Source organism: Anomalospiza imberbis, chromosome 5 (genome assembly GCF_031753505.1).
Source record: "Anomalospiza imberbis isolate Cuckoo-Finch-1a 21T00152 chromosome 5, ASM3175350v1, whole genome shotgun sequence".
NCBI classification, from domain to species: Eukaryota; Metazoa; Chordata; class Aves; order Passeriformes; family Viduidae; genus Anomalospiza; species Anomalospiza imberbis.
In genome coordinates this window covers 65955589-66077484 of record NC_089685.1, presented here as the reverse complement: position 1 = coordinate 66077484, position 121896 = coordinate 65955589, and the positions used below count along the sequence as shown (strand labels likewise).

At 35.5% G+C, this 121896-nt stretch overlaps 2 protein-coding genes across 4 annotated transcripts in view; both read left to right on the top strand.

The window, feature by feature from the left end:
* The first annotated feature begins 581 nt into the window (after positions 1-581).
* Positions 582-101282, top strand: CFAP54 (cilia and flagella associated protein 54). Of its 3 annotated transcripts, XM_068191677.1 has the most exons (69): positions 582-781; positions 6369-6474; positions 9940-10086; positions 12121-12296; positions 14356-14410; positions 15722-15865; positions 16286-16399; positions 16497-16595; positions 17132-17330; positions 18028-18102; positions 18975-19087; positions 19201-19369; positions 20029-20114; positions 22031-22165; positions 23141-23288; positions 25046-25101; positions 26024-26152; positions 27133-27280; positions 28083-28160; positions 28244-28365; positions 31479-31652; positions 33923-34015; positions 36407-36592; positions 37570-37712; positions 39724-39871; positions 40855-41010; positions 42609-42731; positions 44733-44873; positions 45319-45415; positions 48090-48179; positions 48820-48946; positions 49664-49757; positions 50713-50852; positions 52430-52648; positions 53049-53185; positions 54681-54832; positions 55499-55726; positions 55928-56151; positions 56251-56386; positions 57953-58067; positions 58630-58782; positions 59306-59503; positions 60387-60474; positions 60912-61118; positions 62567-62633; positions 64456-64638; positions 67111-67197; positions 68188-68310; positions 69204-69257; positions 70570-70786; positions 71125-71219; positions 72784-72953; positions 78103-78205; positions 79605-79743; positions 80674-80831; positions 81027-81212; positions 82434-82560; positions 82882-83034; positions 84057-84165; positions 86688-86793; positions 87530-87619; positions 88138-88279; positions 90391-90588; positions 91813-92006; positions 94663-94845; positions 96068-96165; positions 96954-97140; positions 98506-98583; positions 101109-101282. In XM_068191677.1, the coding sequence occupies exons 1-69, from the start codon at positions 585-587 to the stop codon at positions 101226-101228; spliced, it is 9432 nt and encodes a 3143-aa protein (XP_068047778.1). In that variant the 5' UTR covers positions 582-584; the 3' UTR covers positions 101229-101282. The 3 variants fall into 3 exon arrangements, with proteins under 3 accessions (XP_068047778.1, XP_068047777.1, XP_068047779.1); XM_068191676.1 differs by lacking the exon at positions 59306-59503 and having other exon boundaries at positions 585-781; XM_068191678.1 differs by lacking the exons at positions 582-781; positions 6369-6474; positions 9940-10086; ... (6 more) ...; positions 18028-18102; positions 20029-20114.
* A 7137-nt stretch (positions 101283-108419) lies between these two features.
* NEDD1 (NEDD1 gamma-tubulin ring complex targeting factor) overlaps positions 108420-121896 on the top strand; it is a 21046-nt gene continuing 7569 nt past the window's right edge. Inside the window, exons 1-7 of the mRNA XM_068191675.1 lie at positions 108420-108563; positions 110444-110538; positions 111907-112023; positions 113193-113333; positions 118236-118465; positions 119344-119545; positions 120453-120639. Coding sequence (XP_068047776.1) covers positions 108428-108563; positions 110444-110538; positions 111907-112023; positions 113193-113333; positions 118236-118465; positions 119344-119545; positions 120453-120639 — 1108 coding nt within the window. The 5' untranslated portion in view covers positions 108420-108427. The remainder of the gene's footprint in view (positions 108564-110443; positions 110539-111906; positions 112024-113192; positions 113334-118235; positions 118466-119343; positions 119546-120452; positions 120640-121896) is intronic.

Sequence of the window (121896 nt, the reverse complement as noted above, 5' to 3'; positions counted from 1 at the left end):
ACTTTTCAAGTGTTTCTTTACCCATCTCTATTGAGCCTTTTCCTTGAATCACTGTCGAGAAACTGCCTCCAAAGGCCCTGGTTGCCAGGGCACTCTGCTCACTTACCATATTTCTCTCACTTTCATGTTTTCACTTCAGCTGTCCCTTACGCTCATCCTGATGACGAACATGGCAACAGAGTCAGTTTCCTTCACATCCCTCCCAAACCTCTTTACCACAGTGTCTGTAAAGAACTTCAAAACACATACGTTGCTATAGGCACCTCCTATAACATAAATACGGGCTGGTAGTTTCCTAGCTTGCCACCTTGTTTGTTTGTTTGTTTGTTTGAACAGACACACATAACCATTCAGAGGATAAGCACACTTTTATCTTTTATGCGTAGCCGCGCAGCAGGCACAGCGACACAACGAGCAGGTGCTAAGCGCCATCCCCGGTGAAACAGGCTGCGGAAACGCCGCCCCCTGCGGTACCTCCGCCTCGTCCAGGGCGGCCCCGCGGGGCCGCTGCCCGCGGCCGTTGCCCGGAGACAGGGACGCGTCCGCCCCCGGGCCGGGCCGGGCCGGGCCGGGCCGGGCCGAGCATGGCGCAGCCTGCAGGGCCGCCGCCGCCCGCCGCCGGCCCGCAGGCCCCGCACGCCGCTTTCTTCGGGCCCGTGGCGCGGGGCAACCCGGTGGTGGACAGCTTCGAGGCCGAGCTGCGGCGCTTCCTGAGCTCCCTGCGGCGGCTGCGAGGCGCGGGGGAGGCCGACACGCCGCAGCACGACCTGCGCCGCCACGGGTAGGGCTGCGCCGCCGCCCCTGATTCCCACGTCGCCGCCCGCTCCGGGAGCCGCTCGCCGTTCCCTCTGCCCCTGTCTCAGCTCCCTTTTTCGGCCGCACGCCTCCTCGTCGCTCTGCTCCTTCAGCCGCCCCGCGGGCTGCCCTTCCCGGCCCGCCGGGCAGCGCCAGGTCGCCACGCCCGCCGCTGCTCGGCTCCCTCGTCGCCACGGGTCACGCTGGGAATCCCGCGCCCGCTGCACTGGGAGATAGCCAGGGGTTTACTTGCGGAACAAACTTCTCCAGCAGTGTGCCAAAGCACTGGCAATCCGTTTCCTTTAAAGTTAAACCCCTCAGAAATCTGAACACCGCTTTTTTTTTTTTTTTTTTTTTTTTTTTTTTTTTTTTTTTTTCTTCTTCAGTGCTTTAGGGAAAAACCACGAGGGACTGTGGAAGTTGGCAGCACCACTGTTGGTTCTGTCAGAGCTGCCTGAGCTTCCTGGTGGGAAAATCCCTTGACAGTGCTGCAGGGACTGGCAGCCCGCGAGGGTGAGCTCTTGTGGGCACGTCCATGCCTTCGACAGTAGGGCAACACAAGGAGAACAGCACACAGCTCTTTTCGTGCATATGTCTCTGTCTGCGTTGGTATATTTTTATACACATAGATGCAGGCAGAGCATATGGCAAGTATAATAGTGCATATTTGTTTGCTCGCATAGATGCATATCTGTGGGTATGCATAAGTCGAGATTTTGTAATGCAGTTAAGATAGAGCAACTGGAATCGGTGTATGATTCATGGTGCATGCATATGTCTTTTACAGACTGTGCATTTCTCATGTAGCTCTCCCTGCTGCATTTAGGTGCATTGTGATACAAGAGCTCAACTACTTATTTTAAGGTAAATACTTGATTTTCTATTGCTGTTATCTGAATACTACTCTGTTCTAAGTTTACAGGTCTTTAACATAAACCCCACAAGTTTCCCAGGGTATCAAAAATTCCTTCAAAAACAGCATAGGAGTTAGGTTACAGGGTGGTTACCTTATCACTTATGTGCAGTTTCTACCCTTGCATATTTCACTCAGTAGTTTCCTAGAAATAGTCAACAAATTACCCTACTCTGAAGCAGGTGTATACATTTTCAGAAGGTATTTCTGAAAATACTCAGATTCTGCAGCCTGGCCTTTGCCTGAGCTGGAGATCCTTCCTATTCTAAGCTATCTGGCTTCCTAATTTGTTTATGGGGCATGTTCATCATTGGGTCTAGGCCTAGGTGGATCATGCAGGTATCAGTCTCCAGGTTTTTGCCTCTAGTGTTCTGAATCTCAGTATGTTGACTTTTTATATTGTTTCAGCAGCTGATTTCAGTGGTTTGCTATTTTGAAGCCTTTATGTAGTTTCAGACCTTTTTATTTCAGGTTTAGCTGATAGGTATGGTTATATTGAAAGCTATTCTCTCCAGGTCCACTTAGAAGAAGTAACACTACTTGGCTGCTTCAGGCACTACCAAAATTGCCAACAGTGGTTCTTCTATGTGTTCTTCGTATCTTCTGGTCGGCAGGCAGCCATGCTGAAGCTGAGCTGTTTGCAATATGGTGCTAAGTTACCCGTTTTTGTGAACAGTGTCTCCAAGCCTTTTTTTGCTTTACCTCTCAAACCTAAGTTCTGTCTTATTCAAACTGGTATTTTGTGGATGTGACCCGTGACTGTGCGTACCTTGGCTGGCATGAGAGTATTTTCACATCTGAAGAAATCTGCAGTGTTCATCATGGAGATGAGAACTGACTCCATACAGGCCTTGATCTCAGAAGTCTCTGGTAGTAGTGATCCCTACCAAAATTCCAGGGCATTAGGAATACTGAGTAACATGAAGCTCTCAGTAGCTGTGCATCGTCAGGCGTTCTTGATTTGCATAGGAACAGTACCGAGGTAGAAGACTGGAATTCTGATTGTTAGCATATGTTCAGGCAGTCAGCAAAGTCAATATGTGATTATGAAATTTCAGGGGTTTTTCTCCCTACTGCTTCATTGTTTGATAACTCAAAATCAGAACATGTGCTGCTTGCAGAACCAGCTGTAGTCTGGCTGGTCCTGAGAATTTCTGAAGGTAATGACTATTTCAGATGCTTTCCTGTGGCATTCACATTCTCTGAACAGAGAGAGATGTGATTCTCTCTCCCAGGATTTTTCCTGGGAAGCTGTGAGACACAGTGAGAAAGCTCAGAGAAAGAAGAAAACAATTCTTATATCTATTCGCTGTTTCTGTTGTTTGGCACATGTGGAATGTGTTATGGAGATTTTTTTACCAAAGAGTGATTTGTTAATTGGACACCGGTGAAGGTTGTTTGGATTGACTGGCCAGTTGGGTCAAAGCTGTGTCGTGACTGTCGGGAGATAGTCATAGGTTTTTGTTTAGTATTTTTTTTAGTGTGATATAGTTCTAGTATAGTATAGTATTAATGTAATATAATTTAGCATAATAAAAGCAATTTATTTAGCCTTCTGCAACATGGAGTCAGAGCGTGTTATTACGCCTTCAAGGGTCACTGCTTTGATACTTTTCTATATGCTCTAAAGACTCCTTGCTATTCCATTTTCCAAACTATCTTTTGTGGCATGGATTGAGATCAAAGTGTTCTTGTTCTTCAAGCAACAAGAAAACCAGCTTCCACGTGGTAAGTGTGTTCAATTTAGAAAAATAAAATTATCTGCCTCATTCCTCTAACTCTTTCAAACTTCTGTTTATAGGTCAACAGAAAGGCCATAATTTAGGCATTTAAATGTTCTAATGTAGGAAACAAAAATTACTGAACACTTCCCTTCTGTCACAAATCTTTTCAGTCGGAAATAGCAATCAAAAGTAATTTTTCCTCAGCTAAACAAGAGGTTGTTTTGCTCCATTTCTCTTGGCAGCAGGGCCATCAAAGCTTTACCTTGAATTATTGATTTTATCTCATGTTGTGTGGCTTAGCCACCCTTATTTAATAAGATGGCTTTTGATCAGTATCAGAGAATTCTTTATACTTTTAGTAAAGATTTTAGTCATGTGGGCCTTATCCTGTGCACACTATTATGGGTTGACCTTAGGGATTTTTCTTCTATTATGGATGGAAGTAAAGAAATTTCACCTCTGAGCTTCAACAGTCCACTAGTTTTTTTTGAGAATTCACTTACTTAACTTGTTATTCTGGTGTCCTACAGACTGTTTAAATGAAAGGCTAAGGAGCTGTTTGGGGAGTGTCTCTCCTTTTTCGTCTGTGTCAAAGAAATATTCCTGTGTCATGAACTCACCTGTATTTAGTCATGGCACTGTAGCAGAATCAGTTTACCTTAACCTTCTGACTGAAGCTGAAAGTCTGGTCAGGTTTGTCAGTACTTTGCTAAAATAGTTTTTTAGAGATTTATTACTTGTTTATTATATCTGAGAATCTCATGTGTTAACATGAACATTCATAACAAAAAATGAAGATGGCCATTACTGGGGACTTCAAGCTGATCAGTCTGAAATAAATATATTAGTCTTAGCTTTAGAGAGCTTCATCCAGGGTCATTCTTGATATCTCTTTTCCTTCTCTTTTTTCTCTTTCCCATTTCCTTCTAATATCCATCAAATCTCTTGGTCTCTGAAATTTTCCTAAATTCTTCCTTTAATAGTCCAAGGGAACTTTGCTCAGCTGCCTGACAGATTCCTTTGCTTTGGAGCCTCTTTGCAGATACTCACTGGTGTGGAATATTTTCTCACTGTAAGAACTCAGTACGTTCCCAGGCGGTTAATTTTTAAGGATGGACCAGGAGGGACTCATTCCCTCATTTATAAAGTACTCTTAATTTCACTGGGCTATGGTTTCCTTAAAAATTTTCTCCTTAAAAATGCCTTAGAACATTTATTCTGATTGTTGCTTTTGGCCTAGTTTGTGCTGTTACTGCATTTTTCCTTTAGGATACAACTCTAGGATGTCCTACTTATTTCCTTGCTGCTTACTTTCAAGAACTGAGAATTGTGCTGAGATGATACTTTTAGAAAAAAAAAAAAAAGGATTATGATTTTTGCATTTCTTTATTGTAAAGGTAATTTTGACAGATTTCTCATAAAGCCACCTGTTTCACCTTGAAATGTGACGATGGCTCACAGCTTTCTGTGTGGAAAAAAATGTTATTTATTGTGCTTTTTGTTCTTTTAATTGGGAGTGTTATTATAAGCTGAAATGAAGAGTTATATGAGACACTGTTAGAATGCATTCCAAGTACTTGAATGTCAGAGAACAGTTTAAGAAAGTGTCTTGTGTTCTATTCTACCATCCCAGTTTTAAGAGAAGTTGAAAAGTTCCAGCCACCTCACACCAATAAGCATATGGTTTATGCATGACAATTCAGCTAGAAGGATATTTTTCAGATGTTAATTTCTTTAAATGTTAATTTATAGTTCTTCAGTTGCTTTCTTTCCTCATAAATTGCTACCTATAAATAATTTGGCTGTAGCAGTATTACAAGGCACTCTGCTGACGTTTCTGTGTAAGTCATTTGTTAAGAGAAAAAATGTGAGAGATGCCTGGCGCTGTGAACACTGTCAATACTGGTAATGATTTGCTAACGTGATTCTTTTATGAAAAAGTCCCAGTGCTTATTAGCAGTCTGTCTGAACAGTTATTGCTTTCCAGCTAGAATGTAGCTTTCTTAAAGAAGCGTAGGGTGGGTAAGTTGTACACGTGAGAGCACGAGGCCATCAAACCATGGTTGGTAGGGACTGAAGTACTGGCACAATGTAGTCAGTGTCTCTGTAGCAGAGGGAAACTTCTTAGAATCAGTTACCATTTCTGGGAGGCTTGCTGGTTCAGCAAAATAGGCAATTTATTACACAAAGACATCCTTGATGACAAGTGTGGCTAGAATAATAGAGGCAACAGAAGAGCATCACAATTATTGCCATAAAATCCTCTCTGTTTTAGCAAGTGTGTAATTTGGTTCTTTCTGAAGCCTACCCCTTACATTTTAAAATTCCTGAACATTTCTTTCATGACTCATGGTGTACCTCTGTATACTGTGAGCTCTGGAAACCATAGCTCTATATATTGTATAGCTTTGTGGTTTATTCCATGGCTACCGCAACCATTGCAAGGTTGCAGCTACCTGACCATACATTGTTATTTTGGTTTTTTATTTCCTGCTCATAACATTTGTCGTTTCCAGTCCAATAATTGCTGTGAACTGTAATTCATTGAGTCTAAGAGATCAAATTGTTTCTTCCAACAGAACTTCTCAAATACTAGCTGAAATGTGGGACAGATTTTCTGCTTGTGACTGTGCTTGAACAACACAAGGGGATTCTTACTAGGACATTTTAATAAGAATTTACATGGGAGAAAATTCATCCTGTTTAAAATGCATGATAAAAACTGGTGACAGAAATGAAACCCAGACATGTCCTTGTCTGCCTGTTAAATCTGGTTGTAATGATCACTTGCTTTGAAATATATAGAAGTTCAAATAGATTTGGAAGAAAGGAGTTTTCAAAAGTTGAAGCTTTCCTGATTTGTTTACTTGTTATGACAGGTTTACTGCCAGTTTAATCTGAAACCTTTTCTCCTGTGTATATATATTTTTTTTTAGAGCAAATACTTTGTTTAACATTTGGATCAAATACAAACCACGACTACCGGAGTGGTATTACAATGAAAGACTTGTGAAAGTTGGTGATATCCTTGCTCAGATCAAAGTAAGTAATTTGAAATCAGAAAAGGATCAATCATAGCCTTTGTTTCATTATGTTTCTATGCTACTTTAATTTTTAATCATATTTTACTGAAAGCTATTCAGAAAGTAGCAAAAACTTTACAAAATAATTCCAGTGACAGTTGGTTGTTTGTATTTCTTGCTTTTTTATTGTAAAATTGCCCTGATTTTTTAAATATATTTTCTATGCACCCATTGCCTTTTCAAACACCCCAAAATCTTTCTTTTTTTGTTTGATGTTTCAGCATGATAGCGTACAATATCTGACTGTGCCTTTAATGCTGTTAAAGTAGAAGTTGACAATGATAGAGCAGTTCCACTAACTCAAGTCAATCCTCAGTTTCCAAACATGAATAAAAAGAATTGTCAGGAGAGGAACAGAGAACAGGAACCAGAGTGCAATTACACATTGTACAACTATATGTATCAGTGATGCTTCTGTGTCTTGAATTACGTGTGTATTTCTGGTCTCCTCAAAAGGGGTAGATCACAACTAAAAGGGACTCAGGAGCTTGACTGTTGAAGACAGAGTATTTGAGAGATGTTTCACTGTATGATAATTCTAGTTTTTGTGCTTTTACTTGGTCATATGTTAGTGACTACTCGAGATGGGATGCCAGGCTAGTAACTGTTGATCTGACTCAATGTGGCAAATATATTTTTATATACTATTTGACCTTTGTGTTTCCTGTGGAAAAAATCCAAGGGTGAGCCATTTACAGGCTTAGTGATATTTGTATCAGAAGGTCATGTCATAAAATCTGGGGCTTTCAAGGGTAGTTACTAACCAACACTCAGAAGCGGCTCAAAGATGTATAGTTAGTCAGTTCTGTACCTGCTACTTATTTTTTTAACATAACAGGAATAAAAGTAAATAAAAAGAAGAGGGCATAGCTGGAAATGTATCAAGGTGGTTTGAGGGGCAGTGTTTTTGAGACACATATCCAGTGAAACTGTTCTTTCACTCTTTCGTCCTTTGCTTATGGAACGCAGCAAGGAGAGATGCTCTTTGTGCTGTTAGTGGAGAGTGTTTATTTGTGGCTGCCTGGTGGGCTTTTCCACAGGCCATGGCAAAGGCAGGAGTATCATGCAGATGTTATGAAGTCTTCTATATCCTTCATTGCATGTGCCCTGAAGAATTCCACAAAAAGGGCCTGCTCCTGAATAAGGAACAGGCAGCTTAAGCTGAGTTTCAGCAGCGCTCAGCACTCACTGGGAGGCAGAAGAAGGAGTATAGAAGAGTCCATAACTGTGGAGTCATTACAATTGAAGGTGCAGAGTCATAGTCTAGGTTTAGATGTACAGAAATTCTTAAGGAAGCTTGAACAGCAGCAATTGTTAATAGCATTGGCTAGACAATTCTGTTCATGTTTTCTTCATTTTTGTATATTCCTGAGGTTTTCATAGCTTCTGGGCCCTAGGAATTGCTTGAAACATTACATGAAGCTTTTAGTGCTTGGGAACTGCTGCTCTCACAGACTACTCAGTAAGATTATTTCAAATTATCAAATGCAGCTCTCTGTACTCTGCATTGCCTTCCTGAAGCAGCACTCCAATATAGTTTAGTCCTTATGTTCAAGGTGCTTAATGACCTGAACCCTAGATTGCCTGAAAATAATCCATGTTTCTGCATAAAGACTTCTGCTTGCAACTTCAATCTTCTAGTGTAATGTGTTTTTCTACAGTAAAGTTATCAGTGTTGTTGAAGAAGTTGTTTTGCTGGCCAGCCTAATACTTTCAACTTTTTATGGAACTCACACTTTTAAGTGCATTTCTTTAACTTAATTTTAGAATGGAGACCTAGTTTTCATTCAATTTTTTCCCTGAAAAGAAATAAATAGAAGCAACAGGTGATGGATTTTGCAAATTTCAAATGCATTACAGTAAGGATTGATGTGGTGTAAAACCAAGGTCTGTGATAGGTGGGGTAAAGCCTATTCCATAAGTACCCCTCTTGGCTCCTAGTTGAAAATTGGTGTTGAATATTTTAAATTTTGACCTGCACATTATATAATACTTAATGACATGTAGTCCATAAAAAATTATTATTGCATATGAATAGTCAGTGGGTAGGCACTGCTTAGCTTTCTGTCCTCCTGCTGTATTTTTTTAATGCCTTTAGATTCCATCTGCTATGTGTTTTTTAGGACACACCTAAATACATTAAGTCACATATCTGGAAATTATTTAGTCTATTAGTCATCATATGATCAGTACTGACTCGTTTTTTCCCTTCCTCCCACTCTGCCTGTATCTGCCTGTTATCTTTGGTCATACACATGTATTTTAAACTGTTTAGGAGAGAATTTACCTTTTTGTTGTGTGTCAATAACTATCTTAATGGTATTCCGATCCATGGCTTTGGATTCTAAGTGTTATCACAGTCTGAATGTATGTATTAGATTACACAAGTGACTGACTGCCCGTAGCTGTTCATGGAAAGTCAAAGTTTCTATGTAAGGCTGCTGATTTCACACAGCAAGTAGGACAGTAGGGCCATGTGAGTTAGACTCCTCAGATAATTAAAAATTACAGGTGTTACTGTGGTGGAAGGAATTTATATTGAAAAAAAGAAGAGAATGCAGGGAAATAAGAATTTTGTGTGATTAAATATTAAAGGATCATTTTTACCAGCAGTTAGTTATTTTTTCCTCAATAATTTATTTAGTGTGAGTGCTACACTTAGTGAAATTGCTAGAGAAACCTAAATGTAATCTTGCTGAAGGAAGTGGTAGTGATGATTCATTGAATGTCACTTCCAGATCTGAGTCAGTGCTGAACCATAGAGTCAGCATGATTTCAGAGTGGTTCAACATGCTGCTGGAGAGCTCTATGTGGAATGAGATTCAAAGCTCTACATCCTCTTTGCTAACAGTTCTTAAAGACCCATTTTCTGGTCTATTAATGCTGATTTCTTGGCCACATATAAATTCCAGTTTTCATTTGTTTCAATCTTTTTTAATTCATCTTACTCTATCTTTTATTAAAAAAAAAGTTTTGACAACATGGGAACAAGGAAGAGAGAAGTGATTATATTTATATATTGTTTATAAAGTTCTACATGATGAAGTACTTTTTTTCTGAAGTGTAGTATCATTGTCATTACTGTTGTAAAACTGTAGAGTATTCTAGGAACTCTTTAAATTTATTACATTAGCCCAGGACTCTGCTTTATAATTGTTCTCTGATATGTCATATTTATGATTAGAATAAACAAAACTCACCAAAACTCGTGAAGCACAAGCCATTCTTTTAAGTATTTAAACCTTTCATATGTTAGGTGTTCACACTACCTGCTGGATATTTGTATGAAACTGTAGTGTTTTACTTCCTGTTGCTCTTTCACGTTGATACTTTTTTCATAAAGATAATAAAAAACCCACATGTTTTAGAGAAATAGAAATGCAGTATACAAGCTATAAAAAGAACATATGATTTTTTTTTTCAGGAATATAAGTTGGCACTTCTACAGTGTTATGAAAGATACCTTCAGCAGTTCGTTTCTGTAAACCTTGATGATGTCATGGGTGATGTGCAGCACTTTAAATCTGCCTTTTTTCCAAATGGTGTCAGAGACAAAAATGCAGCCCTTACGGTAGGTTGTGGGTTTTAAAAATTTTTCTGGTCAAAGACATTCACAGATTCAAAGTAAGTAGCCCATTTTATCTTCCACAAATGTACTTCATATTAATTATACATTAATATTAACTAATCTGTAATAGTTTGTTGATATAAATTGCATTGAGATTTAATGATCATATGTATGATATAAACATCTGGAGTTGGTGTAGATTTTTAAGAGGATATAAGTGCCTAATGCTTTTGTGGCAGAAGCCAACCACCATCAACTTAGTGTTAAAATAGCAGTTTTCTCTGAATGTGGTGTTCTGTAACCGCTTACAGCAGTTTTTGCTCTGAAATAGTTGCTGTCATTCACTGTCAGAATCAGGATGTAGGCAACATTTGATAAATGTCCTACAATTTTGGAAATTTCTGTATTGTATGATCTAAGAACCAGACAGAATGCAAGACAATTAAAACATTCTCCTGTATTTTGTACCATAAGTGTGCAAAATACTACTTGTAATAAAAGGTCATGAAGTTAGAAAAGCAGTGTTGTGTTTTTTATAGCTTATTTACTCACTGTGAACAAAAAGGGCAGAATGCTGAATACTTTTCTAAGTGCTTTAAGCCCTAGGAAGCTGAGTGACCTTAAGAATGTGTTTGAATTCTTTTGTGTTAATTGCTTTATCAAGGCAGGGACTTGCCGTATACCTTTTGTTATTCATGGAAGAAAGTGTTTCAGTTGATATAGGGGGAATGCTAAAAACATGTACTATTTTACTTAAGCAGTTCTTTGCTGAGAAGCTCTACTTTTGTACACGGTGGATATTTTGAATTAACTAATGCAAGTTATTCTGTGTTCAAAAACAACGAACAGAAATGGTAGGCAGCTCCTGTGTATTGAGCTAATCAAATTCATATCCTTGAGTAAGAGAGTGTAAATAGGCGTTTAATGAAGAGAGGAAAGCAGACAGTTTGCTTAAAATCTAGAAGCAGATATCATGATAGAAGAGATACTTTTTATTTTTCTTTTTAAAATGTAGCTCAGCTTCCTAGAAAGAATATGATCAAAGACGATGTTGATACATTTTTAAAAATGTTTTGTAAATATATTTGAAGTTCCAGAGATGCTCTCCTCTGTTTTCTGTATGTCTGCCTAGACTTTGAACCAGTCCTACTGGTAAATGTTATGGCAACTCTGTATTGAAATGCAGAGTTCTGTAACTTAGCCTTTACAGACTGAGATATCCTTAAATTTTCAGATACGAAATTTAGTTGGCAATTATCCCTACAATTGGAAATGGAAAATGATAATGTGTTAAATGATTACATCTTAAGGCTTTAAATGTAATTTTTCTTGAAATGTTCCCGCAGTTAACTTTTCTTTTTAAATATAACACTAAGAAATGGCATTTCAGGGCTAGAAACTTCCAGCTTCAGTGAATCAACTGCAACAAAATAATATAATTTCAAATGTTATTCTGACTGGTCATGTCCCACTTAGCCCATTTTTTCCTGCTGTTTATTCAGCTGATGCTGTAGTCCAGGCAGAAGTGAGGTCACATTGTTTTAGGTATTACAAGGAAGAGAAGGAAAAATCCATCTGTGGAAGAGAAAAGTAACAGATGAGAATTGGAAATAAGATAGTGGTGTTATAGATGGAGAAGTGTAGAAAAGTTAAAATTTGCTGTAGTTTATGGAGGGGATCTACAGAGAAGCCAAGTGTCAAAGGCAGATTCTTTGAAGAGCGGTTTAATACCTCATTCTCCCTACACCCCTTTCAGCACTCCTAGTGCACTAGGTGCATTTTCATCTGTGGCACAGTGGAAACTGACTCAGCTTCATGGTACAGCAACCCTGAAGCTTTAGGGTTGCTGGGTTTTTCTCTGTATTCTAATGCTGGGTTTTTCTCCATATTCTAATGCTCAGTTCAATGTCATGCTGATTTTTTTTTTTGCTGTTATGCCTAATCTTTTCTTACTCATCATTTTGTTGTACTTTGCTGATGTGAACTGGCATATGTTTATATTTCAATTAATTATATATATATTTCTATCTGTTTTAGTTCCATGCTTTGCAAGCAAGAAATGTTTGCATTTATCAGATGGTTTGCAGCAGAGACAGAAATCTTCAGAATCAGGAGTCCCTGCAGACTTGTCTCAATGCCTTGACCTCATTACGACTCACTATGCAAATGGCTCTACCTCAGGAGAATTTGTGTTGGCTTATCTACAATGGTACCTCAGGCTTTCCATTTACATTTTTTTGCTAAGCAAAGCTGTGAAGGGAAACTTTTTATACTCTTTAAGGTCAACCTAAGGGGCATGAATAAACCTCTAGTTAGTCTTCAATCACAGTAGGTTTTTTTTTGTTTTATTTTTTTGCTTTTCTAATAGAAGGGATTTTAAACTTAAGATTGCCACAGTATAAACTTTCAGGTGGACTCTTGTAAAAGCATCCACTTTTTCATCATAACTGTGCTTCAGAGTACAAATAAAATCAAAAGTAAGGACATTTTTGGAGTTAATCCTAATTAACAAAAAACACTCAAGATTTTTCTATCAATAAAATATTTCTTTTGTTGGGTTAATTTTGTCTTGTTTGTTTTGGTTACTGGTTTTTTTGTTGGTTTTGGTTTGGAGGTTTTTCTGCATGTTTGTTGTTGGGCTTTGTTTTTTTTTATTATTAAAAGGGAATTGCAGATCTAAGAGTAGAAAATTATTGTCTGCCATTACATCTTTGTATTTTTGAAAGTACTTTGAAGGGAAGAGTTGATAATAAAACCATTCTAAAAAATACCATGTGGCACTTAAGGATTTTAATCTATGTATAAGATTTCAGGATGCTGCTTGTAAATGCTTGTATTAGGGAAAAATTGAGAAAATAATGGAACTTCTGCAAACTAGATGCGCAGAGAATAATTTATCAAGATTTTCATTTCAGGAACAAAGTCTGTTTTTGCTTTGAAAGGCAATGTTATTTAGTAAAAGATAAAAAGATTAGTCTGAATTTCACAGAATCACAGCATATTCTGAATTGGAAGGGCTGCATGAGGATCATCAAGTCTAACTCTTGAGTGAATGGCTCATACAGGGATTGAACCCACAGCCTTGGCATTGTTAACACCACGCTCTGACCAACTGAGCTACTATCGTCAATTGTTGCAATATAAATTTAGGAGACAGTGTGTTCTTAATATCATTTTGAAAAATGTACTTTCTCTGAGCTATGATTGGTCAAAGTTCTTATCCTTTTGTTTTACTGGGACTGCTGTTGCCCTCAGTCCCTACTTTTGAGGTGTATTTTTTGATTGTGTGTTTCTATGGGAGAAGAATTAAAATTAAAATATACTCACCTGCCATTCTTACATCACACTGCCTGTGTGTACAGGTCTCTGTACCAATCCTAGCCAGTAGTCTGCTCTAATTAGGAGGCAGTAACTCAGATTTTCCCTAGTTCCTGAGCATTCTTCTGCAATTTCAGACAATAGATTTTGTGCCTCATTATACATTTGACTGATAAAAGAAATTTTCCTAATACTTGCTCCATTTGAGCTTATTGGGATAATAACACCCTTCTAGCTGTGACAGTTGACATTGTGATGCCTCCTGCTGCCACAGGTGTCCCTTTCTGAACATTCATACAGACAGAAGAATAGGCTTTTTTTTTGTCTTCCAGAACTGCAGTGTCTTTTATACTTCTAAGACTGATTTTTGTAAATTTTATGATGTTGCCAGAGTCAAGTACATTTTTGACAGGTTTTTATTTCGAAGTAATTTTGATGCTCTTGGAAACTTTAGTCGCTTTCAATTTTTTTCATGTCACTTATCATACTTAATATCACGCAATATTGGTGGTGTCTGCCAGGACAGTGCTATGATGGACTAAAAGAATGATGTAAGGTAAGGTCTGAAAGGAGAGGTAGTATTTTGTTTTACAGAGCCTGGCATTTGGAGATGAAAGTAAGATTTGTCTCTCTAGCAGTTACTGAGTACAAAAATGGATTCAGTAAATTTTTAAGATATTATTCTCATGAAATCTTATGATTATACTGCTTCACTGTGTAGGTATTTTTGAAACTAATATTGCAGAAGAATTGTATGGTTTAATCTTCTCTAATTTAGAAGTACAGAAAAATCATTAGTTTTTCATTTGTTTAATGAAAAGTCATTACATTTTTCTTCTCTGAAAGTAACAACCCAGATAATAAGAAAAAGATTGAGTTGCTTAGCATAACAAATTTCACGTGGGATTGTAGAATTTACCTTGTTTGTTCATTTTAATATATTTTTGTAGGTACTGTCCATATTTACACCATATGCAGACATTTGATGGTGATGGGTCAGTCTGCTAAGGTATGGCAAAATAAATAGAAAGGGTCATAAAATTTGCAGAAGTTTAGAAAATGCACCTGTGTTTTGCATAGCAATGTACCCTGACTTCAATTTCACTGTCATTGTCAATAGTAGTACTTTGTCACAAGAAAATAAAATGTCTGTGTTTCAAAGTGGTTGATTTCTAAGCCCTTATGGCTTCCTGAGTCTGCTCCTTCCTCAGCTGTGGAATGGAGCCCAGCATAATATCTTGCTGGACACTGAGATGCCATACATTAGGCTGTTTCAGAGGTGCTTTGTTTTGGACAGCTATATGTGTTCAAGAATTGGTCTTTTGCGTCTTAAAATGTGGAAATGTGCTGACACCTGGTGGCTAGGATTTTAGTTGTGAATACTTGATAAAAATAACCTGGCCTTTCTACCACGCCTTTTTTTTTTTCTGAATGTAGCTTTTGTTTGTCTCAGCTTTGCTCTTTTCTCCTAAATCTTGAACAGAATTTGAATCAGTCTTAATATAATATATTTTCTTATGTGTTGCTTTATTCATCTTTCACTGAGCAGGAAAGATTTTTTATCTTTGAACATCTTCTATTAGAAACAGAAGTGATTTAGCACCACCTTTAGCATCCTCTGATTTCCACTAGACGGAAAACAGAGGAATTGATTGTGGGTATTTCTGATTCTTGAAATTCAGACTAAAAGAAAATTTATATATTGGCTTAATTTAGGACAAAGGTTGTGCACATTTTATGTACCTCAGGGAACAGCTGACCCAAAGAAAATAGTAAGAGGAAGATGCTGTTCATTCAATTGAGAAGGACTTATTATTAAAATTAGACTGCTGCAATGAGTATGTTGCCTTGCAAGTTAGGAGGCAAGAATTCCATGGCTATAAATTAATCTAAGCACAGGTTTTCACTGCAAAAGACAAACTCTATTGCATCCCAGATAATCTTGCTGATCCTGTTGAAAAGTGATCACTAGAGTTGCCAGAAAAGGGAGGGCTAACTCTCAAGATAAGAGGAGAGAGAAGGGCGGGATCTTTGTCTGGTGGCAAGACTCTAGTAAAATGGAGTGGTTAAGGTAGCTTGGTGGCTAAAAAAGTGCTTGACCACAGTTTAAGATGAAAAAAACCCAATAATATGCAGGGGAATGCTTTTTAGTAAATAAAATATGTTAAAAATTAATTCAATTTCTAGTGATTTTTTTCCCCCTTCTTTCAGTTTGTCCTACCAGGTGAGGATAAGACTTTGTATCTGTCCTTTAGTAATAGGAAGCATATTTATGTAGGTTCAAATGCATTCATTTTGAAATTAGATTTCTTCAATACAGGTCCTGGAATACTTACTGTGGGCCAGTATATGTATGGAATCATCCATTCCACTCTCATCTGTGCATTATTTGACGTGGAGAGCCACCCTATATACGGCAGTTTCTCAGTGTTATTTTGATTGTCAAGCTGGCATTCATGGAGAGGTATCCTGATTTACCTTATGTAGCATTTCAGATGCAATCAAATGGGAAATATTTATTTAAATATTCCTACTTATTATCACATCATATGTATTTGGAGTTCTGTTCGTATTCCAAAGTTTTATTGCAAAGTGGAGATGTGTTTCCACATGTAAATGCATAATCAACTCAAATGCAATAGCGCTTAGTATATACTCACAATCACAAACTTCTAGCATTAAACACTGGCCAGGTCCCATGCATATGTACAAAAGGTATTTTGCAAAAGTTTTGTTTTCCTTTTCAATTATTCAGGGCCTGACTTTCATTGCAGCTCTTTGCAATTGTATAAATTCAGGAATGATATTATTCTAAAATTAGATATCAACATACAGGATATGAACACAGAGTATATATAAAAATTTTTAAAAATTCTTTGGACAGATATTTGCTCGCCGTGGTTTGATTAAAATTGACGAACTGAAGCAATTAGAAGATATCAGTTCTTCTCTGGAACATACAGAGACAGAAAAGATTTTTAGAGAGGCCACTCTGAAGGTATCATCCTGCGAGTCATTGTGAAAAGGTAGAGTAGTTATGATCTCTATGAAGAAAACATGTAGCATACATGATGACTTATTTTTCTCTGTGGCAGATGTCAGTAATGATTTTCAAGAGAGCAGTATATGCATCCAGAAGAAAGTCGAATAGCTTTCGACGTGAGTCAAAAGTTAATCCGAGAAAAGCAGTAAATGTAAGTCTGACATTTCATATAATCCTTCTCTTCCTTTACTCTTGTCATGTGATGAAACCATGATATAATTCTTCTAAATACACATGGTGCTATACATGAGCAGAAAGTTTTAGATTTACGATTTCTTAAGTAACAGAATTTATTAATAAAACTCAGTACAAGGTGGGAAGTAGGAAAATTGTAGTAATTATTACTTTAGAAAATTATCAGGAGAGATCTGCATGGATCTAAACGACATGACCTTAATACTCTCCTTTATAATTTCTATTGTGCTATTTTTGAAGTAAAATACCATGCAGCAGTATGTCTGGTTGCTGAGAAATGATTAGTCGACCCAAGTGCCATACCCGCTTAGCGTGAGGCTTTGCTATGCCTTTGAAGCATGACATTAATAACAGCAATATATTTTACAGTATGTTATTTTCTCTTTTGAACATGTACTTGCTTTCTGATGGAGAAATGTTTTGGAAAAAAATTTTGCTTTGTTGCAAGTCGGTTCAGATGTCATAAGGCTTAAATTACGTTTTCTTACTTAGCTGTCACGGCGTCGCACCACTACCGAGCGGCTGCTGGAGGCAATGTTTGATGGTGCTGCGGCTCAGTTCCTTGCCATCCTAGAAGCACTGTCTGATCGTAGCAGGAATCTATTGCCCCCTCATCCTCCTGTTCCTGATGAAATGCAAATTCGTGACGTCACTTCTGAGCTTTTTTCTGCAGGCCTAGAAATCCTCTCAGGTAACAGTTTTTTTGCTTAAAGAGGCAAAAACCGTTGGTGAGGAGCCTGGACCTCCATTTTATATTGTTTTTTTTTTCTATTAAAAAAAAGAGAAATGTGCCTGAGGGTATATATTTGAGTTATAAAAATAGCATGTGTAAAGGCAGGTAATCTTTCTTATCTTCGCATAATAGAAAATAAAAATCTTTGTTGATCTCCATGGTCTATTATAATCAGTAAAAATCTGCAGCAGTTTATACCTATATTTTCTAAGTAAACTGGAGTTCACTTTCTTTGTAGCGGCCTTTACAGGCTTTACTGTGCCATATATTTATGGCTAAACCAGTGTTGTTAACACAGTGTTTTCACTACTGCTGAGCAGTTCTTGCACAGCCTGAGAGCAGCTGGATGAGGGTCGGGAAGCCAGGCAGGGTCGAAATACCATTGTGTTTGATGTATTCTATTTTTTAAAAAATTCCATTCAAAGTTAGGTGTAAAAACTTGAGAAAAACACTGGACTTGATGGTTCCTTCCAACTTCTTTTTTGCTGGGCTCTGGGATGAATATAGTCCTGAGAGAGGTATTTTGTCAGTAAAAGGTTATATAGAGACTAAGTACACTTCAGAATGATATTTTTCTTGGTATGATTACTGGCTAATTAGAACGTAACAAGCCTAATAGATTATAAATTGACTTAATAAGTTGTCTATGTTGAAGGTGGAAAGAGCAATGGCACCAATCACTTTGGTATAATTAATCCATCATCTACTCTTCTGCAGTTGATGCTAGCAGGTAAGCTGGATTGGAATTTCAAAGGATTTTTTTTAGCCAGTGGTATAAATACTCAGTGGTAAGAATTAATTTTCATGTAAGTAACATTTCTATACATAAAGAGTCTGCAAAATTATGTCCTTTTGGAGTGGTTCTGTGCAGGGTCAGGAGCTGGATTTTGGTGATCAAGCTTGTGGGTCCCTTCCAACTCATGACAGTGACTGTGGCGTATTGTTAGGACTGCAGAACACTGCTGAATATATTAGTTAAAACACTTGCTGAGAGTTCTAAGGACCAGGAAGTCTGTTTTCTGCCAAACTGTGGTCTAGATAAACTTGAAAAGTGAGAAAATAGGCTCCCTATGTGTATATGAGTATTTTCTGACACAATAATGAGAAACTGTCTGGAAAGAAATTGTATGCGTTTCTGTGCAATTTTTAAACCAAATTTTGGATAATAAGGGTTTTTACAGGGTGATAGACTCTTCCTGCAACAGCAAGGACTAGATCCTTGGTGTTCTCTACACAGGTATGTTAATATTAATCATTGTAGAGCCTCTTTTGAATGTAACAGGACACTGTGATATAGTTAAGTGGCCATGGTGGTATTTGTTAAAAGTTTGGATTTTATGATCTTGGAGATCTTTTCAAACCTTTATGATTCTGTGGTTGCACATCCATCATTAAAGCAGCCTGCAAAGATAGGAAAAGATAAAGCTATTGTTTCTTGTAAAGTTATTAAAGCATCCTTCGAGATTATGCTGACTATTGAAAAATGTGTGTACATTTATATTTATCAGTACCCAAATTATGAAAAGAAATGAAATAAAACTTTCAATAAACTTCTGAATATATATACACAAAACAGAAAAAATATTTTTGTCATCACTGCAGGAGAAGAAGGGGTGTCTGGAGATGCTGCTGTGAAATTTGTAAAATTAGCTTTCAGCTATGAAGAGTGGAACGTGTTTTACTCTGCTCTTGAATTTGTTGATAATTTTCTTCAGGTAATCTGAATGTGATTGAGATGTTCTTTATTTATTCTTTTCTTATGAGGGTAAAAAATATTCAAAATATGTATTTTAGAGACCAATTTCTATGGTTTTTTCCTCCCAATTAGGCTCAAGATGACCCAACATGGAAGAAAGCTGAAATAGAACTCAAACTTCTTACACTGATGCAACCTATAATATTCCCAGGAAAATTTGAACGTATTTTTTTTATTAGTGATGGTGGTAATAGCAAAGGCAGCACACATCAAGGTTGTGAAAAGACACAGACAATTAGAAGTGAGTGTTGTTCAGTTATAGTTGTGTTTGAATTTCAAATATTTTTTCAGCAAGAGGTTTTGTTAATTATTTAAAAACCATGTAATATGGTTTATGCAGTACTCTATGACAAAAAGTAGTAATTGAGAAAATGCCACCTATTTTTTCCAGTTTTCATTTGTCAAAATATGACTTCATACGATTTCCCTTAAGTGGGAAAGGCATGACGTATGTTAAACATGTGTCAGGTTATAACCAAAGATGCAAAATGATTGAATGGTTTCAGACAAGTTTTCAGGGAAACAGTGAAACAGGTCTTTGAGGGGGTTTTTGTATGTTCTTATACCTACTTTGTGCAAAATTTCATTACGTAGAAACAAGAAAAACTTTTTTGAGCAACGGCAGTTTAATTCTATGACAACAAAAACCTGAATATGTCTTGAAAACTTTCTGTTTCCGAGAAATGGAAATGCTCACTTTTCACAGAAGTGAATAAACTTGGAATTATCTCTCCCCCTCTGAATTTACTGTTTCTTAGACTATGTTATCTGCTGGATTATATTTGTAAATCAGTTGACTCAGATATTTTCAAACTTAGGTTTTAAATTAGATATAATGTCTTGACTTTCCTTTTCCGCCCCTTTTTTTTTTTTTAATAAATGCTTTTTTTATGAATGTAGAGGAATCCTTAAAGCCTGGAGATCTTTTTTGTGAACTTATGATTTTGGCAACAACAGTGTTTTCCTACATCTCCACATCTGAGCAGGTAATAACAGATTTTGAGACATTTCTACTCAGTGTATCACTTAATCTGTGATGAATGCCTGTAAGTGAAGATCAAAGGAATCAGTTGCATGACTAAAAAACTTCAAGAATATAAAAAGTGAAAAAACATAGTTATGAATGTTATCAGTTTATGCTTTAAAAAATGGTTTATTTAAAATAATGCTCTGTAATCAGTTACTTTAAAATGCTTGTTGGATATTAAATCTATTTGAAAGTCCATAGGGCTGATTTCAAGTTTCAGCTCACAAAGCAGGGATCGAATTTCTTTACATCTTACATTTAGGTGGGCAAATATGCTCCGCTGTGGCAAACACTTCTGCAATAGTTATAGAAATGGGGGCAGCTACCCTAAGGAATGATAATGCCTTTTTAACAGCACCATGTCTGCAATTTAAGGTAAATTCTCACTGCAAAAAACTGATACAAGTTGCAGCAACAACAAAACCAATGAGAGTGGGACTCTGTGCTGAGGTCTCCACTGTAGAAATAATCCCATTATGTATCTGATGATTTATTCCCTGAGTAACCACTTTTACTTGCTCAATTTGAGATTTCCCCTTAATGTGCTACTGAGAGGGGAAGAAATAGTGCAATGTCACCACTACTAGCACTTATGTTAAAATAGTTTGTCATCCAAAAGACTAATTAAAATTTTTCCTTAGGAAAAACCCGTTTTGATAACATGGCATATATATTAACTGCAAAATTTGTTTTAGATATAATTTGAATATTGCCACAATTGGAATGTAACTGGAGCACACACATTTTTAGCTTTGGTGTAGTATATTTAGCCAAAGTATCTTGCCTATGAGGTACCCCACAGATACCCTTAGATAGCATGATTTGTCAGTTTTTAATGTGACCTCTGTATGGAGGCAGTTACCTGGATTTAAACTCTGCTGGTTCTGCTACATTTCCCTGCAAATCTTCTTGATCTTTTGTCCAGAGAAGAAAGACAAATTTACCCCTGATTAACAGAGCATTCACTGATGGTGAAGTTACATGATATATAGCTGAGGCAATCTAGCAGCTTGCTGCCACCAAACCAGTGGCAAAAATAATTTTGATTTATATTTTTTCCATTTTTTTCTCCCCTCAGTTTCATTATCAACATCTCATAAATCTTATGCTCAAACATATGGCAGTAGAAGCAGTGTGGATATATCAGGTTTCACTGCATCTGAGATACTAGTTCAATGCTGCTATAACTGATGATAAAGATGTGTACTGATCCTTACTGTTCAGAATGTGTTTAACTCATAGATAGACCCTATTACCTTTTAAAATATGTTAATTAGGAGGTCAACTGACTAGTGTTTTGAATTTGTTTTTTATTCTCTTTGCAAGATGCCAATAGGGTTTAACATTTCTTTCACTTGTTAGATATTTCAGTCCAGAATTTTTTCTAGTTGTTTGTTTTTCACTGCTTCATCATCTCAAATGCACCAACTCTTGCATCTACTCTTTCAAGCAAAATGAAACTATTAATTTAGATTTTCTTCCGCAAATATTTAAATATTTTAATAAAAATAAAGTTTCTCCAGAATCTATTGATTTCAGCATTATAGTTAATTTGCTCTCTCATATAATTTTCATCTCACTGATTTCCTTGTCTATGTTACTTTTAAGAGCTTGTCAATAAAAAAAAAAAAAAGAAATAAACTCCCCAAACCTCTAAACCCACTTATATTGTTGAGAGAAGAAAAGCTTGGGTGGTCTACCAGAAATTATTTTTAAAAAGTATTTCTAAAGCTGTCAAAATGTTGTCATTCCTTATAAGAAAGTGACATATTTTATTTACTTGTGTTGAAAAATGTTGAGACTGTTTATGTACTAGGTTATTTGTGTGTTTATATGCCTACCCATTTCCACAATTATATGTTTTTTTCTTTCTAGAATGTCCATCCTGACAAAGAAATACTTGTTGATGTAGTAATGTGTTTGTGGCAGAAGTGTAAAACGGAACTTCAGCAAATCCAAATGAGTGGAAGTCACTGCTTAGAATATATCCACAAACACCAAGCTTACCAAGTACTCCTTCATTGTAATGTATTTCTCTTAATGTGAATGCAGTCTGTTATAGTAAAGGCAGTGAAATACTGGTATCCAGTCTAAGTACCTTTTCTTATGGTAAAATGCAGATAAATCTTCTTAAAAAAAATGAATCATATGTACACTTTGAACACACTGTGCTCACATATGCCAGTACCAAAATATTCTCATAGCCTTTTTGCAGTAAAGTAGCCCACTGTCTGCCAGTGGGCCATGGTGGTAAGAAGCTACATTTGTGAAAACATTTGGACAGGATAATGTATTTCAAGAAAGTTCCCTAGATCAGTTGAACGAAGTGGCAAAAAACTTAGAACTTAAGACAAGGGAGATGGGAGGCAATAGTAGAATAGTATTCAGCCCATGAGATAAGAGTCACAGCCTTACCTCGAATTTGTTCTGTGGGTGAGAAGCTCTTGGTGAAATGGGCTCTCTGGGCCAGTGGTGCAAGCAGTTTCTGGAGGAGTTAATTTTGTGACCCTTTATAGTAAAATTGTTTGGAGGTTCCACAGAAGGTAGTGTGCAGTTATTTTCCTCTGTATGTACAGCAGCAACTCTTTTATTCTGAGTTTAAGTGGGAAGATCTGGAAATAAGTGAGAGGCATGTAATCAAGTCTGCTGGAAGGCTTACTGCATTAGAGCAAGGTATAAATGTTATGGCTGTAGAACATTCATAAAACTTTCCAAAAGGAATGGCAGGAATAATAATGTTCTAAAATAAAAAAAAAAGTCTGCTGTCTGAAGGAACAGGGGCTATGGAGCAGTATAAATTCAGCATCTTAGACTAGCGACATTTAAAAAAAGAAGCCAGATCCAGGAAAGGAGTTGTGTGCATGCTTGTGAATATTTTTAGACAGTTTTGAGTGCAAAACCCTGTCTACATCTGTAATGCATAAAGGTCATCCAAAAATTTGTCTCTGTCTTGATTCTTTTTCTCGTCCATTTTCTCATTTTTAGTGGGTTCATATACTCTGGATAATGAATGAAATAATTCAGAAGAGCAACATAGCAGACACTAATGTAATGTTTGCAGAGATAACCTTATGTATGGCTGCAATACTGGAAAATGTAGCTGATTCTACAAGTGAATCTAAGGAAAAAGAAGGTAAAGCTTTCAAGAAAAAAATGAGTTTTCTTTCAAGAATAACTTTAAAGATTGGAACTTTTCTGAGCTGAAAACTAACATGCATATTCAAAAAAATATTGTAAAGAGATTGTTGAAAGTAGAAGAACAGTGTTTTTCACACAAAATTTCACCCATTATTTGAGCTAATGAAACCTGGTTTTCTAAGGAGTTATGATTTCTGTCCTTACATTTCCAGTTCTATTGAAGTAACCCTGTTTTGAATTGCATCTCCTATTACTCAGTCTCCACACAGGCCTTCTACATGTCTCTTAGCCCCTTCAGAGTAGCCTCAGATCACTGCTATTTTCTCTGAATATGGGCTAGGCAAAAGGCTGTACGTGCTGTAGCTCATTTGGAGCCTTCAAATGCTGGTTGATTAGTTGCAGGCCAAAGAAAAGAGGAAAATATTGAGATTATACTGAAGCTTTTCCATTTATTGGATCATCAGTTTGGTTTCTTCTTTACATATTCTTGATTTTTGTGTAGTAATTCAATTGTTTTTGAAGTTGAACTTGGCTGACATTATTGGGATATGCTATCACAATTGCATTAAACAAATTTCCTTCCAAAACCTGACTAAGGCTCTAAAATATGAATATTTAGACACACTTTAAAAGCTCTCTATTGTGTATTTTGGAATATGAATAATAAATCTCATAAATGTCTTACAGGAACTAGAGAGTAAATGTTAAGGATCTTATTAGACCATATCTAGAAACAGAAAGTAATGATAATAGTTTTGCACTTTTGGAAATAAAAAAATCTTGGGAAATGACTATTTGTTATTAAGGTAGAGTAGGTATTGTTTTTGGTGGTGTTATGAAAATCATAAGGTTCTCAGGAAGACTAAATGAGAACCTCATTGTAGCACCCCTTCGTTTTCATTCAGTTTAAATATGTCTTTTTGGAGGAAAAAAAAAGCTGAATAGTTAGGAGTCATTGGTCAAAACAGGCTGACAGTCAAGCACATGCTTGTGCTGAAAAGAACGGATTTACTGAATGAATACTGAGTGAACACAAATTTTCTTTTTTATGAGGAAGTGACAGTGAACAAGCAAAAACAAGCATGCAAAAGTGGCACAAGGAGTGACTAGAAGGTTGTTCCTCTGAAAGCACAAAAAAAATTATTTCAGCAAAGAAATGAGATTAGAGGGTTTTACCAAGAACTAAAAAAATGTTTTCTCTTGTTTTGAAGAGGGAAACATAGGTTTGGGTGTATTCTTCATAAATGAAAGTAATTTAAACAATCAGAGCAAACTTTTAAAAGCTGATAATACTGTTTCAAGAAATATTAAAATGAAATGGTATTTATCATAATAATATGACCTCTTATTCTTAAAAATTCTATAAGTGAAATTAACTGTGAATTATATAATAATAGCTTTCAATTGATTTCAAAATGGAGAATTGATATGAATGCTACAAAAATATGACAAACTACAGAATGAGTCCTAGTTTCATTAGCTTGGATATGATGTGGCTATGAAATATACGGTACCTTTAAAATACAACATTATTGGCTAATAGTATCCTGTATTAGTATAACTGTACATACATTGCTGTGTGTCTAAGCCCTGGAAAACTCTTCAAAAAACAATATCATTACCTTTCATAGTCAAACACTGAAGAACAGAATTATTGCCAGACTCTGAAATTAGTAGTAGAGCTGATTGAATGGTACTGAAATTTACTGGATTTATTGGATTTTCACTTCTGCTTTTCTTCCTATAAAAAAGGAGGAAGTTCTTCTCTTTTGCAAGATGAAGCCTGTGATATGCCTGAAATACTGACGGTAACATCCAATTTATCTTCATTGATACATGGATTTTGAATAGAATAAGAATACTTCTGCTTGAAGCCTTTCATATTATTTCACACAATCCTATTAGTGCAGAGGAAAAAAAAGCAAAGACATTTTTTCAAATTAAATGAAATTTGAAAATTTTCCCTGTGTCTTTTTTATCAATCCTTTTTCTGGAATGGAATGTATTTGAAAGTTTTATTACAACATGAGCACAGCGATTTCCACTGTATACTTTTTTCTATGCCAATTTGTAATACCAGCCTTAAATGGTTTAATGGTCCATTTTATTAAGATGGTAGAAATTTTAGTCCTTGCTTAATTTGGGAAAATATTTTGGGTTGTGTTTTTTGCTTCCTTCTTTTTGTAAGGATCATGTGGAATAGATGAAACATCCTGAATGTCTTTGCTTTGCTCAGCATATTGCAGAATTTTCCAATCAGATGACTTACTAAAGCACATTAAGGACAAATGATATGTGTTAGCCTGAGGATTCAGGAGTGTTGTCAGTCATATGTCTTAATGCTTACACATATTGACAGGGTTTAGTTCAGGGACAGTCTATTTAAAGGTGGTGTTTCCTGAAAAAACTGTGTTTTCTTAGTAGTGTTGAATGGAATATTGGAAAACTGCAAATACTGTGTTTTCAATTTAATTCTTTAAGTTCAATTTCACTCCACTATAATTTAACTCTGAGTAATTTTTTTTTTTGAGCTGAAGAAAAATCAACACTACTTGAAATTTAAAACATTGATATTAGTATATTAAAGTATGGGGAGCAGTACCTATGCAAAGATAGTCTGACAGTTTTAAACTTTAACAGCTAAAAAGAAAAGCACATTACTTTTGGCCATCTATATTATAGTTTTAAATGTTATCTAAGGAAATACATTTATTTGGGTTTTCATTTCAGAAAACGCCTACAGAACAATTACAAATTGCTTATGAAATTCTTGAAACAGCACTTAATGACATGAACACATCTCGGTTAATGACTCTTTTACCAGATGGAAAGTCGATATTTGACAGCTGCTGTACGAAGGTAAAGTTTACAAAAAGCTACACTGGATCTAAATCTATCAGTAATACATTGTATTTTGATAATACAAACCTCATATTTTCTTCAAACTTAGAAATCTTAGCACTATCAAATGTACCTCATCTTACTGGCCCATGTAAGAAGAGACTAGAACAAAAAAAAAATCTCTGTGTATTAGTGTTGTGGTTTACCCCAGCTGGCACCTGAGCCCCTCACAGCTGCTCACCCAGACCCTCACAGTGTCCTGGGGGAAAGGTAAAAACCAGAAAACTCGTGGGTTGAGATAAGGACAGTTTAATGGGGAAAGCAAAAGCTGTGCAAACAGGCAAAGCAAAATAAGGAGTTAATTCACCACTTCCCACAGGCAGGCAGGAGTTGAGCCAGCTCCAGGAGTCCCCATCACATGTAGCTGGGGTGACTGGGAAGACAAATGCTGTCACTCGAATATCTGCCCCTTTCTCCCTCTCCGAGGTTTATGTACTGACTGTGATGTTGTAGGGGCTGGAACATCCCTTTGGTCAGTGGGATCACTGCCCTGGTTTTGCCTCCCTCCTCTCTGGTGGGGTGGTGTGAGAAGCAGTGCTGTCACAGCCTTGATGCTGTGTGAGCACTGCTCATTAGTAGTGAAGACATCCCTGACATTATCAACACTATTTCCAGCACTAAACCAAACCACTGCTCCATATCAGTTACTATGAACTAACTCTGCCTAAGCCAAAGCCAGCACAAGTTGAAAGGGCATTTTTCTCTTTTGATAATAAACTAAGAACTCCTTTAGGCTTTCTTTAACATTTTATTTTGAAATAATTATAATATTTTGTTTTATTGTATAAAATGAGAGCAGAAATATTTTTCCTATTTATTGTTTGCAAATGTTTATTATTAAAATCAATTTTTGATCTTGATGTGAGTTCAGATTTTCTAAATATTTTCATTTTATATCAATATGATATTTGTTCTATTATATTCTTCCTGTTAATTAGGTGGACTCAAGTGATCAGAATTTGAATTCTGTTTTGGGATGTGGTGATGATAAAACAGGAACAGATAATGGTTTTGTAACAGATTTACACTTGGAACTCATTCAGGCCCAACATCGAGTAGCTGTGAAACTTCTTAAAATTACACAAGGTAGGTTTCAATAAAGTTAAATAATCTTCAAAACTTGATTAGAACCTTATTTGCTAGTATATTCTGTAGTATTCAGAAATAAAGGAGTATCTGCTTTCTGGAGAGGAGCTGATGTTGGGCAGCTTGTTTGCCACATATAGACAGAAATAATGTACTGAATTTGCAGAATTTATATTTACATTATACTAGTCTGTAATTTCTACTCAAGCAGTGGGAGTTAAACCTTGCTGCAACTAATGGATTTCATTCCTAGACGGTTGTTGTATTTTAGTTATAATACTAACTTTTACAATGCCAGTAAAAAAAAAAAATGTTCTGCAGGTTTTTTTTTCTGTCATGCTAATTTTCTCTCCAGAGAATGACTTGGATATTTATTCAATGCTCAATGCTCTTTGTAATTTGAACTTCTACTCCTGTGAAATTGTCTCTGTATGTCAACAGATACTCCACTCTTGCCAAATGGCTTCTGAAAAAAACTCAGCTTGTTCTCTCATTCTTAGAGTTGTTTTGGTTTTTTTTTAAATTAAAACCTAGTATGAGTTTGACACTGCAGAGTTACACTGTGCCCTGCTCCCTATGATCAAAGAAAACCTCTCTTTTTCTGTGGTGTTAATATAACTACTAAAGATGTTAGGCAGGAGGGTGGAATATTTTTAGTGGCATGATCTGTACAAGAAATTCTACTTGAACCGAAAAAAAGAATGTGAGATGGAGCAGAGCTTTACTATAAGACTACATATTAACCTCTCACTCAATTTTTTGCAATAGCACTATTAAATAACAGTATTTCCTTCCCACACAGGTGCTCAAGTTGTTGACAGAAGTCCTAAGTCTAGTAAGTCTCATGAGAAGAATATTGAAGATTTCCAATATTTATCAGGTAAGACTTACTACTTAAGATTTTAAAAGTATAATAAATTATTGTCACGGTTTTATAAATGTCTTAAAATATCTGTTTTCTAGAGGAACTTATACTGAAAAAAATTAAAAGGAATAAGCTATCCAGAGCAATCTTTTTGATGCAAAAGGCTGCACAGAAGTTCCCTGAAGACTTAACTAATACTTCCCAAAGACAGCTACTGGAGGTAATAAGAAAAACTTTTGAAGGAATTTCTTTACCATTAGCACAGTTTTTCATGTTCTGTGTAATTAAGACATGTAATACTACTACTTATAAAAACAAGAAAAATGGAAGGAACTTGAGGGTCATCGCGTGTTTTTAACTTCTATTGTCAATTTTTTTTCCTGAGAAGTTTCAAAGAATAAAGTGACCTTAAAACAAGGAAAGAGCACATCCCCATATTTTGTGCATACATGCAAATTTCAGGAAACCCGAGAATAGATAAGATCTTTTCTTCTATACTGTATCTCCTGAAATTTGCAGTTATGAACATAGACCTTGCCAAAATGTCAATCAGGTTTCCTTACTGTAACCTTTGACATTGTTCTTCTTTTGAGATCTCCAGGTCTTCTTAGAATACTTTAGCTGGTGATGATGACATGGACTTTATTTTATTCTTTCTAAAAAAACCAGTTTAGATATTGGGATTTTGCAATTATTGGAGCTAAAAGCAGAGTCTTCCTGGGTTCATTTCAGTCTCTTGAAATCAATGAGAGTATTTCCATTGATATTTGTGCCAGCATCTGTCCATGAAAATTGCCTGCTCATCAACAGAGCTTGAAATTTCTTTATAGCCTGTACAACAGATAACAGAATCTGCAATTTTTACCATATAATATATGAAAGAGTATTTTAAACAAGGTTACTAGAAGTTGTTTTTCTTTTAAGTGCCACAAATTTGGAAGCATGATAAGTATTACATATATTTATTACACCAGAAGAATGCAAAAACTGAATCAGAAAATGCATACATTAAAAATACCTCTCATATATTTGTAAAATATATGTTACTTATGAAAATCATATCAGATGTTGTGATATAGTATGCAAATTATAACTGTAGTCACCAGTGAAGACTTACAAGTATTTCCCAAGAAATACCTGGTTATCCCAAACAAACATTTACCAAGATCTTACACTGACCTTCACTACATTTTGCTTCTATGCACTTTTCACCAAGAAAAATGTAGATAAAAAATATAATATATCTGCAGGTAGTTACCAGAAAATAGCAGAATTCATTTTGTCTGGACAAACTTAGCATGATCTCTTTTGATATTTGTTTTGTGATGAAATATTTAATTATATGTTCAATTGATTTTCTTGCTTGAGGTGGATGGTGCTCACTTAATAAGCAGCAAATCCATACTTTTATTTTCATGCTTTTGCTTTTTTTCAGTTGTAGAGTTTTACATAGAATTGCATCTTCTGGTCTTCTCTCCTGTAATCAGCACAATATGCTACAAATCTGTTTTTATTATGTAGCAAAATAGGAAGCAGTTCATTTTATTTTGAGAAGCATACAAATAACAATTTCTCATTGCAGTAAAGAACTAAGTAGATGTGGAAGCTTCTGAGTCATAGGTGTTTACTCAATTGCATCAAACTGCTTAATGAACTGCTGTGCATTTTTATTATTTCTTTCACACTTGTTTAATTCTTTCTTCATGTCCTGTATGTCTAGTTGGAGATCCAAGTTTTTACAGAACTGGATACTCTGGTAGTTCTCATTGGCCAGTTGTAATATTGAATTTATGTGATTAAGTTAATATCATGGTGCAAGTCTGTGACAGAGGCAGGGATAAAATGTATTCTATCTCAGGTCAAGAATTTGGGGTTTTTATGGTGACATTTGGCTTCCTCAACCACATGATTATTCTTGCTCATCTTGCAACACTGCCACATTTATTATCTTCCAAGTTCTACAATTACTGAAGTACAGGTCATGCAGTACCACTCTCAGTCACAACACCATCTTTCTTCAACCTGGGAGCATTTTCACCCTTGCACTAATCAGAAACATATCCTCAGACAAGAAGGAGTACATGATACTTTTAATTAAAAATTGTGTCATAGGACTGCTTACCATGGAGAAGTATAGTTTTTAAGGAAGCAATGAAGCTTCAAACTGCTGATTGCAAAAGTTGAATGGTTGTGTGATGGAAAGAGTCACCCTGTATCTTGTTCTTTATCTTATATCCTTCCTGTAATGTGTCCCACTAGGGTGGATGCAACCCTGATCTAAAGGGTGAAGGAATGAGGTGGAGTGGTAGGGCTGTGAAAATGATTAGCTATGCAAAAGGCTCTATTATATATTAACTCCTCGTTTAACTCATTTCACCATAAACCTGAAATATTTTCATAATTTTTGGACATGAGATTCCAAGATTACTCAGTCTGTGATCTGACCCACTATGGTGTAGTCTTCTAAATGTAGGAGGACAGAAACAAGGAACTGTTAAGGTGCAAGGTTATAGGATTGTCACTGAATTACCAATAACTTGGAATTTTTTTTTCATTTTATCTTTCGGACTCAGCTCAGCTTAAATCCTTGGTCCAGTGTAGGGTACTAAAAGCCTTCAAATAAAATTTCTAGTTGTAGGAATATGTAATTTTTTGTCTCTACACAAAATGTAATCCTTGTTCATCTCTGTGAGTTGGTCTTTTTGGCTTTGATATGTACTGAACAGCTGTCACAAGTAAAGATGCAGAAGTACTAAGTTCTTAATATTAGATTGCCAAGTTAACTGGCAGTGAAATCAAGGTGAAGAAACCTAGCAATTTGCTATTCAGTCAAGTAAGAGAAAATTGTAGCCTTGATCTCCAACCAAATGGCCACATAATAACTGTGTTCAGGGTGTCCCCAGGTCTTTGACAGCTGACTCTAGAGGAGCTGCTTCTACAGCTCCTCTAGAAATTCCACAGATTAGGTTTCCAGCTCTCTCCTAAACAGGAGTTGATATCTTTTTTGTTTCTTGTTGGAGTTAACTGCTGGCTGGCGCTAATTGCTTATCAACATTATATGTGATCACTTTCTTTTTTCCTATAGGTTCTTCCAAAATGGGATATGCTTCTTTCATAGGTAACCCTGCATTCTCTGATTATGAAATTATTTTGCATATATAAGCTTACACAAAGTACCTTCATCCTCATTTAGGATGTAGGATAATATGAAAAGCAACTGAAAGTTCTACATAGCAGTGAAATTTTCTATGACAACTTGAAAACAATGTATAAAATTTAAATGTGATTGTTATATTTTAATAGTTTTTTCTTTTGTTTTCATTTCAATTATAGGAAGCACTAACTTTAATTAAGCAAGTTGAAGCTGAACAAAGTGCATTATATCGCAGTCTCAAAGAAGCTATGAGCAGCAAGAAAAAAAGCAGGACTCCTCCTCCTCCTCTGTTACTTTCTAGATCACATTGTTCCATGACATTTAAACCAGCCCCATTTGATTCAGATATTCAGGTAATGTTTTTCATGATGACTGCATAAGAAATAGCCAAACCATACACAAGAGAAAAAGTTGTTTCAACAGTGCTATACCAACACATTTTTCTTTGTTCCTGAGCGGATTATGTTATCCAGACTTAATTAAGTATCCCTTTTTTTTTTTCCTCTGTGAGTCAGTTTTCCTCTGTGACTCACTGTTCTGATGTTCACATTTGCATGAGACTTCTTAATCTCGTGCATCATGTCACCTGGTGCTTCTGTTGTCTAATACTTACTTATTCCAAATATCAAAAGCAAATTTTCTTGCTTAGGGGTTGACATACTCCTAGTTACCCTCTGAAAAGAGACAAGACGCAAAAAAGTACAACACTGAAGTCTCTATTAATGAAGTGTTGAAGTGACATAGTTCAGGTGGAAATAATCCCCTTTCTGTTGAACACGTAGAGCACAGGACTATGTGGATCATAGGGGGTATTAGGAGAGGTCTCTTGTCCAACCTTCTGCTTGAAGTAGGGTTGGCTGTGAGACTGAAACACTTTGCTCAGAGCTTTATGCAGTCAGTTCTGAAAACGTCCAAGAACGGAGACAGCTTCTCTGGAAAGTGTGTTCCAAAAGGGCAACATGTTCATAGAAAACTTATTTTCTTATGTACAGTTGGAGTCTACCTTGCTTCAATTTAGATTTATTGTTTTTCCTTCTCCTACCATTCACTACTGTGAAAAGTAAATGGCGTCTACTTCTCTCCCTTCCTCTGCTAATCAAGTAATTTTACCACAGAGGCCAGTCATGGTGGTAAGCCCTGATTTGCCCTTAGTAAATCCCTTCTGACTGTTCTAAATCACCTTATTCTCCATCCCTTGTCCAGAAAGGATTCAAACATGCTGAAGTTTGAAAAATTCATTAGCTGCAGTTTTCTTGAGAAAGAAATTTTCATAGTGATTTTGCAAGCTTTTTCAAAATAATAATTTGTATACACCCAGTAGAAACTTAGATCTTATTAATTGTGGTAAGAATATTTCTGTGAACAGTTGTTTCGTAACCTGCAGCTTTCTTGCAGTTTTATTACTAAATTTCAAATAATTTTATTGGGGAAAAGTTCATCATTTTTGTCCATACTGAATCTAAAATAAAATTAAAAAAAACCTCAAAGTTTAAAATTTGGTAGTTCATTTGTTTTAGTATGTGTTCCAACTTCTCTTTCTTTGATATAGGAGAGTGAATGCAGCATCTTGGGCCGCTAGATGGCGAAGTGTGAATATTATTTTTATAATCTGAGGCCAGGTAGTCTAGGAGACATTTTTTTTCTGAAGTTAACACATAGCTGTTGAGCAAACAGGAAAGGTATTTTTTTAATGTAGAAGTTATTAACTGAATACTTCAGATTTAGTTAGTTTCTTAGGATAAATATGTGCCTCGGATTTAATTAGACATATATAGTTCTTGTACTAGGAGTCAAAATACCTGAGAGATTTTCAGATCTTAAGGCTCATTTGCTGAAAATAGTCTCCTCCATTTCAATAACACCTTGTGAAAAACAGTCAACAGGGAAACATCAACAAATGTCATAATTTAGACTTCTGTACGGCCTTTGATATGGTCCCACATGACATGGCTGATCTCCAGATTGAAGAGACATGGATTTGATGGGTGAAATGCCATTCAGTGGATAAGGAATTGGCTGGATGGACACAGCCAGAATTGTAGTCCATGGCTCTATGTCCAGGTAGTGGATGGTGATGAGTGGGGTCCCTTAGAGCTCACTCTTGGGACTGATGCTCTTCAGTATCTTCACTGATGACAGACACTAAGATCAAGTTCCGCCTCAGCAGGTCTGATGACTCAACAGAAGGAAGGGATGTCATACCTGCATTTCTTTTGCCTGATTTTAAGGATCTGTCCTCAAGTAGTGTGCTAAATAGGAATGCCAACTTTAGAAGAACACCATTGCAGGGGTAATAACGGATCAAGGATGAATAATGGATCTAGGTGACTTTAAATCTATGACCTGTAAAGTCTGTGCTTTGGGATAGCATTGAGGAATAGGTAACTCAAGGTGGGGTTAGGATAATGGAGAATCATCTGTTTTTATTCCCACTAGTAGTATATCTAGTTTTCCAGCTAAATAAATTAATTGATGTTTTTAGTGCAGTTAGACTATACTTTTTTCAAAGTAAGTCGAGTTTTTTTTGCAGAGACTGTTTTCAGAAAATTTGTACATTCTACATTAGGCAAAAATTGGAAACAATAGTGTGCATCAAGTAATTTTATTCTCATTTTCTTCAAAGGTTTCATGGTACTGTATTTTGGGCTCTGTAGCAGGAGGACGTAATACAAAAGTAAGGTTAAATAGCAATAAACTTCAAAATTCAGGAGAACAGGTAAGACAGAGGTAAAACTTGTTTAGTTACTTCTCTCTTCCTGTTAAAAAATCCAACTCTAAATCTTTCTCTCTGACACATTTTTTAAAATCATGTAACTGGCTAAGCCTTTTACAAACTCTTCTATCTTTATGCCAAAAAGCTTCCAGGAATCTTTTTTGAATAAGAAAATTAATTACTCAAAAGCTTCAAGATTTAAACAAATCTGTACCTTGTTATAAGTATGTTTTTTTGAGTAATATATAAGAAATGCCAAAGCAGAAGAAAAGTATATGAAGTATTTCTAGAGTGTGCTCCAGACACTACTCTTTCCAGGAATTCAAAAAAAGAGAAATTCTAAACAGATAAAAATTCATTATTCTTCTTAATTGTGTAACTTCTATCAGCTATTTCTTCTAAACAAGACATTGCCTTACTTAATGCTGCCAGCATGATAATATAACTTTTAAAATAACCTTCACATTCAGACACAGTTTATTTCTAGGTTCATGCTCTTTCCCTTTCATTCTGTGAACATGTGGTATGGTGAATTATCCCACACATCTTTAATTACTTATGATTGATCATGTTGACTGTGTGGGTACTTCTACTTTATTTGTTCATTACAATTTGACCTTTAATTTTTTGGATTTTTTTGTATGTTTCTTTGTTTATTTGTTGTGTGGTTTGGTTTTACATTTTTAGGGAGTTTTTTTTTTTTCCTTTGAAACACATCCTGGTGTTTCTGCACAGACTGAGAAAATTCTGGTTTTCATTCACTCATGCCTGCTATTGCATTGTCCTCCTGTATGACAACAACGAACCATCCAAATACTGTGCATTTTGTAATTTAAGAAAGGAGCAAGAAAGCTTCAACATGTCCTCTTCAGCTTCTATAGTCTAACCCTTCATTGATCACCTCAGTGATCATTTTTGTATTTGGAAATCCTTATTAAGAGTTCTGTTCTTTGCAGGGCAGGTCTCTTGTGCTTTGTGACAGAAAAATGATGTCACCCTCTTTTGCCTGATGTTTCAGGCTTTCCTGGCTTTGTAAGCAAGCTCTATACTAACACTGATAGACTTGTGTTTGGTGACAGAGAGGGAATCTGCACCCTTTGTTCCCCTGGCTCCTCTCCTTAAAGGAAAGTGTATGAATAGAGAAGGTGTGTGTAGGTACTGGCAGTAGAGGCTTTGATGTTATTCCTGGTATTCTGATCATCAAATCCACAAAACCGAGCTTCCTGTGATGTTTAGTGAGTTAGTTTCAATATTTCATTCTGTATCAGGTGAATTAAGTGTTTGACAGGTGACTTTCACCCCACTGCCAGCTGTTTTTTTCTGTGAATTTGCTGCAGTTCATTCAAGCCACTGCCCATCTTAGCTCTGACAGGCACTGGAGACACACAGACCTGAGGTTAACCATACACCTCTGCAATGGAACTTCTGTTTGCTTTAGGATATGCTTTTGCAAAGTGCTGATCTGCAGACAAAGTCTCTATCTGCTGACTTCAATAAAAAATGTTCAGAGTTCTTGGAGATAGAATTATCTATCAACTAATCATAAAGGGATGTTGCAGACTGTTGTAAACTTATTTCTGGTCTGCTAGTTCAGGATTCAGCCCCAGCATCCTGAAGGGATTTCAGTTGTTCAAAGGTCTCCTTATGAAGGACAGACTTTTTGAATACGAGCATTGTGTTGATGCTGCATTATGATGATCTCGATTCTCATATTATCCTTCCATCACTGTCACTTGTAACTTGTTTCAAGACCCTTGAAGTCTTTAAATCTTCCTTGTGTAAGTCAGCTTGGTCACAGAAAGGAAGGTGGGAAATCCTCTTAGGAGTGAGCCATGATGTTAAAGTGCAGGTATACAATTACTTGAAGGAAAAATGAAGATCTTGAAAGTATATTGTTTGCTTCGCAGCCTCCAAAGTGCTGTTAATGGTGCTGGAAAGAACCAGAGATATCTCTGCCTATATCTCATACAAGTAGGTGCCATGTATGAAGGAGAGCAGTATGGTCTTTGTCTGGAAGCACAGCTCAGGGACAGAGTGTTTCAGCTCAGTAACTGCAAGCATGGGCAATCACTGTGTGAATGTTCAAATGGACACAAGTATCTTAGAAAAACATCAGGTCCTGGTACTTCACTGTTCTTTTAGGTTATGTGCTCTGTGTACACATCAGCATTCCAGAGAAAATGGATCCTTTTTTTTCACCTACCATTTCATTGTTTTCTCATCATTTTCAAGAATTTAATGCAAGAATCTAGTACATTACATGCTATTAATCTGGATTGTACTTTGACTGTATCCAAGACCATTAAATAGTTTGTTTAATAATAAAAGTTTAGAATTTGAGATTTGTTTTGATATGTACAGCGAGTCTAACTAGAAAAATATTTTTATTGGTAGATACCGGCAGATGGGAAAAATCTCTTAGAAGTACAAGGGTTAGATGCCAATGAGAAATACATATTTGCCGTCGCAGCATATTCTTCAGATGGAAAACTAATTGGGGATGCCATTGGGCAAATGACTAAGCCAATCCTTGCCTATCCACCCCTTTCTGCTACTACTGTTCGAGCATATCTAACTCAGGTAGGGTTAGGATATGGTAATGGACACCTACTTTCATTTGGTTGTAATTACTTGTTCTTGTTTTCAGTGGTTGTTCTAAAACTGCATCTGGTAACAGCTTGAGACGTTCTTGCCGAAAGCTTGATAAGCACAAATCACAATTTTAACATAAAAATAGTATATCTAAGTAAGTTAATTCTTAATTCAAAATTATTAGAAATGTCAGGTTAAGTGGAAAGGACTCAGATAGTTTTCTTACCCATCTCTGTTTTACAGTCTGCATTTAACTTCTTTCTTTTTTTTTATAATTTGGTTTTTTTTTTCATTTTTGTGGTTGAGACTAAGTACTAGAAATCATCTTGTTAGACATGATGGAATAAAAAATGTTATTGAACTTAGCAGATATCAAAGCCAACCATTTTCATATTGAAATAAGTTTTGTAGTATCTTGTGAAAGACCACAAAGGTTGTCATATCATTATAATTTTCTGTGTTCTTACAAAAGAGTATTTAAATCAGATTGTGACACAGAGAAAAGTGAAATTGTCTAGTCATATTGATAGATCATGGGGAACAGTTAGAAGCTTTCCTAAAATATTCCAGTGTAAGACGTATCCACATGAATTTATACCTACTTAAGTTTACATCCTGCTATTCAGAGCAGAAGGGCATTCTGCAGTATTAGGAAAAGAAAAGTGAACCTAAGTAAATTTATATGCCTTCAAGAACTGCAGCACAATGCCTGTAAAGTTTTCCACACAGGGCTGTTAGAGCATTGGTCAGCAGTCAAGGACCCCCTTTGCTTTCTCTGATGCTAAATCTGAACCACACTAATATTAGTAGAATCTGATTTTTGCTGCATGTATTTTGTTCAACTGTGTCAGGATATTCTTAGAGAAACTGTAAATTTACATGTTGTGGGTAGTTTTGAAACCTTATTTATCCTGTAATTTTGTCTGGCTTACTTATTCCATGTCAACTCACTCTTTGTTTTGTAGGTAGCCTATCAGACGGGTAACTTTAGATTAGCCAGAGCAGCGTTCTCACCAATGTGGGATTACTTTGTTTCAGTTTCTTCTCCACTGCCTCCCAATGCAGCTGTAATTTCTGCAAGTAGTAATTTGACTATATCTGAAAAAAGGTAATTGGTGAAACAAAATTAAAATCATAATTAATTATCTATCATTATTTTTTTATTGTAGATGTGCACATTTTATCTAGAAGAGTTCCAACTTGTGGAATTTTGTTCAGGCTTGTGATATAAAAAATGTTCTGAAATAAAGGTTTATAATTAGCAGAGGATTTTTGCTATTTATGGCACTGATAACATTTACACACCTAATTCTTTGTAATGGCTGTTTTCTTAAGATAATTTTGAAACATTTCCAAAGTGGGTACTAGTTTTGTGTGATGCATTTTCGTATGCAAAAGGTATCATATGCACTGGGTTCTTGACTTTCCAATTAAGAGAGCAATAGATATCAGAAATTGTGAACAGTTTGTCAAGGACACCAACCAAAAAAGGTAAATGCTTGCTAATTTTGTTTAGGGGTGGTAATATAATGTGCCAATAATCATTGCATATGCTAAAGGGCTTTAGAGGTATTTAATTATTTTACGAAAAAATTTCAGATGCTCAACCATAATTATTGAAGGTTTTCATCACCCAGCTAGAAACTTTGTTGTTACATTTACTAAAATTCAATAGATCCAGGCTCAGAAATACATCAAAACTCAATTTATTCACAGATAAAAGACATTTCAATGAAATAATAGACATGAAATATTATAAGAAAAATAGTTTTATATGTAAATCAGCTATTTATGATTTGATAATGAATTAGCATCCAATATAACTGAATAAAAATAATAAACTTCAGTGTCTGCCCTTCAAGTGCCACCACATGTCTGATACCAGGCATACAAATGCACCTAGGGTCTTGATGTTCCATGCCATAGCCATAGCAGCAGTTAGGATTTACAGCCTGTGGACTGCATTGGTGCTGGCAGAGAATCTCTATGAATACTATTTCCTGACTATGTGGGTTTTTTTTTAATCTATCCCTGGCCTAGGCGACAAACCAGGAATAGTCATTGTGCTGTTTTCTGCATTTGTTTTGTCATTACTGTTTTTTCATAAGCAATTTTTTTAACACATCCGTCTCTAGAGATAACATTATAATGAGTCTGTTTTCAGATAAATCAGATGAAGACAGAAAATTTTAAGCAGCTGTGCGATGCAGTTTTGGGGATTTTGCTTTTCTGATGGTTATGGCCAAGCCTCTTTTTTTTTTTTTTTCCCCAATTAACATGGAAGATTTTCACAGCTGCGGTATCAGGTAGTTTCAATTTTACTGAGCAGTAGGTAAGAAATTGGACTCACTAAAGGGACAGCAGAGGGAGCCTGAAGGAAAGAAAACCTGTGTTTCCAGCCAGAAGCCCTGGTGGTGGTATCTTGGTAATGTCAAATGAGTGAGTGTGTCTATTTGATCTTCCTTCTCGAGTTTCAGTCTCTTTCAGGAAATACAATCCAGAAGAAGGAATTTATTTCTTGTACTTAAAAATCGTAGGATTTTTCCTGTAACAAAAATAGTAAAAAAATACCGCAAGTACAGATGTCCCTCTGTGCCCAGGAAAGAGGAAAAAAATCTAACCAAAATATGTCTTGACAGAAAAGCAGGCAAAAGAGACTTGTAATACAAGACATAAATGTTGAAAAGGAGTCTGTTAGTAATGCTTAGTAATGGGCTTCACAACTGCATGTATCATTGTCAGAATAGAGAAGAACAATGTGTAAAAGGAGACAGTGAAAACAAATGAGCTGTTGCATCTGAAGTTTTCAAAGACAGTTCAAAATTATTTTCACTGGATTAAATGATGCAAATAAGGAAAAGTTGTCTTAGATTAGTAGAAAGTGGATAACAATTTCAAAAGAAGTCATAGTTTTATTTATTTAGCTTTTAATTTAGAAATTTTAAGCAAATTTTTCAGTTTTGTATGTAACTCTTATTTCCAGAAGAAATTATAGTAATCCTTTTTGTCCATAATTTTAAAACTAAAGACTTCATTTTATTATAATGCAGTGTCAGGCATGCAAGATCTGCATCATAATTAACATGTTTTTACCATTCTTTTGCTTTTGTATTTTGTAGGTTACGTTTTGAAACTGTATCTCAGACTTCTCCTATTACCTTGCACCTCTTTTTGAGGAGTATATTTGCTGTTTCTGATACTAATGTCGTGGAAGGAGCACTCTTCTGTGATTCTATCTGTTCCAACGAGATATTTTATAAGGAGCAAGTATGTGTGGTTTAAAATAATATACTGGATTTATCAGCTTTATTTCATCAGCTTTATTTCATCATTGCAAGATAGATGTGGCAATCAACTAATCCTATTTTCAGAATACTCCATTTTCTGTGGGTTACATGGCCTTTCTTTCTGAACTATTTCAGAAGCTGTTGGTTATTTACATCCTGCTGGAATGATGGTTTCTGAATCAGTTATTGCCTAATCCAAAGCCCACAGATACCTACTTAAAAGGATTTTTCTTGACTTCAGTGGTGGTAGACTGTAATATAAGAAAGAAGTATAATAATTGTTATTTTTGTCCCATTAAGGTCTACCTTGACTTTTTAATTTTAAACATTTATGCTATGTAATACATGTATTTTAAATAAGATGTGACTTCTAACAGGGTTTCATGGTTTTAATATAGTAATATTTTATTTCAGAGTTTTTTATAGTATAATGGCATGTTAATGACAAAAAACATCCTTTCTTTTTTATTTGGATAGTCAAAATTTGCCACCTGTTTTACTGCATTCCTATTCTATTCCTTTCTTTGCTGAAGTACTTGTAAAAAAATGTGAGCAGTTGATTACTCTGTGACTTTACAAGATCAACTCTCACTTGCAAGGACTGCAACATATAACTTGAAGGGAAAGGAAGGATTTATCCTTCCCTTGCCACCTCTGAGGGGCTAGGATGTGAAATTTGCACTCCACATAGGTTGAGGTTATTAATCAGCCTCAATTTGTAAATTATATGAGTAAACTCAGAAGGCACAATTAGATCAAGAGCAATAATTTCCTTTCGTATAAGGAATAATGTGGTTTTTAGTATACCTCTAACAGGTGTAAATTTAAATTAATTTTTAAACTTTTATCTTACTTGTGGCTTATCCTGCTTTTTAAACTGCAGTAACATCTGTCTTCTTCCACTCTCTAATTATTTAAACAACGGAATGAATATTTAAATCAAAATGTGTTTTTCTTTTACAGGTAGCTAGATTAGCAGAATGTGAAAGAATGACTGTGGCAATTGAACTTAGCAACTGGTTGAACGATCCAAGCTACACCCTGCAGTCTATTGTACAGTGTTATGGTCTCCTCGCCCCACTTATTTATCACAAGATTTTTTTAGTGCCAGTAGTTCAGGTGAGAGCATTTTAAGACAAAGCAGCTGTCAGGTCCTGCAGTTACAGTGATTAAAATTAAACTTATAATCGGCAGTACAGATGGAGAGCTAAATGTCTAGGCTTTGAATTCTTAATAGCTGATGAAAAAAAAGTGTTTTAGAGTTTTATATGTCCCCAATGCATATAATTTTGGTGTAAGCTGCACACATTCTGCTCTCAATATGGTGAAGTAACTGCAGAGTATCAGTTGTTTCTTTAGGGTGATTGTTGATATTGTAAACTGTAGCAGATCTACAGTTTAGTCCAACAATGTAATTTCTACTTGAATGTTATTTGCAGATGGCATTTTTTTTTTTAATTCAGAATGTTTGCTTCATATACAGTTTTGTTTTTTTCTTAAAGAAAAGAAAGCTATTCAGTGTTTTGACAATGCAGTCTTTAGTTTTTAGGCATGTGCTCCTTTCCAGAAACGAGTACCTTCTCTTCAAAAACAGACTACATTTTATGAAACAGCAGATGTGGTTTTTAGATTCAGCAAGCATATAGTAGAAACATGCACATCTTTTTCCTGTACTTCGGTAGCCTTTTTAGGTAGCAGCAAAATGAGTATATTTGCTCTGTGAGAAAGAATGAGATGACTGCACTGTAGGTGAGGCACAGACCAGCAGCATCTGAATATGGCAGACAGAGCAGGATGCTGGTAAGAGGATCCAGGACAGTCCAGAGAACGTGAGGTTATTGGACTGACCCAGGGTCCATCCAGGAGGAAAAGTCAGGAGGTGCAGGAATTGAAGCCAGGGGCTGGAGACAAGGCTACAGCACAGGTCCAAGGTCCATCCAGGAGAAAGAACTGAAGACCAGCACAGCAGTACCACAGCTCAAACAGGGACTGAAGACTTGTGCCTGAGCTTGATTGCCACTCTTGGGCTCCTGGGCAGAGGATATGAGGGGAGGTCTCAAGTGAGGATGCTCAGGGAAGGACTGCTGGGACACTTAGGGCCCTGAGAATTTTTCAGGAGTAATTAGGGAAAAAAAGTCATCTATTTGAATACAGGGATAGCTTCTTGCTTAAGATGCTGTTGGCTGTGGTGTCCTGCTAAAGGTACAGCTAGCCAGTGGAAATGGCTCCTCTTTCAGATTTCTTAATTAAAGTGAAAAATAATTTAGCCACATGTTCTTTTCATTTCTGATGGACAAAATTGGGGAAAGAAGTATTTTATTTTTACAGCATACTGGAAATACTTTTTTTCATTTGTAATTTTTACCATCTCAATATATTTTTAAACAGTCCTCCAGTAGGATTATCTCACTGAATTAGACATTCTTGGATTCCATGTTAGTTAAATCAGTAAAAATATCCATCATGTATCTATATGTTAATATCTGGGATTTTATGTGAACATGTCGTTTATTCCAAAAGACTGTGGTTGAAATCTTGACACTGTTCAATGAAATAGAAATTTTATTATTGGCATTTGTACAGCTAGTGTTTTATCCTATTCATTAGATTTCAAAGTATTTTTAAAGTTTACCATGAAATACAATGGGCTGTACAGAGGTAGAAGCTTGTAAGTATGCTCCAGACTCCAAATTTTTTTTTGACCCTTGTATTTACAGATCCTCATTAAATGCTTGGCTGTACTCCAAGAAATTCCAAGTGCTACTTTGCAAAGGAGACAGGAAGGATGTTATGAGAGTATTCAGCATATGGTAGCTTGTGTTTCATATCATACAGCAAAGGTATGGTCTGTATTTTTGTGGTTACCACTTAATTTGAGATATAGCTCTTGTCATTTTGAGGAAAAAAAAGAGATTTAGTAAGCTGGCCTTCAGAATGTTATCTTAGAGAACCAGCAATCTTAAATAGTAAAGGCATACAAATATTTATATGTATCTTTGAATCAGTGCATTTTTATAACAATGACATTATGACTATTTACTATTTATTCAGGAAATAGTCTATTATTCTGTGTCATCAGATCTACATTTTATATGATTTGTGTAATTTTACATTTAAGGTAGTACTATTTTCAGTAAGACATACATGTAATAAATAAGTTTAAAAGTTTATTTATTGCACATAAGCCATATTTGTAGTTTTAATCAGATTAACATATCTGTTTTAGTTGCTAATTAGATACAAGAGACTTTATACTGTTTAATCTTGCATGTTGTCAAAAATAAAAACACCTTGACTTTCAACCATAATATATATCTGTAGATGACATTTATGATTCAGATACTCAATCTATTTAGTGAGATAAGGAAAAACACGGTACTGGATTTTTTCCGTCATGTATAGGGACATACTGCAGTTAATTACTCGCTACTGTAAATGTGTGATACTGAAAAAAACAGCTTTCCTCTAGCTTTGGGTGCACTTCAACTAAGAGCTCATACTGAAGCTGAGCTGTGGCTAAGGATTTGAGGGATTCCCCCATGCTGGGTCTTTGTAGGAGCTGAATCTCCATGCAAACCTCACAAGACCAGATCAGTATCAAATAACCCTAAAAATGCTCTGCAAGGCCAGCATGGCTGTGAGGCCAGGAGCCAAGAGCAATGCCATGGCTGGCAGAGCAGCACCTGGTATTGAGGTTCAGCCAGGCATCCAGATGATCGGGCAAATTTGTGGTGATGAGGCAGGTCAGATTTGAAGCTGGGAAGTCAGTCCACAGGTCAGGATAAGGCCTGGTGAGGTGGCTAGAGTCAGACAGAGCCCAGCAAGCTGGTCTGTCATGATGGGAACAGTCTGAGGTCTAGCTCAGAAGTTGGTCCATGGGCCAGGTGCATGGTCTAGTGGCTCCATTGCCACACCCAGGCATGACTTGCACCAAGCTGAAGACCAGCATTCCTGCCATATAGCAGCCAGCAGGAGCTATAGGCTTAGACTTGAGCTGAGAGGGAGCTCCTAGCCCCATAGGCATAGGCCCCAGGTGAATGCTATCAGGGCCGATAAAGCCTATTAGAAGCCTTGAAAGCTTAATTAAGTGTTGTTGGATTCCTCAACTAATTGACTACCACTTATATTGCTGATTTTTTTTTTTCCTTAGAGATAGCATTTCAACAGGATAGCATGCAGAATAGCAAAGAGAATGAGTGAATTGAAAATGCTTCCTATTAAAGCGTGGTATATGTTTTTCTTTTGACTTACAGTCAGGTCATGTACTGTGTTTATCCTAAGGTAATCTATACACTTAGGATCACAAAGGCAAAGATCCTAATGTGAAGTTAGCTTGCTCATAGTAGAAGCACTTGGGCCTTTAGATCTCTATCTAAAGAACATAAAGCCATTGAAAAACATTCGCTATGCCGTTAATTTATAAATTTTGTAATTTAAAAATAAATTTCTTCAGTCCTTTCACTAATACAGTTGGGATTTTAAAATGTGTACTTGATACCAGAGAGGCAAATGAGGATCATTTAGTTACCCTTTATGTTCTTTGATAGCAGTACCTGCCTGAGAACAGGGAGAGTGTCAATCACAGCAAAAGATACTTCTGGGTAGATCTTTCTATTCTCTGAGAGATAGGCTAAGCAGAAGTAGAACACATAGATAATATATCTGCAATTCCAATTATTTTACATTCTGTAGTCCTGTTTTTTTTATTTAAAGAAAGTTGCATATTGAGTAATTAATTTCTATTTGTAATATTCATGCATTTTGACAATTATAAGTAGACAGTAATGAAATATTACATATTATGTAAATAAAACATTGTATAACAGATGATTCTTTTATAGGTACTACATTCTTGGAAAGAGTATGAACTTTCAGCAATTATCATTAACTATGGGAAAAAATTGTTGATCTCACCAGGAGTTTCACCTGGCCAGTCAGGAGATGTGAAAACTGGAGAAATATGCACTGGCAAAGAGGTAAAAGTAGTTGTTCTGGTTTTTACTTCTTCTTTTCTCTAAATTCTGTATTCTGTTATTGTGAAGACTAGATTTTTTTTGTTGTTGTTGTTGTTGTTGTTGTCGAATCATAGAATGGTTTGGGTTGGAAGGGAACTTAAAATCATCTATCTCCAACCCCCAGCCTTGGGCAGGGACACCTTCCACCTAGACTGGGTTTCTCAGTGCCCCATTCAGCCCAGTCTTGAACACCTCCAGAGAGAGGGAGTCCCCATGCTTGACAAAATATACTGTGCTAAAAAAATAATGAACATAATTTTAATTTCATCAGGAAAGAAAGATAATACAATATTGATGAATTTATAAGATATAGATTTAGAAGACTTGTGATCTAAGCTAAATTCCACTATTGACAAGCTGGTTTTAGTTAAGTTAAAGCTAAGCTTTCATAACAAAGTATTCAATATTTCAGAGACGTTCCTCAAGGGCATCCCATTTAGCTGCAATGGCAAAAGCAGCAGAAAATCTAAATACTCTTGAATCAAGTCTCCTCAAACTGACAGAACCAGGTGGGTGTACTGTTGAAACACATCTTATCTTTGTCTATGGAGTTTTCTATGGTTTGTTTGTAAAAAAATACATTTACTGAAGAAGTACTTTTATTTCTTGTATCTTCCATGATGGCTCAACCAAAGCAATAATGATCTTGGTAATGATCACCTGGTACAGGTGTGTGTATATTTTTGTAATTTCCACTGGAACACTCATTTCTTCTTTCAAATGAATATTCCTTTGTGAATAGTTCTGCAAATATTTATGTTCTCCCAATCTTTTAAATTGGATTCCATGTTATTTAGGCTTGCTTTATCTTCTTAAATCAGAAAATGGAGTGGCAAAGATCACTGTCCGTTTATAGCTTGTCTTAATACCCTGCCAATGCTAGTAGTAATGACCATGGCAGGAAATTTTAGTGGAGAAAACTCTCTCTGAAGAAAGTTAACAGAAATTGTCCTTTTTGTGAGGGAATTGCATGCTTACTAGTATTTATCTATCTTTTAACTCAGGAATGAATATATGTATTTTAAAATATCTTAGAGTCTGGATCGAGCACAAGAATTTTCTGGCTAATAATCCTGCCAAAGTGAGATGAATTAACAAGAAATTATAAAGAAAATTTGGTTAGAACTTAATCTCAGAAACACCACTAATTTTTTCCCATTATATTTACATGGCATCTTGTACTCCTTGGAGCAAGGATGGAATTGTAGAGTAGTATAGGTTGGAAGGTATTTATTCCAACCCCCTTCTCAAAACAGGCACAATTAGCTCAGGTTATTCTGAGGCTTGTCCAGTCAAGTTTTGAATCTTTCTGAAGAAAGAGATTTCATAACCTTTATGGCCAGCCTGTTCTGATAGTTAACCACTCTTACGGTTAGAGAGGTTTTCTTTATATGTGTTTGGTATTTTCTGATTTCCAGCTTGTTTCAATTGCCTGTTGTGCTATCAGTGAGGGCAGTCTGTCTCACAGTTGCTGAATAGAGAGGAATAGTCGTGTCCCCTGACCTGCTGGCCATGCTGTTTCTAGTATAGCCCAGGATGTAACTGGCCTTTGCTGCAAGACCACACCCTCATGTTCTAGTTATCATCCATCACCTCTGTATATGCATTTGTTCAGAAGAGAAAGCATTCTTGTGGAAAATAGGATAAGGGGTGATGGAAAAATTCCATTAATCTGTGCAATAATCCTTCATTTTTGCTCACATTGATGCCTACTCCTACAGAACAAGTCACAAGTCATAAGGAAAGAATTCTGTAAGTTAATTGAAAATCATGTTGATTACTTAATAGGAAGTTAAATTAATGGATTGATCAGTTAGAAGAAACCCACATTTTCAGTAGCTGGCAAATAATTGATAACTAAAGTCTTCTCTGTTGTTGAAAAAGCCTATTTGTCAATAGTTTCAGGATACAAATTGAGAAGAAGCCTTTTGGTGTGGCCATGTAAAGCTTACAGCTGTCCTTACGAATATGTATTAATGGTTTAGGGCAATATGTACACCTGTAGGGCATGCTGTTAAAAATGTTTTAGAAAAAGCCTTGTCATAGGAAATCCTTATAATTGGATCGACACTTAGCATTCCATTGATGATAGTCTACAAGAAAAATGGAGAAGAGCTGAATCTGCTTCTTTCATAAGAAGAGAAAACCAAAATATTTCACACGCAGTACAATTTAAATTCTGAAATTTCCAATCTTTTCCCATTAAAAAATTTTTGGGTCATATTTTTCTTTGTGAAAATGCTTATTTGGAGCAACAAGTTTTGAACTTGTCATATTGGAGAGAGTACAAAAAAAGGGTGTCCTAAAAAGAAAATTTTAAAAAGTCTGCTTTTCCTGCTGGCTGTCCTACTTAATTGGATATTATTTACATTCAACAGACCTAAACTGACTGCTCTCACTGGAGGTTGTAGCTATTGATCCACAATTACAACTGATTCCAGAGTGCGTTTTTAATCGTGGTTTTTTTTCAGGGATTTGCTACATTGTTGTTTTTTAACCACAGGAGTTGTCTAAGCACAAAATTTGTAGGTTGTTTTTCTTTATTAAGGAAAAATAACAAGTAGTATATGTACACATTGTTTTGGTGCTCATCAGCTGGTAATGCTTTTGTGTTTAACTGCCAGAAGCTTGAATCCAAGTTATTGTCCAATATATTCTGTATACTTTTCATATCTGTGTATTCTATATAAAGTACATTATTTATAGAATATAAATTAATTTCTGTACATATATTTTTGTAACTATTTAGCTTAAGAAAAAAGAATCGTCTACCTACTTACGTTATCCATACGTAGAGTATGAATGTAAGCATTAGTCAATAGCAGTATCATGGGATCAGTTCTTGCTGTATAGCCTTAAATACATTTTTGACATGTCCTTTCTGCACATTCTTCTCCGCATGTGATTTTCATGGCTCTTTGTTAGAACTCTGATGGACTCCAGACATCAGCTGTATTAGTCTAGTAGCTGTAAGTTCATCAGTCACATCTGCAAGCTCTTATTTAAGTTGTACACCTGCTTACATTAGAAGAGCAAGCGTTTGAATTTCTCTCTGGATGACAGTGAGAGATTTAAAAGCAACCTCTGTACTAGAGAAGGATTTTTTTTGTCAATTATAGGTGGAGTTTCTATTATATATTCTCACTGCTTTTCGTAATGGATTTCATTTGGTTGTTGATGCAGGTCCTGGAACACAGCTTACAGGAAAGGAATCTCCTTTGTTCCTCTACCCTGTAATTTCATGTTGGACATCAGAGCGTGCTTATCGAGAAGGTAGGGATAGTTGGTGTTTATAGTAATTGTAAGGGCTCCTTTACTTCAGAAAGTTGCCACTAAAGCAATCTCATTCTTTCTTGGAATAAGCTCTTGGGAATGTTACCTTCATTTGGTTCTCAAATATACAAAATCAAGTGAAAAATAGCCCATAAAAATTCTCAGTATAAACACATTGAGAAGTGAATGCAACCAATTATTTAGGGTGTTGATGCTAAGTATATAAAATATTAATATTTTAAATTTAATAATGTTTGTTTTCTAATGACCTTAGAAACAATTAAATTTAAAAAATGTGCCAAGTTTTCAAATATTCTCTTTGTATGGAATGTTCTTTTAAAATTGAGATATCCCATTTCCACATTAAATTATTTCACTGGAAAATGAATTCACAGAAATCTCTGTCTCTATAGTGTTTGTAATTCTAGGAGTGTATTAAATAGAGTGAACTTGTGATTTTGGATGCCCAATCACAAAAAAGCATTTAGCAACTCTCATTGTGTATCCCTGATTTTGGTGTCACTATGAGTATACAGCATGACATAAATAAGTGCTTTGAGGCATACAAAGCTGTAATTCTAGCTGAATTCAGAATTCTGTTACAGCATAAACACCTGTGTTATTTGTTACTTTATTGCAGTGCTTAAATTCAGAGGGCAAACACGTTTCCTTGAGTTCTTTGTTCAACTTTTGCACAAAGTCCTGAATGAAGAGAAGTTTCAGTGTGTTCTGGAGTGGGCAGAGAGTGTGGAAGATAACTTGAAAAGGTAGATCTCCGTTACAGTAGTAGTGAAAAACTACTACTTATGCTAATGAGAGTCACAGTTACAAAAGAAACTAAGTTTTACCCATCAGGAGTAAATTCCATGACTCCTAGGCTGCAGAAGTTCCATGAACACAGAGGATTACACAGCTGTTATTATAGGGTGGTGGCATAGCTTGGGAAGGTATGATGGGTTAAATCAAAACAAACTGATCAGTGCCTACTGTAGTGTCAAAAAATTCTATGGGGAAAAGATAAATGGAGCCAAATCGTGGACACTTACCTGAGAAGATCCCATTTTTAAAAAAGCACATTAGTATTTCTAAAATATGGAAGGCAAATAATCAGTGAAAATGAGATATATATTTTAGGGAGCAGAAATTGTGGCTACAAGAGACCAAAACAATAGGCTGTGAAGAAATTTTTTGCAAAATTCTGTAGTATAATTTGGGTAATGAAGAAAACTATTTTATATTCCTAGGCATTAGGAAGGTGATATATTTGTTACTCACAAATTCAGATTCCTATAATAAACCTTGAAAATTAACACTTCCTATTTTCTGAAGAGGATAAAGAAAACAAAGTCTTTTGAATTTAAAACTGCAAATGAAATATGAATTGCGTGATGTGCTCTATATATTCCCAAAGATATCCTTTTATTATGAAAGAAGTTAAACATGATGATTATTATGATGATGATTTTAAAAATATTTTTTATCAGGAGGAATGAGAACCTCCTCGGTGCTGATGGAATTTCAACACAAGCAAGATCTCTCACTCTGGGAGAAAGCACATGTGCTGCAGGAGTGCAGAAAGTGAGTTTTATTTTTTAAGGAGTTGAGTGTTTTTACTGGGTAGCAATACCATAAGAACAAAATTAATTTTCAAAAATTGTCTCATAAAAATCTCATCTAGAGACGTCCACAGTTCCTAAAATTTGGGATGCAAACTCTAGTCCTCAGCTGACCTCTGCACTCCTAAAACCAGGAAGAAAAGCTGGCACGGGATTCATCTGAAAAACCAATTGTGAGAATTTGATATGAGTCAGAATAAGGCATTCCAAAATCAGAAGAAACTTGCCTTTCCTTATTCCCTTTAAAATAACATGGTGGTAATAGGAAATGTCTTGGGTACCATCACATTCAGGAAAGGAGATCAGCTGAGGTCTTTTTGTACAATACATCCTTAGACTTTTTTTGTGAGTAGTTGTTCATGGTTAACTCCTCGTGCAATTTTCTAATTGCACAGTAAAGGCTTTTTGTTCAGAATTAATTAAAAAAAAATTTTACTTTTACTGGAAGATATGAATAATATTAATGGATTTGTACTATTTTGGAGGAAGAGTTTTCTCCCTCATATTCCTCTAGTAATGCTGAAATACTGCTAGCATCTGAGATAGATTAGGAAAAGGGTGTTTCTATCTCAGTTTTTGCATTACAAAGTTTTACTGTTTATAATATTAGGAAAAGAACTATCATTATTTCTGTGATGAAAACACTGGTATATGAAAGAAAATGTTTAGAGACCTGTCTGGCTGCTTTGTGCCAGGCATTTGACATGTACTTTCTAGAAAAATGGTGAAGTTTCCTGGAATCTTTTAAGTATTTCTTTTGCAGTCTTATTTTGGCAACCATTTCCAGGATTTCTTTTTTAATGTTCTGTTCCTACATAAGCCAAATTCCTCTGTACCACAAGTAAGTGATAATGTAGGTATAAATAATTATTTGAAGTATATTTAAGATTTTGATGCAAGATTTTTTTTTTTTTAAGGGAAAGAATACCTCACCTTCAAAGAAACCAGAGGCATCACCTTCAAAGAAACCAACAAAAAAAGATGTGCCTAAGAAAGGACCTCTCAGAGAGTATTTAATGAAAAATCCAGATGCAATGAATTCTCCAGAAACACAAAAGTAAATGAACACAGTTGTCAGACTCATATACAGAAAAAAAGTATTTTGACTGAAATTTAGTTAACAATTAAGTGTGTATTTTAATTTTTATATTGTACCAAAAAGACTAATTTCTGCACAGTCCTCTCATTTTTCTGATGTAGTTTAGTATAAAATTAGTTTCCAGTCAAGGAAACAAAATCTGTTGCATTTCTCTTTAATAGCTGTTAACAATTTCAAGTCTTTTTATTAATAATCAAAGATTGTATTTCAGCTGTGTTAGCTTGAACATATTGATTCATCAAGGTGGAAAAACTCATAATCTGTGTATTATAATGCTTTTCAAACTGTGTTGGGGAGTTTATCTGTTACAAAGCTAATAAAAATATTTATTATTAAATAAACAATAATACCAGTAATAATAGTTTCAGAATTATTTTTGTGGTCCTTGTGCTAATCTTTTTGGACCATCTGTTCTGTAGTTTCCAGAAAACTGTTTTTGATTAAAAAAAAAAAAATTATTCACCTCTTGTTTTGGCAGATATTTATTTATAATTGGTTAACTTGCCAATGACATTACCTTCTAACCTAAAAGAATGTGTAGTATTCATAAATTGGTCCTTTGGTCACTTAAGATTTCAGTAATTAGCAAATAGGAAACTATAAATACTTGTATATAAGCAATCATGTAATTGATTCTGGAAGTGTTTTAAATAACCTAAAAATGTTTCCATGTAATCTTCTAAATATTCACCTAAACCATCCAAAAATGTTATTATTCCTCCTTGACAGAAAAAACCCTACCTTACTTAAAATTATTTTCATGGCTTTCAGCAGAAGAGAGGATGTTAAACCTATCTTGGGTTTTTATCAGCTACTCTTTTGTGTCTTGCATAATAGTAATGCTGTATTATATAATCAAAATTGTATGTGGTGTACTATTCTGCCCACATTTTAAGGGTGAAAAACAAGCAGAAAAATAATTTAGATTAATAAAGGGATCAGTTTACACTTAATAAAAAAAAAAGAGCTATTTGGTTTGAATATAGCATTGTATGTTTGTGAAGTAATACAGATTTTTTTAATCTCTCAGGGAAACATTAAAAAACTTTGACTGGAAATTAAAGGCAGGCGTCCAGATTTGAAATACTGTGTTCCCTTCATACTGGAGGTGCTTAACTACCAAAGCAAAGCAATAAAAAAAAAAAAAATCCAGATTTATAGTATGATAGAAGACTCTCCTGAATTGACTTTGAAGCACATTGTATTTGTTATAATAATCTGTACAATTCAGTGACAAGTAACTTCAAAATTATCTAAACTTTTTAAAGTACTAAGACAAATATCTTATAGAAGATGGTGAAATATAAAATAGGATTTATTGTGTGTTAAGTGCTCTTAAAGAAGGAAAGCACAGTTCCTTTTCTTGATTAAAGCAAAAGTCTTTAATTTAGAAATATGTCATATGCTTATGTGCTTATGCGTATAAATATGGGGATATGCAACAGAATATCTGTGTGTCTTTACCAGGACTTTTTTTTCTAGAGCTTCAAGAAAATAGAGTTTCATTTTTTGCTACTTCATATGTTTTGGTTTAGGAAAGGCAAGGATAAGTTGAAGAAATTAGCTCATCAAACCTTAACGATGCTGCTGAGTAAATACGTAACCCGAAGTCAGTTTTGCCAAATATGTCTTGAAGAGATGCCCTGGAAGTGTCAGATGAATATCTACCTGGCAGTTGCACACTACCACCTATTTAAAAGGAACCTGGAAGAGCAATACAGTATTGGAATCAGTGGTTCACAGCATCTGGACAGGTACATCTTACTGCACTATCAGTGACTGCGATTAATAGAGATGATTGTGTTATTGCTGTTACTGCAGACAGATCGGAATGACAGTATTCCTGTGAACAGTTAGCTTTCAAATACAAATTACTTGTTGCTATGTAAAAAAAATTTGCTTTCCATCCTCTGGACATCAGGCACAGTTTTGGTTGCTAACTCCATTGGTGAGATGAAAGCTTTGAAATATGCTATATTAAGTTATTTTTTGTTTCCTTATAACATTTGGCTATCATTCATTATTTCTTATTCCTAAAGCTCCTGGAAAGGAATCAGTTCTGAGAAACAGAATTTTGTGCATGTATATCAAAATTCTTTTTGATACTGTATGTGGGCTTTTTTTGTGTTTTCTTCTCTTCCTCCTATTCTGCAGTTGCAATATTTTGGATCCTGAGATATTCTCATTAAACAATTCTGGCACTGTACTGGCAAGAGAAGCTGCAGAGGATAACATAGGAAAACCAACTCTTTCTCATGTTGAAAAGTCAGAAGTGACTGAAACCCAAACCTGTAAGCATTTTTATTGGTGCACAACTGAAATCAGTTTCAACATAACTTTTTGTTTCTCTTGATTTCTGTCTGTCTTGACCTCCATCATTAGTAGTCCACATCACCTTTGGAAAAACAGTAAGTCATGCCAAATTAATAGAACACGTTTCTAGGTTTCAGTTGTCCTCTATATTTTTTTGGCATACCTAGTATAACAGAAGTCATCATATGTGATGTGGCATATCTAATAATTCTGGGCAATCTATTAATAAATATGTTACATTTTATCCTATAATTTATTAATACGTTCATAAGTTTAAAAAAAATAATGTTACTAGCTTTAGATTTGCAGATACCACACTACCTACACATATTAAATTGATAATATTCTGAATTATTCTGAATGCATTGACAATTTCTTTCAGTTTCTGAGATTTTTAATTGTTTGGTAGTTTCCTTTACATTTCCTAGCAGGTCAAAATTTTCCTGGGTCATTCTGTAAGTAGTTTTTAATGTTATAGACTGAAGCTTATTATTATCTTTCAAATTTTAAGTAGAATTTAATTTTCCTTCTCTACTGCTTTCTGCCCAGTGTTTTCCTGTGTCACAGGCTACCTCAGGAACAATTTATTTTCTACCACTTCTATTTAATTTCTCTGTCTTTCACATTTGACATTTATTATTATTCTAGCTATTTTTAGTTTATGAGGTTTCAACAGGAGCCAAAAGGCTCCTATCTGTGGGTAATAGTGAAATGCAGGCCTTTGCTTTCCTCAGATGCCAGTGGTAGTGTACAAGTCAGCACAAAGGCTGCAAAAGCACCAGAAAATCCACAAGTAATCACTGGCCTGGTCTTTTCAGTGGCTCTTCTGAGACATTCCTGCCACAGTAGTAAAGATCAAAATTCTCCTGTCTTTCCTTGTAGGATTTCCTTAGGTAAAATAAGCTGTCCTCTTTGCCTTCTCCAAGAAGGTGTGACAAAAACCACTTGAATTCACTGGTTCTCTTTGCAGCAGCCTACTTTTACATAAACACCTTTGCCTTGATGCTTACCAGTCACTGAGACCCACTGAAACTGGCTGAAACCTCATAAAAGTCCTCTTTACTATCTCCTAGCATTTGCAACAGTTATGATTAAAAAAATTACATAAAATGTGCAGTTTGCCATAGAGTTCAAATACTATATAGCATTCTTGCAGTCTTGCCAAGAGATATCTTGTCATGGTGATTTCTTACTAGAACTTAAATGAGGATTTTGTTTTGACTTTGAGGCTGAAAGCTATTTGGTACCTATTATTATTTTGCTCAAACTTGTTTTTATCCCTGCTTCTCCCAATTCCTAAGTAAAATCATCTTGTATTTTAAATATCATAACCTTACAAACATGATAACCTTAACATTGGCATTTCTTAACATTTAAGTATTTAGCTGCCGCACGAAAATCCTAGCTGACTGATTTTTTTCTTTTTTTTGAGAACTTCAACTCAATTTTAACAAGTGAACTTTTTGTTTTCAGTTACAGGTAAATCTCCTAAAACCAGAAATAAACAGAGTCGAACTACTCGAAGTCAAACAGCAAAGACCCCCAAAGAACAGGACAAGTTTCCATCAAATACCCTTTTACTGAATCATTTTACAAACATCTTCTTGCATTTGAAAAGAGCAGTGGTAAGATGTGGTTGGTTTCTTATTAAACTATATATTACTAAGCATTAGTAATTAATGCATTAAGCATGTCTTTCAATACTTACTACCTTTTGCATGAAAAGACCTCGGAAAATTTTAAAAAATATCACTGTTTAAAAGTAATGTTTTCTTATCCCCTGAAAAATATCCAAGTACAATGTATGAAATGTCAGACATATCACCTATCATAATATATATTTCTATTAAACCTACAATAATTTATGTAATTGTTCTATTTTTCGTTCCACCTTTGTAACTTTCCTTCTCATGTTTGTTAAGTTTTTCTGAAAATACTTTCAGATTTAACTTTCTCTTTACAGGTCTTAGTGAATCTCACACTAGAAACAGGAGAACCTGTGGTTGAAGGGAAATGTGGACTAACTACTCTTCCCATAAAACCTTTTAAACCCAAGTAAAAACACACAAATAGGTGGTGTGAATTAATTTTTATTTCTTTTTCTCACACCAAAATCTAGAATGAAATTCAATTATAAATTAGTCCTTCTATGAAAAGGTAAAAATTAAGGTTCTGTAATGCCTAGACTGTAATTCTGAAAGATTACTTATGCCTAAGTTTTGCAGTAAAAGAATGAAACCTTTAATTTCTACCTTTCCAAGGTATAATTTTACTTTGAATGGTTTACACAGGTTCTTGCTCACCGTGGTGGCCACTGGACATTGCTTCAAAATGCTTGTCGAGAGCTTTGGAACTATACTCAAGAATTTCAGTTGATTGCTAACCAGTCACATTTCCATATGGACGCGTTTCCCATCACCTGGGATTTTCTTTGCAACACCATCTGGTTGCCATTTTATTTTGCATCAGACATGATCATTGATATGATAATTGACCTACAAGCAAGCAGTTCTCTTAAGGTAAAAATTATAAGACAACTCTTGATTATCACATTTTCACTAGAGTCAGAATTTTCTCTTTCTTGCATTATATTCTGGTATCTTCAAGTTATTCACGGTAATAAGTTTTTTAGACAATTACAGTACTTTCTGTCTCTGTAATTGATTTGTCCTAAAAACACATTTGAAAATAACAGGTATAATAATGTTTCTTCACTGTAGATTGTGGATCCTGAAGGAGACTTTTGCATTCCCAGCTGTTTAGGAGGTATTGTGGATGAGAATGGTGGTTCTAGTCTTCATCCCCAGCCTCCCCTGGATGATGTGAACGTGGTTGACCTGAGATGGATATGCAGTCTGATTCTTAAAACAATAGAATTGTTATATCAAATGAAGAAGTGGGAAGCACTGGTGCACATAGCTGTACAATTTAATATATTTACACAGTAAGTTATACCAGCTCTAATAAAAAATAAGAAGTTGACATTATATTGTTTAATATACCATTATATTGCTTAATTACTACACTTTTGGTTTTTTTCCAGTGAAAGGTTCACAGAACAAGTGAGTCCACTGCTGATGTACGCTCAGAGGCAGCTGCTGGAGAGGATAGAGCAGTTCAGTGGCTCAGACAGCCATGAATCTCATTTCACAAAATATCTGTCTGGTGATGCACAAAAGGTGAAACACAAATTTTTTTTGGGGCACTGACTCTAAATGTGAGCTAAATGTGGAAAAGCACTTTCACTGATTAGCTTAATATGTTTTCTTATGTGTTCCCAAATAGTCAATTATAACAAATTAATGAGCCTAATTGATTGAAGTGCATAAAAAGGCTTGTATGACATGATTCTAAGAGCAGCAGGTGACCCAGAGGACATTTCTTCCAGGCACAACATACCCATTCCATATTATAAGCCCAAATCTAATTTCATGTTATTTCTTGCTGCCCCTCCTTTAACCTTAAAATATTTATCTGGATATTGCTTTGTTTCTGCTTTGGAACACTGCTCCAAATTTAATAAAATTGAATTAAACCGAACACAGACAATGCCGATTAAAAAAACATGATTACCACCAAAAAACCTCTAAGCAGCTCAGCAAGTTCCTCTCATTAAAAACCATGGCTCTATATATTTACTTAACAGTGCCACTTGGAAGCTTTTCATTGAATTAGCTATTAGTTTTCAAATTTTTTTTTTAATGTAAGCCTTATTTCTAAGAAGTTTTGCTGAAGTCAGTCTCACTGTGGATATTTTTAGGATGTTTCTATCACTAATGTAAAGAGAGGACTTGAAGGAGAGGAGGGGGAAGTAGGATTTGGAGTACCAAAGAGGTTTGTTCTGAACATGAACATGGGGTTCAGGAGCCACTGCCTTGCCTAGAGACAGCACAGTGGTGCCCAGGGTGCACAGGGACTCTGAAGGCACCCGTGGCTTGCAAGGGCAGCCGAGGAGCTCTGTGTTCTCTGTTTCCTGCTGACTCTCTCTGGCCCAGCCATTCAAACACGGTCCTTTGTCTATAAAAGGGCACCATAGCAAACCCCTTCATAGTGCTGATAACTAAGCTATGGAAAAGTACTCATAATTTTGAAAGACAGCTTACAGATTAAAGACTAGTGTTAGCTAATAGCAATAAGGATTTCAGGTAAGACATTTGGAAATTATGGTTGCATTTCATAAATCAGTGCCATTCAGAGAGTCTAGAACTAGTTTTGTTGGTCCTTCTGCTTCTGAAGTGGTGTAACTACATTAGCAAAATAAAAAGTCTGTTGTGGATTAGTCCTTTATAGAAGTCTGGAAGTTTGCTTCTCTGCCAGAGTTAGGCTGCCATTGTCACTTGCTTAGAGCTACTTTGTATCTCCCTATGGAGCATTCTATTGTGTTTCCCAGGCAGCATGTCCTTTAGGCATGCTTAGGTGACAGGCTCTGTGCAAGCATGCATTCATCTGGAGAATAAAAGGTGGAATATTTGCAGAACATCAAGGAGTTGCTAGGAATTATGGCAAATATCAAATAAGAGACAAGTTTAGTGCAGTAACTTCGAAACACTTATATCCAGTATTTAGGTGTGAATATTTCACCTCTTGATGACAAGAATACTAGTTATGGGCCACTGGTGTCTTTCTTAATTAGTCCTCTTTTTATTTTGTCATACAACTGAGTATATAGATATTTAACTGTAAGAACCAAATGTTTATTTTTCTTAATATTATTCAGTTCTCATGAAACAAATCCTGCTTTTTAGATGAGCTGCAGAAACTACATAGGGTACAAATTACAGCTGCCTATTGCTCGTTCTGTCAGTAAAGGAGTTTTTCCTGGATGCTTTTTCAATCCTCCAACGAATAATGATTCTACAGGTCAGAGCACAATTCAGTATTGTGTGTTCTCTTTTCTCCCAGAGTTTGTCTTTGTTTTATGCTGAATTTTTTTAAAATTCTGCTTCCTTTCCTTATCATAGTCTTCCACTTGTCCTACAATTTGTCTTTTGTTATAAACGGAGCTTCAAATTTTTGTCTTCAAATTCTTGTTCTTGATATTTTGGATGGATTATAATGTTGTCAAGAGCCTTCAAAATATATTTAGACTATGTCTGAAAGCAGAGGAAAGCAGGTGCCAAATAGCCTATTGCCTTTGAGGCAGTTTGGTGGTCTTGATCTTATTTTCTCTTGTTATTTTTGGATATCCAGCAATATACCCAAAAGTTAGTGTGAATCAGCACTGTTATTGACAGAATTAATGTTTCTAGTGGTTAATAATTTGCTTGTTAATTCATAAAGCAACAGGAAAAAAAGAGGAATATTTTAATATTCTTTAGTTTAAAAGTTGTGAAAATGTTCAAACATGTTTTACAGGGTGATTTACTAAAAATATTTATTTATAAATTACAATTTTTTCTCCATAATTTTTAACTCCGTTTAGATCACAATCAAGCAAAAGCCCTAGTTTGTGTGCCTCTTGATGTGAATGATACACTGAAATGTTTTAAAGAAACTTTAGAAAAATCTAAATATCAAAGCAGAGCACTGAGACACAGCAGGAAACTACTTTCATTGTTTCTTGCACATACACAAGGTGAGTGATTCACTGAAGTGTTTTGCCTTTAATAAAGTGTATACAGTTAAAATAGCAAAGAGTGAAAGGAACAGATTTTTCTAAATTCAAGTTTTAGTAACTGAGAATTAGAAAAAATACAGAATATTAAGTTAAATTTGAAGTTCTGTAAGCACAAGCTCTAAGCCTGATTTCCTATGATTTGTCTAATAGTTGGATGATTTTTTTTTTTTTTTTAATGTAGCTATGTCACCTGTCTGTCTGCAGCCATACCTCTGTCATAGGACCATAGGACTGACTGGTAGATCTTCCCAAGTTTCTTTTCTCTAACAGAGCCCATACCTTTTGGTTACAGTGACCAATGAATTATGTCCAACATGTTTAATTAGGAGACACACAGAATTAGAACATAGGAAACCAAATGGAAATAGGGTACACAGCAATTTTATATTTGTTTGATTAACATTGTTTGGAAATATTTGGTGTGCTAGAAATAGTATAATACTTTTCCAAACTGATCATATAAATCACTTTTCTAATCTAGAAAATGCTGGAAGAGCAATCAGCAGTCATATATCTTCAAGCAGAAAGCTGAAATTTAGCATGGTAGATGAAGTGATATTTCTACCGACACCGTGTGACCTTTCTCAAGAAAAATATAATTTCTCCAGTATGGTTGAGAGTAGACCAATACCAAAGTCACAGCTTTCAGTAGTTGTCTCTTCCTATGAACAAACAATAGGTAATTTTTTCATAAATTTCTGCTTACAGATAAAAAGTAACAACATTCTACCTGTGTTTATATATGTTTATTCCATTGTTATTTTTCATCTGTCAGACAGCTGTAGCTATCTGAAGGCTGGTTTCCAGGAATGTACAACCTTCTTCCTCTTGATTGAGAAAATCTGCATTAGATCCTAAACAAGCCTCTAGTTGGTTCATAATTGCTATGGTTATCTCATTTTATGAAAAAGCATTGTTACAGAAGTGTTATGCTGATTAATCCCCAGTTCAGAATTTGATACAATGTTTAGCAGATTGATTTTAATTCCATGACAGTTCTTTTTCCTAGCAAACAGACTTGAGATTCTGTGCATTTGGATATGTGACCTAGTAACTTGGCTTCCATCTTACATTCTGGTATGGCTTTACTCGCGCAGTCACAGCTCCTCACTACTACCTGTTTTTGCTGTATGGCTAAACAGGCCAAGTGTAGTAGGTCTAACAGATGCTCTAAGTGGTTTTTCTTGCAGCACGGGTTCCAAAAATGAGTCTGTGAGAGTGCTACTGTGCTGTATGCAGGCAGAGTTGCTTAGCAGGGCCAATGACCTGCTTTCCAGTTTATCTTCTGAACAGGAAGAAATTTGAGAGGTCTGAAAAAACAAAATAACAAAAGATTATGTAAAACGGTCCATATATCTTATTTTTGCTTTCAAAGTTAGTTGAAATAAGAAATGGTACATTTGAAGGTAAAATCTACAAGACCAATAAATGTAAAAAAGAATATTTGTGCATTGAAATACATGTGAATTCGTGTCTACTCATGCCAGATTTTTTCAAGGTTCAGTAACCGTTTTAATGATATGACAATGTGTTTTTTTTAATTGATTAAAAATAAATTACAGGAATCCTTGAAATGAGTAACCAGAGAGACCTCAAGGTACAGGCTCTACATGAACTTGGAAATCTTCACTTTTATGCTGGAAATAAAAGGTACATAGTTACTGGATTTAAAAAGAGCACAATTTCATTTTTAAATTGTCAGTCCTGTGCCTCTCAAATGTCTTGTAAGTTCTTGTGCTGTCCACTAGTCCATATAATTTCCTTCATCTGACTTACTGTTAGCTATATTTTGAGAGGGCTTTTTCCTATACATTGTTTCTTTTTCTTAGCTACCTAATTGCCATTAAGCAAATTTATGATACGATTTTGTGTTTTTAAGAGGTAATGTCTATGGCTTGATGATTTGAGTCCCAATAAGTCTCTTGACCAGGAATGGTCTCTCTTTTTTTTGTGTTGTAGAAACTGTATTTCAGTTTTTTGACCCAATCAGAATTAGTTAAATCTCAGGCAATAAAGGAAAAATGAAGCAAGTCTTATCTTCCACCTTGGAAAATGTCAGCAATATGATGGTATTTTTTATGTTACAGAGCTGCTTTTAAATACTGGTGTCAATCCCTTGATGAAACACTTGACATTGCTGATGCTCTTAACACCTGGCAAGAATTAAGTTTTCCAAAAGATGCTACAGACTGCTTTGCAGTTGGAATATCAACTGATATGAGTCAGAAATTTCTCTCTCAGGCTGGAGCTTGGGGTTGTTTACATGCAGCAGTCCTAGTGGCTAAGATAGCTCAGTAAGTATCTTACCCATATATGTATTTCTGTCGTATTTTAAACAAATTGCCCATCCAAGATATGAGGCAACTTCAAATTAATTAAAAAACAATAATGAGTTATTATAAAAAGGACTCATCAAAAGCAGAGTAATTTTTCCTTTCAGGGAGAAATTTGCTTCTTTGGAGAATATTGTTTTTCCCTTTTCTAGAGTGCTCATCTTTGATCATAAATGCAGCTGTATGTTATATGGAGAGATCATTAAAAGAAAACAAAATGATAAAAAGTCATAAGTGTGAGGATTTTACAGTCATATTGATTTTCAATCAAAATACCACATTTCCCAAGTTACTGCACATATTAAATATTAATATATCTTGAGGTCAGATTTACTGCCTGTAAATCGAACTGTTCCTCGATGTATTGTACAAAATATAAATCTAGAAGTACCCAAGACAGCATTAAATGACCTTAGAAACATTATAACCATGAAAGGGCTGAGTTTCATCCTTTAGTAAATTGCCTTACCTGTGAAGCAGTTTGTATTAATAGCATTGTAAAATGTCTATAAGTCAAGGTAGCTTTGCAAGTACTAGCATGGGTATTTCAGATTGAAGTGGTATTGCCATACTTAGAATTAGCACCCAAAAGGAAAAGGAGTGAGCTTAACTTGATTATGAATGACAGCTCTTCTAATTCCGAGCTGTGGTTCAGTCTCAGGTCCAATTAGGTGAGACCAAGTCCCTAGGTGCTTTTACAGGTGTTTGTGGCACCTATTTGCTGCACTGGATACTGTCCATTTGCTGCTAATTCATCCATTCCAAATCCGGGCAGGATTTGGAGGGAGCTGTCCTCCTGGCTTCTCCCTCAGGCAGTTCTTTTGTGTTTAGACATGACTTGGACTGTTAAACATCTTTCTCTTTATTGCTCTTTGTACAGCAACTTAGTCATAGGCTGTGAGGTGCAGATTAAGGGATTCCAATATTGAAGTAAAGACAAAATAGGACTGTTAATCATAGGACTACCCTGCTACCAGGATGGTGTAACACTCTGGTGAGGTACTGTGTGGGAATCATTGCATTTGGCTAGACACCTGCCATGTTAAACTCCATGTGTTAGTTATCTTAGGCTTCCTTTATGGAAAGAAATACACTTTAAAGTGCGAGTTGCCTAATCTGCTTTATCTTTTTAGTTTTGTATGAGATGGAGTTTGCACTTAGATTGCTTGTGTTTCTCCTGTAAGTTTGAAGATAATCTAGACAACTCCTTTTGTCTAGGTATGTCTTCGGTCAAAAACTTCTTTGCATGGTGTGGCTGGGCACCTATTTAAAAACAAGCAGTTGTTTTCCAGTAGGAAAAACATCTAGGTTGTGTTAGTATTATTATCACATTAGACTAAAAACCCAAGGATTTCAGTAATTTATATTGATGGGTACATTCGTATTTCTTATTATTTGTTGTGCTTTAGGTATATAACAACATCAAAGATGAGATTAAGAACAAAATACTGCTATTTTTCTGCTATACTTTTTAAGGTAAGGATGCAATTTCAGTTCATATTCATGAAGTTAAAAAATTGCTTCTAAAATGACCCTCTGTTAAAATAATTCTCTTCTTGTTTTGGTTGTAAAGGAAAAATGGAGATCAGAGGTAGTTGACAATTTATGCATATTAGATACAATGTTTTTAATCTTTGTTTTTTGACATTATTTCTGTATTATAGCCTAAAAATTATCACTTCAATAGGAGGCTAGAGTGTCTCAGAGAAAAAATACTGGAAAAGGAAGATGACTAAAACATTTGATAGTCAAATATATTTTTATTCTCTTGAAGTATTCTGCTCAGGAAGAGCTGTATGGCATCAACAACAGCAGAGTGCTTTCTTTTAGATCTGTAGAGTCTTCACAGATTGTCTTAAATTTTCAACCAAAAAAAAAGCACAGCCTCTTTATAAAAAAAGAAATTTTTGAATATGTTGTAGCACTGAAAAATATTTTGTAATACTAAAATCTGAACTCTATAATAAGTTTGCTCTAAAACCAGAGGATATTAAAAATTATCCAGTTTCACATAGAAAGAAAATAAGATCATTAAAATTAGGTTTGCAGACTATCAGAAAAAAGACCTGTAGAGAAAAATCATAACATTTCAGTTTACTTTTAAATGGAAGTTAAGATGCCAGTATCAAAAGTAGTATAGAAAAATATCTGCAAGTATCCTGCCAGTTATACTCTACTGGGATCAATGATTACTTATCCCAGTGCAGCTTCAGGGAGTTATCTGGCTTCCTCCAAAACCAAGCAATGACACTGTCTGGTATCTTGTGTCGTGATTGTGACTGTGAAACCTGTCCTAGGCCGCATTGGAAAACTCCTTAAGTTCACCAAAGGGAGAACAAGTTGAAGAAACAAAAGTAAAGGAGAACTTTTACTTGCTTCTAGCACTGTAATTGCTGAACAGTCACAAAGCTGAACAATGGTCATTCCTCTTGTCGACAGAAATGGCAGCAAGCATTGGTTCCAGTTGTATAACAGTAGAAATAATTATGACTTGACTGAAGTGGGTCTGATATTAATTGGGATAGAAGCAGCTAGCAGGGTGATTTTCTTGAAAAATATAATCAATTACTGTCACTGTACTGCAAGAAGTTCAAGCCATAATTTGTTCCTTGAATTGGAAAGCTTTTATAACCTTGTTTAAATTCCACCTCTGGTATAGGCTTTAGGCTTGTTAATATCTCAGATCTGAGTGTAAATGCGAATTTCTCTAGCATATCATTGCTAATTATACCAAAATAAACACAATTGGGAAGGAATGTCCAACATCAGATACAATGTTAGCATTCTTCCCTTTTTAAGAGAGAACATTTAAATTATTTCCTTGAATTTCATATTAGTTTTAGTTATATGATTTAAGCTGTGCTAGCTGACCTAGTTAAAGGTGAAGCTAGAGTGAAATGAGCTTTGAACTGGCTTTAAAGTCAGCAACTCTCCCAAAAATTATTAAATTTCATGTTAGCTTTAAGTTAAATGATTTAAGCTGCACTAGCTAATAAGCTGCAGTATCTGACCTAGTTAAAGATGGAACTAGCTTTTAACTGGCCGTAAAGTCAGCAACTCTCCCAGAAACAATGGGAGACATACTGTCCTCAGACTATTTACAGCTTGTTTATTTCTCCATCAACTTCACACATAAAACATTTTCTCTAAAAATGTATTGGATATTGTGGCTGGAAACAGCAGAATAATTAGACATTGATGGAGTTGTGTTTGTGAAGTCATTTATGAGTTGGAGTTTATGGTGTCTCACTAATACTTGTACACCTTTTCACAAATAATTCATTGTTATTACTTTCAGACCCTGTTTAGAGCTTCTCTTCCACATCCAACGTCTGACTGTGACTTTGTACAATATGAAACAAATATTCTTATTCCTGGTATTGACCTGTTCTCTGATCGCTACAGAGCTGATATCTCTACTGTAGTTGCAAGTCTGAATTTCATTATGCTTGAACTACATTGTGCAAAACAAAATTTAATAGTAAGTATTATTTTTATGATCTGGAAATTATTTTTAAGACACCTGGTCTTACTTTCTTGTGTGGGTGTACTTATGAGATTCCTCAGAACTTCTAGCAAAATACCCCTATGGCTAGGTTCTGTGGCATTTAAAATAAGGTATAGCTTGCTGCATACAAGTTTTAGAAAACACAGGATTTGTTTTTATTCTGGAAGATGACAACACATGGTTCATTTAGCTTAGGCATTTTAGAGGAAATTTTCTATTACATGCTACTTAAAATACACTCTACAGAAAAATACTTTAAATGCAGTATGTCCAGAATGCTTTCAATACTTCAGCTTCCAGTAGATAAAAATCCCTTCTGCCTTTCTCCTTTTCATGTTCTCTTATTCCTCTGTATGAAGTGTTTCTATAACTTCACTCCTATGCTGGTCATATTCCTATTTCCTCCATTTAACGGCTGACCATTTCCACTTTAATCCAGCTTCCTTCAAAGGTGCAGTGCTGTACATTAGAATAAATACATTGAATTGATTACTGGTACTGAAAAAGGTGCAATACTCTCTCTTTTCTAATTTAGTTCTGTATGCTTCAATAGAATTTCCTGTCAGGTGATTATTTTATACCTCTGTAAATCAAGCATGACAGAAAACTCTCCATCTGAAAAAGTAGATAGATTTTTCCTCTTTTGATGAGTTGAATCGACTCATGACAAGGTCCTGCAAGTGGCAGAGCCAGTGCCAGGGAAGGGAAAAGATTGCAGGGCTGGCAGCAAGGACTAACAAAGGTTAGGAGGTAGAGATGGAAGAGGAGTTAGACAGGAGAAGGCAGAAAGATGTTACACCTTTCTTGTCAGTAAGCCATTTGTTGGATTGATTTCTTTTAGAACTTCAGGCTAACTCCCATTGTTGCTTTTTCCCACCCTGCACTGCTGGAGTTCATTTTGTTATTTAGCTTTGTGTAACTGTCCTTGCTATGGGAGATCCAGTAAAATCCAGGAGCAGACAATTACCTGGAGACAGAGGCACTTCATTTGACTGCTTGCTTCACATGGCCATGCACATCTTTGATTCTTTCTGCGCTTTTGCCAGCAGAATATAGATCCAGTTCATGGATCATGGTCAAAGCAATTGCACTTTTAGCTGAATGAGAGCTTTATTTCCCCTGAATGCTTATTGTGTGGGAATGTTTTGGATGGTGGGTGCTAAGTTGATTTGACACTTAAATCAAAATACATCAAGATTCAAGTTTTATTAAAAATAAAACTTCAAAGACTAATTTTGTTGAACTACTTCAAATATCAGTAGGAAACTCTATGGGTACAATTAAAACTTTTGCCTCAAGCGTTTGTAATCCAAATTCAGAAGTATTAAGCTACATTATGAAAACTTAAAGTGAATTTGACAAAAATCCAACAATGCTGTTAGCATTTTCTAAGCTTGGGGACATTTTAAAGTGAAGAAAAATGTGAAAGCTGAACAGTAATTAAATTTTGGAAGTTCTTTCATTTTCAATAAACACATAAATCTGTTAGGAAAGAATCTGCTTTTTCTGAAATATTGTATAACAATAGATCACAGAACCATAGAATGTTTAGGTTTGGAAGGGACATTTAAAGATCATCCCTGCTAAGGGCAAGGATTTCTCCCGCTAGACCAGGTTGCTCAACACCTCATCCAGCCTGGCCTTGAACACTTGTGTGGTTGGGCATCCACAAGTTCACAGGTAACCTGCTCCAGTGTCTCACCACCCTCGCAGTAAAGAACTTCCTCCTATTATCTACACCTAAATTTCCCTTCTTTCACTTTGTACCCATTACTCCTTGTCCTATCACTAACAGTTCCTGATGAAGAGTCCCTCTCCAGCTTCCCTGTAGACCCCCTTCAGATACTGGAGGGATATACAATGTCTCTATACTTTAACTGAGCTCAGTTTTAAAATGTGTTTTTGTTAGTTGTCCCTACAAAAACAATTAAATTTAAAATGAATGTAAATAAATCTGTCAGTAAGTCTCATCACCATCCACTTTATTTTACAAGTGGTAAAATTTCACTTAGTTGCAGGACTTCATTGTGCTTATTTTAAAAAGTGTACAGAATTCTATTCTTCTGTTAGTTGTATTGAGAAAAATATGGCATCTAAATGCAGGCAGTTTTAGAAATCCCTTTTATCAACCTGTTTCTGGTAGGTTTACTCAGCAATGATGTGGTAAAATACCCCACCTTGAACACAGAGAATAATTTGGACAAACTTCATATCCTACATTGTGAATCACATATAAGGTAGTATCAGGGGTTAGCTTTAGCGAGCTGAAGAACTTTTTAATGCATTAATCTTTAAGAAAGTATAAGAGAAGTAGTGATGGTGTGTGATGGTCAAAGCAGTAATCTTATATTATCTATACACTTTTAAAATGTAATTGCAATGTGTATTTCCATAATTGTACCCTATATGATGTTTATAGCTGCATGACCTTCTATTTTGCTACAGATTTTACCTCTTTTCACATTATACCAATATATTGTATCTGAGATTTGTAAGGAGCCAGCTAAATGCATTGAAGGAAGAATCCTCAAGGTAATCAAATAAACTTTCTTTTTCTCAAAACACATTGTATTTCAAATAAGCTTTTCAATTCTTTTTTTAATGTAAGCAATTTAATATTCATGTATTTCTACTATGAGAAGTAATGCTTTGAAGTTCAGCTGTTGCTTAGCCTTTCTTAGCACGGCAGATGGTAGGGGTACTATCTAAATGCAATTATTATTTATAGTCTCAATTTTAGTAGCATGCAGAGCTATTTAAAAAGTTTTACTGTTAATTTCCTACATATGCTGTTGAGTACTTCCATAAATTCTTTCTACTCTCTGTTTAATGAAGAAGAGCTTTCCTTTCTTTGGTCCAGACTTCTCACTTGGTATTTTTTGTCTTGTTCCACTTTTCTTTTAAATGTTTTCTTAAGTGCAAAACATGAATGACTATTTTCCCCCCAAATGTTCACTTCTGGATTTTTTCCTACTGTCATGGTAGAACAAGGTTCCATGAAATCTAGGAACAGATTTTTGTCTTTTCACTAATGTTCACCTTTTGTTGTTGTTTAAATAATTTGAGAGTTTTGGGGTTTTTTTAAGGCATCTACCTATCAAGAGTTATTACAAGTATTACGAGTCAATGTGATATTGGTTTTAGATAATTTCAGGAAATGTTGATATGGGTTAGGTAGAGTAGCTGAGCACTGCAAGACTAAGATGAGTAAAATCTATGAATTAGAGTTTGATAAGGGGCTGATCTTGGACAGCCAGTCAAACCTCTTACCAGATGAAGCAAGTTCTTTCCCTTTGTCAGAAGTAACTTTCAAAAGAATTTTTTTTTTTTAAAGGGAAAGACCCATTTTTGAAATTATTTACTATAATATGTAAAATATTTCTTTCCATTGAAGATCATTCTCCATCAATGTACTATTCTGGTAGCCAAATCTATTTGAAAATTACCTTTAAATACATTTTATTTTGAGCAAAAAGAATAATGAATAACATTCAAATCCAAGGCTATGTTATTTTTTCATAGATTAAAGTACTTACAGATATAGGATTTTTTACGGAGGCCTTTCATGAGTTGTCTTTGCTTATTTCGGGAGAGCGAATTCCATGGAAAATACCAGCAGGATACAGATATACTGAACAAATGCAGGTAAACACCAGAAAAGTATGAGATTGAGCTGTAACAATCCATTTTTTTCATTAAACTGAACATACTCCACATCTGCAAGTTGTTACATGTTCCGAAGAAATTCCTAAATTTCTTTCAATAGATGAATCAAATAGTAGACTTTGAATGACATTAAAATTTCTCACTAAACAGCAGGAACAGAAACCAATTTTGAAACATGTTTTATATACTGAGTACTGTAAATACTACTGTAGAAAAAACAATATGTGATTTCATATGCAGGCATGAAGAATATGGATAAAGCTGACATGGGGTCTTGGGCCCTGGGGAGGGTGGGGGAGCCTCAGGAGATGCTGGGCCATAAGAGCTATTGCTGCCCACAGAGCCTTGAATTCACAGCACCCCAGGTCAGTTTGATTTTCCCTCTATCTGGTCACTAATGTGCTACAAGGGTTGGAAGCTGTTAACAATTGACCTGGACTCTTGTCTTACTGTGAGCATACCTGTGCAGGCAGATCAGGTTGTTGGGTAAGCCTCCCCCATAACCATCCTTTCCCTGTTTCCCAAGCACGTACCAAAAGAAGCTAATGATTTAATCCTGGATGAATGTAATCAAGGTCTACCTTATCTGAGTGGTGCTTTTGGGTAGGTGACATGACAAAAGACTTCTGGACAGAGCACCAGGTGAAATTCAGCATGAGCAGTAGGAAAAATATTGCAATAAAAGAGTTGTCAAGCATTGGACAAACTTCATGTTTGTTTCCTTTACTCTGTGTTACAGACAGTGAAGCAGAGGAAATTGAGTTTAATGAGCTGATTTGAAGGGAAATTTCTCTCCTTCCACCTCTGTTAATTCATTGGTTTTATACTCATATTGTAACACGTTGCTTTCTTCGGTTTTTTCCATTTTACAGGCCTTACAGAAATTTGATTCCTCAGCATCTCTCATGACTGCTACAAATTTGCAGGTAAAAAAAACCTGAAAGAGGTAAATGTTTTATGCTATACATAAATATTTATTTCTCTGTCTTAAGAGAAAATATCCTTGTTATTATTTAAAAAGTCCAGTAAAGAGAAGACATATTCTTCTCAATGGATTAATATTTCCTAAATCTTAAATTTTATGACTGACCTCTCAAGGGAAGAGCAACTACCGTTGTCACCATTTTTCAGATGGGAGATCTAGCGTGTACAAATCTGTGGCTTTTCTGTGCAAAACACACTAATGGGAGTATTCAGACTTTGTTGTGATATGGAAGGTCTGGTGTTTATCCTGCTAAAATATTGAGCGTGTCAGGCTTTTAATGTTTTAATTTCTATCAGTCAGAATTGTCTTGATAGATTTGTCCTAATTCAGATGGGGGTTGAAGTCTGTTTCTGGGGGGAAAAAAAATTAATTGTGACTCTATAAACCAGTGTCTAAACAGTCCTTTTCTCATTTTAATTAAAATCACCTACTTACCACTAACTTCTTTTGTGTTTTTAAGTTTTAATAATTTCCTTTTATTAACCTTCTCATAGATCCATTGAGCTGGTAGGGGTAAATGGTTGCAGAATTTGAGAAAGTTGTACCGTTAAAACAAATTGGTAAATTACAACCCCTACCTTTTCCCCTCCACTTTTCTCTCATGTTTACAGTAAGCTTCTGTGTATCCTACAACAGTTGGTATTACAGAATGGAAATGAGAAGTGTATCTTGACAGCTTTTGATCTCACTGGTTTCTGATTTATTTTGAAGTTGTGCGTTAGCTTGAGCTTTTGATTTGTACACTTCACAGTATATGTGATGCTGTTACTGGTCTCATGATCTTGCAAATCTGTGTAGACTTTCAACTTCTAAATTTATTAATCTAAAGTGAGACTATTAAACTCGTGATAAAACAAGGATGCTATATTGAATGGCAACGAGTCTATGAAATATGCTAAAATTATGTGATACAGAATTTTTTCCTTTCTTTACAGCAGACTTTTCTTTGAGTTGAAATTTTTGAACTACAGATTCACCTACAATGCAGAAAACTAGAACTTGCAGAGATAATAGCTATAACTTCATAGATGCACCTTCTGCTGTCAAACCAGACTCTGGGGCTGTAGCAAGTGCTACTAAGGGGTGAAGTTTGGAAAAAAACCCTACTCGCTCATAATAAATGAGAATATTACTAATATTATTCACGTTAATTGTTGATTTGTGTCATTATTAATAGAAACAGAATATGTCCTGAACAAGAAAAATGTAAAATGTGTAATTTCAAATAATCCCAATTATTAACCTTCTTGTAGGTACTGGAAGAAACATTTAATTGGAATCTGTCTTTAACAGTGATGCCACTATGCAGCCAAGAAATTATGAATAAATTAACCTTAGCCAAAATGCATCTCATAATTTCTCTTGCTGCCACAATAAATAATATACCTGAAAAAGTTGAAAAAATGGTATATTCTGTTGACAACAACCGCTTGCCAGAGCCAAGCAAAACAACAGCATCAAATCTAAAAGGTAATTATAAGGACGGTGCAAAAGTTTATTTATATTGTTTCAAGCATTTTTTTAACTTTTTAACTGCATCTGACTTAATATGTCACATTATGAACAATATTAACTTTAAGTGTTGCTGAAAAATTCAGTCATTATTGAAATAAGCAGTAAGACTTGTTAAGGTTCTTTTATTAGTCTTCTATTATTCTCCTACTACTATTATTATTATTAATTAGTTACATTATTACTTATTTTGATGTTGAAAGTCCCAGTTGTAAGTAGAGAGAAAAGGACTATGTTCTTCCAATTACTGAGAATGCATCTGTTAGCTGAAATTTTATCCGCAATGTATTTGACAGTTGATGCTGATCGGGATTCAAGACAACAAGAACAAAGAGACAGAATGGTGCATCTCGTTGACTGTAAAGACGAATTAAATATGGCCATGCTGAAGGTAATTTTGATTTTTAGGAGAAAAGGATTAAGAAAATACAGATTGATCAAAAAAAATTGCTAATGCCTTCAATGTAACAGAAATTATGATGAGAGGATGGTATGAAAAAGGAGACTAAAAATTTCTGTTTCCAATTTGACTGTAGTCTTACTAGCTGTGCCCGACGTGTTCACGATTTGGTGCAATCATTTTTCATTTTTGGTGCATCATATTTCAAATGGTGGGAAATATTTCCACAATCGGATCTCAGTATGACTATTTCAGCATGAAAGGTAAAGACAATGGGATTTCAAGATAAAATCTTGAAATCTCCTTTCAGAAGGTTCAGTCTGTAGAACATGTCAGAGACTCTTTGATGGGGCAATATGCTATACAAATAAAAAACCATTCTCTACCATTCTCATATGTGAAATATATCAAATTTTTCATGTAGCTCTTTCTGCTACTTTATTTTGAAGAAAACATACCACAGCTTATTAGCTTCTTTGTTTGAAGGGGTTTTGTTTAGTTGGATTTTGTTTTGTTTAATTGTAAACTTTATGCTTGTCAGTTTCACATCACAAAAAGACCAAAATTAAGGGCTGACAAATTCTTTATTCAGAGGGTCCTTCCACTTTGGAAGTATCTACTTTTGGCCATTGTTACAAACAAACTAATACAAAAAGTACGTCTGGAGAAGGGAGGATGATTTTGTATGGCAGTTGGTATAGGTCATACACTAGAAACTTGAGTTTTATTATAATTTGAAAATAGCACCTTGAAAATAACTAAAATAGAAATGTTGACTTTAATTGAATAGGGCTTATTTAAGAGGCACAATATATTTCTTACTCTTATTTTTTCTTTAACTATTCTATTATTTTGGAGGAGTTTTTATGTTTTGGGATTTTTGTGATTTTTTTTAAGTCGAGCTCTGAATTTTAATCAAGTAATGTATTGGATGATACAAACCTTTAAATTAATTTTTAATTCTGCTGAAAGCTCCACAATTGAGATTTAATTTAAAATTAACTTCTTTTTAGATGTGTTTTTTACAGCTTCCTACAGATTTTTTGATCAGAAAGACTGTAAATTATAATTGAACTTTGAGGGTACATACTGCACACAAGGATGTAAAAATATAGCAAATAAAGAAAGAAATACTTATTTTGACAGCTTTAATGTTGTTTTTAATATTGTATTTATTGTTTAAAATTACTAAGCATAGTAAGAAGTATAGTATAACATTATCAAGTATAGCTAATATTTAAAGACTGGGAAATTAATGAATAGCATTGCTAAGCCTCAAAATATGGATTTAAGCATGCATGGCAATAGTACAGACACAGTTAAGATGTTGCTGATTTAAACACATACAGGTCTAATCTAACTAAACACACCAGAATTCTGAAAACCTGACAAAATCAGAATTACCCACCCCACCCCATTTATAGAAAAGGCATATTGCACTTAAGTTGATTTATTTTAGGATGCAGTGATAGCTGGCTATACAGAAAAAAAAATTCTAAAGAAAATTTTTGTTTCTTTGCTTTTTAAAATCATACAACCCTGTGTTCTTCTCTAGGGGATTTTATTGACAGAAGCTGGAGAAAGTCTGAGCTATCTTGTACAGGACATACAGGAAAAATATGATGGGGACATATCTCGATATTCTGTGGAAGATTTAGAGGCTCTTATTGAGGCCAAACTTGAACTTGCTGCTATTTCTCAGCAAAGGCATCAAGCAGCTCTCAGGTAATACTATGAACAGCCTTATCTTGCACAGCCTTCACCACAGTGATTAAAAAATAATTTCTTTATTACTACATCAATATTGCAAATCTCAGTAGTTATCAATAACAACTCCATTAGTATATTTACAAATGTAAGATACAGAGGCGTTTAATTTTTTTATTATTGCTTTATTTTGCTTTTTAAAAGTTGATCAGTTAAAAGACCAGATATTCAGTCGCCCCAGACAATCAGTTACGATTTCTCTGTGAGATGTTTTTGTCATAAAATGTTGTATAAAAACAAAGAAAAAGTTGCAATCTTCATGATTTTGGTTAAAGTCTGGATATGTTAGACCATGCGTGTTCTTATAATTTTAAATTGTACAACAGAATACTAATTGTATCTCTGAACTACTGAATTCTACTTTGTTCTAGAATGCCCTGTATTTCTGTCCTAAAGGAACATTTCTTCTTGATACACTTATTAGTTTCAAATTAAAATGTCAACATTATTTTTTTTAAATTACAGTGATTAAAAAGCATTGAAGTAAACATTAAAAAAAGAGATTTTAACGGCATTGTTTAGCAGCATGTTGTTAGTTATAGTGTCTAAAATATTGTTCTGTTATCTCTGTGGCTGATTTATCTCTATATATCTGCCTGATATTTTCTCCAAATTAACATTCCCGAATTCTGTGATTTGGTTTTTTTTTTTTTTTTTTTTTTTTTGGGTTTTTTTTTTTTTGAGATTCTGATTTCTTTTGGAGAATTTAATGAAGTTACAATTTTAACATCCTTGGAGTACAGTGGACATACAGAAATACATTAACTCTTTAAATTCCAAGCATTGCTTTGGTCTTTTACCTAGGAGAATTTGTCTGCCTGTAATTTCATATTAATTTGTGTAAAAAGGATGTTAGTTTAACAATGCATGATAATTTTATCAGTGTGAAGCTCTTTTTATCTCATCTTTTATTAGAGGGCAAAATCTTTGGGCGTACAAATTGCTAACTACAGATGGAGCATAGTGCAGTGTAGCACCATCACCTGCCAGACTAGATTGAGATTTGGTACAATGGAATCAGTATTTATAATGTTTGTTAGGTCTAATCTAACCAAACACACCAGAATTGCTACAATAAATCTTATAGCACAGTAAGCATTAAAAAAAAAAAAATTAACCCTTTCTTTATTGTTGAAATAGTGATGAAGATTGCTGATGAAGTGGTAGGTGGCTGGTCAGGCCAATAGATAAATCAGTCTCAGTGGTTTTTTTTACCCAATTAAAAAATTGTTTATTCTGTTATAAAACAAGCCACCTTCCTTCTCTCAGCTCTCTTAGCTGAATAAACACTCTCAAAATCAATACCTTTTAAATAGCACAATTTCTTTTGCATTGTTGTGGTACATCAATAAAGATTAACAAGGATAGGAGCTTCACAGTACTGTATAGCCTATTGAACTGAAAATAGTAACGGTCTGCAGTGTGGTCTTTCCCCCAGGTTTTGTGTATGTTATTTTAAAAGAAAGCAGTTTCCCAAAAATTCAGATACTAGGAATGTAATAATTTAGCAATAATATCATTAGGGAAGATGCAAAGTAAGAATTTTTGTTATTTGTGGACATTCCTCATCATGAAATAGAGATCTATTGTAGTGCTTTTTGAATTAGATTAATTTACTATAAATTGTCAAGGAGAAATCCACCAGTTGCTGACAGTCACCTCATCATACTTTTGAGTACCCTGAATTTATAATAAAGTCAGTAGACTAGTAATCAAGGAGCAGTATGCACACTTGAGAAATATTGTGTGTGTAATCTTAGCTTGATACTAGGCTAGGTATAATCTACATTAGTAGAGTCCTGTCTCAGACGTTCTCACCCTGCTGAACTGGTTCCAGTGTATGCAAGACATTTCAATGCAGGACCCTTCATTTTGCCATGCAGTTTATATCCTTGACAGTAGTTTCTCTGTTGGTTCATAACTTGTCTTGGATTGAAGAAACTTTTTTAGAATATCGAGGATTTCAATGGATGTCAAGCATTGTATAGATCACTTTTTGCGACTTTCAAATTTTTGATGGTTGTTTGTTTAGTGGGTCTTATATACTGATAGTGGTCAGTATCAGGGAAAAAAAACATCAAAAATCAGAAATAAACTAAGAGTTTGGGGTTTTTTCAACCTATTTTGCAGTTTTATTGCACTGCCATGGAAGCTGCTGATATGTCTACCTCAGATACAAATGAAACATTTCTTCAGACAGCTGAATGTTTCCTGCCTGCCAGCCTAGAAATCAAACTTTGCATGATATTACAGAAATTCATCTTTTTTTTTTCCTTTGGCAAAATGACCTAGTGGTGAAATTGTTATAGTCAGCTGTACTTTCCTATTTTGATCATCTTGTCACTTTCTGATTCAGCTGATAAAAGGATGTGTATTTTGTCAAGGGAAATATATAGACACATCACTCTTGTTGACAGCAGAAGAGGGTCACAAAAATTTCATCAAGGGAAGCTTCTGCATTACAAGCTTCTGTCTTGCAAAAAAATGTATGCTTCAGAATAACTTTATGTATAGGACTAATCTCATTGATCTCAAGGAGAGTACTTACATGGTGTCTGTCCTATAAATGTGAACTTTTTAATTACCCAAATGTGTGCTTCTCTGCTTATGTGAATAAATTGTGACTTAAAACAAGGCATATATTAATCTTTGGGCTTGTGGTCCATATTTTACTTAAGAAATTTACGTGTAAGCATGTAGGTAAAAATAGCCTCATTTTCAATATGCTAAATGTTGACAAGAGCAGTTAACTCAAGGCAGTGGTGCTGAGGAATTTAGGTTTGTATTTGTTAATAACCTGTATATACTCTTAGGTGCTGTACCTTCTCCAAGGTGAACTATAGCATCTCAAGCAATGTTTTAAGAAAAGTCAGATTTTGCTGTAATTTTAACTTTGATGCCTTGGTTTCAGGGGAGAACTCCTAAAAAAAGCAGTTGGGATACATCATTGCATTATACTTTTTACCTTTTTCTGTTAGCTTTTATAAGCAAATCCTGTTTCACCTTTTCCGTTGTTAGAGAGAAACCCAACATCAAATTCAACATAGATTTATTCTGTTTTCATTTTGTTGAATAAAACTGAGGTAAAGGGATGATGAAGGAGATTCATGAGGATTGAATTCTGAAAGGTAAAAGCCGAGATATTAACGGCTTTGGTTCTCATTGTTACTTTGGGGAATATTTGTGCTGAATTGGTGCAATCCATCCAGATCTGCATCACAAAAACAGCAAGGAAGATAGAATCAGAAATGACAGAAAGACTCCAACTGCTCTCTTATCTTAACAGGAGGTTATCCATCCTGTGGTTATACATATGTTGACGGAATAATGCGTGTAATTTAGAAGGAGTTCAGCTCTTGTTCAGAATTCTTTGTGCAAGATCTTTGCCTTTGCAGCCATTAGTCAAGAACATCTCAAAAGCAGTAAATTCACACAGATCCTGAATCTCTCTTGCATTAAAAGATCTTTGCACTGTTCTGGCAGTGTAAAAAGGACTTTAAGGTGTTAATAATTATTTTCTATTTTTTTATGTGCTTCATAGCAGCCAGTCTTTATGTAAAGAGTGTCTATGTAAAAAAACAGCATAGATAAGAACATTGGTTATACATTTTTAACAATTAACCTGCTGAAAAAAATCTTTTAAGTAGTGAGCTAGGCATACTCTTTGGTAGCTTAGAATTATTAGAAAAATATTTCTGTGAGCAGAGAACATGTAGAATTGTAAAAAAATTCCAAATAAGCAACCCCCAAAACCAACTCAAAAATGTTTTAGAGAAGATGTATGAAAGAAAACAGACATAGAGGAAAATGTGCAACTGGAAGAAACCAATACAAAGAGACATTGATTTTGGCAGTTCTCAGAATATTTTGAGTAGTGTGTTCTCTGGACAACAATTCCTAGTATGAAAAAGGTCTTCTGTCTATGATGGCTTTGCAGATGTCTTCATATCATGAAATAATTGTATTCACAAAGTCTGCTGCTGTAGATGTACATTTTTGTACATATAATGAAAATGGAACATTATCTGAGGGTATCTGAGTGCTTATAAAGACAGCAAAAAAAGAAAAAAATCCCAGTAGTTCGTATTTTAAGAAATGTGACAATATTTTGAGATCTAAGTCCATCATTTTTTGACACATAGGGTTGAATGCTGCTCCAGTCCTAATGGTGTCTGTATCTTTCAAAGGTGCTGTTCAGAGTGAACTCCAGAAAAGAATTTAGGATATGGGGCGGGGAGTACAATAGATGCAATGTCCTGTTATTTCTTACTGATGAGGTTTTGCCTCATCACCTTGGTGGTGTTTACTAAGATCCTGTGAGTATTTGACCTTGTGGATTTAACAAAAGGATTAATGCATAGCCCGGAAATTTTTTAAGGATAAAGGTATTAATCTTAGTTGTGGATGATATAGAACTCTCCTAATATATCTTGTAATTTTCAGTGCTTTTGCATCTTCTAATTTCTAAGAACTCATCCCCGAAGACAGATATGCCATGGTTGGTCTTGATCTACTGATTCGACTAGATCTAAAAGTTGGACTTGACAATCTTAGAGGTCTTTGCCAGCCAAAATGATTCTATGATTCTGTGTGTAACTGGAAATTATAATGGAGTTCTGTTTTGATTGCTCCAACAGAATATATTTGAGCTTATATGCTATTGATAGAATAATAGAATAATTGAGCTCATCAAGTCCAACCATCAACCCAGCCTCACCACCTAAACCACTAAACCCATAAATGTGACCCCTGAACCACTACATTTAATCACCCGGATCCAGATGTCTCTTAAGCTCCTCCAGGCATGGGGACTCACCACATACCTGGGCAACCTATTCCCATGCCTGACCACCCTAACAGTGAAATATTATCAGGTTATGTCTGTTACTGGCAAAACTTGTTCTCTTACTGCTCTTTTGGCATTTTCATAATGCAGTGCCTACAAATTCCGAAAATAGTCTGAGTGTAATAATATTTTACTGAAGAAAAAATTGGTAACTGGTAATTTACATCTCTGGCATAGTAAAGAATGAAGTATCTATTTTAATAAAATGATAAAGTGGCAAATATAATTAGTATTTTTAAATAATATTGCTCTGTACCACAGTGTTGCTTTGGCTTTCTCTGCAATTCGACTTCTCCAAGATGCAAAAGTTTTTAGCACGGGCGTAGCAAATTTTCAGGAAGAAGAGAATGAAAGGGAATGTTTGGTATGTGTGGATATTTGTTTTAAACTTATCTTTCTTTGTATATGAATCTTTCTTGCATTAAGTATTGAGCAATTTTCATAATATTAGAATAAAGCAGTCATTTGTATTATGTGGTTACCATTAACCTGGGAAAAAATGATCTTTGACATGCTTCGGGTACCTGCTTGCTTATGGTGTGCTCAATGTCTCTGTAATCATCATTATAAATTATATGAGGTTAGGAATTACAGTTTTTATTTCTATTATTCTCAAATGGCAGCACTGAAAATCTTCTTTTGTTTAAAACCTCTCAAACAAAAAGGAAGGGAAAAATAGCTATCAGTTGAAAATCTTGTATTATTTACTTAAAGTATTTTAGATTTTCTGATTGAAAACTGAATTCTCTTTCAAAGACCCAGATGGACTATTTTACATCATTGCTATGTTCCCCATGGAGCAAGATTTCAGCTGACTTCTGTTGTCCAACACACAGGGATTCTGACCTCTGCTTTGGAAAGCCTGTTGGTCACACCACACAGTCACTCTTGAGTGCACAGTGAGTTAAATTGACTCACACAGACAAGCAACACTGTTTGTCTTGCATAGCAGGAGCTTCTGTCTCTCTGCACTTGCTCCTCTCTTTTCTTAGGATAGTCCTGTAGTCAGTAACTGAGCTATAGATATTTTTTTCCTCGTTTGCATCAATGCAAATCAGTCATGATGATTTTCTGTATAAGTAAAATGCAGGTGGTGCATTGTCCAGAGATTGCTTGCTGAAACAAGTAGTAGAACATAGAGTGTAGAATTTTAGTCATAGAAAGAGTTTTTATATATGAAGAGTTTAATATATGAAGAGAGCACAAGGAGTTGAGCTGAGAATTCTCACAAACACTTGTGGATTACATTACACTACTACATTACTACATTACTACTTACATTACTACATTACACTAATATTTGTTTCTAAACAGCAGAAACACAAAAAACTAGAAATCAAAACCTAAAAATTTCTTTGTAGTCATTACTGAGGTACCAGAAACAGATACTGATTCTGCTCTAAAATTAGACTTTTATGTGCCTTAGAAGTTTGTGTAGTGTTCCTGTTTGAGTGGAATAAAATCCAAACTCTGAATTATTCTTCATAACAAATATAGTATATAGATATATTTATGGAGTCTCACATAAAAAGTGGCTTGCTATTCAATGCTTAAAATTATTTTATATATATTAAAATTTAAATATTAAATGGCCTTCTGCTATTAAAAATATGTATCTAATAGTAAAATAAATTTCTGTTTAGAATGTTACTATTATTTGTAATATATTTGTAATAATTTAACAAGGCTGCCCTAGTGCCTTGTTTTTAGTGAAGTATGGTACTCAGATAATAATATTTTTCTTGCTTTTGGGACTTAATTAGGACTCCACCATGGAAGGTGTTTCATTCCCTCCCCGTGTAACAGCACAAGGGCATGTGAATGTACATTTGTGGCTGAGGTGTCGAGCAATGTTGGTGACTGCACTCGTGACACAGATACATGGTGTTGGTGATATGAAAGGTACTACACTTTTTTGCTTTAGGTTCTGGGATTAAAATGGGCAAATGAGCCTATACAGACACAATTCTTATTAATAGTTTAAAAATACTAACATTAAGTCTGTGGCTGTATTATCACTGCACAATTATTTGTATTAAATTAATCCAATCCAATAAGGAAAATATATTTATGAGCACATTCTCTCCTAGAACATGAAAACAGAAAGTATTATATTAATTTTCATTTAATGGTCATTATCTTTTGAAAATTGTGTCTAAAAGTTTCAAATGTTCTCGTGTAATTAAGAAAGTATGGTTGTTTTAAAAAGCGCTGTTGCTGAGTACTTCTGGTTTTAAAAATCTCAAAATATGTTTTGCTTTTTCTATCTCCAATAAATAAAATATCCCTACATAGCTCCTAAAAATGTTCCAGGTAATAACAGAGGATAAAATGTTCCAGGATTTAACAGAGATATTGAAAAATACATTTTTTGAAGTTTGGATATGAATAAAATGTTTTTCATTCCTTGGATCTATGAACATCTCTGATGCTCACTTAAGTACCAAAATCAGTCTTAAGTCTGTTGCCAAACTCTTACTTAATAAATTCTGGTTAATTTCTGTGCAGACTGTTACTATTTTGCAATTTTAACTAAAATCAGGTTTTTGGATAAGTAGAACAGATCTAAAATACCTTAATTATGTTAGTGGCTTGCATAAAAAGCATGCATTTGGATGAACTTACACCTAGTTCTGTTTAGAAACTAAGCCATTTTTCTTTCTTTTAAAAGTAAATTTGACACACAGTTGATGAAATGGTACATGTACAATGTGGAATTCAAAATGTCATATTTTCTGTAACTTTTTGGTGTAGAAATACTTAAGAATGGCAGAACACACAATAAAGTCTTTTCTATTGCATTTTTACTATTCATATGTTCTCTTCTTTTAGGAAATGATGTGGCTGAGCGCAGAAGTGTGATAAAAGAAGTAATATTAGAGGCAGAAGCCTTTGGTGATATTGAGACTCAGGCTGAAATGATGGTGCAAGCTGCTATTCTTGACCTGCAAGAAAAACGTCCTGTGGCAGACATTAAACTTCTTTTGCAGGTTTGAACACAAAGGAAAAAATGCTTGCTTTTCTTTGATGAATATTTTGTGTAGTCAGAACAGCTGATGGCAGCATTAAATAAGTTTGAAATAGTGCCTCTAAAATAGATTTTTTTTTCACTTTTTGTGCTTTGTCCTCATAAATAGACAGGAATATAGTTATGACTCTGGTTTATGTTGTCTGTGTCCAAACAGAATATCATTGGTTTACTCCAAGAGGATACATTTATTTCCCTGCCAGCTTCTTTGATTCTTGTGAAAAGTATGCTTCTACTGGCAGACATACTGCCACTGCAAATAGTAGAAGACTCAGAACAATCCTCTTCTGCAGTGGAACCATTAAACTTACTTGTTCTGGCACATGAGCTTACCATTAAAGCAGTGAGTACATGATGGTGCATTTCCAAATCCTTCCAACAGCCTTAATTATTTCTTCTGGAAGCTATTTTATCAGTTATTAAGAAGGGCTACTCCTAGTAACTGATCACTTCAGTTTTAAATTCATTAGAATAGTGCAAAGAAGTCATTCATCTTACCAAACTCTTTATCCATACTCATAATGCATGTTCACGTGTGAAGTCTGGTGTTTTCACAGAATTTAAAAATATTGAATAGTTGCAAAATACACATCCAGATGTTAAAAAAGGAATAGGCAGTTTGACTTCTAAAGAGATGCAGAACACTCACTTTTCCCATTTGGAATGATGGACATGTTCATACTCAACACCTCAGGGAGAATGTAGATCTCATTAAATTCCTAACTCTTAAGCATCCAAGAACTTAGCTTTGTGTCTTAGAATAATTTGAATCAGGATAATATATTTAAAATAGCATGATATTTTAGGTTAATGGATTGTTACAATTGATATGAAGAAATAATTTCCATGTAAAAATTTAAATATGTAATTTAAAAAATAAATCTAAAGACATGAACTTTGTGAGAGCAGTAAACTATTTACCTATTTGGGATCCAAAAATAGTTAGGCATTTTTATCTGAACTTGGTACAGGTCATAGAGGAAAGTTTTTAGATCAAACTCTTTCCTCATATTTTCTAAAATAGAAGTTGAATCCATTGAATTATTTATTTCCCTAAGTAATAAAGAATCATGTGAATCACTTCAGACTCAAACTTCTAACTGTGAGACTTGCTAACCTTCAAGTGACTTGACACTTTACAATGTCTCCCCATTGTCTTAGCTCCATGAATGAAAGGTTTGACTGACTCCTACATGCTAATTTATTTTTCTTTTCCGGCCTTTGCTGGATGTCAGATTTCTTTGTAGAAATGACAGTTTCTTTCCAGGGCTTTGGTTACTTGTGAGATCTATTACTAAAAGACTGATTTTAGGGAGTTTTCTTTTAAAAACCAAGGCCTAACATTACTAAATTCAATGAAAAGTTCATTAAAATTGTTTGTTTGCATCACAAGACTCTTCTGCAAGACAAGTACACACTAAAGTAAAGGATTTCAGGAATATTGAATCCTTTTCTAGTGCTCTTTTCAAGACACTTCAGTTTCGCAATACCTAACTTACTTTTTCAAACTGCAATTTAATTTGCTGTCTGCAACTTGATTTTACTAAGCATGCTCTTTTCATAGATTTTTGATTGTGGTGAACCCATTGAATGGCAAGGAGAAGACAGTACATTGACTTGCCTGGTCTTACCCACAAAGAATATCTACCTGCCACATATTAACTTGCTAGCCCAAGTCAAAATGAAAATTGGTAAGAAAAACACAATTCATTATTATTTTTAAATTCTAGTTCATTTTCACTCTTATTTTATGAATGGGTTGATTGGTGTATCTTGGGCTTCTTTTGAGTGGTCTAGGTAAACCTCGATGGTATCATACAATAGTGAAACACTTTTATAGCTTTGTATTTATATCCATGAATCACTTGAATTTTTGAGAATTGAATTGCAGCAGTAAATATGTAGCAGCAATTTCTTCTAAGGAATCAGCTTATTTTTTGCATAAATTGGTGGTCTGCTAAATAATATACAAAGAACTGCTTTTTTGTTTTGTTTTTTTTTTTTTCCTTTAGGACACACATTAGCTGAAAAAGTAGCTTCTACAGCTGCAAGACATCCCTTGCAATGGCTACATGCTCTCAGGCATTTAGAATCAGCATTGAATCTTTGCAGAGCATCTGCAACCAAAAAATTAGATATGGAAGCTGAACTTCTTTTTCAGATAGGTAAATCAACCCCTATTTTTACATCCCAAGTGCCATCCTAGGCAATGTTGTGCATGGTATCTCTTAAAATGGAGACATTTTACTGTAAAACTAGAATAAGTTTGGACATTTCTCACTGTCTCTAGATGCAGATCTCTCTCCTGTGTTTAGTACCACATCACAGAAGTTCAGGATACATTATTCTACAAATAATTTAAAAACTGAATTAGAACTACTTTCATCTGTATGTTATCAGGGATCCAAAGGCATGGCCAACAAGATTAAGAATATTATGTTTTGCATCAGGAAGTGTTGATTTGTGAGGATCCCAGCCAGAAAGACAATAAAGACTCTAATGTATCTCTTAGAATGCCATTTTTGGAGTTAACATTATAAAAGAAAAATGTGACAGTGTAAATAACCTATTACTGCAGAGGCTAAGAGCTCCAAGTTGTGCAGTATTGAATGTGCTTCCAGTCAGGGTGTAGCACAACATGCAAATCCTGTCCGTGAAAAAGTTGACTCATTTTGGTCTTTTAGCTGTTCTTGAGAGAAAACAATGCTATTCATTATTTCTACTGTCAAACAAAAAGCATGTTCACATAAGAACCTCTTGCTTCACTTTTACAGAAAGGTACAGAGAAGATGCTGCCAACAGATTCTTCTGTTACAGCAAGCTGGCTGGGTTTATCCTGTAGGATGTGACCAGCACAACATGGGCCTGAGGGCTACATGATGTGTGCAGCACAGGCCTGTGCCTGCTCACTGACTCCCCATATACAGTGCTCTGCTAGTTGGGATCAGGAAATGTTAGGGGTCATTACGATTCCCAAGTTCGGTACTTTCAGCTACTCTATGAAGAGAATTGTTATACAAGCATTGTGCATTACCTTTTAAACAAACTGGAAAAGGTCTTGCTTAACAGGAGGAGAATAGATAATGTATTGTGTTGTTTAACTTTTCTGGAGGGAAAAACTGATTGGGTGGGTCTTACAGAAGAAAAATTATTAACATCTTGAAAATCTACTTTCTGTATTTCTAAGGTAAGGTAGAACGCCAGATAACTGAAACAGGCAATAACAAGTCGTCTCAAGCTGTTGAAACCCTGTTGGAAGCTATTAAGCTCAGCCAGCAACATGATCAAAAATATGAGTAAGAATCTAGCTATATAACTTTGAAAAGAATTTAAATCATACATGAATATAATTTTTAAACAGTTTTTGAGATTTGGTCTGGAAGTTCTATTATGGAGTATCTTTTATGTTTTAGAGAGTTTTATTTCAACAGAGAAGAGCTAGTGGATATTTATCCTCTTATTTAAAACAAATGATAACATTTAAAAGCATTTTTTAATGCTCCATGAAAGTTACAGCTTTCTGTTCTATTTCCAAATTTGTGCCCTATCTGTCAACACTGAGAACAAAGCTATCAATTAAACAGGAGGTTATTCATATTTCAGAAGATGAGCTGTGGTCTGCCTCCCTCCAGATAACAGAAATTCAGCTTGAAAAGGTTACCAGACAGAAACAGTTAGAAGAGCGGAGGCAGAAGGAGCGTAGGAAATGTGTTTGTAACAGATATCAGGACAGTGACTTTGGCATTAGTTATCAGCCTAGAAGATGCCTGAAGAGCTGAGCCAAGACAGCCAATAAATTCTGTCAAGCAGCTCTGATACATTGGACTTTAGTTTTTTTGATTCTTGACCAGTCTAAATGAATAATGTGCCACATCTAGTTAGAGACAGTGTAAAAGGCAGCAATTTACCTTGCTTGTTTGGGTATTCTGTTACTTAAGTTAATGAACCAGAACTCTGAATGTAGAAGTAGTAGCATAGTAATAAACCTGAACAAGCAGCCAGCATGATGGAAGATGGTGCAGAAATGGACTGTGGTGAAGTTTTGCAAGTTTAATTTGCTACACTCTCATTTAATTTGCTGCCATCTTTCTAAAAGAATGTACGGCGACATCAATGGACCATGGCTTTCTTGTTTTAGAGAACTTAACATCCTGCTCACATTCATACAAGCCCTGCGATATTTGTGGTATTATTGAATTAAAGTTGTTTCTTGATGTCGCACATCCTTTTTTGTTAGCAAGACTAGAAATTTAACTAAATTGTTGCCAACCAAATGTAGAATTTGCTATCTTGTCAGCTAGTTTGCTCAATCTTTAACTGTGCAGTACTCTGACTTTTGTATTTTGCTTTACACAAATTGTTCTAAAGCTGGAATTTATTGTAGTATATAAACAACCAACTCTGTGCAGTATGTATCTGTCCAGAATAGGAACTATGTGAGCAGGAGTTTGTTGCTATGCTTGGGGAAGTTAATTCATAAGTCAGATCTGAAGAAATCTGCAGAGCCAGGAGGAATCTGCATAAGAAGACTGTTATAAACCTATAGGGAATAGAAACGTTGGGGAAGTTCTCCAGGTACAGTGATTTTCAGCAGGTTGAGGGGAGTAATTCTGCCCCTCTGCTCTGATATGATGAAATCCCTCCTGGAGTACTGCACCTAGCTCTGGACTTCTCAGCACGGGAAAGACATGAACTTGTTGGAGTGGATCCAGTGGAGCACCACATAAATTATGAGCGGCTGGAACACCTGTCCTGAGAGAAAAGGCTGAGAGAATTGGAATTTTTAGCCTGGAGGAGAGAGGCTTCCAGGGAGACATTTTGGCAGCCTTTCAGTACTTGAAGGGGGCTTATAGGATGGAGATAGAGTTTCTAATAGTGCTTGTAGTGATAGGACAATGGGTAATGGTTTTAAACCAGAAGAGGGTAGATTCAGACTAGATATTAGGAAGAAATTTTTTACAATGGTGATTCACTGGAATAGATTTCCCAGAGAGGTGGTAAATTCCCTGTACCTCAAAACATTTAAGATAAGGTTGAATGGAGCTCTGAGAAACCTGATCTGGTTGAAGATGTCCTTGCTCCTTGCAGGGGAGTGGGACTAGATGACCTTTAAAGGCCCTTTCCAATCCAAACCATTCTATGATTCTATGATTTTTGCTTAATTTACAATACTACTGTAAAAATCACTTGAAAGAGAAGTAGACATAGGAGGAGAGTGGGAATAGGTGAGCACTGTCAGAAGATGTGAAATGTTCTGGTACAGATCTCAAAACCATGAAGGTTCCTCATCTGTGCCCAGTTAGGAAACAAAAGTCTGGTTTGGTCACTGTGGGTATTTTTGCTGATACGCTGTGGGTATTTATTCTTGGGAGAGTTTGACTGAGGACCCAATTTGATTGATATCCAAATTCAGCTACCTATGTTTCAGGGAAACCAGGGCAACGGAAAAATGCCTCACCTTGAGCAAAGAAGACAAACAGTACAGGAAGATCACTTCTCTTGCAGAATTAGGGTTTTCTTACTAAAAATTTGCAATTTATTTATGGAATATTTGTTTCAAATAATGAAAATTATATTTGATGTACTGTTAAATCAAGGTGTTATTTGTTAAGCACACCATAGGGATGTTTTAGACTCACATGACTTTAAAACAGGATCCCATGGATTTCTGAAACAAGTTACACTTAAAATGGATTATGGGGGCTGGATGAATGATTTATTTGGTAAGGTATTTAGCTAGTCTTATGCAGGAGTCAGATTGTATCACTGTAGTGCTTACTTTGGTAGTAAAGCTGATTATTTTGTGTGTTTCTTACAGGTTAATAAGACGGTCATACCTTGAAATAGCACTATCATATTTGTATTTTGCTGAAAATAAAGAGAATGAATCACAGTCAGATGAGTTGGTGCCTTCCAAATCAAGTGTATGTTTTCTATCTTTTGGGCAGTGGCCTCTTCAAAACAGGAAATATAAATTGTGCACCTTACCATATTATTACTTGCAGTGACTTTTACATCATACTGATTCTGAAAGTCCTCCTGGAAAAATCACAAAAGAAATCATGTAATAGAATTTGATCTTGTTTGATGTTATCTCTCATGTTTATTACATTGAATGATGATATTTTAAACATTTTTTCTATAAAAAATAGGAAGACACAGAACCAATAGTGTTCTCATTTCCTATTATGTACAAATTAATTTGTATCTTGGAAAATGCACTTACCATTCAAACCCGTTTTCTTAAATACTAACTTTATCAGATTTCAATTTTTCTATACAAATATGAATTACAGCATGAGAAATATAAGTGTCTTTAACCACATGAAAGTTCCTACAAGCCATAGGTGGAAAGCAAAATGTGTAACATTAGAGAAAAGAGGTAATTAGAAGTCAAAAAATGGAATAGATAGCAACACTGTATACAGTAGTGACCATAGTATAAACTGCTCTGGGAACTTTTTCCAGGAGCAGCCAATAAGTATGTTCTGGAAACTTTTTTCATTTTTAGCAATTAATCCATGGATTTAAATTCAATGCCAATTTTTACATCTTACAAATAAAACAATTTATAAGTTAGAGGACTTTCTTGTATGTTTAGAATATGTTTTACTGTAATATATTTAGAATCCTGATTATGTACTGGTATATAATTTTTAGACCTGTTCTGGAGATTGGTCTTCTGAGGAGGCTATGAAATCAGAAGTCTACAAAGCACAAGCCTGGATTGCAATAAGAGCAGCTACACAGGTTAGTGCAATATTTTGAAGAGGTAATTTTTTGTTTTTACATTTCATCTTAGTCTACTTACACAAGAAATAAGGCAATGCAAACAAGAGTGTTAAGGTTTCCTGAAATTTCTGGCACAGGTCTTGTTTAATAAAATTAAAATGGGCACTGAGTAATGAATTTAATCTCTCTTGGACAGATATGACTCTACTTACCTTAACTTTGATTCAGTGCAAATAAAATGGCACATGACCTGATATGTTTGCACATGTATTTGACATGTGGACAGACATAGGTGGCATCTAGATGACCATATCTGGTTTGAAATCACTGTGTAGTAATTAAGCTGTCAGCAGTAATGATTTATTTCAATATAATGTGTACCTTATGTCAGAAAGAAATAGAATATTTTCCTAGCTTTTAAAAATATAGTATGTTTAATAATTAATTTTTTGTCCTCATCTTACTACTCTAAGATATTAAAATCTGTATAAATTTTGTAGTGAATGAGTCCCGAATAAAAGAAATGTTATTTTTAGGTCAGTGAAGCTGTGATTGCTTCTCAGCTGTTAATTGGACTGAAGAGTGTTAAAGAACAGAACATGAAGGATGAAGTGCAACAAAAAATCCCAGAATTTGCTTCTATGGATCTTTTTTCTTCATACAGAGATTTCATATCCGGTATTCTTTTATACCTAGTAATATCAGAAAAATAAATAATAAGCTATATATGCCATGTCATCTAGCAATACATTTAATATCTAGTTTTAATAAATGAAAAATTATATATCGGTTTTGGAAAGTAAAAACAAAAGTTTCATCATATAGCAATACAAAATATTAAGTAGAGACCTCATGAGTCTTTAAATATCAGCCTGTGCATGTGTTCAATATGTTAAGAAAAATTCATTGTTTGCATACTGTGGCTCAGAAAGACAGAGTTCTCATACTGCCATAATTTTGGCTGGTCCTTTGTTACAGGACTTCCACAGACATATAAAGTAGATATTGGCCTCCTTATCAGTCATCACTGTTTTTTGTTTTTTCCCAAACATTGACTTATAACTGATGTTTTTCCCTAGATATATTAGCTTTCCCTTGGAGAGTTTCAGTTTTACTCTTGATCTTGCAAAGATATGTTGGTGTTGAATAGCTTTTCTCCCTGCATCATTCCCCAAAAAACGCAACCCAACCAACGAAATAAAAACAAAACCACAAACAAAACCCACCAAAACTAACAAACTCAAACTCTTGCAAAGTTTCCTGCCTGTGTACTGTATTCTAAAAGTCAGCCAGTAGAAGAAAATTTTCACTGTCTTTCCAATCCAATGGATTATTATTTAGATATGCTTTCACTACCTTGACAGAACATTGCCTGATTTATTTCTAAATTCTGAATTTATTTTTCAGCTAAAGGAGTTGATGAAATGGAATTTTTTGATCTAAAAAAAACCCCAGCAGTGAAACTAGGAATTCTGAGATAATGACTGCTAGATGTTATATAAACACGAAGACAAAATATTAATGTTTATTTTTAAGCTAGGAGCCATTAATTTAGTGATAAAATTTTGGTTCAGTGACTTAATTTCAATCATCCCAAGTGACTGAAAAAGTCTGAATTGCTCTGCTTGATAGGTGCTGGCAAAGCTGAGCCATGTCTGCATACTGTACAGTGTTTACACATATGTGTTTTGATTGGTTCATGAAAACAAGTGTTGGATGCTAATGTTTTCCATCTGATTGTTTTGTACTAGCTCCATTTGCTTATAATTACAGATCATTTTTTTCTCTTAGCAAATGCAGCAAGTATTTCTCCTGATAGTTCTGTTAGCCAATACAAAGAAGAATAGAAAATGTAGAAAAGCAATAGTAGGCCAAAATACAAAAATGTAAATTGAAATGTAAATTCTCAGCATAGCACACTAAATATTTTCTGTAAAACTCTTAGTATAAAACACATCTTTCAGTTTTCATCTAAGACAATATGGCCATTTTGGCATTGACAGTGAAATGACAGGAATAATAGAGACATTCAGATTTTTTAGAAGCACTCATACTTATTTTCTGAAAGTTTATCATTAGGAATCACTATGATATAACATTTTTTCGATTTGGTGTGAGAAACAGAGCTCAAGAATTGTAGTTTTGAAAGAGCCATGTACTAATACAGTGAAAACCAGTATTGAATGTAAGCAGTGATGTAGTGATATCTGTACTGGTAGTTTTTTCCTCTTTCTGCATACCTACAACTTTTAGGCAGGACAAAAGGAAATATTATATTTTGTTTTATTTCACAGTTAAGAGTATATTTCATTGAAAATGTGCTTAATATCTAAAAGGGATGAAGGATTAAAACTAACAATGACTACTTCAGCATACCTAACTCTTCTGAGTTTGGGTCAATATAACTGGGAAGTTCAGCTGTCTCAGTTATAACTGATGACTCTTTGTGTTGTTTCCATTTAGTAAATATCTAGTGTAGAAATAATGGTTTCATAGTTAAATTCAGAGAGAGTGAATGCACCTTATTCTCTACTCCTTTTGAATTTCTTCCAAGGATTAGTAAAATTCCTGCCCATGATCTGAGAAAAAAAAATTCAACTAATTTTAAGGCTATTTACTATTTCACCTCATATTTAAACAAATAGAAATAATTTTCCTTGTATGAAAAATATAAGCAGTTTCACAGGTTATACTTCTAGTTTCAGATTAGTCTATTCTAACAAGATGCAGAAATAGCTTTTGAATTCCAACCACTTCTTGTGTGTTCTTGAACTCTTATTGGATAGCAGATGGATACAATGTTGTCTCTGGAACTTCTGAAGTATCTTCTGCTGAAAACAAACAAATCACAGAAGACTGTCAGAGTGAAAGTGAAGCATCAGAAAGTCTTGTCGCCAAGGCCAGCCAGAAGAAAGATACAGTAACATGGATTCACATGATTCGCTACTACAATCATTTGAAAAGAATTTATAACACAAACCTATCCGGTATGTATTTTTATTTCCTTCTAGAAAACTGCTGTAGAGATACTGTTCTTGAGGGCAAGCAGTGTCAGATTTAAAGGCTATCATCTGAAATAGTCTAATCTTTAGTTTGTTTAAATTGTATAAATGCAAAAAATCTTCATGGAAATCCAGATGTATGTCAGTTTACACATGCTGCAAGTGAAGATATTACTATCTTTCCTCGTAGTTATTCATAAGCCTCCACAATACCCGGAAGGCCTCCCTCAAAACTTAATTGTTATTACTACTTCTGAAGCATTTCTAAAAAAATCATAATCTCTATTTATTTTTAGTTCTAGAAAAATCAAGCTTAAGTTACACCATAAATAAATCTGTTTAGTTTGAGGTTCTGTTGTGGAGACCTGAGTGTAGGGTAAATGGGAAGACTGAGCATTATTGAATGTGTTTTGACTAAAACTCCAGATGTGATTTGCTTGCTTCCTTTCACTGCAAACAGAACATGGCAATAGAAAGGACCTTTCAAACAGAGTAAGAATCCATTAATTGCAAGGCCTTAATAGCTACATGTGATGGCCAGCTTTTGGCCAGTAGATGAGAACAAAACTACAATGTACATATAGGTGTTGTTTAGAGGGAAACCTAGCAACTCTGAAAATAACAATTCCAGAGTGGGCTGGGTTTTCTCCCTGCAGCATCAAATGAAAATAATCTGTCTCACCACTGAACTTTAAGGAAGGTATCTACAATTAGGTGTCAAAATGTGCATGTAAATCTCAGATTTAGTTACCTGTTGGGGAGCCTAGGGGGAAAGTCAGCTGATCAGCCCCTAGCTGTCTAAATTGGGGTCTTAAGAGCTCTTAAAGCTTATTTTGACTGTGTTGAATAAATATATGTTTATTCTAGTGGGTGCTTAGGCGTCTAGTGAACATACTAGTGCTTACACTCTGAATTTAAGTACCTACACCTCAAAATTACACTTCCCATTTGATGCTACTTTATAATGTCTGGAGAGAGTTTGTTTCATTATCTGATCACTGGTGAAAAATTACAAATAGCATAAGCTAGTAATATTTAAGGGCAATCAGTATAATTGTTGGAAATGCATTTATTTGATATTGTATCTATGTACATATTTTATTATGTTTTCAAAATTTATTAATATAGCGTAGATATAGTAACTTGACATTTTAATTCAAATAATTATGTAATTTTAAAAATCTCTTTTAAAAACTTCCCCTAAACCAGGACCTGGATCCCTTTCTGGCAGAGATGGACACCTTGGTTTGATTTCTGACACAGGAATTGTTCTACGCATAGCAGAAATGCATTCCTTCCTTGAAAAGAATTTGCTTGAATATTCATTGTGTTGTCTGGAGAATTCTCCAGAAGAACTATGTGATGTAGAAATGCCACTCAGTAATGCAACTGATTCTTCAGAGGTACTTCTGTTCTCTCTAATGTTTCAAAAATATTATTCTGGTATTTCCTTCAGATTCTTGGTAATTCCAATTTTAATATTTCTGGGAGCATTATAGAAGAATGAAATTATATGCAGAGGATCTTTTTTAGATCTCTAGCTCGTGAGCAGCCTATTTGAGCTTTCAAATGTAGGCAGCTCAGAATATATCACTCAGATAAATCTTGATTAGAATTCTGGACTCTACATTTGACCATGGCACATGTTTTGAACATTGAATTAAATTTGTCTTGAAGACCCACTGTAAAAATAATTGTCTTCAAAGTTTCTCCATCCCACTTTTCGCATTAATAATTATCCTAATACTAAAAATTAAAATGAAAGATCAGTCTCTGTGGCTTATTTTTTAGTTATTATATTCAGTATTAAATGGAGACGGGGAGCCTTGAGGAGGGAGAACTTAGTATATTATAAAAATGAATAAAAGTACTTCTTTGAAAGTAGCTTGTCTAGAGTTGGTGAACTTTCTGCAGTGTTGGACAGCATATCATTACTCATTTCCCAACAAAGAGCTGACTGTGCCACTGAATAAATTGTAAATATATGGTATGTGACATTTATAACAGCCATCATATATCAAAAATTATTTTACTATGTCTGCCCTTTTTTGACATAATTAGTATTACAGTATCCTAGAATAATAAGCTTCAGAGCTCACTGTCATGTTCATGATGGGTGCAAGCTGCATAATCATGTGCTAACTTCACTGTTGTAGACAGCTAACAAGCATAAAGCTCTTACTTTTTTTTAATTCCAAGACTCATTGATTTTTATCACAACATTTTTAGAAGCTTTTACTATCCAAAAGGTTATAGATGTTATTTAAAAAATATAACTGTAGTTTATTACTTTGAGTTTTAACAGTACAAATAGACATACTTTCTGAAAGAGTGATTTTTATGTATGAAGTTGCTTCGCTTATATCTACCTCTGTATTCTATTTTTGACTCTTGAAGGCTTTTTCAGGTCTGCTGACCAAAGAATCCAAATTACATTAGGTCTGTAACTAAAATTCTGAGCCCTGTTACGTTTTTCATGCTTGCTGTCTGTTCTGCTCCATGATAGTAAGTAGATCTGGAAATACTTGACTAAGACAGTTTGTTTTCAGGCTTTTAAGAAAGTTGAATAAACAAACATTAGTGTATGTTATTCAGCAACCTACCAGTTTGACAACAGCAGTTGTAATGTCCTTCTTCAAAAAGATTCAATATGAATAGAAACCCAAAGGATGCAGTCCAGTGGAAAAAAACCCCATAACAAGCATTTTAGAAAGAAGTATATAGCATAAAATGGAATTTTAAGAGCTCTAGTTCAGGGGCACAGAATGAATTAGGTTCTTCCCATGTCCATATATGTGTTTTCTCCTAGTTTTGTTCACAGTTCATGCTAGCAGGACAGTGGATGATTCATTTGCTGAATTAGAGGAGGGCTGTAGTGGGTGGGTCCTCCATGCACACCTCATGGCTTACCATGGGTTATGGCCACTGAAGCTACTTCCATGTGCTTGAATTTATGACTTCCACATGCCTGGAATCTTTGTTACCAACAATCCTACTAAAGTTTCATGTGGGATGGTAACTGGCTTAGTGGCATAAGAATAGATTATTGTGAAAAATCCATCTTTTGCTCACTTGGATTTACTGCCCTGAAGTTGTCAGACACTGAATTTTCTGTAGAGAAAGTAGGTAAAATTCTCCATTTTTTCAGTAATGAACATTCAAAATTTGAAAATAACTAACTTCCCAGGGAGCTGTTTCCAGTGTCCACATTTTGGAACCAATGATGGAGACATTAGAACCTTTTCAAATAGCCTCCACATTCCCTGAAAATGTGACTGTTTGGTCAGTGTTCTTTGCAGATCCATGTAATACTTTAAAAAATAGAGATGGTGTGTTACTGTTCAGCCTTTATATCAAATATTTCAAAGTTTTAAGAAAAGGTTTTGTTCATGCATGAATGTTGGCTGACAGTGTTCCTGCATTAATTCCCTGGTGAATGACAGCCAACAGTAGCTATTTGATGAATGCCTTGCTAATGTTCCATATGTATTTTGTAAAATACAACAAATCTTCACAAATTAAGTGATTGAATTTTCAGCAGGCGTCACCCTTTGTTAGTTGCACAGCTGAGAAAACAGATAGGTAAACATAAATAAAGCATTATTCTAACATTCAGAATCCTATTTTAATTATCAATATGTATACTTGACAAATTACTTTTTCATCACTAAATTTTGTATTATCAGTGTGCCAAATAATAGAATTGAGCCAAACCCATAATGCCATAATGATTTTAAGTCAAAGGCAACAATCTTTGTGACTGTGGGTGTCTCTAAGTCAACTTACAGATCCTTTGTGTTACCTTTAGAAATGTGTCATCACATAAACACTGAAAAGTCTTCACTTGATAAAAAGGACACTTTTAAAAACTACCCATTTACCTAAATAAATGTATATTTATGCTAGAATGAAAATCATACCAATTCCAGTAGACACTAGATTATAACAGATTTTTCCTGTTTCACTACAGAACATATAGTTTAAACTTAAAATTTATTTAAATCATATAATTTAAATATTATGTTTTACTAAAAACTTAACATTTATTTTGTGTTTCAGATGTCTCTTGATGTTTCTGAAACTGCATCGGAAATGTCACATATGAGAATGCCTTCTCCAGTTTCTGTCATTGCAGAAGATGAGAAGACAGAGAGTAGGGCAGCAAGTGCTCCAGATAAGGAAATTAACATTCAGTGGTATATTCCTTCTGTGGCAAAGCCATCAAATGATACAGAAACTAAGGTATAACTAGAGCAAAGCAGTTCCTTAGGTAGTGGAGCAAATTAAGTCTCATTTCCAGTGAATATTTGTGTTATGAGTTACCAGCTTTTTAATAGAAATATGGTGATAAGAATAATTTATTTAGTCTGCTGCAAACCTGCTCTTTAAAAAAACAGAATGCCCTGACAGTTTTTTGTTGGCAGGCCCAAAAAACCCACCTTTTTGCCCATATAGAGCTTCCGGGATATACAGTATTTATTCCTGTTGTAGATCCCTGATGTCTTTAAGATCTCCATTCTAAGTTTGGGTAGACCTGACTGATACATTCGAATAATAGTTTGGTGGGAGACTCTTGGAAAAGCGAAGAGACACATATACAGGGAAAATGGGATTTGTAAGCCTCATTTTCCTAAAAGATCAGACTGAACATGAAAGATGAAAGAGATGAGAGGGTTGCAGGAATGTGAGAAGTTATGACATGGAATTTGTTTTATCTTTACACAAGGGAACAATGTGTAGGTAAAATTTCTGCTACAGCAATAAAAATCCATGATCTTAAACTTTTTGGCATAGCAGATCTGTTTCTAAATTTCTATTAGACCCATTTATCTTTCTTAGGAAACTGATAGAAACCCTGTGAAGTTAGTGTAAATAATGTAGCTTTTAATATGGCTTTGCAGGTTACTTTGGCATGGCCATACAGATCAGTAGAGGACCAGGGACAACTCCTAAAACTAAATAATGCATGAATGCCATATATTTGACATTTTCCATATAGTCAAAACATTCAGCTACCATTAGGAAGCATATTTTCAATTGCACTAGTAAATTCTTGCTGTGAAAGATGAGAATATTCTACTTAATTTTCTTATAATGGTATAGCTTTTTTAGATTGGTGAGTTATGCATACTTAATGATGCATATTTAAACCTAGCATGATGACAGCCATGCATATGATTGACCAGGATCAGGACAACGCTGGGATTTTGATAGTGACACCACAGGGTATACCTAATTTTAAAACCCATAGTAATAATATCCAATTTAATTAATTTAATTAACTTAAAACTTATAAAAACTGATTGTAGTACAAATTCATATAGAGTCACACTCCTCTCTTTTTTGAAGGTCAGTTATCTAAGGCTTCATCAGTACACTGTATTTGATATTTATTGTACTCTTGTATCACTTAAATAGCTCAGGTCTACTGCATTACAGTTTACCAATCCCATCTCTTTTATAGGTTTTGTTGCTTTATGCTTATAATACAAACCCTCTCAAGATTAGTGACATCAGTTCAACGTCTATGTTTTCAGGCTGCTTGTGGATTCCATTGGCTAGGTAAATAATCACTAACTCTGTCCTGTTATTTCATGCTGAATTAAAGATCAATCAGCCATTTAGGATGAGAGAAAATAAAGTACAAAATATCAAAGAGCTGTAAATCTTTAAAAGCATTCATTTTTGCTTTTCAAAGATTTTTCACTGTAAAAATGGTAAGATGTCGTACATGTGTTAAACCCATCCAAACAGTTGCTTTTTCAATGCATTTATTAGCATTTTAGTTATGATTCTTAAAGAACCAAATAACATATGCTAATTATATTACACTGTCATAGCAATGTAGCAGATCTAAGAAGCACTCCCAGCAGTTATTCCCATTCTCTCAGTGGATCATCTACTTTCTTCATCCCATATTACAGCTCTGAGAATGCAAGAATTTTTCTTAGTTGTAGCACCAGACTCTGCCCTTAATTTTACATCCTATGGAATTTTTCATTATTTCTTTCTTATCATTCATCTAGTCTTAAAATTTTGGAACTGTTTACTGGGTGGAAGGGAAGAAATCAAGGGCAGGATTTGCTACCCTTGTGCTGGTTGGATGATAAAGCCATTTTTTCTAAAATAATGCTTCCCAATTTTTATGTAAAAATCTAATGCATTCTATATATTTACTTTATTAGATGGAAAACTTATTTTTGTAAAATTTTGAGATCAATCTTGAAATGAAAGAAAATGTAGAAACTAATCAATATGTAATAAAAGCTAGGTCACCTTAATTATAACCTGGAAGCAACAAATATTGTTGTTTTATAACAGTAACAATAAAAAACTTTGTCTTCTTTTAGAATTATTTCTTTAAGGGAGAAATTGTCTGATCTGAAGGAGCAAATTGAAATATTGATGCAAGGTTCTAAGAGCTTTTCAACTTCAGTACCTACAATTTTTCTTGTGCAAAATAAAACTTTGAATATAAGTCCTTCCAATAAACCCAAAAGAAGTGATGTGAAAGTGCATCTTGATGATAAAACAGAAGTAAGTGAGAACAGTTCAGCTCTTATATATGTTTGATTTGATTTAAGATGTCGGTTTTGGGGAAATGAATGATGGGCAACTTGGAAGGCAGACATAAAGGCAGGTGTTAAGCTTCCCTCATCTCTTTAAAGAGAAGTCGAAATACTTTATTTCACTCTTTATTTAATATTTAATTTTTCCTTATATATTGCTTGTCACTTTAGATAAAAACCCCAGGCATTTTCAACCTTCTTCTGAAAAGAAAGGCTACCTCTTCAGGTAGATAGATTGGAAACTGATACCTAATTTATAGCAATCTACATCTGAAAATCCTTGGCAGTGTGTTAAATTAGCATGGTGATCAACCCAAAAGTGCTTTTTAAACACCAGTTACACATCTTCAATGAAAAATGGGCAGTGGTGGTTTCTGAAATAAGAACCTTCTGATAACGTTATTGAGAGATGACTAAAATTGGCACAAAATTTATTTTCATTTTCTCTATGCCATCCTCTTTTTTTTTAATTAGCAAAGCTGAATATGGTCCACAAGCAAATACTCTCCCCACATACACACACACAAAAGGTAATTTCAGAATTTTCCATGTGCTCTGTTTGAGATAATGTCATTGGAATAGAATGTTGCCACAGCATAAGTGCTGCTTGATAAATGCCAAGGCAAAATAGACGTTTATTTTCAAAGTGGGAGACATTTATCATGTGACAGGATTCTCTTTATATCTATTATGTGAGATGATTAATGATGTAGAGGCTGTCATTTTGTCTGATGGATGCTGTGAAACAGTGACAATTGTGCACTGTGCCATTATTACGAGGCTGTATTTTGACCATCTTGGAGAACAAATGATATTTTGGCCAATCACTGTGTTCAGGAGGGTAGACAGAGCTGTCCTTTAGTGGGTGTTTCTGATTACCTGAAGGTGTTTGCTCAAAATTTCATTAATATATGTCAGTAATTGGTAAAAAAATGCTTAGAATACTAATGAGATTAACATGCCATGCATTATACATGTATAAATATCATCTTGTCAGGGTATTTGTTTATCATATCTTCAGTAAACACGTAGCAAAATATGCTCAGTCACTGGATTTAAAACCTGAACCAGGAGCAATTTTGCCTCAGTAGAAATTGCAAGATTTGGGCATTGTGTTTGTACAGGAAACACTACTATTTGTGTTGCAGAAAATTTATATTCATCAGCTAAGGTTTACTTTACCGTGAATTCAATTAGAATAACCTAAAATTTGAATATTCTGAAAAATTTTTGAAGGCTGAGCCATCTGTTAGCTTACCGGAGGAGACTGATAGTACAGCGTATGTTTGTAGTACACAGATAGTACAAATATTTTCTTGTTTTATACCATTAGGAAATTATTAAAAGGTGTTTATCTGAAGTCAAAGCACTGCTGTCTGTTGTTCCAGCCCTGTCCTCTCCATTAACTGAGGTATGTTGTTGTCATTAAGATTGAAAATCTGTTTTCTAAAATAAAACAATTGTTCAATTAAACTGAAACATGGATTATACCACTAAGCATCTTCCCATTTTTTTTCCTTATTTTGTTTTGGTTTTATTTTATCATCTTTACAAATAAAATACAAATGTGCATGATTACAAACTGTGAATATCTTCACTGTTCATTAGAATCAACTTTTCGTACATGCAAAAATGTATTAAAAGGGGATTTTTGCTCACAATGGTTAATACAGATTATCCACCACCCTCTCATTGTTTACACAGACTCCAGTGAATTTCCATGATTGAATTGCCAAATGGAATTTCTTTCCATTCTTGTGTTTTTGCAGTTACTCAGGCTTGATTATTCCATTTTCTTTAGCTTTCTCTGCCTTGTCCATGACATATTTTGAGAGCTAGCATACCACTTTTTTGTCCATGCTGCTGGACAAATCATCTTATTCATGCTGTTACCCAGTGCAGTCAGTATCCCAGAGGAGACTGTGGGAACTGGCCCATGGTGGGGAGCAATGCTTTCAGTGTTCTTAGCCACCTTGGGGACATCAGGAAAGGACCACAGCTGCCAGGGCTCAAGGGACTTCACAGAAGATTCTGCGATCCACTGTAACATATCACTCCCTCAAGTGATCCTCAAATATCTTGCCAGTAATTGTTCACAATGCAATGATAATGGAAAATGCCTCCACTCTACTCTTCCAGTCAGAGAGCTCTTCCTACCAGAACAGAATCTGACCTACCTGCGAGAGAATAGTGCCTGTTACAGCAGCGAGAATCTGTCCTGTGCGTCCTGCAGCCTGGTACCTGAAAGTACACACTTCTCTTTGATACACATTGCACCATTCTTGCCACCCCTCATTATCCATCCTGAAGTTCTCTCTCAAATGACTCCCAGGCCTTTATATTACACAATCTGGCTTTATCAATGCATCAGAATACACTCACATCCCTTCTTCAAAGCTGCACTTTTCAGAGTCCCACTGAAGTGTCTTCCATGATAGCAAGATTTGATAGATTCCTAGGGAAAGATACAGACAAACTTACACAGAATCATGGAAAATTTCTGGAACTGTTTAAATTCTTGTGAATTCCTTTCACTTTGCCTGCTTATATTTGTGGATCTATGATGGAAGTGAGGGAGCAGATTTAGTGGCGTTCATATTATGTTTACTGCACTGTGTTATTCTCTCTAAATTCCACAACCAGGTGGAACATCACAGAACTTTTCATCATGAAGTTTCAAATAAAAACTTCAAACTAAGATGCTTTGAGATATGGTAGTTTTGGTTGAGCAGCTAAAGCCTAATCCTTCAAGATGCTGAGTATCTTTGTTCTTCTCTGAAGCCAACAGAACTTGTAGGGTGCTTAGCACTTCCTTATGTATAGCATATTTCAAAGTAGCATTTCCAAACTTCCATATAAGTTGTATGTGTGCATTACCCTGTCTCAGCCAGAGACAGAAAGTTCAGGGAGGGACTATGTACACCACAGAATAGTACATTCCCTTTGTTTTCAAGCATGCAGGAGAAAGCAGCAGATACATTTCTTATATGTAGTTTTTCAGCATTTTCCCCTACCAAACGCTTTTCTGTTGCTCATCTTCTGGTGAATTAATTGGGCAAAGTCAGTTCTAATTTGTGGTCTTTGTTTTCTCATTGTCTGAGCTGTCACTCTTCTGTCATGTTTCCACTTTCTCTTCTTTGATTCTGTTTTTTCTCTTTGCATGTCCTACAGTGCTTTTGATTCAGCCCTGAATTATATTTATAAATTGAGAAAGTGTATTTTCATTGAATTATTCATTTAAAATGATTTGACTCTTCATGTTTTAAGAATAAAAAATTATCAGCCTGCTTGTTTTTAATGCTGTTTAATGAGTAGCTATGTCCTTGAGGGAGATAAAGTATAGTGTTTGGAAGCTCCAATTTTAAATGTTAGAAGTAAATTTATAAATAAAATAATTGCATTAAAAATTAACCTCCCTATGTAACTTATTCCAATCATCTCTGTCTTCAGTTGTTTTTTTGCTGATACCTAAATCAGTTAAATAGTTCTCTGTGTTCAATGGACACTCAAACCAGTTTTTGATTGCCCTGTATGTCACCTTTTACTGTTAGCTCAATACCTTCAGTTTCTCATCTTAGGAAAAGCCTTCCAAATTACTAACTATACTTACTGCTCTTCATTTTACCTACAGATGATCATGATAAACTTTGTGAGCAAGACTGTTCATAAAGGTTTCCTCCCTTGAATCCTGTTTTACTAGTTTCCTGCAAGAGATGTCATTAATCACAAATTTATACCAAGGCAATAAATATTTCTAACTTACTCATTGGTTGTAGTTCAGAAATCTGGCTTTATGTGAAACTATTGGTATATATGTGTATATATTTTGGTATATACATGTGTGTGTGTGTATATATATATATATCTGTGTATTGGTATATATGTACTTTTTTTTGGTACCTCTAAGCTTAATAAAGTTATTCTTTTTTTTTTCAGATCCCATTTGATGTTACGTTGCAATCAATAACAAATTTGAAAGATATGTTTGATCTTGCACATGGATGTATAATAACTGAAGGAAGTCTTTTCAACTGGATCATTTCTCTGCTTCACTAAATGCTGTTTTGCAATTCAGTTACTAGCTGGATGCTACAGACTTAGACTTAAGTTTGTGTTAACATAACAACTTCATTAATCACACCAGGATTTGGCTCCTGTTATGTTTTATAATTTTCACTTTTAGGTTGTTTCCAATTATTGAAGCAATAGTAGTTTTTAAAATAAAAATAATTTTTAGGAATTTAATATTTTGTAAGTAGTTTCTTTATAAGAGAATTAATTCTCTAGCACTCACTGAACAATTTCTTATTGTTTAGAAAAGCTGAATAGGTTTGTAGCCTTCTAGTTCCTGCTAATAGATATTCCTTTTCCGCCTGAAGTTGTATTCTCATCAGCAGTTTTCAAATTGCTTTTGCAGTTATCAAAAGTTGGTATTATTTCTGAAGTCGAGAATTTTTAGTGGGGCTAAAATGATCAATGAGCTTGTTCTTTTATTCATCTGTTTGGAAACTATCATTTCAGATTGTTGAGGGTGCAAGTGATCATTTAGATGTCTTCATAATTTCAAAGGTTTTTTTAAAAACCAAACAAAACTCCACCAACAAATAACTCTCCCTCTAAGAAGACAGTACAAAGAATAGAATGGTACAATACAGAATATTTTTTTACATAGTTCTAAAAAGCTAAGGGAACCTTTCTTAATGTTACTGTAAATATTATTTTGAAGTACTCAAGAAATACAAATGAGTCCTAACAACAGCCACCTGGAGCAATATGCTCGAGCATATTCTTCATCTCAATGGGTGGAGCATCTGAAATAGATTGGAAACTGATGCCAGCGATTGAGATGGAGAATTTGACGTGAACAAGTGAATTAGCAGACCAGGGAGCGGCCATGGCCCTTTGGTTTTGCTTACATCCCAAAGCCAGGCACTCTTTTGTTACTTGTATTGATTTGTTTGCAACAAACAGCAAAAAACCCCAGGACATTTGGGCAGGAATCCTGTGAGACTTGTCCTATAACTCGTTATGGTTTTGTATTTCCAGGAAAATTCAGCATTAGTGGTTACCATTCCTGGGCTCCTTTCCTGTGAAAAATGCCAGTCCCTTTCACTTCAGTCAGGCATTCTCTGTACTGTAGTGCAGTGATAAAACAATAAACTTTTTTTAGCTATTTGGAAATTGCAGATTTACCTTGGCTTGTGCTTTTCAGAAAAATATTACTTGGTTGAGTTTCTTTTAGGGAGGAAGAGGGAGAGAGAGGTAAGATTCTGAATAACGAGTATCCTAAATGTGATCAGTGCAGGAAGAAAGGGAAAAAAAGTTCTTTCCTATTTCTCTTTGTTCCTATAAAAGAAAGAAGACTGGATGTATTTGCGTTATGTGTAGCTGTTTAAAAGTGGTGCGGTTTTTTTATTTTGTGTACACTTTTCTGGAATGCTGTAGGTAGTGAGAAAATTAGAAGTATAATGATACAATGATGTAAAGAAAGGAAAAAGTGAGTAATTGATAGGGCAGTTATTTTTGCAAGACAGTTTTAAAACTGAGTTAGTATGATTATTTAACTCGACTGCCTAACAGCCAGTTTGGAGGAGACACTTAGCATTATTCTTTCATTAAAATAATTTATTATTCTGCAGTTTTTCAAAAAGCAGAAAAATAAAAATTGACATTACACATTTTTCTTTTACAAGGAACAAGTAGGAAATTGCAGCTGTTAAAAAACAAACAAACAAGGTGTTCTGTCTTTTGTTGTGCTTCGTACAAACTAAAAGCCTATCTTTTTTTGTTTGGGGTCACCTTGAGGATTATCACAGGACTTTTATGCAGCTTAATTAATATTTCTAAAACTGGCTATAGCATCAGGTGAAAATGGAAGTGAGGTTCTGTTACAGACAAGGTGTTTTTTCAGTGCTGCCTGTCTGGACCTTGTTATATTTCCTATACTTGAAAGAGAAATATTAAATAAAAGCCTTTACCTATTCATTTAAAATACATTACTATACTTACTTTCCTATAATACATATTTTCTAAGATTTTTGTTTTAAATAAAATATTATCCTTTAACGCAGCACAGTGAAATCATAACATTAAAATATTGACCTCACTGTATCCATAGCAGCAGATTTTATTCTCATAAACACAAGATAAAATATTCAATGCAGGTTTCAGAAGAATCATTGGAGAAAACATTTTTCTTTTAGCATATTTAGCATAATTAAACTCTTTAGTTAAAAACTGCTTGTATGGAGGGAAGCTCATATCTGAATGTCTCCAGTAATCACACAGAAAAAAAAAAAGTATAAAAGCAATTGCAAAGCAAATTGTTTCTTGGTTATGTATTGCTGTAGTTGGGTGGGGTTTTTGTCCTTAGCAGTAAATGGAGACTAAAGCCTTCAATATGTGAAATCAGAATAGATTTGTGTCAGCACCATGCCGAATTGGATTTGCATAGAATACTTGTCTGTGTCACTGTCTCCAGAATTAAAAAGGAAGAGGAGAAAGGAGGATTTCACTTTGCAAGGGAAGAACTTTCTGTTATTGGAAGTTCTTCTCTATGATCTGCCCCATACAACAATGCCAAAGAGCTGCTATTGACAGCTTTGAATGTTGACCAATTCTTTTCAAATTTTAACTGAAATATTTCTCCATTCTACATCTGTGGAAGGAATGGATAGTGCTTCTCTATCTAATAAATCGAGGGATGGGGCAGAGAGAGAGAGAAAAAAAAGAGAGGGAGAGCACACTTTGGCGAGAAATTGAAGGATTCTGAAAAGAATGACATTTTATTTTCAGTGCATCCCCTTGGGTGAGGGACAAGAAAGACCTATAGTAAAAAGATGTGTTTGGGGTTTTTAAATTATTTCAGTATTTCTGTTATGTGAACTGAATGAAGCAAAAATGCTGAGGAAAAGAAACAGCTTCTGGTCCTGTAATTAAAAATTGTATCATCAAGAACATGCTGGAGTTCAAATTGAATTTGAACAGGGAGCTTAACAGTGAAAGGTCTGAATGGATTTTAGAATATTTCAGTTTTCAAATACTGTTTCAATATAGTTTTAAGTTATATTGGTGCCTTGAAAGATATTCTATATTCAAGGCATTCACAAGATTTCTCATGCCTACAAATATATAGTAACTTGAAATTATTTCTGGTTAAATTAATTTTATGATGTGGAAACCAGTAATTTCACAGAGATTTATCCAATTGCATGTGACTGGTTTTTAAATTCCACTACAGCTCCAATTCACAATTTTTTGTTGTCCAAAGTATATATTCATTTTCTGGATGACATCAATCTAACAAAATAATCCTAGTAATTACCCTCACTATGCCTCAGTTTCTTTATCTGAAGATAACAGTAATCCCCTCATCAGTGAGGGATTTTAAGTTTTCTGCATCAACATTTGGAAAATATTTTCAGATCCTTGAATGAAAGAGGAAGGCTATTTATGTCATTATTCAGTTGAGACACACTGTAATGGAACAGTCATTTGTTTCCAGTCCATTTCAGTGAAGCCAGAGAAAGAAGATTCTTTAAAAGAATAATGATGGAGTTAGAATTAATTGTTGGCTAATATGCTGAACTAATTAAGCCAGCAGAGAGATCCATTTATGCTTGACAAAGGTTTTCTTTGAGTTAAAGATACTGAGAACATCATTAAGTGAGAGAAGTGAAAATATGAAGCATAGGTTAATCTTTTAAACAGAGTGGGTGAAAGGGTCCAGAGGCAAGTGCTGAAGTCAAATATTTACCACTGCAATTTAATTTTCCACTTTGAAACCCCAGAGATAATTAGAATTATTCTCATTTATCTACCATCTCAGCAAGCATGATTTAGGATTCTACTTAATGTGCAAAGAAAAAAAGAAAGGCTGTGCTGAAGCAAATGGCACCAAAACTATCAGTGCGGAACCAGAATGCGCTACCTACGAAATAATCATGAGCTGACTGAGCCAGCCCTACAGTCCTGTGTGGAGGGTGAAAGTCTGTGAAAACACAGAGCACCTGCAGGGCTGGTTTAGCTCCTGGCCAGACATTCAGAGTTGAAAAGTACATTTCAGCAGCCACAAAAAAATTTCAATGCCCTAGGCAAAGCTCCTTGCTTCTTGGCAGTGATGCTTGCTTCATTCCCTGTGAATTCTGGCATCATACAGCTACTATACAGCAGAGCTAGCACAGAAAGTCAAGATCCTGTCTATCATATGAAATTACTGTATATATTTTATTATCATACAATGTATTAGTTATCTCTGTCACATTCCTATGGTTCCACTACCAAATGGGATAATACCAACTTTTAAGTGGTTTCCAAACCACTCTAAAAAAACAATTATAACCATAGAGAAATTCAGGGGTTTTTTTCCCTAGTGTCCTGACTGGTCTTATTGCCCTGGAACTCTGTCGCTCATCCTTCAGAACCTAATGTCACTGCCCCTACAATGAAAACCTTGTTTATGGGCAAAGAGGAAACCTATGTATGTTTAAAAGCAAAAATGTATTAGCATCAATCCAGGTCTAATTATTATGGAAAAAGAAAATATTTCTATGTGCAAAAAGTTGTAATAATAATACTAGTAATAATACAGTTAAAATGTTATATAAACTATTTTTGCCTCTCTTTACCTGTGTATTGCTCACACTTCCACTGCTTTTACAGCTTTGTACAATTTCTGGGAATGCCCTACCTTGCACAGGTGGCCTTTCAGCAACAACACCACTTTGGTTTTTAGGGTTGGGCTTATAGCTGTGGTCCTTTCCCCAAACAGGATACACAAACGTGTCCCAGTGGTTCCTTGCAAATACCAAGAACAAGCTCAGTACAGGCACTGGCATAAAAAAAAGCCAGCAAAGGTCCTACCAGCAGGAAAAACTGATTTAACCGAGGTGCTGTTACATAATGAAGCAAAACATGCAGATCACGTTTACTTAAAATCCCCCAAATTTTTAATTGTTCATGGCTTCAGGGTTTGTCAGGCAGCTGCTCACCTATGTGTCTGTAAAAACAATTATGCTCCACAGTGAGGAGATAAAGAAGAAAGCCAGAGGATATGGCTGTGGTAAAGAAAAGGCTTGAGATTCTCTCTCTACTGAAGCTAGAATGGAGTAACAAGTGCTGGCCTCAGAAGTGAAACACGACAGGTTCAGCAGCAAATTAGGACTATAAAATAGAGCGAGAGTAGAAGACTTGCAGGAATGCTGTGGATCAGCAGAGAAGGCAGGTGGTTGAAGATATAAATTATGACTAATGATAGGTTAATGAGGATTAATAGATGCAATAAAGACATGATCCTCAATGCTGTAGGGAAATAATGGCATTTTGTGTAACAGTGGCATGATTTCTTTTCTCCTGATTCTGAGTTCACTTCTACAGGCTAGATACTAAATGAACATGGAAAATCAGGACTCCATCAAAAAAGGAAAGTAAATCAGACATTTCAGCTCGACTGGCTCTGAGGGTACACAGGGTAAGGACTCACTCAAAGGCAGATGTCTGCAGAAAGTTTTGCTACAGGTTCCACGTCTAATACATCTTTACATTTAATATACAGTTTTGTGTTTAGGGCTAGAAAGCAGGAGTGCAAACATGTATCACCTTAAAGGAACTGCTACCTTTTATTTTACCGGATGAAAATAACAAAGAAGTCCCTCCTTCTGTAAAATTCAGCATGACCAGGGTAACAGCTCTATTGCAAGTCAGGAACCAGATGCCGCAATTCTCTATTGCTCGGTGTTGCTAGAAGTAACGTGTTAACTGCTATCATTTATTTCGCTCTGTCGCTATGATGTCCCCGTGTCCCAGATGTGCGGACACCCCAGATGCCGGCTGGGCTGGATGCCTTTTGCTCAGCACTGCAATCTGCGTTTCCAGTTCAAAACGCGGCACATGTGGTGCCCCTCAAACCCAGTCTCGGGGGGCTCACTGGGCGGCCAGCGCCCCCTTCCCTTCAGCAGGTGCCAGGGGGCGGCTCCGTGCCGTGCGGGGTCGCGGGCCGGTCCCGCAGCCCCCGGCCCGGGCAGGCCGCGGTGACCGATCCGGGCGCGGCCCCTCCGGGCCGCCGTAGCGCCGGGAGCGGCGCGCGGGGGCTGCCGGGACGGGGCGAGTGAAGTTGGGCGCGGCGCGGCAAGTGGGGCCGCGAGCGCGCGGCCGGGCCCAGCCGGGGCGGGCGGAGCCGGGGCCGGGCCGGTCCCGTCCCTCAGGCGGCGCTGGGCCGGGGCTCGGGGCGAGCGGCGGGGGCTCGGCCTCGTGCCCGCCCGGCCAGGTGCGCAGTGCCGTGGGGAAAGCGCGGGAGCGGGGCCGGGGCCGGGCGGTGGCGATGCCGGGGGGCGGGGTGCGCCGAGCGGCTCCGCCCGCGGCCTCCGGCGCTGAGTTGCGGCGCGGGAGACAAGCTCTGCGTGAGGCGGGAGCAGCGGCTCCGCGGGCTGCTGCCCACTCGTGGACCCTGAAGTTCTTAGGTAGTTTTGTGAGCGTTAACACTCCCGGCGGTAAGAATGAATGGCATAAAGCTGTGTGGAAGCGTCCCGCAGACTTTGGCTGAGGGGTGTTTGTGTTCTCAGCTGAAGGGAAGGCTCACGTTTACTGTCCTCTTCTGTTGATAGTTCAGAATTACCAGGAATAAAAAGCTGAGAGTCAGCGCTTCAAACCAGGCACCGGTTAACCTGGCTTTAAGTCTTCAAAGGTATCAGTCAAAATAAGTAGCAGTACATTGTTCTTGGCCTTTTTTCTTCGCAGGGTTTTGTAAGGTGCGATTAAAGGTGACTCGTTGTCGCTTGTATTCAGCTGTCAAAGGTTTAGTTCAAAGGATTCTCGGATGTCTTCTTTGGAGTGGTGAGGTGAACGCTGAAGTGAGTCCTTTAGGTCCGTACTGCCAGCCTTGCCCTGCAGCAGTTTGATTCTGGTTTGTGTATCCCCATCTACTGGTGGGAAATGGGTCCTTCAGATACTCGGGGCTTCCTGCTAGGCAGCTGTGAACTGTAGAGAGATAAAGGCTTCATTTTAGTCTCTTCATGCCATAGAGGGCCTGGCTTTGTGAGAAAGAAATCACGCATTTCCTGCCAGAGTTCAAGTAGCAAAGGCTTGGAGTCTGCTGCTTTCACTCGTGTGTACAGCTAACTGTTTAACTCTCCAAATAAATGGTGCAGTTATCAAGAAAACTTCAACTGTATCATTTAAAATTGTTAGGTTGCCTGGTTGATTTTTAAATTTTTTGTATTTTCACTTATTCGTTTATTTCTGCCAAAGCAGGTGCAGCCATGCAAGAAAGCATACGTTTTGCATCATCAGGAGATGATATTAAAATATGGGATTCCTCATCTTTCACTGTGGTGGAGCAGTTCAACCCACATATGCCCTCACATCCAGTCAGTTCACTGTGCTGGGCCAGCAATAGTATCCTTTACAGTTTCAGCCATATTTCTGTGGGTGTTCTGCAAAATTCCAGTGTTTTTTTTTTTTTTTTTCCTTTTTTTACAGAAGTGTTTGTAAAACACAGGCCTGATGCATTTTGAAGTCTTGCATAAAAATACTGGTATCTGTTTTGACCAAAGTTTTGTGTTTCCTCGTGTTGAAGGGATTTACAGAATGAGTTCATGATGGTAAATAATGCTGAAGCAGTTTCTCATCTCAGGAGCTCCCACTTTTCTAATGGCTGTAATGTGCCTGAATTGCCTGCCAACTGTAAAGCTTACTCATTTGTTTCTTCAGCAGTTGATTATGATGCTCGCTTTCAAGACAGTGCTTAATTAACCGACAAGCTGGAGCAAAGCAACTGCTGGTATAGTAAAATTTTATACATAGTATAGTGAGGAAAACTGTAATCAAAGATTTTTTTTTTCATAGGACAGCTTCTTGTTGATTCTGATGATCTTTGATAGTGTTCACTTAACCTCTAAGCACTGGTTTTCTTTCCATTGCTTGTAGCATTTGGAGAGGAAGCACAAACCTGTTGTGTAGATAAAACATTCATGGGATGGTGGTGGTTTGTCATCCAAATGGATCTGACCCATTTAGGTCTTTCACCTCTGACTTGGAAGCCAAGGAGTTCTTGGATAATGATACAAGGGGCTAAGTGTTAGATGAACATATGACAACTCTCAGTGGGCTGTCAGGTAAATTACTTGTGTGGCTGTCACGGGAGAAGGTGGTGGTGCCTCATCTGGATGTAGGAGGCCAGGATGCTGGCACACAGCATATGAGTCCTGCAAGTTCTGAATGTCTGTCCTCAAAGTTAATGTATGAGGAAAAATGGTTACACCAACTGGAACACAAATGAATGTTTTAGCTATGGAGCTTGCAGAGAATTTGAAGCACAGATATGATGTTTTCATGTGTATGCATACACACTAGGATGTGTTTAGTAAACTATCTACAGACAGTCTGTCTTACATGCTTTCTTCTACCAAGTCTCCTCTTCATCTCCCAGAACTAAAGCAATGAAGTACTTTATAGACTTTTCAGCTTGTTAAGGATAAAGCATTAGTTCTGGTTACGCATAGTTCTGTAAAATTATACAAACGTGCCTTAAAATAATGAAAGCAATAGCAAGCACTATGCTGCCTACTGGTTCTGTTGTGTTAAATCCAGCCAATTAACCTGTGTTATTCTTTAATGAGCAAATGCAAAATCACAATGGGCATTGGCCAGAGGACTGAATGATTACTCAATTTGCTTGGTGACAGTGCAGATGCAGTTTTCCTGCTTTGTAATTCTATAAATGTTCGTATTACTTTGGAGTACTTGGTTTCATAAAAGGTTCTTTTTGGGCTTTTGTTTTTCTTCTCTCAGTACAGAGTGGGAGAAACTGGCAACTGCTCTTTGTACTCTAGAAACTGTATAGTGAAATAGTCTGACATTTGTCATGACCGGGACCATTCTTTAAATCCATGGTCTGCTAACAGCCACAGACATTCCTTTGAACTAGTGATAAATGGGGCTCTTACTTGGGGGTGTGGGGAAACAGAATTGTAGACTGGATAAGCTGCCTTAGTGGTAAAGAGCTCTTAAATAATACCTACCTGGCAGATATTTCTCGTATTTTCTATCAAAGAAATTGCTGTCTGTCTTGTATTGGCAAGTAAGGGCTGTAGTTAATTCAAGAGCTTCTTAATGAAAGCTTGGAAAATAGCCTTATGTTTCTGTTTCTAGGTCCCTTCAAGGTCCAGTGCTTTAGACTGTTTAGCCAATCTGTCTTCTGTTCAATAAGGGAAACTTCCTGTTGCTTTTATTAATCACCAGTATCCTACAATTATGTTCCTTAACTTGTGACAAAGATAGATACCTGGCTACTGCTTCTGCTGCTGGTGATAAAATAATTGTTTCAAGCTGTAAAAGCAAACCTGTCCCACTCTTTGAAATAGCTGAAGGAGTAAGTATGAATAATGCTTTTCCCTCATTTTTCCCCCAGTTCACTTGGTATCCTTTGTGTCTCACATCTGTTCTGCATATAGGGATCAATGTAATTTTAGTATTGTTAGAACTATGACACATATGTAAAAACATTTCCTTGTGTATTGTTAAACACATATAAAAGAGTGGGGGCAATAGTGCTTTTAAAACAGTTCTGTCAGTAAGAGGGTACAGATGCAGTTGTGCAAATGTGGTAACTTGAGGCAGTCATGGTTCAGATGTGATCAAATGTGTAGTAGATGGAATAGCTCAAGTTTGAACACCATTTTCCAGCTTCAGCTCTCAGTATTGTCCATGCCTGTGAATTGTACACTGGAAAACATAAGAGTCTATGGAAGGGTTGTTCTTGGAGCATACATGTGCCAGCTTGTATTGCAAGAAACAAGAGAACTTGTGTTGTGTTCAAGGTTTTTTTTTCCCTAGTTAAATGGAAGTGTGGCACTTTAAAAAGCTGGACTTAGTTTTAGAAGAGTCTCTTCACATGGTCACTTAAATAGCTTGTTAGTGTTCTAAACCATTCTAATTATTCTCCCTGAATAGCTGTTGTAATGCTAATTTGGACTGGAAATTTTCTGAAAAGTTTTAGGAAGCTGAAGCAAAGGTGGAGTGTTTGTCCTGAAGATTTCACTAAATTTGATCTATAACTAATGCAATCCCTTGCAATTTTATCATGTCAATAATTAGATGGACTTGTTTTTTCTTCAATCAAATCTTGAGAACTTAAAAGTGAATTTTCAACGTGATGGAACTGAATAATAATTTGTTCTCAATGTAGGCCTATCATTAAGATTGACCTTTTTTTTTCAAAAACTGGAACTTCAGTGATTATTTTAAAAAGAACCACTTAACTGAATTATGAGGTTTGCTGCTATAATATTCCCTGTAATGTTTAGGGAAGTATGTAACTTAGACAACTTCTTGATTTTCTTCTAAAGACTTTTTTTTCTTTAACTTAGGATTTCTTTAAAAAAACCTGATTGCCTCAATAAAATACTATGATTGCTCTTTATGGAGCTATAATTTAAAGGGAGAATGCATATTGGAGGAAAAGGTGCCAAAAAATTTAAAATAGGAATGGGGAAATGCGAGTATTTGAAGGTGTAGTAATTAATAAATTTACATGTTAAAGTATATTAAATATATGTCCAAACTAGACTTGATTTTAAATGCCTTTTGATAGGAAATGGCTGTAGAGTACGAATAGGTCTGTCTGTCAGTGGGACTATTTGTACTGATGAAACTGGAAACACACATCAATGTGCTTTGAAGTAGATTTGAATAAATCCCTTAATTATCTTTAGCATACGTTTTCTTCTTTCTCCATTAGGCAAAACAGACATGTGTGAGCTTGAATTCTAGTTCTTCATATCTCGTCAGTGGAGGCCTTGATAACACAGTTAATATCTGGGATCTGAAGTCCAGAAAGATTTACCGCAGCCTGAAGGTAAGTTTGGCAGAGGAAGAGCTGTAGCTTTCCACTCCCAGGTTTTGCTGCTAACTGTAAAAAATGTACTTTCTCTAAGTCTGATGTCTGTCTGTATCAAGGTCACAGGTAGGAGCTAACACACATCTGGGTCTTGTTCAAGTTTGTGTTCTTTATGTGCTGTAAATAGCAAATTTAACAAACATATGTAACTTGGTGTTTTCAGAGTACAATTCTATAATAATACGTGTTTACATTTCCAGAATAGACTTCTTATTTTTGCAAATTTTTGTTGGGGTTGCCTGATGGGGATTTTTTCCAGGAGTTGCATTCCAGGTAGTTGCTGGTTTTGATACGTTAAATGAGAAAACACTTCTGTATTTGTGGAATACTGTAGCAGAACTAATGTGCAAAACTGGGAGATGGCTGTCTTCTAACTGATCCAGTATGAATTCTCTAGAACTTTTTTATGGTGCACAAAACGTAGGATGGCTTAATATCTTTCCCACGTGCCTTCAGTAGATGGTTTGCCCTTATTTAGCACCACTGTTTTAAGACTACGAAACTTCAGCTTTGATTTATACTTTTTTTCTTGGGCTTTCAGAGTTACAGTTGGAAACAAAACCTCTAGGTATCCAATACAATACTTTAAATATCTATTCCTAACTTTTGGGTTAGAAGTACTTCATTGTCTTCCCCTATATAGGAATATAGGGGAAAAACTAATGTGTTCATTATACACAATATTATCACTGTGAATGACTGTACTGAAAAGCTGGTTGGTAAATACATGTGTTACGTCTAAAAGTGACAGAAGGGGAAGTTGTCAATAGTACATCAGATTGACAGAAAGTATATTCAAATACCACTGGTTTCTGGTAGACTTCACTTTTAAAATAATGTTCATAACACCTGTAATAAATATGGCTCTGGTTGTCATATTAAAATATTGCATATAATTATGTGTTCATCTTTACTATTTTATTAAAACCACCAATGCAAACAATCAGAGAGTGGTTATGATTCATCTTTGGTATATTTTGCTGCTGTTTTCTGTGATATTCCATAGCAACTCTTAAATCTTTCAAATGTTACTAGATGGTCAGAAAAATAAGTTGAAGTTTTTTTGCAAAAGCATAAATTAAGAAGAATGTCTTTAACACTCTCCCTCTAACCTCCCTTTCCCACAGGATCATAAAGATGAAATCACATGTGTTGCATATAATTGGAATGATGGCTATATTGTTTCTGGATCTTTGAGTGGTGAAATCATCCTACACAGTGTTACCACCAATTTATCAAGTAGTCCCTTTGGTTATGGCAGCAGACAGGTAGGCTGTCTATGTTATTGTCTATGTCTTTCAGGTACTAAGCTTAATTTGCAATCTTTAGCAATTGAAAGTACATATCAATGGCTTTTAAGTTTTGGTATTCTGTTTAATTTTAGTTTTTAAGAGTGCCCTTAAGGAAAGGAGAAACAGACTGCTGTGTGCATTATAGCCTTAAATACTAGGGGCGTCGAAATACAAATTTCTCAAATGCCTTTTTTTCAATATGGGTTACAGCAAATTTTACTTGGTAGACATTGGCTCCTCAAGAACAAACTTTTAGATATTTTAGAAGTGATTAAAGCACAGTTGGCTTTACAAAACAAAGCAGAATTTCAATTCACTGCTCAATGTATATTGTTGCAGAGGGCAAAGACCATGCAGACTGGGTTCTAACTTATTCAAAGCTATCTGTACAGGAGGGATGAATATGAGTCTGTAATTAGAAATAAGTTTATTTAATCTGGAGATTAAAATTGCACAGATGCTCAAAGAGAAAAATAATGAGGTTTTATCTTACCTACTTAGGTGTTTAGTTAGTATTTGGGAGAACTAGTTTGAAGGAAGATTGTGCACAAGGCAAACAAAAAACATATGTACTACCTAAGAACCTTGGTAGGGTTTGCCACTGCAAATCCTTTCTGCAGGCTCAAAAGATATTAAAAGAATTAGTGGATATCACAAGGGCAATTCCCTTGTTACAAGAGCATTTGCAGTAGTAAATGAGCTGTGTTGTCCCACTGGAAATTCCAATGTGTGCTCTTAGTGAGAATTGTCTTGTTTTATGGATAGCCATGTATTTGAGTTCTAGGCATGCTTTCATTTTTTACTGAATCTTTTTTACAGAAGTTGGAGCTGCCTGGGGGATGCAGAACTGTTGCTTTGGTCCTAAACCTGACCTTTAATGTTGCAAGGAATGCTGAAGTTGTGACTTATTCCTTTTCTGTTACTGCAACAGCTTTTTCATTCTTAGATTGCAGATAGTGTCAAATTAAATTCTTCTCCTGTCTCGCATGAACAGTATAACGTGGTGAAAAATCTCTTACAATCTCACAGCATCTCGAGAATTATGGTATACTTTCCGATGAAAAATCTCTGTTAAATTTAAACTATTTCTGCTCCTAGGTGCTGCAGTGTCTTTGATCCATCGCCAGTCTCATACTTACATTGAAGCAAAATTGTATTTCATACTTGGTTTGATCTTAAAAATCCATCTATATAGTCAGGTCATTTTTCTGATTTTATTGTTACGATCTTATGAGGAACGTGTATGCGAGGCAGGAGCAGGGAGGTCCATGGCTGGGTTATGCAGCTGAGGTGAATATCCAGAGTGCAGACTATGCTACTAGTTAATTGAAAAATGAAGAAATTCTTGTGAGGATGATTTGCATGAACCTGTTTGATATATTCAATTCTTTCCACCAGAAAGTGATTAGGAGTAAGAGATACGCCGTGAATAACTATTTTGTCAGATGAAATCAAGAAGTCTGCTGCAAAGCTGAGTGACCTTTAGGATGGATAAAGATATTTGATGTGTTAAAGTAATTGCAAACAAAAAGCTCCTGTTCACATTCTAAAGGGTTTACAACATTTTCTTAGGGAGGGCAGTTATTTGATTATAGCTTTCATTTAAAGTGGAATTGAGCTATGATTTTGTAATGAGTTGGCTAGTTGGATGTCCCAGTTTACCAGCTTGTCTTTGATCCTAAAAATATTCTTTACTTTTATGTGCAGAAATGGCTCTATTATTGTTTGGGGTTTTAATTGACGAATTGGAGAATTAATTCTACAGTGAAGAAAATATCTGAAGACTTGTGTAATTCTGTTAAATTTAAAAGGCCTTTACTTGTTTTATAGCTTAGGGGCCAGGTTTCCTTAAGAATAAACTTGAATAGATAAACAGTGTATTATACTGTTTGATCCTGTTACTAGTTTTCTGGCTTAGGAAGGGTCACCACTCCATAGTGACTTTTTTTAGAATTGAGGAATTTGAAGTCTAACTAACCTTAAAAATTTTAGCTTGTCTGTGTTTGATTCAGCATGATGGAATGTAGTTTCTGTGCCAGTTAATTTCTCATATTGTGTAGATTCTACAAGTAGTAGAATAGCCCAAGGTTGCCATGCTTTCTCTTGACTTCAAACAAAATTCTTTTCATAGGAGCAGTGGCCTATATTCTGTTAATTGATTTTAATTTAGAACACCTTTGTGTTCTATTAGAATTGAGTTCTTGCAGAGTTGTTTGCAGATCCCATAATTTGTCTTTGCTATTGGCATTCATTTAGACTACCAGATTCTTATCTGCTTGCTGTTGTGAGGCTAAATTAAGGTTTGTTTCAAAATATAATGTTTGTACAAGTCTTCACTGCCTGATGCAATTCTCCTAGCAACAGGATTTAGTTTATCTGTTTGAACAGCTGGCTGATTTGTAAAGGAGTGTGATGGATTCTGGCCACTCCATACAGTGAAAAGTTTGTAAGCTTTTAAAGCTAAAAGTAGGGAGCAGTGGTAGTATAGGGAATGCAGGTATCTGAAAGAAAATGGAGAACTTGCCCAGACCTGTGAGGGTAAAAGGATAAAGGAGAAGAGGAAATGGCTGACTTGGTAGGATAGCAAAGGCGGTTTGAGAAGAGCTAGAAGAGAGTAATCTTGGTGGGCAGAAGGACAGGAGAGAGAAAATGAAACATGAGCAAATGCCAGGGCAATAAGGAGGAAGGTATTTGGAGGTGAAGAGTTGAGAGAACTGTGAAGGTCAGGAATATTTCCCATGTAGATCCTGTTTGTAGTTAAAGCTGTTACTCCTGAATCTCTCTGTATTTTTTTCAATGTAAACAAACAGAAAAATGATTATAAAATTGTGACCAGTAGAGGACCATATTAATGATGAAGAGTTGTGCTCATTCCTATTTGAATATGCAGTTGAATATGCCACCTCTTTAAAGCAGGTTGAAGCAATTTGGCTTCCAGCAAGGTACACAATACAAGTGCTGGAAATGATGCTGGAAGAATATGAAACAACACATATCTCCATTAAAATGAAGTTAAAGACAGAAATAGGATAAAGGCCAGTACAATATGTTGTGGTGTGGTCTGTGCCAGAATACGACAATAGCTTTTTGAGAGCATTTTCAGGCAAATAAAATATTTCAGCAGTCATTGGACTGGACTTGAATAAAGTACTTGATAAAGTGTTTTGTGAGAAAATACTAGGAAGGATGGGTAAGAAACTCATTATATTGATAAATCAAACAAACATTTTCTTTCATTATCTGTCTTGTTTAATATTTTCAGTAGTGCTTATGATAGTAGAAGTAAGGTCAACAAAACTGGGGAAGGGTCTGGAGCACAGGTCTTGTGAGGAGCAGCTGAGGTGATTGGGGTTGTTCAGCCTGGAGAAAAGGAGTCACGAGGGGACCTTATTGCTCTCTACAACCACCTGAAAATTAGGTGCTAGCAAGGTAGGGATTGGTCTCTTCTCACAGGTTGCAAGCAATAGAAGAGAAAATGGCCTCAGGTTGCACCAGTTTAGACTGGACATTAAGACAAAATTCTTCTCTGAAAGGGTAGTGAGGCATTGAAACAGGCTGCCCAGGGAAGTGTGGAATCATCATTCCTGAGAGCATTCAAAAAACACATAGCATTTAGGACATGGTTTAGTGGAGAACATGGCAGTGCTGGGCTAAGGCTTTGGACTTGATGATCTTTGAGATCTTTTCCAGCCTTTACAATTCTGTGATTCTAGGTAGAGCTATGGTGAAACCCAGTGGAAGGTGTTTGCCCATAAGAGAGGATTGTGTCAGTATCAAAAAATGGTTGAAACTATAGACACAGGAATAACTGTGACAGAGCAGAAATTAAGACACCAGATTTAGGGGACAACTGAGGCTCTTATTAGTGTAGGATTTCAAAATTCCCAAGGGAAAGGAGTTGGATTTCTTAATATAAAATGGCAGTTACTGAAACAGACTCAAAAAAGAGCAAAATATTTTGAGGATCATAAAAGATTTTAGTTGTTCATATTCAAGAAAGGTTCATACTGGGAGAGTTGCAAAAAGACTGATGGTACTGAAAAAACAGTCCTGGTGGAATAATTTTTTTTTTAATAGCAAAATAAAGCCCGAAGGTGGGTGAACTTGCTGTTCTTTAAAATGGGATAGCAACACTGAGGATTTAGGAAACTGATTGTAAGGGCATTATGGTCCCAGTAGTGAATAGATGCTGCTGGGTCATAAGTAAAATTAATCAGGTCATTGAGCACTGTAGTATTAGAACAGTGAGCTCTGAAGCAATGTGCTGGAAACAAAATACCTTTTCTGAAAGGCAAGTTAAGTTCCTGGTTCTGCAATAGCAAGGCTGTGTGTGATAAACCACACATTATCCTCTTCTGTGGTCTTAGTCCACAGGTTGAAGTCTGTTCTGTAGGACCTACATACTTGCTGAACTCTGGAGTCGGTGTGTCTTATCAAATTGGCTGATATCCAAGTACCTCAAGTCAGTGAAGGGGAATTAAGTTTAACATTATTGGCATTGGCAGAAGACTAGTTGGTGAAATAATGTACCTTTTCACTCCTTTAATTTTAGATGTGTTGTGGGGGTTTTTTGTATGAAGGCATGATGTTTGCTGAAAATTTAAGAAACTTTTCTGGAAGTTACATTTTTCTTCTCCTTAATGCTGATCAGCTCATATGGAACCCCATAATAGTAAAAAAGAAAGTCTCACCCCCAATAGCAAAAATGGCATCTGACTGCAAAAATTTTTTTCCTACTTTTACTATTTATATTTCAGAGTTGTAAGCCTTCATAGACTACTTTAAGTTTGTATTCCTAAACTCTTTGTGTCTTTAGAAAATAATTTAATATCATATTTAATATTGGTATTAAAATTAATTTTTATGTGTGTTTTACAGCCTATTCGACACTTGAAATATTCATCCTTTAAGAAATCCTTGCTGGGCACTGTTTCTGACAGTGGAAATGTAACTCTCTGGGATGTAAATAGCCAGAACCCATATCATAATTTTGAAAATACTCATAAAGCACCAGCCTCAGAAATCTGCTTTTCTCCAGTCAATAAGCTGCTGCTTGTAACTGTAGGTTTGGATAAAAGAATTATTCTCTATGACACTTTAAGTAAAAAGTGAGTATGTGAAAGACCTCTTGATTTTAGAAGATTCCTTGTTTGGGTTTTATAAACTGAAAAAACATGCATTATTATGACATGAATTATTTAATTCAGCCCCCATGCAGAATGGTTGAAGTGGTTGGCATATTGCTACTGGAGAACCTGTCCCATAGTCCATTTGGCTTTCTAAGTTAACAAACAAACAATTGAAAAACCCCAAGGCTTGTGGGAACTAATTGAAGTCCAGTTTATGGGTGATGTTCTCCAGTGTTTGTGTATGGGCTTTTCATGTTGATAGAGAGCAGTTAACTTCTGTGAGGGGCAGTACAGCCTGTGCCAGCCACCTGAGCTTAGCTTGCCTGCTTTTCCAGTTAAGATAAAAGATGTAACTGTGGTGCACAGAACTGCTGACATAGGGGAGAATATTGGATGAAAAAGCAGGAAGGATGGGAAATAGGTGATAGGACTTCGTAGTAAGAGGATGGGGTGGCGAGTGGTTTTGTGGGACATTGTTTTTAAAGTGAGTAGTGCTTTTACTCTAGCTGAATAAAAACAGGAGTCTGTTTTCATTTTGGAAGGATGCAAACTAAAGGATGCAAACTGAAGTTTTTCCTAGAGCTGTGGGAAGGGTAGAGTTGATAGGCTTGGGAAGCTAGAGGATGAAAGGATGTATGTAGTATGATTGCTGCTACAAATGATGGGACCAGTAAATAATGTTGGTGTTTGCTATTAAGAAGGCAATATGATCCTGTCTTCATGAAGTCTTTTGGGTCATATGCAGGTTTTTTCTTGTTAAGCATGAATGCTTAGTGTAAGCCTAATCCACTGTTTCTTATGAAAAGTCCATCTCATGAATTCTAGAATATTCATCCTGTCCCTTCTCATATTTGAAGGTTACTGACAACAATTGTAGCGGATTTTCCTCTAACCACAGTAGACTTCATGCCTGATGGTACTACTTTGGCTATAGGATGTTCCCGGGGAAAGATCTGCCAGTATGACTTAAGACAGCTGACATCACCAGTGAAAGCAGTTACTGCTCACAAAGGCTGTGTGAAGTGCTTACGTCTTCAGTTCAGCAGCTCTTTTTCCAAGGTATTTTTATTGTTCAGTATGCAGATTAATGAAAGCAATTATAAGTTTAAGTTCTGAAAAAAGTTTAGAATTCACTTTCTAAGCATTACAGATGCCAACAAAATGGGATCATACCAACATAGGAATTAAAAACTGCTTCGTCTTAACTGCTGTTTTAGGCATTGCTAATGTGGAATTTCCCCCACTTCTGGCCTCAGCGCAGGAATAAGTGGAACTTACAGTCTTCTAGGTTTTCGGGTGTGGATTTGCTACCTTTGCAGATCAGCTTATAGCACCTCTGGTTATTTGTAGGCATTAGCAGAAGGGTCTGTAATGGCCCTTCTGCTTAAGGAGGGCTGCTCACCTGAAGAGATTTTGTATGTCCTGTATATGGACTTCTGCTAGCACATACAAGCAGTGTAGAAGTTAATTAAATAACAGAGAAGACTTAAGAGGTTCTTCCAAGACTTAATTAGGCTCTACTCTGTCGAGAAACCCTGTGCTTCCATTTAGTGGACACTGAGAGAACCTTTGGAATGGATTCTTTACCACTCAGAGACTTTCCTTCTCCTCTAGCGCACTTGCTGCTAGTGGTTAACTATTCCTGTAAAATTTGGAGTCTCCAATACTGTAATCTCTTTTTTTCTGCTATGTCTAAACCTGGGATTAAAATTGAATCATGCAGGGTCACTCCACTGTTAAATTGTTGCTATCCTTGTGGAGGTCCTCACTGATGTTTCCCATGCTCTTTGAAGTTACATAAAGATACCCTTTATTATATTTATAAAGGTATATCTCCTAGGCAACCTTTGCAACTTGAACTGTTTTTTTTTTTACTGTTTTTAAAAAGGGAAGTATATTGTCTTGTATTTTTACTTCTGGCTGAAGGAATAATAACTTCTCATAATTGGTTCTATTTTTTCTTCAGTCTAACATCACAGGTTCTTCAAATAAACCTGTGTCCAAGAGAATAGAAGTCAAAGCTGGTAGTAATCTTGGAGGAATTCAAAATACTGGCATCAAAAACATTGCCTCTCAAGCATCAGCATCAGTTTCCTCTCATCTTACATTGGCAAATGAGAATAAGGGAGGAGAGATTTTTCAGGAGAAAACAGGTAATGTTGTGTTCCTACTCTTACAGTAATTGGCATAATGGGGAAGATGGAAGCAGTGTTTTGTGTTTTGACCATTACAGTATAAAAAATTTCACTGAGGGAAGGGCATTTGTTAGGAAGTACTGTGTGTATGTACCTGCACGTACAAATACTTTTTTTCCTCCCCACTGTGTAACACATGCTGTGAAACTGTAGGAGGTAAATTGGGTCCTACTATAAACTTAAGACACATGAAATCTTAAAATTGTGATGATACTGTGGAACTACGTCTTGCATTCTGACTTATTGCAGATTATCTTTATGTACATAATGTAGTTTCTGATGCAATGTCTGCATGGAATCCAGAGCTAAAGATTTGTAATTCTTGTAATGAAAAGGAGTAGCAGACCATATTAAAAAAAAAAAATAAAAAAAACCAACCTAGGAAAACACAGAGAAAAATAGCAACCAAGTCCAAAAACCCAAATGACAACTGAACTGTATTTTTGTGAGAGGCATGATTCCAGTATCACATGGTAGGAAAGATGTTAAATATAGTTACAAGTATGATTAGTTGTATAACTGTACTTGCTATCTGTGCCTCTGAAATTAACAAGTTCTTTGTAAGAATTCTGAGCATTCCAAAACTGCTACTGTGTGAAATGTACTCTTAAAATTTTATTTATTTCAAGAGTTCTGAAAATATCAAATCAGTAACACTGCTAGTTTGATTCTTCAAAAAAAAAAATCTTCAATCCATTTTAATGTAACAGCACTTTCCCCCTCCCTTTTAAAATAAGGAGAAATACATTTAGTAACAGTAATTAGTCAATAAGCACTGCAGTCCATAGGGATGTGTATTAATGACCTCCCTTGGGTATGCAGTGAAGTATGAGGTGAAGTAGAATGTTTCCTCTGTATAAAGTGTTGCTAATCAATATTACTGAATGGTGTGGAAATTTTTTTGGTTGAAACGTACGATTTATTATCTTTATTTGAAGATGTAATGGCTGTTACCCCTTAAAGAGGACCATGCATAATAAATAAATGTTTTAAGAAAGTAAAGACTTACCAAGCAAAACAGTTTTCTTTAATCTGAGTGTTAAATTTAAAAGTAAAGACCTCTGAATACTGCAGAAGATATGGTCTTTATGGTTAAAAATGGGAATGGATGAGATACCACAAACTTCATTTGTTGTCTGGAATTTCTTCTAGAACCTGTTCATAGGCTTTAACTTCAGAGAAATAAGGGACATTCAGTAAAGTAATCTGATAACA

Coding starts and splice junctions, on each gene's coding strand:
- CFAP54 (XM_068191677.1), top strand. CDS start 585: ATGGCGCAGCCTGCAGGGCCGCCGCCGCCCGCCGCCGGCCCGCAGGCC. Junction 44,874..45,318: donor GCACTGGCAAAGAGGTAAAA/GTAGTTGTTCTG, acceptor TCAATATTTCAG/AGACGTTCCTCAAGGGCATC. Junction 87,620..88,137: donor CAATAAGAGCAGCTACACAG/GTTAGTGCAATA, acceptor TGTTATTTTTAG/GTCAGTGAAGCTGTGATTGC.